Below are 113,461 nucleotides of genomic sequence, written 5' to 3'. Positions count from 1 at the left end.
GCTGCAAAGGAAAATCTTCATTAAAACAGTGAAACTGATTTTATGATCCTCGACGATGAGCTTTGTCGATGTACGGGTTCACTCAAACATGGGAACAAGGCATTGGGCCAATACCGCTTTGAAAGATCAAAAGCACATCCCGTGGAAAATAAACGATTATCGGGTGAAATTCTTTTCAGACTCACGCGCACTCAATTCCATCAAAAATAAGAATTTGGACTGACGGACAGAGCGACGATCATGGATTTTAATAGTTTTTGACCATTAAGAGTCAGTTGTCCATTTGCTTAAAATTTGAAGGGGTCAAATGTAAATTGTAGTCGTAAAATACTGAAGTCACAAAAAACAACAAGTTGTGCAATATAATGTACATTTTTAGTGTAAGTTCATCTGTAACATTTTCAGCTAGGCATATAATATTGGGGAGTAAGAAGTTACAACACTGCAGAATGCTTGCATCAAAAACACGACACTGCTTTAATTGAAATCTATTGCGACTTCTATGCTCTCCTCTTTCGGCGAGTATGAAAACATTACAAAGTCCTTTCTTATGAGGACAAAATATTGACTATACGACGTTGTCATATAAGCGGTATCTACCAATAGAACTTAATGGCTTAAAGAATTAAGAAAACTTAATTCAAAAGTAACACAATAACTAATATATGAAGAATATCAGTTTTATATACCAAACAAATTAAAGTACATATTGTCAAAGTGAAGTCCCGTTCATAAGGGTCTATAGACGAGTTAATTGTTATTGTTTACATTCGGGATTTTCCGCGCATGCGCACTGACTGGTTGGCAAAAACACTGGTTACAGTAACGTAAAACATGTATAAAGGGCTTTTGTTTAGTCAAAAAATTGATAATAAAAACGAAATAAACATTAAAACCCTTTTTTAAAAAGTGCAAGTATAGCATATTTAGTACCAAATAAATGTATATTCACAAATAAAATTTCCTCTTCATAAAAATACGAAGTAGTTATTAGCATATAGTAAACGTGATCGGAAGATTTAATACTGACAATTCCGCAAAACAAAATAATACATTATCCGTATTCTTTCTGATAATAAGACTTGAATAAATTATATTTCAACACTTATAAAACATATATTAATTGTATTATAATTAATAGTGGTGTGGATAGTATTTTATTTCATCAGCGATCGATAGAGTCAGAGGTGCATTTAATCAATTATAAAAACAAAGCCCTAAAAAGCGGCATACAGTACTGTTTTTAAATATTGTGGTAATTTTCTTTTACATTGAATGAATTTACGTTTTGTTTACATTGAATGAATATAAATTCAATTTAGCATGCAAACGGAAAAACCCTGCATATTAATTACGCAAATTGAACTGTTTTTGCATGTCTATTGAAATCTCTATTAGTAATAAGGAGTGATGAAAATATAGCATTTTATGATAAATGCATATATTTAATTTATCTAACGGCCCCTTTTGTGAATGCTTATGTTCATGATCGTGTTACGGAATCTGCAGTAATGTACAATCTTTACACGTAATAGCGGAGTTAACTTTTGCCGGTACCCGTTTAATACCTTAATTGCATAGCAGTAAAATTGCCCAATATTTAAAATGTATAGTTATTAAACAATGTATTATTAAGTTTAACTGGCTAATAAATTTATACACTCGTTCCCGTTAATACATTTCCGACAAATTACTTCATTTTTGTTAAAATTTTAAAATATTTCATTTTAACATTAACTTATCAGTATTTTAAGCTTTAAAATGTGGCTTAAATGATTGCTCAATATGCCAAGAGATGACATTGAGGTATCGTGACTTATGTTTACTGACCAGACACTCGTCTGCAACATGTGGTTTATGCAGGGGCCCAAGTATAGGTCCCTGCGTTTATGACACCATGTTTTCTTTGTAATTGTCTGGACAGTATCCGATCATAACGAGATAATCGGTTAGTGATAACAAAGGTGCAATTAAACACCGGGATATAAATGCTGCTACAAAGAGTGCCTAAATTAGTGTGAACAATTAAATAAAACAATTACATTAAACAATATAATTTATTGAATGTGTAAGAAGGTAAGTTTTTCCAGACATATAAGGTTCAAATCAGTTACCCTATAAGTCGCGTACATACAATTGACCTATTCGTCGTTTGTTTTTATCCTTATTTGTTTTCGTTCATTAAATTTAATTTATTCTGAAAGAATTTCAATTTCTGAGCATTTTTTAACTAAAAATGGTCGCGAGGAAGTGCCAAGAATAGAGAGATTTTTGTTTAACCACATACCGAACTCTTAGATTGTGTTCCACTCCCGAGTTCGTTGTCAGTAAAAACAAATAATAATAACAACAATGTAATCGTTCCAAAGATGCATTTCCTTGCATGCTAATGTTTTATTCAGACATAATTAGTAAAATTATATTTGATATTGTGCATGATTATCATTAAAAACGAAGATTTCGTCAACCTTCTCTATATGCGCTTATATAAATTCCACCTCTTTTGCCAACCAGTGGGCGGAGACTAAACTTTGCAGGTGCGTGTGACGTCACGCGTTAACTCGTCTATACTCAAAACGCTTTGTAAAAAATATCTACTTAATTTATAACAACTATAAACTGAGCCAGAAATATACGACATCCACTGATACCTCTAGAACGCATGGTGGGCACAAGATACCCCCTATGTAGTCTACAGCAGAAGAACAGATCAAGTGCCAAAACCGGTCGTAGGCGAAGTTGTTTCATAAAGATCACATACACATACAGCTGTGATGGAAGATTGAGCAAAACTCGGCAAGCAGGAAGAGGATTTGAACACACATACACACCTAACATACTATATAAACCACAGTTATAGAAAAAAGAATTCTTCCAAAAGCTTGTCGCAGCCATACTTCCATGTTACCATAAGCCACACATTAAGGTCATTTAACTGGGAGAGTTTGAGCGAGATCCAGCCAGAAGTTCAAAGGGAGTTGAAAACACAACACTTTGGGAATAAATCGTCTGTAGTGGAAAAATAGTGAAAATGATATAATTTGCTGCAGCCAAAATTCATTTCTTAACGATCATCAACACACGAAGGTCATTCAACTTTGAAAATTTAAACGAATTTCATCATGTCGTTAATGAAAATTTTAAACATAGAATTTAAAGGAATCGGATTAATTTTGATTTTTTTTTAATCAGAATTTTTTTATAGATAAGCGCTATTAATTAATTGAAAAAAGCAAATTAATTTTTTTTGTATTAAAACTGAGTCAATTCTTTTGTAAAACGAGAGCTCTGTAGAAATGGCTGCTTGCAAATTTTAACTACATTGCTATGGAAATAAGCAGCCAGAGTCATTTGTTGTTCCAAAATCATTTAAAAATGGATATGTTTGGAAATACTGGATACATTGTATTTACATTAACAATAATATTTATTAATATGATTTATTTAAACATGTTTACACACAATACACATTTGAAAAAGCTCCATTTAGTCATCTTTTTTCAGATATAGGAATTTGCTATTCGATTCTTCTGTAGTATTGAGCAGAAAAAATATTTAATGTACACTTGTGCAGGGCGAAATACAAAATGTAAGCAACTGAAAAGACATTACATTTCATGTTTTGTATAATCTTTTATAAATCACCAAAAATGTGTTTGCAAATATCGTTCTTAATTACAAACTTTGAGGATTTATTTAAGTAGACATACTAATTAACGCATAATTTTGCACATAGAAATACTTGCATACTCGTCATTTCAGACAAGAATCGAGAAGAATTGTTTACATAGCAAACTAAACACACTTTCCATATTGTACCATAACTGTCATTCGTGAAACGTTTATGCACAAACGTTTTATGTACATATCGTAGGTCTTACATAGACACATTCATACCACACTGTGAAATCAAAATCTGAACAAAATAATAAAAATTATAAAACATAGTTACATAATCTCCACATATGCATTAAATTTGCTGCATTTATAAACTTGTCGTCAAACCAACTGCAAAGAATGCGATGTTGCTGTATAAAATACGGACACATGAGAGTAAGACGTCTTAAAGCGCTCTGATGTTCAGGTGAGAACGTTTAAAACGCAAACACATACCGTACATGCGTAGATATTTCACAATATTTATTTGATATATTTAAGGCACTTACATGTACTACAAATTAAATCTCAGTGAATTGATGATAATTCAGTGTCATATAGGGTTGTGTTATCTGAAAGAGGTTGTTTTCCTGGAGTTATTAAGCTCCGTGATCAATTGGACTTACCAATAGACACATGATCGATAACACGTGTCGATAGACGCGTAATACTCAACTGTTTACAGTATATATTATTTGTAAGTTATAGATGACCCGCAAAGTCGCAGACTGATCAGGAGCTTCGCTGCCCGCTGTAAATTAATAACCATGGTTTCGTGGTCTCAATAGCGGACAGGGTAGCTCCCGACCAGATGCGCAGGCTCATTTGGAGCTACGCTAACGTCATATGATATTATAACAATTTTCGAATAACGCGAATCAGATAAGCCAAAGCGTGCATGATTTATTTTAAACATCCAACTGACAAACCTCGAACAAACATGTTATACAGTCCACTCTCGTTATCTCGAAGTCGGCGGGAACAAGAAAAAATATCAAGATAACGAGAGTTCGAGATATCCGGTTAGGCGTTTTCAAAGAAAAAATGAGACGAAAATTTACCTTGTTTTTGACATCTTAATACCTGCTAAGTGATCTAAGTAAAGCCGTCACCGTGTGGCATAATACTCTCTTCCTGATATATACGCGTTTTACGAGGCACGATTATTTTTGCTATTTAAATGCTTAAAATGACGTTTTAAGTATTACAGAATTGCATGAACACATGCAGTTATAATTTTTCTAAACTGTCGAGTAAACGACGGTGTATATACGCAAAAATATAACTCAATGCATTTTGGAATGTTGTTTGTAAAAACAATTAGTCTTTCGGCCTTTCGGCAGGCTGTGTATTAATTGCAGTTAATTGATGTTAAAGTGAAACTTAAAGTGACAGGCCTTAATCAAGTGTTAATGGCTAACGACATTACACACGTGTGATCATTGATGCAATTAACGGATCAATTTCCTACCGCACAGTATCGGGAGCAGCCGGGCGAAGCGGGACGGTGAAGTATCAAAGAAAAAGTTCTCCCCTTTGGCCGACACTGGAAAAGTTATTCGCACTTCGAGATAAACCACAGCAAATACATGTTAAATCGGGACTCGGGACAAACTTTTATATCGACATATCGAATTATTAGACATAACGAAAATCGAGATAAGCGATGTTTTTTTATATAGATAAAGAAGGGGAAAAAATGGGGCATTGAGCTTACTTCGACATATCGAGAATATCGAGATATCCGATGTCGAGATAACGAGAGTGGACTGTAAATCGTCATTTTCACGCATTCCAATGACGTATGCATCTCTTTTTTACACTTTTCATGTTGCTATACGGCTTTCGTTAATTATGTTTTAATTGACAGCTTCAATCATTATTTATTAGTACTAAACAATTCTTTTGTTTAAGAGTTTGCAGGTTAATGTGAACATAACTGTTGGTGCAATATGCTCGGTTAGCAAATCTAGTGGGCGTATAATGAGACACGTTGGCTTGGCATTCCCCCAAGGAACAGACGCTAACTAACGCAACGCTGTTACTCGATATATCATTATCGTAAATAAGATAAGCGTAAAGCGTAAGCGTAGCATTTGCCTGACACTGCGAGTTCCAACAACATACTATATCCAAAAAAAATAATTAAATGTGAATAAATAAAAGATGATCGTTTCCAACATTTTCAAAAGAGAATATAAATAAAGACACATACTCAGGAATTGACAATCATACACAAACGATAAAAACTCTCTGCACTAAAATTACAATGGCTTGCACGCAAAGCGTGAGAAGAAACCAATAATTCCTAGGCACGAACTGAGTACGAACATACTGAGCACAGGGCAAGTGACCGACCCTGTGAGGCTGGCATGGGAACTCGTGAGAAACTCCTGTCCGTTAGTGCCGTCTGGGCCAGTTAGTTTCATTCTCAAACTGCACGCGAATTCGGGAAACGTAGCGTTCGGTTTCAACCAGCGTACTTCTTTGCGCTTTTCAAACGAGACGTCTTCGATTTCAAGTATGTGTGACGTCACCGCATTTTTTGCATCACATGACGAAACGCTCATGTTGAAATCGATGACGCGGTCGTCAAGGAGATTTGAGCCAATCACAACGTCGCAGACGGCAGAAACTTGGGTAGCGTTTGTGGAACACGACGTCTTAATCTTCAGACGCTTGTACCAGTAGATCGTCCCAGTACTTTTTATCACAATCCGCGGATCATCGACATGTTTTGGCTCATCTATTCTGTAATTGAGATTTAAGATAAGACGGTTACGTATGACGTCATAAAGTCACGTGATCAGAAGAGATGTGTGATGTCAAGAAGGGCGATGACGACATACATGTATGGTGTCAATAGACATGCAAATTCAAACACGTTTATTGTTAACTGATATCATACATAACTGAATGCGTCAAATAAATATGTGATTCAAATCATATACATAGTCAATTAAAATATGTGAAGTCATGCACACGCGTTTCTATATACATATTGTAGATGAATTAAAGGGGCCTTTTCACAGATTTTTGCATTTTTTAACTTTTTCATTAAATGCTTTATATTGATAAATGTAAACATTGGATCGTAAAAGCTCCAGTAAAAAATCAAGAATAAAATTAAAAAAAGGAAAAGAACATTGCCCGCAGCAGGTTTCGAACCAGTAACCCCTGGAGTCCTGCCAGAGTCCTGAAGTAAAATCGCTTTAGCCTACTGAGCTATTCCGCCGAGTACACATACGCCACGTATTTTATACCTTATATAAGCAATCTTCGTAGTTATACAAAATTTAACGACAAAAACAGAACTCTCCAAATTATTCAATCGTTTCGCGTTGCAACGCTTTATAATTTTTAGGTTTTATAATCGTCAAAAGATGCATATAATGTCTATATTAGACCATGGTAAATGTTCAGTATTACTGTTTCCTCACAAATATCATAACTAACACGAAAATTTGCGAATCTGAAACAACTTTTTTCAATTTTGTCAATTTACCAAAGCGTGAAAAGATCCCTTTAATATGAAGACATTTATGCACGAGTCCTTTCCAATAGTAATATTGTACAATATAAGAGAATAAACAATCTCATGTGACCAGAACGTCGAACGACCAAATGTGTTTTGACAGAAAACCATCGACTCCAGAGGTATTTATGAACGTTTTCCACCTTGAACAGTATGGAATATCTGTCAAAATAACTGTGTTCGTTCGCAGTTGTGGTCGAGTGAGATTTATGATTATCCATCAAAATGAATAGGGCCGTGCTCTGTGAAAAGGGGATTTAATGCATGTGCGTAAAGTGTCGTCTCATATTAACCTGTGCACTCCGCACATGCCAATCAGGGACGTCACTTTCCGCTTTAATGATATTTTTAGTATAAAGAAAGTCGCTTGTTAGCAGAAATTCAGTTTAGACGGAAAGTGTCGTGCCTGATTCGCTTGTGCGGACTTTACAGACTAATCTTGAACGACACTTTACGCATTATATGCATTAAACCGTCGTTTTACACAGCACGGTCCAATTATAAATACGCGTTGTCACATTAGCGGCGTTTGGTAAAACATAACAGATTAAAATGAGATACCTAAAGTATTATAAACACGCTATCAATAGAGTCGTGTTCTGAGAAAACAGGGCAAAATACATGTGCGTAAAGTGTCGTCCTACATTAGCTTGTGCAGTCCGTACAGGCTAATCAGGAACGACACTTTCTGCTGTTATGGTTTTTCTTATTACAAGGAAGTCACTTCTTACCGAAAATCAAGTTTAAGCGAAAAGTGTCGTCCCTGATTTGCCTGTGCGGATTGCACAGGCTAATCTGGGACGACACTTTGCGCACATGCATTAAGCCCAGTTTTCTTATAACACGCTATCAATATCTCAACCTCTGTTGACGACTAATATGAAAATAATTGTCATTCGAGATGTTTTAATACATAGACCACGTTCTGAATGGGGATATGTTACGTCCTATATACACTTTCTTAAGTTTGATCCGTCTTGTCATAAAAGCATGTTCTCGGTGGAGAAACGTGACGTCATACATCATATTTGTTTAGATCTTTCATGTCATACAAACACAATTTGCGCATTGACGTAGTGAATGGGAATAAGTGACGTGATACAAAACGTTGTCACTGGAAGTAGGTGGGGTCGTATAATTCGCTGTGTACGTAAAAACGTAACGTCATGCCTATCCACTAACAATGTGGTGTCATAACCCACGTTGTCATGGCGATACGTGGCGTCATAAATACGCGTTGTTTATGGAAAAACGTGACGTCACCACCACGTTGTAATGGAGATCCGTGGCGTCATAAATACGCTTTTCAATTTACATTCGTAACGTCATTACACACGTTGTAATGGAGATCCGTGGCGTCATCCGTAAGCGTTGTCAATGGAAATCCGTGGCGTCTTTTTACATGTTGTCAATTGAAATACGTGACGTCATACTTACGCGTTGTCAATGGAGATATCCGGGCTCCAGACTTTGCTTCTGTTCGCAGTGATCTCTCGCACGTTCAACGGGAACCATGACAAGCGCATGTCATCCCAGGTCTGTTAAAAGATGCGTCAATAATGAAATCAACAGTCACTTAGTTAAAATATAATCAAAGCGCCGACGGCATTGAAAGTCTATTGGTAAGATACAAAGTTTCTGCTAAAGTAAACTTTAAAGGAACCGTTGACTGAATGAAAATCTAAAATGCTTAAAAAGTTAAAAAAATTGAATAAGAACAAATAAAACAAGAAGCGATACAATATTGCAAAACATTACACAGATCTATATCAATCGAAAAACCAGAAACGCGTATCCAGGGAGCTTGGTATTTTGCGAGCAAGTAAATGCCCGGATGCAAATTTTAATTATGATTGTCTGGAGGTTTATTCTGCTATTGTTTTAATTATGATTAAAATAGATCCATCCAGATCTATCCGGTTTTTGTTGATGAAGTGTTAGTAATTGACTGGAGGAAGTATCAAGTAGAAGTAGAAGTAGAAGAATATTTCTCCTTAATATTACAGGCTCATTGCGATATTGCTTGAGATTTTTTACTTGTTTTTTGCTTTTCTTGTCATGTAAGTTACTTCTCATAATACTGTTACGATCGACTCATTTTGATTTAAAAATAAAGGAACAATACATCGTTGTTGTTGTGTCGTTGTTGTTATATTTACCGACAACGTTACTTACGCAAAATATTACATGCCCGCTGTATTTTGGAGCAAACGTTCTGAAATGTTTTTATCCTTATTCAAATTATTCCAAGAATTTCAAATAATACGCAACACAATTTTCAGATTAATACAAAAAACTTTCATTTGACCCCCTCTCTTGCCGCCCCAAATCCTGAGATACATGTTTGCCGTCAAGAAGTATAACGATATTACAGCCCTAAACGCTCAAGTCTTCTGCAAGAAACAAGACAATTATTTATCCTTTAAACGTATTTAAAGTAAGGTTTCCCATTAATAAATACATGGAAAAAGTATGTTATCACAAGATCGAATACGGTGAGACGCACCTTGTTAAAATGCATTACCAAGTATTCAAAAAATTAGCTAAAAATATAAGGAACGTATCATACGGTAACCTCATATCGAGCATTTCTCGGAATCGATCGTTTTGTTAACATTAAGAACGAGGCTCTCGTGATGACACACGCACACGCACGAGCATCTTGTTTCACTGACATTACTTCGCTTGAAAATAAAATACAAACAGAACCAAATGAGTAAAACAACCATGATGATTGTTTTACCTATTTTGACATGTTTAGACCTACTTGCATTTCACAATTTTACTTCAACTTAAATAAACAAAATTATTAATATTCCATACATTTGATTGAGTCTTCTTCATTAAATTTCCACATAAATTGCAAATTAAAGCTGACGGCTGAGGTAAGTACAACACTGTCATATATTTAATTTATTTAAAAAAAATACTTTCACCTTCTCCCGATTCTCAGAAAATCTTGCAATAATAGTTCTAGCATAAGAACTGTCAGGTCAGGTGATATGCACATATTCGGTAAGAATACACAATCCAAATTGGACGTTTATTTAAGGAAATATTTAAATAGTAACATATATGACGAACATTATTTGAACAAATGTCGATGTTTTTTGTGAATTTCTTTAGCACTTTTATGTGCCCATGTTGCTTCAAAGAAGAATATTGATGGAACATAAACATTTTAACGTTTGGGTAAATTGACAAAATTCAAAAAAGTTGTTTCAGATCGGCAAATTTTTGTTTAAGTTATGATATTTGTGAGGAAACAGTAATACAGAACATTTACCATGCTCTAAAATAGCCATTATATGAAGCTTTTGACTATTTAAAAACCCGAAAATTATAAAGCGTTGCAACGCGAAACGAATAAATAATTTGGAGAGTTCTGTTGTTCTCGTAATATTTTGGGAAACTACGAGGATTGCTTACATAAAGTATAAAATACGTCTGATAATGTAACCGGAAGAATGGTCGAGAGGTCTAAGTCGTAGACTATTTACTCCAGGACTCCAGAGGTCAGTGGTTCGTGTCCTGCTGAGGGTTACCCTTTATTTCTTTTTTTTTTAAATTTTATTCTTGATTTTTTACTGGAGCTTTTTATATCCAATGTTTACATTTATCAATATAAAGCATTTAATGACACACTTCACAATATGCCAAATTCTGTGAAAAGGCCCCTTTAAAATGTACATAAAAGTTATTAAAATGGTTAAATTACTGTTTATGTTGATGTAAAATATGTTAAGTGAATCAAATTTTTAAGTTTAGATTGCCTTATGCCTTGATATCGAGTACTCTCGCTTTCCGGTTTGACGAGGTAACTACGCGCGTAGAGAATGTTATTGCGGGTTTGTATGGAACTATCGGCTTTGCGTGGTTTAACACATTGTAAATAAACACTTTTGAAATGGATTGAACGAGAATTAAGTAAAGTTTTGATGGTAAAAAGTTTATTGTTTGAATTAGTTCAGAAATTTTGTTACTCGTTTCCTTAACCGCTCGATATTTTTCCAAATGCCATTACATAAGATTACTTACAAATCTTTAATGTTTTTAATAGTCTTAACCAATGTTTATAGTAAGAACAATAGTTGAACAAAAAAACGGATGCCGCCGAGATTTGAACCCATGTCCTCTGAGACCGTACGCCAATAATACTCTAACAATGCACCACGCAAACTTTCATAAACAGCCGCGCACTGCCGCGAAACATAAAAGCTATAGTAAACGCTATCTATATCGTCTGCCAACAGCCGGTCATTTTTCCGACCACAAAAACACGCACCTTACTGCGAGATGTGTTTCTACTTTTCAGCTCTACAGTCTATTTGCAAACTGCCAATACACTAAAAAAATGGCTGAAATAAATCTAGTTATAAAATAGCAATTTTATCAATGCATAACAATTCGTTAAAACGGAAAATTTCGTGCCTTGTTTGTCTGTGCGGTCTGCACAGGCTAATCAGGGACGCCACTTTACGCTAATGCATTAAGCCAAGTTTTTCTGCTTGCGCTTCGTAATCTTATTTTATACTATCTCATAATAAAACTAAATTATATTTCAAAGTAGCAATAGTCTCTTTAAAGTATAATTAATTTATTGTTAAAAAGTATTGGGCGTTTGTTTTTTGTTTATTTGGAAAAAAACGAGCGCATAATAAACTGAATCAGACCCAATTGGACCAAATTTCCGTTTAAAAAAAAATTAACAAGTTTAAGTTTACCTCAGTTTTATTCCTATACTTACAAGTTCCAGGTCAATGGTGGTCTCGAGGTATTGCTCCAGGAGGTTCAGGCTGGACACGTGCATCACGTGCATGTTGACGTTGAGCAGCAGTGGCAGGGTGAGGTTACGCCTCGGGGGTACGTTCGCCTCATACTTGTGGAAGATCGTGTTGAAGATCTGTATCGCCTCCTCCATGTAACCTTGGGAGCCTTGAGAAGAGACGCTGAAATAAATAAACGTTCAGCCAATCAAAATAAAATCTACATCCGGGTGTTTATTTGATCGCAAAAAACAAATTTCCTGTCGATATGTGTTTATGATTTTGCACATGCTATTAACTGTTTGTCTACACATAAACATCTAAAACAGGCACCCGTCTTAGTAAGAAAGGTTTAACAAATCTAAGTTACTAAGCAATGTGTCGTTAAGTTTCTATACTCATTTTCGTTCGATCTGCCTTAAAGTCCTCATTTTAACAATATATAGCTATTTAATATCTGTTTGTTGTGAGCTAAACATCCAGTCGTAACGTTAATGTGCCGTACCTTCTTTAATAAGACAGACCAAAAAACAATTGGCATTTGAACCAAAACAGGGGTGCTTTTTATGCATTTGTCCATCATACAATTTTCTTATAATTGCTGATTGCCATACTTGATGACAAAGCATTACACGTGAATCAACTTTAAAGTGTGTTCACACTGTGATGACAGCAAGGTGCCACGATGTACGGGAGTTGAGTGATACCTCAGATTTTGAAGAAGTAAAATAAAGATTACATTTTTCTTTTAGGCTTGTTGACATGAATACAGAGACTGAAAGAAACCAGCGGTACCTATATTTGAGGTCCGCTCGGAGACGCACTGCACACTACTCAGAACACTTGAGATTTAAAACGGAGACAAAACAAGGCACTTTCTACTCTTATAAAAGGTGCGGGTCTTAATTAGCCTTTTACAATATTGCGACGATGACAAATTAAAAAAAAGCTTAAGAAATACGAATTCGTGAGTATTTACGAAAAAAAAAAACATTAACACATAGGACACACCACTATAGAATATTCAAAAATCGAACCTAAATTCTCATTGCAAATTGTTGGTGTCAAAATCTGACAACCATTTCAGACCTATAGATATTCGGAGTCAGTTATTTATTTGCGCGTGTGTATCGAAACACGTGTATAGTAAAAAAAGCAGAAATGAATCACAATGTTTCTTTTATCCGAATAACAATTGCATGAGTATCTGCAGTTGATGGTGTTGAAATGGAAGATTGAAGAGCGTAACGCCCTGTTCAGATTCCCGCCGACAGACACGCTGTGAACATTTCATAAAATAGATACAATCGGTAAAGCACATAAACATACACTCGCAAAACATTAACCAGTACATTAAAAACACTCTTAATAATGCCGACGTCGACAAAGGCATAAATAACTGATCTTACGGCGTATAATTAAATGTTAAGATGTAAAAAATAAATTCTCCCAGTGTGAACTGACACCTATCAATGTACGTTTAATAACGAAGCGACATTGTGTGATTGTATAGTGTATACATACGATGCCTACGTCCATTAGATGGGATATATGCTGCGATATCTAATTGAACTACGTCACGAGCGGGACGTTTATTTATTGTCTCACCGCACGTGAGACGCCCGCAAGTCTACATATGCCGTTTCCCCACAGGGAGGAGACGCTAGATTCATGGGCGTAAGTATGTTTTTAAAAGGTCTGCACATGAATGCAGTTCTTCAGATTAAAATGAATGCATCATCGCAACTCTGCAAATGTTCGTGTTTAAGACAAATAATTTAACAAAGCTCTATAGAGCAGAAATAGAGAGAACGCTTTGATAAAAATACAATCGGAGTGTGTGACTATGTCAAATAGAAAACAATCATGTCCATATATGTAAACTTTTTCCGCATAGTTGTAAAAAATTGTAGCGGCAGCGCAATCCAGTATTTTTGCGGCGCAAATCGATTGCTTAATATTATGAATACTTCCGAATCATTAAAAAAACATTGAAAACAGAGCCTTTTCATAGACAGACATGGACGCGACACAACGCGGAAATATGCTGTGATTAGATAGTGACTATGGGGCACTCTTTGTTTTGAGAACTGCGACAGGATTTTTTTTATTGTTTAGTCAATAAATAGCACCGATTTAAATAATCCGTTAACACAATATTTTGTATATATATGATTTTTTTAAAAAGATTATTACAGATTCAACATAATAACAGATGCATATATCAGTCATTGTTGGTTATATTCAGTCTTTACAAAAATGGTCAACGATTGGGCACCTGTTATTTTTGTGATAATACGTGCTAATGTCCACGTTTAAACTCATGAGATCTATACAACGGGATAGATTAACATGGTGTCCGAGGATACCATCCATACACACGAATGAACGAACGCACGAACAAATAGTTTATGTTTACGTGTGTATTGTATATTGATTACTAGATGCGTGAGTTTTGCATTCAGTAATCGTTGGCGGACATTGAAATGCAATAAATAAACAATGCATTTATATCACCGACGATGCTTTCTAAAAGCATTTAACACTTCTCCCGTTAGAGTGATGCAAGATTTAAAGATCACCGTGACTTTGCACAAGTCTAATCTCATATTGCAAGGCCCGAAAATAGGCGAGCCTATTCGTACCGAGATTCTCTGATAAAGCCTTGCCAATTAATTGTTCGAGCACCGCGGCGTTCATTTTGCAACTGGGTGCTTTATCGTTAGATGTTGATTATAAATATAGCATAAGCCTCGTTAAACGTTGATAGCGATTAAGATAAGTATTCAATTCTCATATGCTTCTCTTATCTGAATGCTGGAGTTTGTACGTTAACGTCGAGTATACTAGTAATAAATTTGTATCACGAGAGAAATAATGATCCAATGATATTGGTGTTTACGTTAGAGGCAATTACCCGTCAGCATATTTGATGTGCGTAAAGTTACGTCCCAGATCACCATGTGAAGTCCACACAGGCTAATCAGGGACGACATTTTCCGATTGCGTTGATTTTTCGTGTAAAGAATGTTTCTTCTAAACGGATATTGCTTGCTTTAATCGAACGCTAGCACATAAAGCAGAAAATAAGTAATTAAACCAAAATTTACTATTATGTAATCATAAAGAAATCGTTGTTTGAAGGAAATATTATTAATTTCAATAAAGCAAATGAACATCAGTGTTATAGGCCTAAGAATGTCGTGACAAAAGTGTGTTCTGGTTCATTTGTTGTATGCAATAGAAGCTGATGCCACTGGAGCAAACCAACATGTTATTGTTATTTATTCTTCTTGCCCGAAGTTTTTTCAATCATCGAAAGTATCAATACCTTTTATAGCTGGATAACCGTTCTAGACGACAATGGCGTACCCAGGTGCACATTTAATAATTGTCAGTTTAGGGCGTCTGAGGACATGAAACAATCCCCACTCTACCTGCGAAATTTTGTTTTGACTAGAAATCTCTGCGTTCTTTACGTGTGTAATCTATGATACAATTAAGATAATTTATAATAAAATCGTGAATAATACTTTACATATAAAATGTTATCTCATTCAATGTAAATAATCTAAATTGAATTCATATTTTTGACGCATGGCTTTAATGACTTCTATTGCTTAGATAAGAATAAATCGTTATTCTTCACAGGCATAAAGCATGAAATACATCTGGCCTCTTGTGTTACCTGATTATCTATAAACGGAATAACAGCATTCATGAAATCCCCGAAAGCAGAATCAAAATCAAAAAATCTGTTATCAACGTTGAGATTGCTGTATAATCAAAGTGATTTACTGGCTTGTTCTTTTACTTCGGTAACGTTATGTATTTATTGGAGCATATTTTTGCAAGTTATTTAATCTGTACCACATCTGTCTCCAAATATGTACATCGTTTTTTTAGATCAGCGTATTGACGATAACGTAAAATGTTCAAAACGCCATCGATTGAAACGATATTTAGCCTAGTATATATCAAACATTAGTAAGGATATATTCTGACCAACACAATTAATTTGAGCTGTTTGGTTAATCTTTGATTTGAACTTGGCCATAATACTCAATTCAGTGTTCATTAAAGTTTTTTTTGTAGTTAGTGTCCGACTCAATACTGAGATTTAGGAGGACTTTGTGCATATTCTTATAGCTGAGATTTGAGATGGTTTGTGAGTTGACCAGCCTTTTTAATACTCAGCTGAAGGGATGCTAAAATTGTATCTTATGAGGTGAGCAACACATGAGAATGTTCTTTATATTAGGCCCATATTGAATTAATATTTAATCATAATGAGTAATCGACACAGAAACTCGTTAAAGAAATCTAACATCTGAGGAATCGATCATCAGGATTCGTGAAGACTCCACCTAGCACATCAGACCTACCGAAACAATCGCACATTGGAGCCGGAATAGCAGCTTGGGCGGTACTGCAAAAACGATTATGCATAAGATCATCTATTTCATCTTATATTTCTAATATAAGTATAAATGTTAGTACATGTATACCATGTTTTGTGCATTCTATCGAGTGGATTGTTTTATCATTTATTGGTATCAACACACGCTTTCTTGTGAAACAAATGCGGCAAACACAGACGCTTTCCATATTGACTGTACATGTATTTTCGTAAAGAGGGGACTTCCTTCATACGAAAATTCCAGAATAGCGGAAATAGTAATGCCTAATAAGCCCGTGCGGACAGCTTGTCTGAGACTTTACTTCACAAAGATGAGTTAAGCCTGGTTTTCCCAGTGCCCGACACAGATGTTTTCTCAGCATATAAATATACAAATATACGAAATTATATTCGCAGACTTACATACACAATTCTCACGTTATCATTTCATGTTGATAAACTTGATTTTAAAGTGCTGTCAATTATATAGTTTTGTGTCAAATAAATTGTTGCATATATGCAAATGCATTCATTAGAGTGATTCCAAAATAAGCTAGCTCGAAATGTAACCTTGCTCAATTTTTAACGATTATTTATGCTAACTCATTATTCATATCACCATGATTTTTGTAAGTTTTATGTAATTTCGTCCGATACAACTTTTATTGCGATTTCTTCCTGAAAATGCACGAAGATGAGCTGAACATTTAACTGTATGATATTATGTCTCAAAAGTGTTTTAATCAAAGAAGACATGCAGCCTGTTTGTTTGCAACTAACCATTCAGTTTAATGATTAAACTGAATAGAGGTCTCTTGTATTGCAATTTAATGTAAATGAAAGGTTTAATTTGTAATTAACATTTTAGGTGTTTCGTGAATAAGTCTCTGCCAAGTGTGAGGTGTATTAAACTGGTAAAGACCCTAAATGCTTTGCATTGACCGTTCCGAGGCGGTGACTCCTGTTTAATTAATGTATGTGTCCTATGTATTATATGTCATGTTTATTAAATGTGTTGCATGTAATACAATTTTACTATTGATTCTTTGTCATATACGACGTGATTTTTTAGATTTCTGCTTGTGATAGCATTTTCATTTCAGAGAAAGATCAATATCCACAGTAACTATATATTTTTGGTCACTTGAAAAAAGCACAGGTGGTTAGCATGTGGCTATGATATTAATTAGTGAAAACATCATTTTGAATGATCAATTATCATATTATAACGAAAATTCAACTTTTCTGAAAAACAATTTCACGATCAAATATATATAACCATATATATATATAAATATATATATATATATAAAACAAGGTATCCAACACGAAATCACCCGAAAACGGGTTGCATCGCTTTGAACCATTGAACCACAGGTGGTTAGCGATAAATAATCATATAATAACGAAACATTTTTTTTCATGAAAATCGCTGCAAAATTGATGAAGTAATGGCTGTTCAAAGCGATGCATCCCGTTTGGTGATTTCGAGTTGGATACCTTGTTATATATATATTTGATAGTGATTTTTTTTCTTTCAGAAAAGTTGATTTTTCGTTATAATATGATTATTTATCATTCAACATGATGTTTTCACTAATTAATTTCATAGCCACACGCTAACTACCTGTGTTCCACATGTTTGTCGATAGAAAGGTAGTCAAACATTTGGTTATTAAATATATTTCATCGTGTCAAAAAAACTTCACCTCAAACAGCATAATACGAATTCCAAGTAAAATATAAACTCAAACATGTAGTTGATGGAATCTGTGTGATTTATTTCCAATGTATACAGACAAATGTCATTTTAATGGCTTGTATTGCTGCTTCTTCCTGTATTTGCGCGATGATTATCTGAGATATTAACTCTATGATTCTATATTCTCAAATCTTTTCTATAAAGAAGGAATGTAGTTGACAATTGTTAATAGTTTTATTTGATCGTTCGTCAAAAAGTTGTAATTCCGTTACTCTTGCATCTTCAATGCAATTGAGTAATTAAATAGTAATTAAATTGAATGCGTTTTAATTCCCTTTTATTATTGTTTAATTTGAGTTACAATGCTATGACGTTAAATTTTATTTACACTTAAATGTATTATGAATATTGCTGGGCCAAGTGTGAGGTTGAGCGCTCTATAACCAGGTTTAAACCCCCAATGCTTTGCATTGACCGTTCCAAGGCGGTGACCCCAGCTTTATTCATATTTTGTGTTTATGTTGGTTTGTATTGTGCTGTATTGTGCTGTTTTGTACTGTTTGGGCAATCGGTCACTTGCCTTAAATAAAGGACCAACTAATTGTTTTTAATGAAAATTCAATACTGCTCCAGCAGCTGGAGTTTCACTTCTTTATATTGTATACTTCTATTGATTTGAATAATGTGTTTACCATGTGTTCTCACTCAAACTTATCGTACGTATCTGTGGATTAACTGCCGGGTCTGATGGGCGGTGCTGATATTTGATAACATCTGTACATTTGATTTTCACAAGAACAATACATTCCTTATGGCTGTTTCTTTTATTGTTCTATATTTCAAATGGTTATTAAGAACAACTTTAACAGACACGTGGAATGGTGTACGAATGCTAAAACGTTGAACGAACCAGTCATTGTTCTAGTTCGTTTCTCAATTATTTCCATACTTATTATTCTATATACCTTATGAATTTTACTAAAATGCATGCTCTTTAACGTTTTTATTCATCAGCCTTGCAATACGGACCCCATACAGCGCTACCCGTTTGTCTGTATTTAACATGCTTACCTGCAACGTTACTCGTCTCTATTAATACGTGCGTATGTTCTCAGATAAAGGAGACGTATACTAATAATTCATGCTGGAAGTCAAACGTAATGCATGTCCACACATATTTACATCATGCATGTAGTTGTTGTGTTTTCGCGCTGCTGTAAGCAGTCTGGGAAAATGAAACCACAAGTCAACTCAGTGACCCAGATTGTACACACAATTATTGTCGTTTAGTGTCAAGAGCATTTATGGAAACTGTTATCGCAGTAAATGCATAAAATGATCATTATTTAAACAGAAAATAAATAAATAATGCGGACTTGGATTATAATGAAATGCATGAAGATATTGAAATGTCAGGCAGTGAACAAGTTTAAATGCCATATTATGATGCACCTTCACGTCTCACGCGTCTAACGTAATAAACTGACATAATTTAGCAAGGAATTTATGTAAATAAAAATTAGCATTGTAAGTAAATATGTATCAAATAATAAAGAACTATAATAAGCAAATGGTGTTATAAAATAAGAAGCCCTTGTACAGAAATGCATTGTTCTTACGACTTTATTGACCGAATTATTCATTCTAATGTGTATTTGTTATCAGATCAAAGCTCCAACCAAAGGAGCATGCAGAACATATATAGTTTTATGCAATACGTTTGATGGAAATGAACATGCGGTAACCCACTTATATCTCATCAAGACGTTACTACTCAATCTACGTGAACAATGTACAATAAATTTCAAACTTAACTTGAGCGTACGCTCATAAAATTGTTTCACGTTGTTGTTTAAAGACAACAGTGTGGACATAATTTTGAGCACATGTATTGTAAAGAGAAGGTAATGGCATATGAAGTGGTGTGCATCAGGTTAAATTAAGTACAGTGTTCATTTTTGTTCGTAATTTTTCCCCATATACATATACTCTAAGAACATAATGTATACCCTGAGATTTTCTTTAAATAAAATACATATATCGAACCATAAACATACACATGATAAATAAATACATGTTATAAACAAATTAAGCAAACAATGTATTTCCTGGTCAGTATTTTATCATGTTTCCCTTGTGCATAAGTAAGACTCGCCCCTCCATTCTTTAATAGTTAAGAGAGAGGAAGATCAGTCATTGCGGAACTCAATGAATGCCAACAGAAGTCTATCACATACATTTGCCCCCCTAAGCGTTGATGCGGGCTATTCTTGTACCTACCAACCAAGTTACCCTGACCTCGAATATTTTAATCTATTTTGATAAGCATTAACTGCTCTGTTATCGGTTAAATCGCGTGGGTATATAATTGGATAATCATACAAGTAAATGTCATTCAATGCAAACTTAAAATGCATGCAGTAACGTCATTAACGATCGTTGTTGCGCTCGTCATTTAGACAATATATACTCATTTAAATGTTTGTAACTTAGCGTGTTTGATTTAAATACGCCAATGCAAATGCAATTTTAGTCTTTCAACTATTAGTTATATAAGCAGTAATGTTAGGATAATATGCGAATAAGTTTCAGAAATGCTTGCCGAATGATGCTTAGAAGGACTTTATTTGAAAGCAAATTAATGATCACTTTTTACAATAAATTATTGTTTGTGTTAGAATTAGAAATACGATAATTTATATTCTGTATATTCTATATTTGATCATATCAACTAAATGTATGCTAAATTATTAAACTGACAACTGTCAGTCATCTTGCATTGCGTTGGTTATATGCTGACCTTTATTAAAGTTACTCTTTGACAAGGCTTTATATGTTATATTTTACTGATACACCCTATTACTTTTTTGGCAACCTTTTTATTGACATTAATTGAACTAATAAACAAATGTATTGGTCGCATTTCAGTCAACATAATTCAACGGTTTCAATATTGTTCACAATTACTACATGCGACAAACTCATTTTCAAACGTGAAACTTGAATTTAACTGACTTCTGCAAAATAAAGTATTATACTTAAGTACAGGCTCACAACGCAACAAAGTTCGTTGTATGAAATATGCAGTAATTAGCCTAAAGGCAACAAAGCTATTTGATATTGTCTTATAAACATTCGTCATAACACTTCCAATTCAGTTGTGACAATACACTATCGATGTCACTCACAATACTATTTGATGACAAAAAATCCTTAAGGATGAAGCTCAATTAAGGGTATTAAATGTGCATTATATATATGTTAAACAATTTATTTCTAGCATATTTCAAATGCTTATTTAGGGTTTCAAACTGTCAATTAAGGCTTTGGTGATACACCAAGAAGGTTAAGTTTAACGTTGAGAATGCACCTATGAAACCTGATTTATGGCCTTTTTAGTTCTAAAAGATGGGCTCAGTATAAAAACATATGCTAGGCAATATTCTTTATATTTTAGAGTTTGATCATCATGCTTTTTGTGATTTTCACAGAAGTGTTTTTTACTTTAGTTTTGAGAGTGATTCCGCCCTGAGCTTTAGAAGGAATATGTGAACATTCTTAAAGCTGAGATTTGGGATTGTTCGCGAGATGACCACGTCTTCGATACACAGCTGAGCGGAAACTCAGATATTATCATCTGGATTTCGCTCAAAGACTATATTGTTTATGAACTGGGCCTATATGTCTATTGGCTTTCTCGCATCCAGAGTAAGTGGTAGTTTATTGCCAGGTTATCGTTCATTCCTGAGGCTTCAAGTTGAGCATCATATCATTGTTTCTGTGGGTTTTAAAGGTTAAACTAATCTCCTACACACGTTGGGTGCGATACAGATAAAGAGATACAGTAGGCGGAGCTTGCTTTGTGCTTGTTGATAAAACATAATTTATGTACGGTTGTAGTGCCTTTAACATCAGCAAAAACATACAGTAGAAAGAAGTCATTGTGTGCGATTGAAGTACGTTTCTATTTAGTATTTCAATTCAGTCAAATAATGATAGCATGCAAGACAGCTGTGCTGTTGGGTTGTGTGGATATAGTTATTGCTGTATGGTGATTGTTTTCTCATGAAGCTTCAACCATGTTTTTATGATAATTCATTTACTTTTTCAATGATGTTCCGTTTGAAAACCGTATTGGCGCAATGTTATCTGAGCGGTTTGAATGGCAACGCTATGAACCGTTTCCGTCACTTACTCCGGTTAAATACAACTGACAATCAGCAGCGCGAAAGCATATATATGCCATAGCAGATGAGCATGCCGCTTGATTCTACATAGTAACATGCCACTTGGCGCCATATTTAACTAATTGATTTAGTGTGCATGTTTCACGCGTTAAAGAAAGGTCTTCAATTGACAGACGCGTAGTTTGCATCATCATGTAGTATAACTATTATCACTAATTATCTAATTGGCGTTTCTGCTATACGTTGTCATTTGCAGGGGAATGTGGTGGGTGTGCGCTAGAAAATACGATAAACATAAAAATAAATATGTCAACAGGAATGTTCATTGAAGCGGCATATCGAAATATATATCTCAGGCGTCTACATATCAACGAGTTATACCTCGTCTTTTATATGCGTGTATTTTACTCTCAGACTTCATGGAATTACACAGGTTGATGTGAATTGTTTATATTTGTACGAGATCACCACTGACAATTGTTTTAGTATAAAAACACTGGTTGGATTCTTTGACTTAGACGAAAACTACGTAATACTAACAACTACATATATTTTAACAATATCATTGTAAGATATACATTCAATTTACGGACGGCGTGTTTGTACACAATGCAAAGGCTTTGAAGGGAAGTATTTGCATAACAAAATGTCCGCACCACTTGCCCTGAATCTATGTGCTAAATACATATTTGCTTTGCTTGATTTGTAGCAAAAATAATCAGTGTAAAAGCGATAATTTTATCAAATATATTATTTACTGCATAGATGTATGATACAGAGCAAACCGGTGACTGCCCTATTGTTCTGTAATATATCAGGATAGGCGGCATGAATTAAAAACTGCAGGACAAGCCTCGCCGTTATTTTATTGTAAACATCCCTTCGTATAGTTAAAAACGACAGGGTGGTGAACTTATTATATATTTATAATAAGTAAGGTGTTATATGAATGTGCGAAATAAGACTAAAATCAATTAGCTATTACAAGTGGTTTAAGTAATAAATGCCGATGGTTCTCGCCACATGTGATTCAGAAGTATTCATTCTGTTTAATTGAAACGAGAGCATCCTGTGAAATTAACATTGTAATAAAACGCATTAACACTATATCGATAGGTCGGATATTGAATCCTGATGGAAGGAAATATGTGAAAGGAGGTGTCATAATAAGTAAAGTGTTTGATGTTCGAGAATTTGCACTACCTTTGGAATGCGAGCTGTTGAAATCCCATGTTGCCTCAACGTGAGCATATTTGTGAAAGAAGAGTTTTCCAAGTATACTTGTGTTGACAGTAACGTTCAAGTGTTATAATTTGTTTTAAAAGAGATACTATTGTTGTCGTTTTTTTAACTGCAGCATTGGTTTAAACGATGTTCCTGTTGAAGAAACATATCGTATGAAAAAGAAATGTCAATCTGATTCTATGTGCATGCATACGCGACTGGTTGTAAATATTATTTTAAAAACAAATACATTCAATTTTAGTGTGTTGTTTTATTAATTGTAAGTCATACATGAACTGTTAATAACGAAACAAATATATTATTGTGAAAATGAATATGTTAAAAAATAAAAATTATACAGAAGTACAGGAAGTGATCCATGAAAGATTAGTTAAGGAACAGGAATATTATATTAAGTAGAAGGTTTACTATTTAGGGATCAAGGCAAAGTTGGTTTACAAAGAGAGGTTAACGTTTCTTATTGATTGATGTTGAATTCCAGAAAACAGAAAAGTAAATGCGATTCAAAGGACGGCAACACACTCTTAGTAAATAGACAGATCATTAGATCTGATATGTGTTCATTAATCCAAACTATCTGGATTAAACACATTTCAGAAGCCAACCAATCGCTCGCCGGAGCAGTTGATCGCTTAAACGATATTCGTGTTAAACTTCAGTTTCTATTCTAAAATGCAGGCACACTGACTCAGCTCATTATGAAAAAAGCATTTCAAAGCCATTTTAGTTTATTAAGTATTTCATTACGTTTCTATAAACTGAAGGCCATGTTTTCTCTGTTGTTTTTTTTTTAAATAATTTTATTTCATTGACAATAATAATTATAAACGACATACAGTTGTTAAATCAATGAATGTATCCAGCGCATACCTCAGTACCTACTCAAGGCAGTTGTTATTTTTGTTGTATTGTATTGGCCAATTTTAAAGCAAATGTGTATGAGCAGTCATGAGTGTCAGTAAACATAAATTAACATGAGTATACGTGTGCGTATATTATTGCATAGATATTTATTTACGTTTTACAAGGCATATGTCACATGTATCGATTACTTGCCTGCCATCAAAGTAAACCAAAGCAAATGTGAGACAATAAGCTCCAAACTTGGTATGAGCTATTGAAGAAACAACAATAGATAGTCTAGAACCTTTTAGATGCAGATCTTTATCAAAAGTGGTAAATAATTTATTTATAACATACAGTATTGAATGTGCACAACATCATCACACTAAATAATCACCACTACTGTAACACAAAGACAATGTACTAAATTAGTATTGTGCATGTATTAAATCAGGAATTATGAAGAAATCTCATAAAGCAAAATACATTACGTAGTGTGTGGTCTAGAATAATAGCCCCCCCCCCCTAAAAAGGATATACATTTGTTTTAATTACGTGCCACATATAATTGAATATCTGATTAATATTAACAGTTGTTTGGTAATATCCAAACTGCTTGATTAGATTCTTAGTAACTAGACGGATAAAATGATTTAACGTATGTTCGAGTACCTGCACAAACTTTGGGGAGCATTCCGTATATACCTGTTTCAAACAGAAAAGATTTAATGATTTTGAATAGTGAATATTTCCTAGTAAATAAAGCAAGCAACTTTAACAGGTATATTAAAAACTCATAACAATGTCTCCAGTGGGACTCGAACTCGAGTAAAAAAAGGCAAGTTTCTGTGAGAAAAAAAAAACGACATGCGGAGTCGAACATACCAAAATGCATTCTTCTGGGAAAATTGCAAAAATCAAATTTCAACTAGAAATAGTACGCATGTGCATACAAGTACTTCGTGCACATTTAATTAATGACACTTTAACTTTTTCGGATTAACTGCGCCTGTGAATATTCTTTGTTTGATAACTATATCGTTTATCAATTTTAAAAAAACTATTTAGCTTTTATGACAACAATAATATATTTATTTAGCAATCATTAAAAGAACACGTGTTTTCGCTTATTTTTTTTTAAAGTGGTAGTCGTCGATATGTACCTTTCATGATAGTTTAGGTAGTTTCTTCTTAAAATGAGTCTCAACTATATTTGTGAGTTTTTCACATCGAATAATTTATCTTATTACTCATTTCAACAAAATAATTGCATTGCTATCTTTTTTCTGAACGACACAGTATATGAGTTTTATTTAACCTGAACCACTGTACCGTATGTGATATTCCTTATGAACTACTAATGTTCAACCTGTGGAATCTATTTGTTACTTGGCTTAAAAAAACATTTATTTCTTTTTCTATAGAAGATGATTGCTATTGTATGCTCGTTTTGACTGTTTGTTGAACCTAATGCGTACATTTAGAGCGTAATAGTCATTTAATACGTTACTATTTCGCTAAACTATCATTATTACCTGACTTGTATATGCTTCTCTCACTTGATACACTTTAGTTTACATCATAACTGCATGAAACATGTGAACATAGAAAAGATGAAGCGGTTATACTCTTAGTCACGGTAGAAAAGTATCATATATTTATTTATAATGGCTCTTAAAACCGATACAAACCCATAAAACTATCGACTAAAAATAAAATAATTATAGGTGGTATAGACAGACGGTTTGAGTTCATTGCCACAGCTACTATTGTAATTCATACGCTTCTCGTCAAGTCATGTTTCGTAACAATACCAATATAGATGTTTTGACATTTAACAGTCTCATTATACTTGACTTGAACGGTTAATATCATTCGGCATTGGTGTATCTGCTCAAACATCGCTCGTACACCACGTGCAAGAATCACTGGCAATATGATTTTCTCATTTATTAATAAATATGCTACTATCATAGCTCATTAAATAAGGGGTATTTACATATATTTAATGATTTAAATATGTGCACAATAGAAACATTGTTATATTAGTAAACGAACGTATGATTACATTTTGGCCACAAGGACTATATAATGAAGAAGCTTACAAACAGATCAACTAATGCACTGATGATGTAAGGTAAGTAGGTCAATCACTTCAAGTGAACTCTTAATTTCTATAAATATTTCCAAATGATACTTGAACAAAGTAGCAGCATGTGTTGCTATCAAATATTTAAGTACTATAAACTGTTTTCTCTTAAAGATCAAACTTTTGTGATTGATTTATATTCGATGATATAAGGATAGACAATTTAATAACTTAATTTTTACTTATCTCCTTGGCCACAAATTACACCAAGTGTTTAATGAACATGTATATTTATGTAAAATCTATATTGGTATAGAGTTTAACATGTAAAACATGCTATCAACTGCAACAAAATATGACAATAACAAAAATAGTCCATCATTTGAAGTGGGAATTGAGTGACTGTTACATTCATACAAAAACAGTAAAAGAATAAAGTACGTCAAATAAGACTCCAGAAGCTACCTCGTCGAGCCTCTATACGACTATCGCGTGAATAAACTAATTTAAATCAATGCAGATCAAAATCAAATACCCGAGCCACATGCTAATATAGATTTTGAATCCTATGTTCATTTAAAATGTTGTAATTTTACATTTAAAATATTTATAAATAACTTTCGACCTATATTGTGTGTGTAGCATTATTAGTGCTAGAAATACTGAGTATGTTTCCGGCAAGTGAAAACATGACTATGCTTTATCCCCACAGCAACATGTATATTTGATGCATTAAGGCGATCGTTCGTAAACCGAGTTGAAACATTGTAACCATTATTATTCATGTCATCTAGAAGACAACGTATAATAATCAGGGCCGGATAAACCTGTTTTGGGGCCCAAGGCTGCACATGATACGGGGGCCCCCTTCCCTCTGGTCCCCTTCTGTATATTAAAAATCATACTTTTGATACTACAACTAGGAAGATGAGAAAAGTTGCATTTGAACACAGTTGACAGTTACATTATATATATATATATATATATATATATATATAGCAATTTGCCAAAACTAGTTACACAATATATTACTGTTGTATTAACTGAATTTAACTTACATGTAACAGTTCCAGCCTATTAGATTTTTCTACGACACTGGCCATAGTCATCGGTCACCTGTTTGACGTCTAGTTCTCGGAGGACTTAACATTCAATAGACAGTAGCCCCAATGCTGTCAACCTTTCCTGACTCATGAAGTTGAGCGACTCAAACTCTGTCATGAAACCAAACAATTTGTGAAGACCAGAATATGCGCTCAATCGATTGCGAAGTTCAACAGTGAGACAATCAACTATGCTGTAGAATGTGTGAATTAGAAAATGGTCGCGTGCACTTAGCTCCGTATTCGCAGATGGTGTCGTACTCTCGTCACGAAATAGTTTCCACCGTTTCTTACGCTTATTCGCAACCTTATATTCGTTGATTGCAACAAACGCTTCGGCCTTCTCTTCAATGTCTTCAAACGTGTCCAGATGGTGGCATGACCATACGGGCAAGTCGTATAATAAACAAAGAAACTAATAGTTCTGAATGAATATACAACACGGAAAGAAAATTGAAAGCATAGTAAATCAAAGCAAACTAAACGGCTACAATTAGATTTTCATCGGGAAACTGTTAAAATCACAAAGATTTGTTTTACTGCAATCCCGATAGAGTGGTTAAATGGCGTAATAAAGAAAGATCATACATTGGGAAACTGGCCTGTAGTTGGGGGCCCCTTAAAATTCGGGGGCCCAAGGCTGCAGCCTTGTTAGCCTAGTTGTTAATCCGGCCCTGATAATAATCGTCTGAGATGAATATTGCATACTACGCTTATATCCAACGATGCGCAAATTGCAAAGTTATCTGTAAATCAATAAGAACAATGTGGTTCCATATGTATATACAACGCTTATTTTGAAATGGTTCCAAGTGCGGAACCTCTTCGATGCGCTTGTGGAGTGCCTCTCTTGGCCACTTGTTTTCATTCAGTGAATCTATTCGTTACGATAGTGAGGCTTCACACCTGAAAAACATCTGTTTGAAAGCTAGCCCTCACCGGATATTCTTTGATTACACCCAAAAAGAAATATTATATCCCTTTATATCCCTTTATCCCGTCTGCAGACAGGTATGGCAAACTGTTGTTGATGAAAAATGTGAGGCATGGAAGGTAAATGATAAGCAAAACTTCCAGGTGCGAAGTTACTGATCTATTATATACCCGAACTACACACAGTTGCGAGGTCAGCGGTCGCAATTATAAATCTGAAATTGATTACTTAAGATAATGAGCGTTCGTTTGAGAAATGACTGCTTTTCGATACAAAGTCGTTATATGAGACGCGTCCTGAGAAAACTTGGCTTAATGGAGACAACAACAAGTGTCGTCCCAGATAAGCCTGTGCAGTCCACACAGGCTAATCAGGATCAACACTTTCCGCTTTTATGGTATTTTTAGTTTCAAGGAAGTCCATCCTTACCGAAAATTAAGTTAAGGCGGAAAATGTCGTCCCTGATTAGCCTGTGCGAACTGCACAGGCTAATCTGGGACGACACTTTACGCACATTCATTATGCCAAGTTTTCTCAATACACGATTCATAAAGAAACTTTGTTTAGCCTGGTTGTTTTAAATTAGAGCTTTCATCTATTGTATTTACTCCATTGGACAATACGTTTTTTTTTATTAAATACGAATTCTGTCAAATAAGCTATGTCTTAAAAAAGTCATGTATATTGCAGTTCATTGATTCAACTCTGCAGAAGGTTCATTTGATTATTACTTCGAGTTCCATTATGTATTAGTTGCATTAGTTTGGAAGAAAATGTATCGGTCTTAACTTATATTTTGTAAGCACACATTTTGTATGTCGAGTAAATTATCACTTGATGACCAGTGAAGGTTAGTCTTTCATGTTGTAATCTAGTCGATAAAACTAGTTTATAAAATTTTAAGACAACGTGTGCCGTTAATACTAAATGCTATAAATCTTTTCTAATACATGCAACTATTTTGTTTTAAGTCAACAAATTTACACACATGTGTGTATTTATTGAACTATACGTACATTTAATATCAGTCAATCCAACTATGTATCAATAAAACTGTTAGTTAAAAAATCTATGTTCTTCATTACACATACATTTTGTATAACGTGACAATATTATAATGAAACATGATAAATATAAAGACAAACATCTTTTTGTTAGAGAAGCATAGCGATTTAAAGGTTCACAAAGTGAATGTTGATCATTTAAGAGTAAATATATTTAAAAGATTCAAATGTTTTGTCGCTAGTTTATTAGAGCTATAAAGAGATGTTTATTCAAGATAACCTTCAACTAATTGATTTGTTAGAATAAGGCAGACCCCTGAATATAATCTGGTGTGAGGCTATATTGAAATTCTTGTCTGAAATTCTGACATTAGCAACTATTATAGATGGAAAGTTTCATAATTGGTTTGCCAGTACTATCGACGGTGGAGCGTTATATATGAAAACTGTTATTAAAATTGAAAAACAAAAGTGTATCTTACAATAAAGCACACCTAAAGTTAAACAAAGAAGCGACATTCGCTCACAGCTGACTGAAACCGGCAAAATTTGATTGTTGTATTGATCTTTAAAACAATAGTTGCTTATTAAGATATTTTCAACGTGATTCCACTTTTATTCATGTTCACAATAAGAATACAAAAAATATAGCATTGTATTTTAATTGTATTGACGTATCAATCTGATCGACAAAAGACACCCGAGATTCAAAAGAATGAATTATGACTTTTTTTATTGTAACATATGCGGGTTATTATAAACTTACTAGAACATAACTATTTATTCAAATACATACAACTTTATGCGAAGCGGCGCAATCAAACAGCGTTAGGTTAATATACTCAGGATTGCAGGGCATGTTTATAAACACAAGGTGCCTGACTGTCATAAACGTTTATTTCGATTGGCGGAGTATTCATTTTTATCCCAATTTCAACGCGACATTGACGGTATAACACCTTATGGAAAATACTAGTCTGTATTTTACACTGTGGGATATACCTGTCACGTGCACGGACTACTTTTTACTTTATCACTGAATGATTTTTCATAATTAATAAAGTCGAGAAAACTTTAGCTTCAAAATTATACGACCTTCAACCTTTAAATCTAGTCATATGACATAATATTTCGCCATCCATATAATGAATCAGCTGATTGATGGCGTCATAAAATGACATTTATTGCGTCATTCCCCCCCCCCAAAAAAAAAATTGACGATTTATTATAAACGCGTTTTATTTCACATGTACATGTACTCTATATCGACATACGGTATTTGAATTTTAAATTTATCACATTTTCCTTATTTCGTGTAATGTGCATTGTTTATAATCCATGCATATACTTCTGAGATTTAAGCATGTACAACAAGCCATACAATTCATAAATAATCTGCAATATTTGCTATCCGATTTAATTCACGTTAAGCATAGAGCTGTGTAAAGTTTTAAATGGTAAAAATAGCACTACACTGGAATTCGGAACGTCCCATTTTGTACACGGGTATTATCCACTGATTTATATGTTGTGTAATGGAATGTTTTCCATACTTTGTGTATTTATATATTAAATTATTTTCTTGTAGAATAAGAGCATTTACCATAGACAAATAACATTGTGCAAGTTTAAACATAATTATGTTTGTATGCAGAAATCTGCAAATGCATTCGAGTTTACCAACGGCTATTATTTGATAAACTGCTCCGGTTCATTTTAACAGCAGTAATGTACATAGAGTACATGACGTAGCGTGTGACGAAGAAGAAAGTTTATCGAGTTCATAAATTCATTTGAATATAGTGATAGGATGGCATAAGGGTCTTTATTTAACTATGCTAAAATAATAAATAAAGACCCTAGATGCAAAATCGCCAATTATTGAGTTAAATGGGTAATTAGATGGATTTTAAAGGATAATTAAATGTAAGACACTAGTTCGAACGTGTTTTGGTTTTTGTTAGTACTTTTGCCGTTCCCTGTTCTCGGGGAAATGATTTGAACATGTCCATGATGGGGGCCATTGATGCATTGGAGCATACACGGCATACCCATAACATTATATAAAAAACACGTTATTCGCGTCCTTAAATTCGTCGTCCGAAGTCGGAAAACGTATTGCCATGCATATTAAGTCTAATAAAGTGTCAGTCGCTGCAATTGTCTGTTTAGTCGTCGATAGTGTACATGTAAAATCTGTGTTGAGATCGACATCATTTTGTCAGGAGCAATCGCCGCCATATTGGATTTTGATCATTTTCTTTCGAAAATAAAATGAATTATAGTAAAGTAAATCTTCTTTTCGCGGTCGTAATGTGTTATAATTCGCATGCTGCGTAAAATTGAATTTAGGCATATGGTGATATTTTTACTAGTTTTACAGTTTGTGTGTGAATTTTTTAAGACTATTGTGGGTACCAGAACAAATACATATTACGCTAGTCAATGTTTCCAAGAGTTTGTATCACTCGACTGGCTTGTGTGATGACGTATCACACGAGAGGCGGAGCGTGTAATGTGACGTCATTAAATGGGTCGAAGTGGTCCGGCTAGTATGGTAATATGGAATTGGAAACAGCGAGTAGCGTAATACGGGATTTTTTATTTCAACGATTGATACAACCTGTATTTTTTTAAAGCATAAAACAGGTATATAATAAATTTATATCACTACGCATGGTTACATTCGTTAGATTTTAAGCGATTTTTAAGAATGAATTAAAATAATTGTTAGGCTAAGGTTATTAGATCTAGTTATGTTAAATGTCACGTTGAAAAAAAATCAAATGGGATAAATAGAATACTAGGATTAGCGTTGAATACAGAGAAGTTTATGTTGCTCGGCTCGAACACCGAAAGCGCATGCCAAGGCTCGCGCTCCCGGCGTTCTAAGCCTCGCAACATAAACTTCTCTGTATTCAACGCTAACCTAGTATTCTCTATATTTTTATGCTTACGGGATTATAATCATCATTAAAACATTTTTTTATAAAAGAAACAATATTATTCACTTCTCAAAATCAGTGGTCGTTTTATTTGTAAATCTTCGTGGTTGTTATTGTAATTGCTTGTAAACAGTTAAACGCTATACACGTTTAAAAAACTTTGACATATTAGTATTTGTTTTATAACGTTTTATTCTCGGTTTAATGTAGTATCATTCGCGAAACATGGTGTGTGGTTGACACTTGCATATTATATTATACTTTAAACAAGTCCATATATACACATACCACTTATCGATAGGATGTCTGCCTGTCTGTCTGCCCCTGCCTGCCTGCCTGCCTGCCTGCCTGTCTGTCTGTCTGTCTGTCTGTCTGTCTGTCTGTCTGTCTATCTGTCTGTCTGCCTGTCTGTCTCTGTTTGTCTGTCTGTCTCTGTCTGTTTGCCTGTCTGTCTGTCTGTTTGTTTGCCTCTTTCTGTATCTGTTTGTCTGCCTGTTTGTCTGCCTGTCTGTCTGTCTGTCTGTCTGTCTGTCTGTCTGTCTGTCTGTCTGTCTGTCTGTCTGTCTCTGTCTCTGTCTGTCTGTATGTCTGTATGTATGTCTGAATGTCTGAATGTCTGTCTGTCTCTGCCTCTGTCTGTCTGTCTGTCCGTCTGTCTGTCTGTCTCTGTCTCTGTTTGTCTGTTTGTCTGTCTGTCTGTCAGTCGGTCTGTATGTTTGTCTGTCTGTCTGTCTGTCTGTATATGTATGTGTGTATATGTCTGTCTGTCTGTATGTCTGTAAGTCTGTCTGTATAATGTCTATGTCTGTCTGTCACTGTCTGTATCTGTTTGTCAGTATGTCTGTCTGTCTGTCTGCCTGTCTGTCTGTCTGTCTGTCTGTCTGTTTGTCAGTCTGACTATCTGTCTGTCTGTCTGTCTGTCTGTCTGTCTGTCTGTCTGTCTGTCTGTCTGTCTGTATGTCTGTCTGTCTGTCTGTCTCTGTCTGTTTGTCTGTCTGTCTGTCTGTCTGTATCTGTATGTCTGTCTGTCTGTATCTGTTTGTCTGTCTGTCTGTCTATGTCTGTCTGTCCGTCTGTCTCTGTCTGTATGTCTGTCTGTTTGTCTGTCTGTCGGTCTGTACTAAATGGTATACATTTTAACTATTACGTTTAATACTGTTGCAACACAACAAAATCTTCGTAAATATAGTTCGGTTTTTGTCTTTACCAAGATAGTTGTTGCTCTCTTACAAGCATTCGAAAGAGACAAACATCAAAAATAAGTTTTATTTAACACCAACAATAAACAAATATATTTTATAGTTTAATTGTGAGTTTGCAAAAGAACATATCAAAAGTGTATTTCTTTTTTGTGACTTTCATCAAACATACCATTGCACCACAACATAAGACCGAATTAAGAATAGCAGTACTTTACAGTATTTAACGATCTATTCGTTCATCTAATAAGCGAGCGCCTTCGTGATGCAATCAAGGAGGTTAATATCTACTTTGAAATTCCTCGGAAAACATCAATGTCTTTTCTTTCAACAAGGCGTCTGTCTGCTTGTGTATCCGCATCAATAACCATAACTAGTTAATTGCTTATTAATTGTTGCACTCCTGAGTTGTTCAGATTTGCTTGCATCTGGGTGTCTTTTCAGTATATATTTGGTGTTAATGATATGCTTATCTTCAACGATTACTGGAAACGATATAACTGACATTCGTAATTCTCGCAACTAGTCTATGGGATACGATACGATTTTTCGCGATGTTAGCACTGTGATACCACAGTTTAAACGAACTCATGTATACACGTATACGCGACTCTCCTTCTGAATAAAACTACCGTTACATGAACATCATGTAGATATTATTGTTGAACGAGCAAGACGATTATGGTAAGCTTAGGTTTCATAATTCCATTACACACTTTTATCATAATGATTTTATTTACCTGCGAATAGCTGTTTTATGTATACTTTATATTGAAAGCAAATAGCGAATTTGTATAGAATATGTGATGGGATTAAATATAAGAAAATGTCAACAAGATGTATATTATAAGAGATAGAATGAAATATTTTCAGAGATCAACAAAATGTATATTATAGGTGATGGGATTAAATATTTGCAGAGATCAACACGAGGTTTATAGTAATCCTGTATTTCTAAGTAATATATTGAACACCATCATTGGGCACTTATTGTCTTGCTCATTTTTGCCAAACTAAATTATAAAGACTTTAAACATTAGGTTAAATACTGTTGTAGCGCAACAATATCTTCGATAATATAATATTCAGTAGTTTTGCGACGGGATGAAATATTTAAACAGGTCAATAAGATGTGTATTTTAATTGATGGGTCAAAATATGTGCAGAGATCAACATGAGGAATATAATATTCATTTTTAAGGAAAATTTGCTGGAATCGACAAGATGTATTTAAGTGATGGTATGGGATGATTGCAGAGATCAACAAAGGGTATATAATAAGTGATGTGATGGACTACTTGCAGAGATCAACACGAGGTTTATAATAAGTGATGAGAAGAAATTGGACGGACCTTATTAAGAGGTATATAATCAGTAACGTGGTAAATTATTTGCGGAGATCAATTATAGGAAACGGAAAAGCAAATCGATGAAATATTGCGGAGAACAAATATAGGCAACTTATAAGCAAATCGATGAAATATTGTGGAGATCAAATATAGGCAACTTATTAGCAAATCGATGAGATATTGTGTAGATCAAATATTGGCAACTTATAGGTGAATCGATGAAATATTGTGGAGATCAAATATTGGCAACTTATAAGCAAATCGATGAAATGCTGCGGCGTTCAAATATAGGCAACGTATTAGTAAATCGATGAAATATTGCGAAGATCAATTAAAGGTATAAAATGACCGATGGAATAAAATAATTGAGGTGATACATGGATATATATAGCATAAGTAATAGGGTGGACTATTTTCAGAAATCAACAAGATATATAATATAATCATTGGTGTTAGCTTTTATTTTTAAACATCTGCACTGCAAAAGGAACAAGCTCCCTCTAAAGCGTCACTGCCCTCACTGTGAGATTGATTTGTAAATGAAGAAATACAACAGCACCGACTTTCCCATAAATACGTGTGGCATAATATATATGTCTTTACATATTCATTAAACTTGACCTTAAATGTGATGTCCGTTTGCACATACATGTATATCTATCATTAAATGATATCCAGATAATCAGCGCATGCAGTAGTTTAACATAAATATCAGTATGAAATGTCAAAACGAACTAAATGTATGCCCACGGCTATCATTAAAGTGTTAAGCTAAAGATGCTATGAGTTTTTATGTTTTATCGCTGATTATCAGTTGCAGACATAAACTGTGGCGATTTAAAGTAGAGAAACATTATCGCTCAGTCAATAGATATATCGTTAGATCTGATATATTTTTAATCACCCTCCTCATGATCTGAATGCCTGGTTTCGTTCAAACGAGGCAAACCCCGGGGTCTATCGGCAAATGCTGCGATTCATATGAGGGATTACACTTTGAATAATTGTCTAATTGACAGACGTGAACAGCTTATTGCTGCTGCTATTACAGGTGTGTATGTGTGTGAGTGGTTCTCCAAAGCAGGCCCAGTCGTTCAGTACGGACATAGAAGTTTGCCTAGAACATTCTGATTTCGATTAACGTTACACACAAAAAAAAATTAATAAAAATATGAAGATGCAGTCATTAATAATTGTTAATATTTGTTTTAGAGCAAACATGGTTTAAAATACTACACAACTTCAATGCTACCTCTCACGAAAAACGCCGCAAACATTCAGTTTAAACCTATTTATATGAGCTTGATTGCATCGAAAGGCTATTGAGACACGATGAGTCTGTTATACCAGGGGTAAAACCAACAATTTGGTTCTTTACAGAAAATCAAGATAACGTTCCCAGACTGTGGATCGAGACCGATTGTTCGGTTGGCGTATTACCATAAGCACTTCATCACAGCAACTTTCAAAGGAACGTTTGAAGTCGATTACGACGTAATGTCAAAGTTAACATAGCATTCACAAACGAAAGACTTTAACATATATCATCGATCGAATAGAATTTGTTTTTTAATTGTATTTTATTAAATGCTCTCCGAGAGTTCACACGCTATTTCATGATAATGTATGTATTATTTGTTGATAAAATCGAAAATTACAAATTGTATTATTGATTCCACAACATAACTGCTTTCCAAACCTTCCCTGTAAAGCGAAGATTACGGAAGAAACTAGATTATATATGTTTTTTTGGGTTGTGCCAGATAATTATCAACTAACGATAGATATACGACTTTATTTATCTTAAAATATGGCATGTTTATAAACAAATCCAAAACTTTAATTTGGCTGGGCGGACATGGGTAAAAAAAGATTCCAAGTACTCGTAGGCTAATATAATAGCATAGGTTAGTTTATTTCGTATGGTCGCAATAATTAAAAGGTCAGTACAGTAAATTACAGCAGGGGTATATTCCTCTCTATACGAAAACAGCAAGAGAACATGAAATAACACACTGATAAGTGGCTATGCGGCCTTAAAACAACGCACATCAAACGTAATGCTTGTTTTTTTGGACATGCTTACTCTTGAAACGGGTGGGCATTAATTGAAATCAGCCAATCGAGTTATAACAATTATCAACATGTTCAACCGATGCGATGTTCGGTTTTAATGAATAGGACGAACTATCATTTCATAACGTTTTGAATTAAGATGTTTATGTTTGGTTCTCCCTATGATTATGTTTAATTTCTTTTAATCTTTGAAAAATATCGTATTTATAATACTAGTATTTGATTTAAAACTTTGAACTAGTTCATATTGGAATATAAGTGTACAACAGAAGGGAGTCGTTGATGAAATAACTTCCGTTAACAAACACGCCTTTTAAAAACAAAACTCCATCATGACTAAAACATATACAAAATAAACTAAACCATTTTGAATAAAATGTTATAATAGTCTCGCGTACGTACTAGTTTGACAGAATACTATTACATAAGTACATGTACTTCATATATTTTAAACGAAAAAAGACAAATGTCATTGGCAGATCATTATTTACCTCAAAGTGGTACATGCACAACTAAAATAATTATCAATAAAACATCTCTTCCGGAGTTGGTTGTTACGATGCTGGCATTTAACAATCACACACCAACAATACACGCTCAAGTGTTTAACAAATTTATATCATTGGCATAGGTTAATTATCCTACATCACTACAATAGCCAAAACAACACATGCAGAAGTTACTGGCACGAGGAGTTTCACTTTGATGAATGAATAGGCTTCTATTATAAGAGATTGATTCGCAGCATCTGTACTAATTGGTATTTACAAATATATCAGTATTCAAATACATTCAAACTTATAAACGCACATAGTTGCGTTTGAAACACGAGTGTATCATAGAAGTAGATTTAATAAAGCCACAAAGGAGCGTAAAAATACCATGATAAGAAAAAGTGAGCCGTAAAATCAAAACAATCAAGCCAAGAAATTCGATTGCTGTTGTAAAATATAACATGTTAAAAATACGTAGCAGACGCTGCAATTAAATATTGTAAATAGCTGTAGTACTTTAACAGTATTAACAATTAAAGATCAAACGGTTGTGATTGATAAGTATCCTGGCAGCTAATAATAGACCCATCCTTGTGTAGGTTATTCAGATGAAAATCCTTTCATGATGCATCGGTATTTGAGTGGTTTTAGTTTTTAGTTTGAATACAATTTCAATTATAAGTATTACTTTTCTCGATATTTTAATGAAGAAATAATCGGTTCAGACAAAGATCTGTATATGGACAGATCTTTGGCTGTTGCAATATGATAACAAGTTGTCCAGCAATGAAACAGGTAATCGAATGTATACTACCGTAAGAGATATATTAGTATAGTTAAGCATAGGAAGCAGTCGAAATGGGTTAATCCAAAGAAAAGAAAGTACAAAGTAAGTGCCGTTTATGCCGGGTTGTTGCTTTTTGGTCATAACTGAATTTAAACGGTTTCCTATGAAATTAAGAGTATGTTTATGTTTGAAACTTAAACAGTTAGGCAACAACATAATTTATTAATTTTTCGACGGAGTTCCGAACCAAAACAAGCGAGTGAGCGATCTAAAATAAAAATATTCCATAATCGATTTAATTAGAGGCAACCGCAAAGCTTAGATCAAACAAGAACATAATGTGTTGAATATTTATGCATTACGAATTTAGCATATAAAATGCTGTATTTATTTTATTTATTTATTTTTTATACGTAAAAGAAAACGTATGTTATTTGTTTCACGCATGCATTTTTATATGGGAACTTTATCACAATAGTTCTTACTTTGTTTAAATTGTTGATTAACACTTATTAGCATTTTTAAAATGTCGAAATCATATCCACATTAAAGTTTTTACATTCAATGAATTTATATAAGAACAATGACATTTTTGGATTTCAGGCTATTAATCAAGTTCAATGCGATTAATAGTTTGCCTTATGCTTTATCAGATTACAAATACAATCATCTAAACTAGAAGTATATTTATATTGACTATTGTAGGCTAGAAGCTTTATTGTAAGCTTAATTGCTTATTACATGTTGTTGTTGTTTTTGTTAACCAAAACAAAAACTCTGCTTTAAACAATCGCTTGCGGCGCGATTAGCCGAAAGAACGTTTATAAATCGCTAAAATTTGTCTCAGAAACATGTGTGAGCAATATTGTGTTAATTTTTTCATTTACAACGTCGATGAATGCCATTATGTAAGTGTGATTTATTACTCGTACCACCATTACACCTAGAAACTTGGGGGATCTCTTTTCTAGCGTGAACATCCGCGACTGGCTTTTTCAATATTCAGCCAGTAACCATAATCACCGCTTTATATATTAAATGAATTTTACATCAATAACTAAACATGTATTTTTGTGTTGCACTTTCTATTATAAAGATTGATAAATTTCGTATACATGTAAAATATGAGTAATATAAACTTTATATGTAATAATATTGGTGGTAACGAAACCCACGTCAGTAAGCGTGTTTAACTTCGCGAAATGCTACTTATAATTTGTTATTATGTGACATATATAGGTGGAAACTATGTTTTATTGATAGTATGCTAAATCACAGCGATACATATACTCGAAGTAAATTTATGTATTTCGGTACCCATGCAAGATTTTAGAACATGTTTTATTTACCGTAATCATCTTATAGAAATTATTCCGCCGCCGGCCACCCCTGCCGTGGTGGTACGGTAACGGGACAAGGTTACAGGCATATGCACGCAGGTCCGTTGTTGCACAACAACGATATTTAATATTTGTATGGAAGGATGACGAAGTCCGAGTTCCGGTTAAGACATTTATTAATTTCTCTATTGGGTTTGCATGATATTCATATAATGTTATTGGTAATTTCGTCATACAAGTACATAGGGTTATACCCATGCAAAATCTGGTGCATTGATGAATTATAATACTGTCATATCTAGGGATAACTGTCTCTGAGCTCCTTACCCATCTAAACAATGGACTAACACGGCCGCTATTTATTATTATTATTGTCAGGAAAGTAACTGGTTATTTATCATTTCATATACGGAGCAGCTCCGGTTGGAACTGTTGTGAAAATACGGGGATGTTGACTTAGTTATATACCTCACTTTCTGCCAACCGGAGTTGTTTATATTTTGAATTACAAAGAAGGTTTGTCGGAAAAGTGTTAGGAACGATTGGCAATTGCTCCGGAAAAAGTCTGGGTTTATATACCCTATGAATCACTCCGGATGACGTCATCAAAATTATGACGTGTACGGAGCTCTGTAGAATATGGTCATAACCGAGCAACATTTCGGCGAGGTTCGTAGCGCACGGAACATGCCGAAGTGTATAGTTTGAAGTTAACATGTATATTTAAAGATAATTTATTCTTAACAATTATTTATATAACAATAATAAACCATCATAAACTCCGACATCTAGCTAGTTAAAGTGAAAACAGTAGAAGATGAATTTTAACATCCATTATAGTCGAAAAGAGTGAGGGAACGCCCATGACGACAAAATTCGATTCGTCTCGGAGTTAGTTTCTATTTTGAGAACGAGGTCTCGCGGACTTGTAGGTTGTTTACCCATTGAAATGACAATTACTTATGCGTAGTAGCATTTCATGACGAAAGCTTTCTAACAATATCTCATTTGAAATTAGAAAAATGAATAAAAACATGCATAATCATGCATTATCCGCGCTGTAAGGGATTACAAACACCAACACGTAACCCAATAATCAGCCGGATTATTGCGAAAACTAACCATACATACGCCAGTTTGGTGTTCGAAGCGATAGGTCACTACACTTAATATACTTGGTCACTAGATCGCCTTAGTGTCGAGTTAAATCATTTCGTTCAAATTAGTATATTGATACACATTATACAATTGTCAATTGTTAAAACATAATAAGTTGTTAGAATTTGTGTTTTGAATGTAATATAATTGAGACATTAATTTAATTTAAAACATTAAAAAGCTATTTAATTTTCATCCTAAAAAAATGAAATGAACAACGGACAGATGACTAAACTGCTATTATGTAACACAATACTTACTTTTTACACATTAAGACGACGATAAGTACACCGAAGAGAAACATTCCATCCATTGTTTAAAAATGTCACTTTAAGTAAATTGTCAACCACTAGCCTATTACTGCTAGTATTGACCTTTGCACGCATACGTTTCAATTGCGATGTTTTGTTGTATTCTCCTATAAGCGCAATTATATTAAATGTGTATACAATTCTTACACAACTTAGTTCGCACAATTTTCAGCTGCGGTATACACCTCGAGCGACAATGCGCTTGTAAACTGCCACACTTAGCCCATGGTAAGCATTTAGTGAAACAATTCAATGAGCAAGCAATCCCTCACACCTCCTAAGCAAATTGTTGAAAAGGTAGTATTAACCGTAGTATCCAATCTCAAATTAGTAAGGACAGCGTAATTCCAAATTTATTCGCACTTTTGTTTTGTATATAATCGAAGACTGAAAAACTCCTCGATGCGGTTGTGAAGTGCCAGTCTTGACCAGTTGTTTTCATTCTGCCGCTCTTGACTTCTTATTTTCATTCATTGAATTGGTTAGACAGAAGAAAAATGCACACCTCTAAAAACATAATCTGTTGGAAACGTAGCGCTCACCAAAGCTTCTTTGATGGGAATAGTAAGAGATATATTACCCCTATTAGCCCGTCCGTAGACAGGTATTGGTGATTGTTGGTGGTGCAAAATGTGAGGTAAGGAAGGCAAAGTGAATATTTGCATATTTTTCAGCTGATATTTATGCTCGCTTTTGAGCGGACACACATTCTAAATAATCAGCTGAGTGGAAACTAGAATTTCATCTTCAGAGTTGACCGAAAGAGAGAATGTTTTTCATACTTGGTCATGGACTCGTCTTCGGAAGCATGGTCCAACAAATTTAAGTTACTAAGCAATGTTTCTAACAGTTTCTGTGTGTTGCTAGATGTAGCTAAAACTCGGTCGTAACGCTAATGTGTCGCAGCTTGATGGATAAGACATGACACAGTACGCAAGTCAAGCAACAAAACATTAAACGTTTAAGAAAAACAGCGCTGCTTTTCATGCATTGGTCCATTATAAATATTTTCTTATCATTATTGATTGCCATTATTGATCTCAGATGACTTCAAAGGGTGTTCACACTGTGATAACAGCAAGGTGCCATGATATACGGGAGCTGAATGATACCTCAGATTTTGAAGAAGTAAATCGAACATTATATTTTTGCTATATTTTTCTTTTGAGATTGTTGAGATTAAAACAGACAATGACGGAAATCAGCGGTACCAACATTTTAGGTACGCTCCGAGGTGCTCTGCGAACTACTATGAACACTTGAAATTTAAAACTGAAACCAAAGCACTTTCTATTCTTATAAACGTTTCGGGTCTCAATTAGCTTTGTACAGTATTGCGACGATGTTATATTTAAAAAACACTATTCGACTTCGGACTTTAGAAAAATGATATCGTGAGTATTTACGAAAAAAAAAAGAACACAAAGGACACATCACTGTAGAATATTCAAACATCGAACCTAAGCTCTCATTGAAAATTGTTGGTGAAAAAATCTGACAACCGTTTAAGACTTACACATATTCTGAGTCAGTTATTGATTTATTTATATAGTAAAAAAAGCAGAAATGAATCACAATGTTTCTTTTATCCAAATAACAATGCATGAGTAACTGCAGTTGATGATGTTGAAATGGAAGATTGAAGAGCGTAACGCCCTGTTCAGATTCCCGCCGACAGACACGCTGTGAACATTTCATGAAATAGATACAATAGGTAAAGCACACAAACATACACTCGCAAAACATTAACCAGTACATTAGAAACACTCTTAATAATGCCGACGTCGATATATTCATAGATAACTGATCTTACGGCGTATATTTAAATGTTAAGATGGAAAATAAATTCTCCCAGTATGAACTGACACCTATCAATGCCTTCCCCACAGGGAAGAGACGCTAGATTCATGGGCGTAAGTATGCATTTAAAAGGTCTGCACATGAATGCAGTTCTTCAGATTAAAATGAAAGAATTATCGTAATTCTGCAAAAACTCGTGTTTAAGACAAATAAATAAACAAAGCTCTATAGAGCAAAATTAGAGAGAACGCTTGATAAAAATACAATCGGAGTGTGTGGCTATGTAAAATAGAAAAAAGCATGTCCAGGTATGTAAACTTTTTCCGAATAGTAGTTAAAAAAATTGGAGCGGCAGCGCAATCCAGTATTTTTTTTCGGCGCAAATGTAATGACATAGACATACATGAACGCGAAACATCACAAACATTTAACTCTGATTCGCTCTATGTCTTGAGATCTGCGAAAGGATTAAAAAAATGTTTAGTCAATGAAATAGCACCGATTTAAATGTATATATAATCTGTTTTTACAGATAACTACAGAGTAAACAGTATGACAGATGGGTTTAGAAGGCATTGTTGGTTATATTCAGTCTTCACAAAAATGGTCAACGATGGGCATCTATTATATGTGTGATAATACGTTCATATGTCCACGTTTAAACTCATGGGATCTATACAACGAGCTACATTAACATGGTGTCCGAGGATGCCATCCGTACACACGAATGAACGAACGCACGAACAACTAGTTTATGTTTACGTGTGTATTGTATATTGATTACTAGATGCGTGAGTTTTGCATTCAGTAATCGTTGGCGGACATTGAAAAGCAATAAATAAACAATGCATTTATATCACCGACGATTCTTTCTAAAAGCATTTAACCCAACTTCCTTTAAACACCTTAGTGATTCAATATGTTAAGATCACCGTGACTGTGCACAAGTCTCGCTCATATTGCAAAGCCCGTAAATAGGCGAGCCTATTCGCACCGAGATCCTTCGACAAAGCCTTGCCAATTAATTGTACGAACACGGCGGCGTTCATTTTGCAACTGGGTGCTGTATCGTATGATCTTGATTATTAATATAGTATAAGCCTCGTTAAACGTTGATAGCGATTAAGATAAGTATACATTTTTCATATGCTTCTCTTCTCTAAATGCTGGAGTTTGTACGTTAACGTCAGGTATACTAGTAATACATTTGTAACACGAGCGAAATAATGATCCAATGATACTTGTGTTTACGTTACAGGCAATCACCCGACATTGTATTTGATAGAGCCTCGCCCTGGAAACACTTGACTTAATGCATGTGTATATAGTGCCGTTCCAGATCAGCATGTGCAGGCCACACAGGCTAATCAGGGACGACATTTTCCGCTAGCGTCGATATTTTCGTGTGAGGGATGTCTGTTCTAAACGGATATTGCTTTCTTTAAACGGTAGCACATAAAGCAGAAAATAGTTAATTAAACCAAAATTTACTTTAATGTAATAATGAAGAAATAGTTATCTGATGGGCATATTATTAATTTCATTAAAACAAATTAACATCAATGTTAAATGCCTAAGAATGTCGTGACAATAGTTTGTCCTGGTCCATTTGTTGTATGCAATAGAAGCTGATGCCGCTGGAGCAAACACAAATGTTATTGTAATTTATTCTTATTGCCCGAAGTTTTTTCATACAGAGAAAGTATCAATACCTTATATAGCTGGGTTTCCGTTCTAATCGACAATGGCGTATTTAGTTGCACATTAAATAATTGACAGTTTGGGGCGTCCGAGGACATGCAGCAATCCCCACTCTACCCGCGAAATTTCGTTTTGCCTAAACATCTCTGTGTTCTTTACGTGTGTACTCTATGATAAAATCAAGATAATTTCTTATAAAAACGTGAATAACACTTTACTTTTCAAATAAAACGGTATCTCATTCAATTTAAATAACCTAAATAGAATTCGTATTTTCCGCACATTACATTTATGACTTCAATTGCTTAGATAAGAATAAATCGTTATTTTTCACAGGCATATAACATTAAGAAACATCTGGTCTCTTGTGTGAACTGATTATGTATAAACGGATTAACAGCATTCACGAAATAGTGCAGACATGAAATCCTCGATAGCAGAATCAAAATCAACAATTCTATTATCAACATCAAGCTTGCTTTATAATCGAAGTTAGTTATTGGCTTCTTCTTTTACTTCGTGAACGTTACATATTTATTGAAGCATAGTTTTACAAGTTATTCTATTTGTTCTACCCACTGTCACTACCCACTGTCTTCAAATATTAGTTTCTTCGAGATCAGCGTATTGACGATAGCGTATTCTGTCCAAAACGCCATCGAGTAAAACGATACTAAGCCTAGAACATCGAACATAAGTAAGCATATATTCTGACTCAACTCAACTTTGATTTTTTTTTAATCAATCTTTGAGATGAGCTTGACCATCATATTTATTATTAATTAAAGTTCTTTTTAGTAGCGTCCGACTCAATCAAGAGTTTCGGACTTTGTGCATATTCTTATAGCTGACTTTTGAAATGGTCCGTTAGCTGATTATCCTTTTCAATACTCAACTGAGGGAATGCTTAAATTGTTTCTTCTGAATTGAGCAACAAATGAGTCGCGTTCTGAGAAAACTGTCTTAATGCATGGACGTAAAGAGTCGTGCCAGATTAGCCTGTGTAGTCCGCAGGCTAATCAGGGACGACCCTTTCCGCTTTTATGGTATTTTTAGTTTCAAGACAGTCCCTCCTCAGCGAAAATCAAGTTTAGGCAGAATGTGTCGTCCCTGCTTAGCCTGTGGGGACTGCACAGGCTAATCTGGGACGACACTTCACGCATATGCATTACGCCCAGTTCTCTCAGAACGCGACGCAAATGAGAATTTTCTTTATATTCGGCCCATAGTGAATTAATAATAATTATCTAATCATTATGAGTAATCAACGTAGAAACTCGTTTAAGAAATCTAACATCTGAGGAATCGATCAACAGGATTCGTGAAGACTCCACCTAGTCTATCAGACCTACCGGAACAATGCACATTGGAGCCGAAATAGCAGCTTGTGCGTTAAGAGGGGACTTCCTTCGTACGAAAATTCCAGGATACCGGAAATAGAAATGCCTGATAAGCCTGCGCGGACAGCACATGCTAGTCTGAGAAGTTACTTTACAAACACGAATTAACCTTGTCGTTTTAGAGACCGACTCAGATGTTTTCTGAGCATATAAATGTACACAATATACTTAATTATATTCGCATACTTACATACACAATTCTCACGTTATCATTTGATGTTGTTACACTAGATTTCAAAATGCTGTCAATAATATAATTTCGTATCAAATAAATTGTTGTATGTTTGTATGTTTGTATGTAAATGCATTCATTATAGTGATTCCAAAACAAGCTAGCTCGAAATGTAACCTTGCTCAGTTTTTAACGATTTTTTTAAAGCTAACTCATTATTCATATCATCATGATTTTTTGTAAGTTTTTTTGTAATTTGGTCCGTTACAACTTTTATTGCGACTTCTTCTTGAAAATGCACGACTATATTATAAACATTTAACTGTAGGATACTATGTCTCAAAAGTGTTTTAATAAAAGAAGACATGTAGTTTATACTGGTTTCAACTAACCATTCAGTTTAATGGTAATTAAACTGAATCGAAGTCTCTTGTATTGAAATTTAATGTAAATGAAAGGTCTAATTTGTATTCACATTTAAATGTTTCTTCAATAAGTCTCAGCCAAGTATGAGGTCTATTAAACTGGTAAAGACCCTAAATGCTTTGCATTGACCGTTCCGAGGCGTTGACTCCTGTTTAAATAATTTATGTGTCCTACGTATTTTGTGTCATGTTTATAACACGTGTTATCTGTAATACTATTTAACTATTCATTCTTTGTCATATACCACGTGATTTTATTAAATTTCTGTTTGTGGTAGCATTTTCATTTCAGAGCTAGATCAATATCCACTGTAACTAGATATTTTCTGATCACTTGAAAAGAGCACATTTCACATGTTTGTCGATAGAAAGGTAGTCAAACATTTGGTTATTAAATATATTTCATCGTCAAAAAACTTCACCTCAAACAACATCAGAAGAATTTCCAAGTAAAACATAAACTCATCTTTGTAGTTGATGGAATCTGTGTGATTTATTTCCAATGTATACAGACATATGTCATTTTAATGGCTTGTATCGTACTATTGATTTGAACAATGTGTTTACCATATGTTTTCCATCAAACTTATCGGACGCATCAGTGGATTCCCCGCCAGTTCTCTTGGGTGGGGCTGAGATTTGATAACATATGTACATTTGAATTTCACAAGAACAATACATTCCTTATGGCTGTTTCTTTTATTGATCTATATTTCAGATGGTTATTTAGAACAAAGTTAACATATATGTGAGATGGTGTACATGTACGTATGCTAAAACGTTGAACAAAACAATCTTTGTTTGATTTCGTTTCACAATTGTTTCCACACTTGTTATCCTATATATCTAATGAATTTTACTAAAATGCAAGCTCTTTAGCACGTTTTTATTCATCAGCCTTGCAATACGGACTCCATACAGCACTACCGTTGTTTGTATTCAACATGCTTACCTGTAACGTTACTCGTCTCTATTAATACGTTGGTATGTTCTCAGATAAAGAAGACTTATACTAATAATTCATGCTGGAAGTCAAACGTAATGCATGTCCACACATATTTACATCATGTGTGTAGTTGTTGTGTTTTTGCGCTGCTGTAAGCAGTCTGGGAAAATGAGTCCACAAGTCAACTCAGATTGTGCACACAATTATTGTCGTCTAGTGTCAAGAGCATTTATGGAAACTGTTATCGCAGTAAATGCATAAAATGATTATTTTTAATACAGAAAATAAATAAATACTTGGATGATAATGAACTGCATGAAGATAGTGAAATGTCAGGCAGTGAAAATATTTAAATGCCATATCATGATGCACTTACACGTCTAACGTAATAAACTGACATAATAGCAAGGAATTTATGTAAATAATATTTAGCCTTATAAGTAAATATATATCAAATAATGAACAACTAGAATGAGTAAATGGTGCTATACAATAAGAAGCACACGTACAGAAATGCATTGTCCTAATGACGTTATTGCCCGCATTATTCATTCCAATGTGCATTTGTTATCAGATCAAAGCTCAAACCAAAGGAGCATGAAATAAATCTATAGTTGTATGCACTACGTTTGTGGAAATGAACATGCGGTATTAAAACCACTGATTTCTCATCAAGACGTTTCTTCTCAATCTACGTGAACAATTTACAATAAATTTCAAACTTAACTTGAACGTCCGTTCATAAAATTGCTTCGCGTTGGTGTATAAAGACAAACGTGTAGACATAATTTTGAGCACATTTATTGTAAAGAGAAAGTAACGACATATTATGAAGTGGTATACATCAGGTTAAATTTAGTATAGTGTTTATTTTTGTTTCAATTTTTCCCCATATACATTCACTCTAAGAACATATTGTATACCCTGAGATTTTCTTTCAATAAAAAACATAATTATATCGAATCTTTTACATACATTTGATTAATTAATACATGTTATAGAGACATTTAAGCAAACCATGTATTTCCTAGTCAGTATTTTATCATGTTTCCCTTGTGCATGAGTTAGACTCGCCACTCCATTCTTTAATAGTTAGGAGTGAGGAAGATCAGTCTTTGCGGAACTCAATGAATGCCAACAGAGGTCTATAACATACAGTGGTCTCCCTAAGCGCTAATGTAGGCTGTTTTTGTACCTACCTACCAAGTTACCCTGACCTCGAATATTGTAGTTTATTTTGATAAGCATTAACTGCTCTGTTATCGGTTAAATCGCGTGGGTATATAATTGGATAATCATACAATGTTGAGACATCATTCAATGCAAACTTAAAATGCATGCAGTAACGCCATTAACAATCGTTGTTGCGCTCTTCATTTAGACAATATATACCCATTTAAATGTTTGTTACTTAGCGTGTTTGATTTAAATACGCCAATGCAAATGAAATTTAAGTCTGTCAACTATCAATAATATAATCAGAAATGTGAGGATAATAGGTGAATTAGTTGCAGAAATGCTGACGGAATGATGCTTAGAAGGCCTATATTTGAAAGCAAATTAATGGTCACCTTTTACAATAAATATTTGTTTGTGTTAGAATTAGAAATACGATAATTTATATTTTGTATATTCTATATTTGATAATATCAACTAAATGTATGCTAAATTATTTAACTGAAAACTGTCATCTTGCATTGCGTTGATTATATGCTGACCTTTATTAAAGTTATTCTTTGACTAGGTTTTTATGTTAAATTTTACTGATACACCTTTTACATTTTGGCAACGTTTTTATTGACCTTTATTGAACTAATAAACAAAATAACTATGGTTTCAAACCGAGTTCAAGCACTACATGTGACAAACCCATTTTGAAACTTGAAACTTGAAATCTAACTGACTTCTGCAAAATAAATTGTTATACTTAAGTTCAGGCTGACTACGAAATAAAGTTTGTTGTATGAAATATTCAGTAATTATGCTAAGGCAACAAAGCTCTTTGAAATTGTCTGGTATACATTCGTCATAACACTCCCAGTTCAGTTTTGATCATACACTATCGATGTCACTCACAATACTATTTGATGACAAGCAAACTCCTTTACTATGGAGTTCAATAAGGTGTATTAAATGTGCATTAAATATATTTTAAACAATTTATTATTAGCATATATCAAATGCTTATCTCTTTGTTTTAATCGTATTTGACTTCTTACACCAAGTGAATAAAAATACAGCAACGACTTAATAGTGGTAACTAGAGTTTCAAGCTGCCAATTGAGGCGTTTGTGATACACCAAGAAGGTTAAGTTTAACATTGAGAATGCACCTATAAAACCTGATTTAAGGCCTTTTTAGTTCTAAAAGATGGGCTCAGTATTAAAACATATGTACGTCAATATTTTAAATGTTTGAGATGCGTTTGATCATCATGCTCCATTTGTTTTGACAGAAGTGTTGATTTTTTGTTTTGAGTGTTACTCAGCCATGATCTTGAGGAGAAATATGTGTACATTCTTAAAGCTTAGATTTAAGATTGTTCGCGAGATGACAACGTCTTCGATACTCAGCTGAATGGAAACTCAAATATTATCATATGGATTTCGCTCAAAAACTATATTATTTATGAAACTGGGCCTATATGTCTATTGGCGTTCTCGCATCAAGAATAACTGGAAGTTTATTGCCAGGTTATTTTTCATTCCTGAGACTTCAAGTTGTGCATCTTATCATTGTTTCTTTGGGTTTTCAATGTTAAAATAATCTCCTTCACACGCTGGGTGCGATAAAGATAAAGATATACTATAAGCGGAGCTTGCTTTGTACTTGTGAATAAAACATAATTTATGTACGGTTTTATTGCTTTTGACATCAGCAAAAACTTACAGGTCATTGTGTGCGACTGAAGTACGTTTCTATTTCAGTATTTCAATTGGCAAATGATAATAACATGCCAGACAGCTGTGCTGTTGGGTTGTGTGGATAAAGTTATTGCTCTATGGTAAAATCCGTTAGGCGATTGTTTTGCTCATGAAGCAGCAACTATGGTATTCATGCTTTTATGATAATTCATTTAATATTTCAAGGGTGTAATGTTTCCTGAGAGGTTTGAATGGCAACGCGATGAACCGTTCCCGTCAAGTACGACGGTTAAATAAAACTGACAATCAGCAGCGCGAAAGCATATATATGCCATAGCAGATGAGCATGCCACTTGATTCTACATAGTAACGTGCCACTTGGCGCCATATTTAACTAATTGATTTCGTTTGCATGTTTCACGCGTTCAAGAAAGGCCTTCAGTCGACAGACGCGTTGTTTGCATCATCTTGTAGTATAATTATTATCACTTCTAATTAGCGTTACTGGTAAATGTTGTCATTTTCAGGGAAATGTGGTGGGTGTGCGCTAGAAAATAAGGTAAAAATCATTCGTATGTCAACGGGAACATTCATTGTAGCGGCATATCGGAATATTTATCTCAGGCGTCTACATCTCAACGATGAATATCTCGTCTTTTATATGCGTGCATTTTACTCACAGACATCATGCAATAACATAGGTTGATGTGAATCGTTCATATTTGTTTGAGATCACAACCATACCATACGGCACACACCATTTTTATTCCGGCAAACATTATCAGTGTAACAACGATAATTTTAACAAATATTTTATTTAATTCATAGATGTATGATACAGAGAAAACCGGTTCCTGCCCTATTGTTCTGTAATAAATATATCAGGGAAGGCGGCATGAATTTAAAACTGCAGGACAAGCCTCGCCATTATTTTATTGTAAACATCACTTCGTATAGTTCAAAACGACAGGATGGTAACCTTTATTATATATTTATAATAAGTAAGGTGTTATATTAATGTGCGAGATAAGACTGAAATCATTAACCTATTGCAAATGGTTTAAGTAATAAATGCCGATGGTTCTCACCACATGTGATTTAGAATAATTTATTCTGTTTTGTTGAAACGAGAACATCAAATGAAATCAACATTGCAATAAAACGCATTAGCACTATATTGATAGGTCGGAAATAGATTCCTGATGGGAGGAAATATGTGAACAGATCTAATAGAAGGTGTCATAGTAAGTGTTTGATGTTCTAGAATTTGCACTACCTATGGAATGCGAGCTTTCGAAATCCCATTTTGCCTTTCTGTGAGCATATTTGTGAAAGTAAAATGCAGCTCAAAATGAAAGTTTCACCGAGTTTTCCAAGTATACTTGTGTTCGCATTAACGTTCAAGTGTTTTCTTAAAAAAAAGAGATATTAATGTTGTCGTTTTTTAATTGCAGCATTGGTATAAACGATGTTCTTGATGAAGAGATATCGTATGGAAAAGAAATGCCATTCGGATTCTAAGTGCATGCGTTAGCGTCTACTTGTAAATCTTATTTTTAAAACAAATACATTTAATTCGAGTGTGCTGTTTTATTAATTGTAATCATTCATGAACTGTTAATAACGAAACAAATATGTAATTGTAAAAATTAATATGTTCAAAAGAAAAATTATACAGAAGTGCAGACTGTGATCCATGAAAGAATAGTTAAGGAACAGGAATAGCTTATTAGTAGAAGGTTTACCATTAAGGGGTCGAGGCAAATTTGTTTTACAAAGAGGGTTTACATTTCTTATTGATTTATGTTGTATTCCGGAAAACAGAAAGGTAAAATTCGATTCAACGGACATAAACACACTCTTAGTAAATAGACATATCATTAGATCTGATATATGTTCATTAATCCAATCTGGATTAAACAAATATCAAAAGCCAAGCAATCGCTTACCGAAGCAGCGGATAGCTTAAAACGATATTCGTGTTAAACTTCAGTTTCTATTATACAATGTAGACAGCTAGATTGACTCAACAGTTCAAAATAAATATAAAGAAGTGAAACTCCAGTTGCTGAAGCAGTATTGAATTCTTATTATAAAAAATTAGTTGGTCCTTTATTTAAGGCAAGTGTCCGATTGCCCAAACTTTACAAATCAGCACAAAATAGCACAATACAAAACAACATAAACACATATAAGAATAAAACTGGGTTCACCGCCTTGGAACGGTCAATGCAAAGCATTGGGGGTTTAAACCGGTTTTAGAGCGCTCAACCTCACACTTTGCCCAGCAATATTCATGATACATTTAAGTGTAAATAAAATTTAATCTCATAGCATTGTAACTCAAATTAAACAACAATAAAAGGGAATTAAAACGCATTCAATTTAAATACCATTAATTACTCAATGGTAGGAAAGATACCAGAGCAACAGAGTTACAACTTTTTGAGAAACGATGAAATGAAACTACGAACAAGTGTCAACTACATTCCTTCTTTATAGAAAAAGATTTAAGAATATAGCGTCATTAAGTTAATATGTCAGATCATCATCGCAAAAATACAGGAAGAAACAGCAATAATGGGCGTCAAAGATCCATATTGCATAGCTTGGTTGTTTATGTGACTACTAAAAAATAAATCAAACACGAAACGCCTGTCAGAGAGAAAATATAATAAAAATTGAACGCTTTAAACACAATGACCTATGCATGTAGATTAAAACAGTTAAAGTATGTGGTATGAAGCAATATAAAAGCGATGACGCCACAAAAATCAATGTAGCCAGGAACAGAGAAGCAGTATCGTATGACGTAATTGATAAGCGAAGACACGATGACGTGAACAAAATCCAGGGGTAGTACTGTAACATAAAAATAAAAATATTAATGGGGTGGTACTGTTAAATTGAATTACCAATAAAACCAGCTTAGGTGATTAAATATTTAAGAATCAAACGTATAAAATGGTAATTCCATTAATTATTATAAATTTTAAGAGAAGAAAGATATAATGAATCGAAAACCAACAAGCACGTGTTTTTAAGTACGTTAACATCATATCCTTTTGATAAAAATGAGTTTATGTAATTGAAAAGTTTAATATAAACATTTTCTTTAAGATACTTTAATTTGCGAACACGCTTCAAAACATCTCCATAAAACGATGGATGGGAAATTCCATTAGTTAAATGCCATTTTAAAGAAACATTATATATAAAAATTAAATCACCATACTTTGAGTGAAATCGAGCAAATTTACTTCTAAGGCTTTGATATAAAAAACCTTGTTTAAGCAATTTCTTTGTTAATATACGATTACGATCATTAAAATCTTTAATACATGAACATGCTCTGGCATATTGTACCAACTGCGAAATGTAAATACCATAGGATGGACCTTTAGGAATATTGACATCTAGGAACGGAAAATTAACAATTTCAAAGCTAAAGTCATCCCGTTTGTCGTAAAAACTAGTGTTAATCATATTATTATAAATAATAAGATGTAAGTCTAAATACGCTGCGTCTGTATTGGATTGTCAAGATTTATTTAAGACTAGTTCGTTCGGGTAGATTTTGTGAATATATTGTTCAAAGAATGTTTATCTAAATTCAGTATGTCATCAATGTACCTACTTGTTAGGTTAAACATTGACTTAAATCTAGTTGTTAAGTTTAAGATAATTCTAACATAAAATGGCTTTCATAAAAGTATAAAAAAAGATCAGCTATAAATGGCGCACAATTAGTACCCATAGGAACGCCGATAATTTGTTTAAATATTTTACCATTAAATTCAACGAACACGTTATCCAGAAGAAAAGTAAGTGCTGCATAAAAGTCAAGACAAGTCCAAATGATGTAATTATCTAATATTTTATAAGTCAAAAAGCTGTTTTAGCTTTTAAAGCTAGATATGAACACTTCTCTCTAGCAAAAGTTTTTTCAATGAAAGAAACAAGTTTGGATTTTATTAAAGCGTGTGGAAGCGTTGTATATAGTGTAGAAAAATCATAAGTGCTTATTTGTTACAACTGATATTTTTTCTTTTCAATTTATCAAAGCAACTTTTGTTCATTAAGTAATGCATTACGTATCTATAAACTCTATAAACTTAAGACCATGTTTTCTCTGTGTTTTTTTTATTTTTTTTATTTCACATCTGTTTTTTTTAATTTTATTTCACAGACAATTATAAATATAAACTTTCAAAAAACATACGGTTGTTAAACCAATGTATATACCCAGCGCATATCTCAGTACATACTCAAGGCAGTTGTTTTTTTATGCCCCCGGTAGGGTGGCATATAGCAGTTGAACTGTCCGTCAGTCAGTATGTCAGTATGTCAGTATGTGTGTATGTCAGTCTCTCCGTCCGTCCGAAAAAAACTTTAACATTGGACATAACGTTTTCACTATTGAAGATAGCAACTTTATATTTGGCATGCATGTGTTTCTCATGAAGTTGAACATTTTGAGTGGTAAAAAGTGAAGGTCAAGGTCATCCTTCAAGGTCAAATGTCAAATATATGGCGTCTGTCCGTCCGAAATCTTTAACATTGACCATAACTTTTTCAATATTAAAGATATCAACTTGATATTTGGCATGCATGTGTATCTAATGAAGCTGCACATTTTGAGTGGTAGAAGTTAAAGGTCAAGTCATCCTTCAATGTCAAAGGTCAAAAAAAAAAAATTCAAAGCGGCGTTGTCATGAAGCTGCACATTTTAAGTGGTGGAAGTTCAAGGTCAAGGTCATCCTTCAAGGTCAAGGTCATCCTTCAAGGTCAAGGTCATCCTTCAAGGTCAAAGGTCAATAAAATAATTAAAATCAAAGCGGCGTCTCATGAAGCTGCACATTTTGAGTGGTGGAAGGTCAAGGTCATCCTTCAAGGTCAAGGTCATCCTTCAAGGTCAAAGGTAATTTTTTGTTCAAAGCGGCGTTATCATGAAGCTGTACATTTTGAGTGGTGGAAGTTCAAGGTCAAGGTCATCCTTCAAGGTCAATGTCATCCTTCAAGGTTAAAGGTAAAAAAAGTTTAAAGCGGCGTTCTCATAAAACTGCACATTTTGAGTGGTGGAAGTTCAAGGTCATCCTTCAAGGTCAAAGGTCAAGAAATAATGTTTTTTTTTTCAAAGCGGCGCAATAGGGGGCATTGTGTTGCTGACGAACACATCTCTTGTTTAATTATATTTTATTGGTCAACTTTAAAGCAAATCTGTATAAACTGTCATGAGTGTAAATAAACCTAAATTAACATAAGTATACGTGTGCGTGTATTACTGCATATATATTTATTGACGTTTTACAAGGCATATGTCACATGTATCAATTACTTGCCTGCCATCAAAGTAAACCAAAGAAAATGTGAGACAATAAGCTCCAAACTTGGTATGAGCTATTGAAGAAACAACAATAGATAGTCTAGAACTTTTTATATGCAGAGCTTTCTGATAAGTGGTAAATAATTTATTAATAACATACAGCATGACTGGGCACCACGTCACGTTAAATTTTCACCACTACTGATACACACAGACAATGTGTTAAATAGCTTTTTTTATCAGAAATAAGGTATAATGAAGAAATCGCATATAGCAATATACATGCTTTTATTATTTACGTAGTGTGTGGTCTAGAATAATAGCCCCCCCCCCCCCTCAAAAAAGGAAATACATTTGTTTTATTGCCTGCCACAGATTATTGAATATCTGATTAATATTAACAATCGTTTGGTAATTTCCAAACTGCTTGATTAGATTCTCAGTTACCTGACGGATACAATGATTTAACTTATGTTCAAACAAACTTTGGGAAGCATTCCGTGTATAACTGTTTCAAACTGAAAAGATTCAATATTGATTTTGAATAATGAATATTTCAAATGAATAATTATAACAAGACACGTATGAAACAATTCATTTTTCCAACTAAAACAGATTTATTAAAAACTCATAGCAATGTCTCCAGTGGAACTTAAACTCGAGTAAAAAATGGCGTTTTCTGTGAGGAAAAGCGACATGCGGAGTCGAACATACCAAAATGCCTTATTCAGGGAAAATTAAAGAAATCACAATGCCACTAGAAATTGTACGCATCTGCATACAAGTACTTCTTGCACATTTTATTAATGACTCTTTTACTTTTCCGGATTTACTGCGCCAGTGAATACTCTCTGTTTGATAACTTTTTCGTATAACAATACAGTCGATCGGATAGTTCAGGATCTCGGGTAATTCCGAATCAACTCTATGATTTAATTAAAATATTAGTCTTAAAGATATTGACATATCAATATAACTGTGATTTTTGGAAAATGTGATCAATTTTAAGCAATATCAAAGTTTTGCTTCTTATTTCAACGGTGTTTTCATTGAAAATAACGCTTTGGTAACTATCACAGACGTGTCATTTTACCGTCTTTGTTTATTTATTATTATTTTTAAATTCCTGTGAGTGATTTTAGTATATGTTAATAATTTATGGAAATAAAAGCATGGAAAATGCACCTCGTGTACAGGTCAGTTGCGGATCAGCTGAATGGGGAAAATCTCAAAACAGTTGTTTAATGTTTAAATACTGTGTTTTGTAATATTTTTAAGCTCTAGCTACCACAAAAGTTTTTGTATATATATGAAATGAAAAGTGCATAGTTTCTCATAAATTTGATATATTGTTAAATTGGAATTATTTAATTATAATACTATTTTGTGACTTCAATGTCGAGAAAAACAGATAATAAGATTGAATTTTGTTTATTCTGTCTGTCTGTCTGTCTGCCCCAAAACTTTAACCTTGCTCATAAAATGAAACTTTATGGACCTGGTTCTCCAAAATTTACATGTTCATGCATCTGATTGAGATCTATTATGCAAACCAGTTATGAGGCATAAGGTTTAAGTCACAAGGTCAAGGCTAACGCATACAGTAAGCATTGGTTGCATGCATCTTGGTTTGTTTTTATGTTTATGTGTGTAGTAAAAAGTTATAATATTTTAAAGGTATAATATCGGAGTAATAAAAAAACAGCTGAGGGCTAAAAACTGTACTATAGAAAAATATATGGATTAATAAATAATGGTAAGATACTGGAAGGAGATTGGTAATATTTTAAATATTTATCATGTTTTTTTATGTGTATTTATGCTGTGATTTTGCATTTCAGATAATTGTCAATTTGGACTGATGGGTCCTTAAAAGCACGGGTGCTCTACACAGTCATTGGCAAAGAGGCTGAAGCGGATACTTTTATATATTTTTACATTATTGGGATCCTTTTATTGATAAATGTTTTCATAATATGTTATTTACCAAAAATTTAACATGATATATAGTATTGTTTTCCATTTCTTTACCATTTTTCTCCCAGAGGTACTGGTTTATGTTGTTTTGTTTCGATACTTTAATTACATTATTTTTACATTATTGTGATCCTATTATTGTTACATGTTATCATACTATGTTATTTACCAAGAAAGTAACTTGATATCTAGTATTGTTTTCCATTTCTTGAGCACATTTATTCCAGAGGTACTGATTTATGTTATAATTTTTATGGATGATTTTATGTATTTTTACATTATTGTGATCCTATTATTAGCAAATGCATTCCAGAGGTACTTGTTTATGTTCAGTTGTCATTTTTATGCCCCCGGATCCAATGATCGGGGCATATTGTTTTTTGCCTGTCTGTCTGTCATTCTGTCCCAAAACTTTAACCTTAGTTAAAGTTTTGTGATAACTTTTGCAATATCTAAGATAGAAACTTGATATTTGGCATGCATGTGTATCTCATGGAGCTGCACATTTTGAGTGGTGAAAGGTCAAGGTCATCGTTTAAGGTTAAAGGTTAAAAAACAAATCCAAGGGAAGTAATTAGCTTTAAAGGGAGATAATTATCTGTACCTGCCAAATGATAAAACAATCAAAGCGGCGCAATAGGGGGCATTGTGTTCCTGACAAACACATCTCTTGTCATAAATACATTTATATAAAGTTCCGTATTTTTCAGGACCTAAGTTATAAAAATATTTTCTAGTCATACATAAAATGCTCTAGTCATAAGCATATATGTCATATTTTCATACATTTTGTACATTATTGTGATTCTATTGTTGTAAAATGTTATCGTACTATGTTATTTCGTAAGAAGGTATCTTGAGTTTATCAATAAATCTCTTGTATTGAATATTTGCGTTTGTTTTATATAACCAATAATATATAGGAAACCATTTCAAATCAAAACATAAATACTTTCCAACAGCTTTATTCGTCTTGTGTACAGACACACACCCAATAATGTTTTTAAATTGTCAGACAGTCATTAAACTGATACAAACGAACCTATCTGATGTTTATTTAATACATGCATCATTTGTTTTGACAGTCAAAATAAGTTTTGAGATGCTCCCTGACCTACATCTTCCAAATAGTCCGAGTGATCCGAAATTACCGCACTCAATTCAGAACTAGCCGACTTTATGCAAGTGAATAAGTTCAAATTGGCATCAGAAATGTATTGGTAAGTATTAATAAATTAATATGGCATGAAAGATGAAATATTTTGCCTCAACAATCCAAGCATTTTGAAAGCAATTGCTTTCTTTTAAAAATATTAACACCATTATTTACGCTAGTGATCCGGAACTGCCCAACCGACTGTATTGAAAAAAGCAACTATCACGCGTTAATGAAAACAATATATATTGATTTAGCAATCATTAAAAGAATACATGTTTTTACTAAATTATTTTTATAAAGTGGTAGTCGTCGATATGTACCTTATATGATAGTTTAGGTAGTTTCTTCTTAAAATGAGTCTCAACTTCATTTGTGAGTTTTTCACATCGAATAATTTATCTTATTACTCATTTCAACAAAATAACTACATTGCTATCTTTTTTCTGAACGACACAGTATATGAGTTTTTCAATCTGAACCAATGTACTGTATGTGATACTCCTTATGAACTACTAATGTTCAACCTGGGGAATCTATTTGTTACTTGGCTTAAAAAACATTTATTTCTTTTTCTATAGAAGATGGTTGCTCTTGCATTCTCGTTTCGACTGTTTGTTGAACCTAATGCGTACATTTAGAGCGTAATATTAATTTAATGCGTTATTATTTCGTTAAACTATCATTAGTACCTGACTTCTATATGCTTCTCTCACTTAAGACACTTTAGTTTACATCATTACTGCATGAATCATGTGAACATAGAAAAGATGAAGCGGTTATACTCTTAGTCACGGTAGAAAGTATCATATATTTATTTATAATGGCTTTTAAAACCGATACAAACCCATAAAACTATCGACTAGGTGTAGGTTCAACTTACTTAGCAAGCGTGCACTCCACAATTTATATATAAAAATATTTTCTGTAATTGTAATGTAATTCTGAGAAAAATGGTTATTACATGTATACGGAGTATAGCAAGTTGAAGATTTAAAATGACACAATATTTTTAATAGTTTAGCGATGTCATAAACTACACCAGACGTATATAACAGCAAAAGACTCAATTAGGTTAAACTAATTATATGCCCCAACGCGCTCGTTTCATACTTAGTTATACGTCCAATGCAAATTTAAATTGTATAACTAAAAATAAAATAGTTAAAGGCGGTATAGACAGACGTTTTGAGTTCATTGCTACAGCTACTGTTGTAATTCATACGCTCCTCGTCAAGTCATGTTTCACAACAATACCAAAATAGAGGTTTTAACATTTAACAGTCTCATTATACTCGACTTGAAGGGTTAATATCATTTGGCATTGGTGTACCTGCTAAAACATCTCTCGTACAAAACGCGCAAGAATCACTGGCAATATGAATTTATCATTTATTAACAAATAGGTTACTATCATAGCTCATTAAATAAGGGGTATTTACATATATTTAATAATTTATTGTGCACAATAGGAGCATTGTTATATCAGTAAAACGAACGTATGATTACAGTTTGGCCACAAGGACTATATACTGAAGAAACTCACAAACAGGTCAACTAATGCACTGATGACGTAAGGTAAGTAGGTCAATCACTTCAAGTGAACTCTAAATTTCTATAAATATTTCGAAATGATACTTGAACAAAGTTAGCAGCAGATGTTGCTATTAAATATTTTAAGTACTATAAACTGTTTAATTTTAAAAGATCAAACTGGTGTGATTGATTTATATTCCATGATATAAGGATAGACAATTTAAGATTTTTTTTACTAATCTCTTGAGCCACAAATTACACCAAGTTTTTAAAGGGATCTTTTCACGCTTTGGTAAATTGACAAAATTGAAAAACGTTGTTTCAGATTCGCAAATTTTCGTTTTAGTTATGATATTTGTGAGGAAACAGTAATACTGAACATTTACCATGGTCTAATATAGCCATTATATGCATCTTTTGACGATTTTAAAACCTAAAAATTATAAAGCGTTGCAACGCGAAACGATTGAATAATTTGGAGAGTTTTGTTTTTGTCGTTAAATTTTGTGAAACTACGAAGATTGCTTATATAAGGTATAAAATACGTCATGCATGTGTACTTGGCGGAATAGCTCAGTAGGCTAAAGCGTTTTTACTTCAGGACTCTGGCAGGACTCTAGGGGTCACTGGTTCGAAACCTGGTCCGGGCAATGTTCTTTTCCTTTTTTTAATTTTATTCTTGATTTTTTACTGGAGCTTTTACGATCCAATGTTTACATTTATCGATATAAAGCATTTAATGAATAAGTTAAAAAATGCCAAAATCTGTGAAAAGGCCCCTTTAATGAACATGTATATTTATGTAAAATCTATATTGGTATAGAGTTAAACATGTAAAACATACTACCAACTGCAACAAATTATGACAATAACAATTTTTTTCCATCTTTTGAAGTGGGGATTGAGTTACTGTTACCTACATACAAAAACAATAAAAGAATAAAGTACGTCGGAAAATTAAGACTCCAGAAGGTACCTCGTCGAGGCTATATACGGCTATCACGTGAATAAACTAATTTAAATCAGTGTAGATCAAAATCAAATACCCGAGAAACATACTTATATATATTTTTTTTAATCCTATGTTTATTAAAAATGTTGCAATTTTACATTTGAAAATGTTTATAAATAACTCTCGACCTGTATTGTGTGTGTAGCATTAGTGGTGCTAGAAAATACTGAGTATGTTTCTGGCTAATCAAATCATGACTTTGCTTTATCCCCACAGCAATACGTACATTTGATGCATTAAGGCGACCGTAAGTAAACCGATGGGAACATTGTACCCATTATTATTCAAATAATCTAAAAGACAACGTAAAATAATCATTGTAGAATAGTCTCGTATACTACGCTTATATTCAACGATGCGCAAATTGCAAAGTCAGCTAGCTGTAAATCAATAAGAAAAGTGTTATTTCATATGTATACACGTATTTTGAAGGGGTTCCAAGTGCGGAACCTCTTCGATGCGCTTGTGGAGTGCCTCTTTGGCCACTTGTTTTCATTCAGTGAATCTATTCGCTACGGGAGTGAGCCTTCACACCTGAAAAACAACTGTTTGAAAGGTAGCCCTCACCGTAGATTCTTTTATGGCAGCCAGTAAGAAATATTATATCCCTTTTATCCCGTCTGCAGACAGGCATGGCAAACTGCTGTTGATGCAAAATGTGAGGTATGGAAAGTAAATGATAAGCAAAACTTCCAGGTGCGATGTTACTGATTTAATATATACCCGAACTACACGCAGTTGCGAGGAATTTAAATCTGAACTTGATTACTATAGATATAAAACTACGTTTAACCGGGTTGTTTTAAATTAGAGCTTTCATCTATTGTATTTACTCCATTGGACAATACATTTCTTTATTTAATACGAATTCTGTAAAATAAGTTATTTCTTACAAACGTCATGTATATTGCAGTTCATTGATTCAACTCTGCAGAAGATGCATTTGATTATTACTTCGAGTTCCTTTATTCATAGCAAGTAACCAAATACCCAAAAGTAGTCACAGGAAAGAAACGCAAACACACATGCACATATCTTTATTATTCATAGCAATTGGAGTTTTTTAATCGACCTTAGGGCGCCACAGTTTCTTATCAAATATATATATTTTTTTATACATAGACCAGTAGACGATTAACTTTGCAAAGTCAATCGTAAGCATATTGAAGGTCGTTTAACTAAATAGCGGCTTACACTTATAACCAAACGTCATGCAGCATAACAAATAATGTATTCGTTTTTCGTTTGAAATGAGAAATTTACATCAACTTAACGAGCAGTTAGCGAAATGCGTGCAAAATGTATGAAAGTCGGAACAACATTGAGATAAAACGATTTGTTCATAGGTTAATACCAATTATCCAGTGTTAAGCACTTCTATTGCTTTCTATTGCTTTCTTACACGTGCAATAAATTGCTTTAAATGCCACCCTGTGATAACAATATGTGAAATATATAAACATAAGTCAGATTCGAAATTGTTAACAGTTTTCCTATATACGTTAGAGAACCGCTGCATTAGTTTGGAAGAAAACGTATCGGTCTTAACTTATATTTTGTAAGTACAAATTTTGTATGGCGAATAAAGTCCCACTTGATAACCAGTGTAAGCAAGTCTTTCATGTTGTAATCTAGTCGATAACACTAGTTTATAGTATTTTAAGACAACGTATACCGTAAATACTTAACGCTATTAATCTTTGCTAATTAATGCAAATAATTTCTTTAAGTAAAACATTTACACAAAAATGTGTATTTATTGAACTATATTTACATATAACATCAGTCAATCCATCTAAGTTTCAATAAAAATGTTAGTTAAAAAAATCTCTGTTCTTCATTACACATACATTTTTTATAAAATGACAATATTTAAATGAAACATGATAAATGTACAGACGAACGTTTTTTTTTGTTAGAAAAGCATACAGATTCAAAGGTTCACAAAGTGAAGGTTTATCATTTACGAGTCAATATATTTAGAAGATTCACATGTTTTATCGCTAGTTGATTAGTGCTATAAAGAGAAGGTGATTCAAAATTCCCTCCAACTAATTGATTTGTTAGCATAAGACAGGTCCCTTTAAAGCATATGATTTTGTATGAGGCTTTATTGGGATTCTTCTCTGAAATTCTGAAAAAAATAAGCAACTATTATAGATGGAAAGTTCAATAATTGGCTTGTCACTTGTCAGTACTAACGGCGATGGAGCGTTAAATATTAAAACTGTTATAAAAATTGAAAAAAATGTGTATCTCACAATAAAGCACACATAATGTTATACAAAAAAGCGACATTCGCTCACAGCTGACTGAAACCGACACAACTTGATTGCTGTATTAATCTTTAAAACAATAGTTTCTTATTAAGATATTGTCAATGTGATCCCACTTGTATTCATGTTTCCAACAATAATTCTAAACATATAGCATTGAAATTTAATGAAAATATTGTATTTACGCATGTATCTGATAGACTAAAGACACCCAAGATTCAACACAATGCATTCTTAGTTTTTTATTGTAACATATGCGGGTTATTATAAACTTACTAGCACATTACTATTGATTCAAATACATACAACTTTATGCGAAGCACGCAATCAAACAGCGTTAGGTTTATATACTCAGGATGGCAGGGCATGGTTATAAACACTAGTTTTCTGACGAACATGAACGTTTATTTGGATTGGTGGAATATTCATTCATTCATTTTGTTTACTGGCTTATAAACAACATTAAAACATTGTTTTATAAAAAAAAAACAACATAAATGTCTTTTCGAGAGCAGTGGTCGTTTTATTTGTAAATCTTCGTGGTTGTGGTAATTATTGATTGTAAACAGTTGACCACTATAAACGCTTAAAATACCTTTGACATATTAGTATTTGTTTTATAAGGTTTTATTGTCGGTTTAATGTACATGTAGTATCATTCGCAAAACATGTTAAGTGGTTGGCACGTGCATTTTATATTATACTTAAAGCAAGTCCATACACATACCACATAGCGATAGGATGAACACCTCCTATAATCAGATTTATGTAGTACACGCTTATTGCGTTTTCCGTGCTGTAAATAATATTACATGTTATCTCTTTCAGTATAATTATTTTAATTCACTTTTCATAATGTATATATCCGTTTTAGAATTTTTAGAACTACCGTCTCTCGTAACTCTTATAGAGTGGTTTGTAAATACATAGAGGATATTTGTTTGATTCGATGAGATATCCATTTAATTTCACGAGTGATCATATAAAATAAAATTTTCACAAGTGGCGCAGCCACGAGTGAAAATATATTTTTTTTATGATCACGAGTGAAATAAAATCGATATTCCATCGAATTTAACAAATTTTCTTTTTATTTTATGATTTTTTTCACCGTTTATTTACATTGTTAAAGAGTTTAACTAGATAATTTCGCTGGATTTATGACGTCATTTCGTCGACAAAATGACGTTTTTTTACAATAAAACAGGAAAAAATATCGATATTTTTCACTGTTTGAAACAGTGAAATATCAGTTTTATTTAACTGATATTTCTCTATAAAGCACCGGAAAGCATAAAATAAATATATATATAGGGATTCTGTACTGCTTTACTTCGTTTAAAGCACACACGTATAAAGTATTCCGTATCTTAGCTCCTGCCTGCCTGATTGCCTGCCTGCCTGCCTGATTGCCTGCCTGATTGTCTGTCTGTCTGTCTGTCTGTCTGTCTGTATGTCTGTATTTGTCTATTTCATGCATTTTTTTTTCAATTAAACTATTTTAAAGAAGTTAGTATTGCTTAAATGCTTTTGTCACAGGAAAAGTGCTCAAAAATATATTTTTTTAATTAAAAAAAGTTCGTCTCGGGCAATCTCCACCAAAACTGCTGGAGGTATTATAACATTGCTAGGAGTTATAGTTTATTTAAAATTAACATGCACACATCGTGCATCGAAACTGGTGAATCTAATATCTAATTGAAAAGATCTATGTAGTTGACAATGGTTTTTGAAATAATATTGCTAACAAGTAGATTGATTTGATCATTGTGATAACCACGTGTTCTTTTCAATAACACTTATCGTAGATCAACATATATGTGGATATATTGCATATTCATTTGGGAGGAGCCGCGATCTGATAACAACTGCACATTGGAATGAAAATTGCAAACAATAACCTAATCAGGACAGACACTTGTGTACCCAAATTAGTTTCTTATATTATTTTACCAGCTACCAATTCGATTTATTAATAAAAAGATACACGTGTATTTATTAACATATAATGAGCTTAAATCATGTATTGTTCAACCTTTAGAGAGAAAATATAACATGTTCATGATAACCGTGCACATACACCTTATACATATTTAAAAACATGTATATTAACACAAATTATAACAACCGTACTTGAAATAAATACTATTTTACATAATATCTAATGACCGTTTGTTATAAAAGGCACAGGTAATGAATGACCAGAGCTTTAATAAGTGGAACTAATGCACGTTCTTTTGGGAGGAGTTATCATCTGATAACAATTGCACATTGAAACAATGTATTTACCACGAATTTATTTAAATCACTCGTTTCATTTTTTTTCATTGAATTCACTGCCTGGTCCTTGGGAGAAGATACAAGCTGATAACACTTGCACATTTGAATGAATAATGCAAACAATAACGTCATCTAAGCAGTTAATTTTTTACATTTCTTAATCAGTTACCATTGCGAATTAGTAATACATGTATGCAGAAATAATATGCGCTTTTGTAAGGCGTTGAACGTTAGGTTAATAATGTGTGGGTTGGTGTATCTAGACGGTTGAATAAGTATTGACTTATTTAAGAAAAGATTGATTGTAACGAGATTTCCACGCGGTGATTTTTGCGTTAAATGGTGTACAAGAGACCAACAATATAAGCATTACAATATATTTGTGAGCAACTGTCATCGACATATTCAATTTAACATATTTAGACTATGTACATATCCATAATGAATATTGAAATACATTTTCATTAACATGGATTATTTCATACAAAGGTTTTACAGTGCAATTGAAACATTATTTCATTTGCTACGAACTAATAGCCCATAAACGATCGTACGAAAATTTTAATCTTAATAAGTAGACGAACTCGCTCGCCATCCTCGTCAAATATATACGACCCTTAAGATGCCAATGTAAGTAATAAAGTACTGAAAATTTATTATCATATTATATGTTTGAGCAATAAGGTATCTTCGAAAAATGTAACGTATCGTAAATGTGTACTATGATGTTTATTGAAACGGTCCCATATAACCCTATTTTGGAACACTAATAGAATCATGTATTGTCCTAGACATTAACGGCTCGTTTTCTGCGGAATTGCGTGGGCAAATGTAACATAATTTGATGAGAATGTATAATGCCATGGTACCATTCAATTACAGCTAGTACGCCAATTGTTACGTCACTAACGAAAATAAATGCTATCGTTTATGAAAATAGTACACTCTTTTCAATTATGTAACCTTTAAATATACGTTTAATTATATGTATATGTAAATTGCAGGCTTAAACACATTTTCTTTCAAATAAACAATGCATATAGGGAATCTTATATTAGAGTCTTTAAGTACTTGACTTTTATCCGAGGAATTGAAGAAAGGTTTGCACGACGAGGTTTGCCGAGGCACGTAAGCTTTTCTGAGACGAGGCGGGCAATGTTATATTAGTACGATTTGTTGATCCTGTATTTCTAAGTAATATATGAAACATCGCCATCGGGTACTTATTGTCCTACTGCCTTTTGACAAACTAAATGGTATACATTTAAACCATTATCTTTAATACTGTTGTAACACAACAAAATCTTTGTAAAAATAGTTCGTTTTTTTTGTCTTTACCAAGATAGTTGTTGCTCTCTTACAAGCATTCGAAAGAGACAAACATCAAAATTAAGTTTTAATTTAACACCAACAAAAAACAAATATATTTAATAGTTTAATTGTGAGTTTGCAAAACAACATATCGAAAGTGTATTTCTTTTTTTTTACTTTCATCAAACATACCATTGCACCACAATATAAGACCGAATTAAGAATAGCAGCACTTTAAATTATTTAACGATCTATTCGTTCATCCAATAAGCGAGCGCCTTGGTGATGCAATCAATGAGGTTAAGATCTACTTTGAAATTCCTCGGAAAAAATCAATGTTTTTATATCAACAAGACGTCTGTCTGCTTGTGTTCGCATCAATAACCATAACTAGTTAATTGCTTATTAATTGTTCCTCTCCTTAGGTGTTCAGATTTGCTTGAATCTGGGTGTCTTGTCATTATTTATTTGGACGTTAATGATATGATTATTTTCAACGATTACTGGAAACGATATAACTGGCATTCGTAATTTTTGCAACTAGTCTGTGGGATACGATACGATTTTTCTCGATGTTAGCACTGTGATAACATAGTTAAAATGAACTCATGTTATGTAAATACGTATACGCGTCCGATTCAGGTAAGCTTTAGTTTTATAATTCCATTACACACTTTTATCATATTCATTTTATTTACCTACGAAGAATTTTCATTGATGTGAATAGCTGTTTTAATGTATAATTTATTTTGAAAGCAAATATCGAATTTGTATAGAATACGTAATGGTATGAAATATAAGAAAATTTCAACAAGAGGGATATAATAAGAGATATAATGTAATTTTTTTCAGAGATCAACAAAATGTATATTATACGTGATGGAATGAACTATTTGCAGAGATGAATACGAGATGTATTTTAATCCTGTATTTCTGGATAATATATTGAACACCGTCATTGGGCACTTATTGTCTTGCTCACAATTGCCAACATAAATGATATAAATTTTAAACATTAGGTTAAATACTGTTGTAACACAACAACATCTTCGTTAAAATATTCAGTAGTTTGGCTATGGGATGAAATATGTAAACAGGTCAATCAGATGTGTATTTTAATTAATGGGTCGAAATATGTGCAGAGATCAACACGAGGAATATAATAATTCATATTTAAGGAAAATTTGCTTAAATCGACAAGATGTATTTAATAAGTGATGGTATGGGATGATTGCAGAGATTAACAAAAGGTATATAATAAGTGATGGTTTGGAATACTTGAAGAGATCAACACGAGGTTTATAATAAGTAATGGTTTGGAATACTTTCAGAAATCAATACGAGGTTTATAAGAAGTGATGAGAAGAAATTTGTGCGGACCTTATTAAGAGGTATATAATCAGTAATGTGGTAAATTATTTGCGGAAATCAATTATATGAAACTTAAAGGAAAACCGATGAAATATTGCGGAGATCAAATATAGGCAACTTATAAGCAAATCGATGAAATGCTGCGGCGATCAAATATAGGCAACTTATAAGCACATCGATGAAATATTGCGAAGATCAATTACAGGTATAAAATGACCGATGGAATAAAATAATTGTGGTGATACATGGATATATATATCATAAGTAATATGGTGAACTATTTTCAGAAATCAACAAGATACATAATATAGGTATTGGTGCTAGTTTTTATGTTTAAACATCTGCACTGCAAAAGGAACACGCTTACTCTAAAGCGTCATTGATCTCACTGTGAGAATGATATGTAAATGAAGAAATGCAACAGCACCGACTCTCCCATCAATATGTGTGGCATAATAAATATGTCTTTACATATTCATTAAACTTGAATGTAATGTCCGTTTGCACATACATGTATATCTATCATTAAATGATGTCCAAAGAATCAGCGCATGCACTTGTTTAACATAAATATCAGAATGAAATGTCAAAACGCACTAAATTTATGCCCGCGGCTATCATTAAAGTGTTAAGCCAAACTTGATTTGATTCTTTATGTTTTATCGCTGATTATAAGACAGAATCAGTGGCGATTTAAAGGAGAGAAACATTATCTCTCAGTCAATAGATATATCGTTAGATCTGATATATTTTCAATCACCCTAACCCGTGAGCTGCATGCCTGGTTTCGTTCAAACGAGGCAAACCCCTAGGTATACTGGCAAATGCTGCGATTCATACGAGGGATTACAATTTGAATAATTGTCTAATTGACAGACGTGAACAACTGATTGCTGCTGCTATTACAGGTGTGTAAGTGTGTGAGTGATTCTCAAAAGCACGCCCGGTCGTTCAGTACGGACAATGAAGTCTACGAAGTTTGCCTAGAACATTCTGATTTCGATTTACATTTGTAACAAACACACAATAAAATAAAAATATGAAGATGCAGTCATTAATAATTGTTAATATTTGTTTAAATGCAAACATGATTAAACTACTACACTACTTCAATACTACCTCTCACGAAAAAAACGCCGCAAAAATTCAGTTTAAACCTATTTATTTGAGCTTGATTGCATCGAAAGGCTATTGAGACACGATGAGTATGTTATACCAGGGGTATAACAAGCACTTTGGTTCTTCACACAAGATCAAGGTAACGTTTCCAGACTGTGGATCAAATCCGAAACTGATTGTTCGCTTGGCGTATTACCATAAGCACTTCATCACAGCAACTTTCAAAGGAACGTTTGAAGTCGATTACGACGTAATGTGAACGTAAACATAGCATTCACAAACGAACGACTATAACACATATCATCGATCGAATAGGAAAGTTTCTATTAAATTATAGTTGGTAAAATTCATTCGGAGAGTTCATACGCTATTTTATGATAATTTATTTATTATTTGTTTATACAAGCGAATATTATAAATTGTAATATTGATTCCACTAAATAACTGTTTACTTAACATTTCCTGTAAAGATAAGATTACCAAAGAAACCCAGATAATATATGTATTTTTGAATTGTGCCAGATACGCAAAATTATCAACTAACGAAAGATATACGATTCTATTTATCTTGGTGTAGTGAACTGAAAATATGGCATGTTTAAGAATTTCGATTGCTATTGAGAAATAAAACCTATTAAAAATACTAAGCAGACGCTGAAAAAGAATAGTGTTAATAGCTGAAGTACTTTAACAGTAAAAACTCTTAAAGATCAAACGGTTTTGATTTATATGTATCCTGGAAACAAATAATAGACCTAACATTGTGTACGTTGTTAAGATAAAATCCTTTCATGATTCATCGGTATTTGAGTTGGTTTTATTTTTAGTTCGAATAAACTTTCATAGTAATGTGTACTTTTATAGAGGATATCTTAATTAGGAAAAGAATCGGTTGAGACAAAGATCTATGAATAGACTGATCGTGGGCTGTTGAAATATGGGAAAAAGTTGTATTATCATCTCGTTTGTTCCAACAGTGAAACAGTTAATCGATTGTGTATAACCGTAAGAGATACATTAGTATAATTAAACATAGAAAGCAGTCGAAATGCTTTAATCCAAAAAAATGAAAGCTCAAAGTAAGTGCCAAACTTGTGCCGCACACAGTGCTTCCGATATTGTGCATAAATACGTAATTTTTCCGTGTAGATTATAACATTTTTATGTATGAATATTGTAAGTATGCCGAGTTGTTGCCTTTTTTGTCAAAACGGAATTTAAATAGTTTCTTTTTAAATAAGGAATTTGTTTATCTTTGAAAATTAAACAATAAGGCCAAGCCATAATTTATTAATTGTTCGACAGAATACGGCGAGAGGCGCGCAAAGCAGAGAGCGAAAAAATGTGTTGAGTATTTCTGCTTTACGCATCCATATTAAATGTTGTCTTTTGTACTAGTATATCTATACCAAAACAACAACTGTGCTTTAAGCAATCGGTTGCGGCGCGATGATAGTGTTTAACGTACCGATATATCATTTATAAATCACTAATTTGCCTCAGAAACATGTGGAAACAATCTTGTGTTAATGTTTTTCATCAACAACGTCGATAAATGCCATTGTGTAAGTGTTATTTATAACTAATACCCCCATTTCACGTGGTAACTTGGGGGCTTTCGGTACTTGATTCAGAGTCTAACTAACAGTTTACAATATGCAGAATTACCGAAATCCTCAATATTAAATGAATTTCAGATGATGACTAAACATAATTTTGTGTGTTTCACTTTTTATTACAAAGATTGATAACTGTCGTGCAAATGTTAAATATGAGTACGACAAACTTTATATGTAATAAATGGTGATTTAGAAACCCGCGTCAGTAAGCGTGTTTAACTTACTAAAATTTCAAATATCATCATTGCATCACAATCGAATTTTATAAATATTCTGGAATGATATTAAAATATATTTAATTAATTCACTTAACTATTCATTTAACAACGAAAACTTAACTACGCTACAAAAACAAGGTATAATATCACTCATTCCAAAACCTGGAAAAAACTTAGAATCCTTATCAAACTGGCGCCCGATTAGTTTACTTAACACTGATTATAAAATTGCAACTAAAAGTATATCAAACAGAATAAAAAAAATATTACCATCAATTATTTCAAGATCTCAATCTGGTATCATTAAAGGACGTTACATTGGTGAAAACGTACGTCTAATACAAGAATGCATAAATTATTTCAACCAACCAAACAAACTGGTCTCATTTTCTTTGCAGACTTCGAAAAGGCTTTCGATTCACTAGACCATTCGTTTATGTTCTCTTGTTTAGAAAATATGAATTTCGGTGAAAGTCTTATTAAATGGGTGAAACTATTTTATACCGAAATTAACAGTATAATAATTAACAATGGCTTTTTTCTCAAACAGTTTTAACATCGAACGAGGAGTAAGACAAGGATGTCCACTTTCATCCTCGCTATTTATTATATGCATCGAATATCTATCACACTATATACAATCAAATGAACATATAAATGGAATATCGCTAGAACCCGACGAGGAAATTAAACAGTCCCTATTTGCTGACGATGCAACTTATTTTTTAAACGACTGTAGTGACTAATTCAATAATCTTATAGAATCGCTAACCCTTTTTGGAATGGCATCGGGTCTTAAATTAAACAAAAGTAAATGTACTGTGCTAAGAGTAGGTAAATTTAAACAAAGTAATATGCATCTTAAAAAAGAAATGAAATTCATCTGGACATCAGATGAAGCAACAACGTTAGGAATAACCTTTACAAACAATAACAAGGGACAAAATTGTCACAAAACCAGGTTTTCATTGTGAAAAAAAATCTGATTAAGGGAGACAACTCAAACTGAACTTTTGAAATGAACAAACAAAATTACCCCCCTTTGTAAGTTTGTTTCAAAATAAATCTATTTTAAGTTGTGGTGACCTTGACATTGGAGATATTGACGTGATTCTTCCGTGCGACACACCGTCCCATGATGGTGAACAAATGTGCCAAATAATTGTAAAATCTCACAATGAATGACATAGTTATGGCCCAGACAAGCTCATTTATTGCCAATTTTGACCTTTGAACTCAAAGTGTGACCTTGACCTTGGAGATATCGACGTAATTATTTCGCGCGACACACCGTCCAATGATGGTGAACAAATGTGCCAAATGATTTTAAAATATGACAATGAACGACATAGTTATGGCCCGGACAAGCTTGTTCCGCCCGCCCGCCAGCCCGCCAGCCAGCCCGCCAGCCAGCCCGCCCGCATTCGCCAATCTAATAACCAGTTTTTTCCTTCGGAAAACCTGGTTGAAAAATAAAACAATTCTTAAAAACATATTGCCTAAACTACAAACATTTAAAAATTGTTTAAAATCATGGCAACACCGTAAACCTACACTTATCGGAAAAAACACCGTGTTAAAATCATGTGCACTCCCTAAATTAATTTATACACTAACAGGTCTCCCAAATCCACCAAATGATATTATTAACGATATAAAATCCGCAATATTTGATTTCATATGGGACGGTAAGCCTGATAAAATAAAACGAGCTCAATTCAATCTGTAGAATATGGAGGTATCCAATTAACAGACATCGACTCATTCTTGAATGCAATCAAATGCAGCTGGGTTAAAAGATACCTAGATAATACCAATACGAGTAAATGGAAATTATTCTACCAGAAAATCCTAAAAAAATATGGTGACTCCTTACTTTTTGAATGTAACATCAACAATACCATTTTGCATGAAATTGCAAACGAAAACATATTTCTATCTAGTGTTTTATCGGCATGGACTAAACGTACTCATAATCTAGAAACCCAAATCACCAGTAAAACTATTTTATGGAACAATAAAGACATAACTTCAAACAATAATACTTTTTTCTATAAACACTGGTTTGAACAACACATTAAATATGTCGACCAATTATACGATTACAGAATAAAGGACTTCTATTCTTTTGAGAATATATGTTATATATACGGAATACCTTCAAGCAATTTCCTAATGTATTACACATTAATTAAAAGCATACCCATACATATTAAATCTACAATTAATACAAATAACACACCATGTACTCAAACATCATTCACGGAAAACATACTTGCAAAACAAAAAAAAAACAAAAAAATATTTTTCAAACTACAAATTAAACACTCAGCAGAAAACTTCAGGATTCAAAATAAATGGCAAAGCCTTCTTCGAGAACAAGAATTTAATTGGAAACAAATATTTATCATGCCATATAAAACAACTATAGATAGCACACTGAGAAATTTTCAATATAAATATGTCCATAGAATCATAGCTACAAATAAATATCTTTTTAAGTGCAACCTATCCAACACAAATTTATGTGATATATGCAGCGAACACATTGAAACAATAGAACATCTTTTCTGGGAGTGCAAACATATTCAAATTCTATGGAACCAGTTAACAACATTACTAGAGAAACAACAATTACAATTAAAACTGTCTTTCTTAAATATCAGTTTCGGTGTAAATACTTTTAAAATACCAGAAATTAATAACACTGTGAACCACATTATCATATTAATGAAATATTTTATATTCAGCATCAAATACAAAAAACAAATACCAACTTTCAACTGTTTTATAAACTATTTAAAACTTAAGATCCAAATTTAAATACAAATTGCTCTTAACAATGATAAAGTTCATATATTTGAACAAAAATGGCAACACATTAAACTTTTATAACAAGTCCAGAATGCTTTCTACCAACTTAATGCAACTCATTCATATTCATAACTATTCTGTAGATTTTTTGGGGGGAAAAAAACATATATATTAGCATATCTTGTATAACATGTTTGAACATTGTTGCTGCTACATGATATAACTTTTTTATGTGATCATATGCATGTATGCAAGGTATGCAATGTATGTCTTATTTTGAATATAAAAAAATCCAAATATAATAAATCATTGCTGTTTGACAATTATAGGTGAAAACAATTTTTATTGATTTTGATTGATATTATAATAAATCACAACGATAAATATAAGTGAAGAAGATTTAAGAGTTTTACTTTCCGTAATCTTCGTTTTAGATGGCTATTTTGATGTAATACCATTTTTAGACTTTGACTACAAAACGCATAATCGATGTATTAACTGTGCTTTAACGGATGGCAAACACCAAGACATTAACCAATTATCATCAGGATTATTGCGTAATCTATGCATATAGAAGCCCGTTTGGTGTTAGCTTGTCAAGGTGTTTGAACCGCTTGGTCACTAGACTAAATATACTTGGTCACTAGTATCTTAAAAGCGGATGTTAATTCTATCATTTAGTTTAAATTATTCTACTACTACACGTTATACAATTATCAATTAATAAAACATAATATGTTTATAAAATTTCTCTCTTTTTTTATATTTGAATTGTGTTTTGAATGTAAGATAATTAAGACATTAATTTGATTTAAAACACAACTAAGCTATTTTATTTTCATCATAAAAGTGAGAGGATATTATACGATTTTTATATGTGTTAAATTGTATATTGATAAAAATATGTTACAATAACACAAAATAGGCAAGAAAAATTATACATTGAAGACGAATTTCATAAAAAGCACCAAAGACAAATAAGCGCCCCAAGCCGATTGTGACGAAGATATTTCTTATATAATGCATTGAACGTTAGGTAAGGTTAGCGTATCAATGCTTACCAATACGTGTAGATATATTTAAAATAATATTGACTGTAACAAGCTTGCAACGGGGTAAACGTTTACGTGAAATGTGTACACGATATTTTACAATTTAAGCATTACAATAAATGTGTTGTTTGTTGTCCTCTACGTATAAGATTTCAACATAGGAAGACCGCTGCACATTCCCATTAATACTAAATTACAATTATAAATGTTATACGGTGCATCAGATTTATAATGGAATTGAAATATTATTTGCTTAGAACGTTTTCTTTTCAGTTATAACCCAGTTACATAAATTTTGGAACACGTATAGTATCATTTATTGTTAAAGACATTTACGGCTAGTTGTTGGCATCATGTGAACGAATATTATTATTGGATGTTTTAATGACATGATGTCATTCAATTCCGTCAAGTACGTCTGCTGTGACGTCATAAACGACAGCGTATACTAACATTAATTAACATAGCACACTTTTAAAAATGATGGAACTTAATAAAAATGTCTATAATTCGCGCAATATAAATTGCGACGCTAAAACAAATTTCCTTTCATATTTAAAAATAGTACGAATATTGAAAATATTAAGTAAGTGTCTTTGTATACTTTGACTTGTTCGACGAGTTTAAGAGCTTCCACAGCGATAGACGACACGTGCAAGCCTTTCTACGACTTGTCGGAAAATATTATTTTAGAACGATTTTGTATCCTCTTTTTCATATGTAAACAACGCAATCGGACACTTGTTGTCTTACTGCCTTTTGCCGTACTTAATGTTATATATTCTAAACAACGCGATTATTGCTGCTGTAAAAAAACTGAATCTTCATAACAACTTATAAGTTATTTATCTATTAGAACCAATGTATTGTTCTTACAAGCGATCGGAAATACTAAAAAAACAAAATCGGTTTTGATCATACAGCAATGACGTCTACTCCAATGCCAACGACACACGAACAATTCATCCGATCCTAATAAAAAGACGAATGCTTCGTTTATTGTAGGAAAATATATGTACGAAATATCTCCGTCAAAATCGGCTCGGGGCGCTAATTTGTCTTTGCTGCATTTTATGAAATACGTATTCAATGTATAATTTTTCTTGCCTATTTCGTGTTATTGTTACATATTTTTATCAATATATTACGATTTAACACATATAAAAATCGTAAAATATCACTTTAAAGGCACAGGTAATGAATGAACAGAGCTTTAATAAGTGAAACTTATGCACGTTCTTTTGGGAGGAGCTACGATCTGATAACAATTGCACATTGAAACAATGTATTTACCACGAATTTATTTCCATCACTCGTTTAATTTTTTCAATGAATTTACTGCGTGGTCATTTGGGAGAAACTGCTATCTGATAACACTGGCACATTTGAATGAATAATGCAAAAAATAACGTCATCTAAACAGTGACTTTTTTAAATTTATAAATCAGTTACCATTGCGAATTAGTTATATGCAGAACTAATATGTGCTTTTGTAAGGCGTTGAACGTAAGGTTAATAATGTGTTGGTTGGTGTATCTAGACGTATCCATTAGTGTAGATATATTTATGAAAATATTGATTGTAACGAGATTTCCACGCGGTGATTTGTGCGTTAAATGATGTACAAGAGATCAAACAATATAAGCATTAGTATATATTTGTGAGCAATTGTCATCGACATTTTCAATTTAACATATTTAAACTCTGTCCATTTCCATAATTAATATTGAAAAACATTTTCATTAACATGGATTATTTCATACACGAGTCTTACAGTGCAATTGAAACATTATTTTATTTGCTACGAACTTATAGCCCAGTAACCCTATTTTGGAACACTGATAGTGTCATTTATTGTCCTAGACATTTACGGCTCGTTTTCGGCGGAATTGCGTGGGCAAATGTAACATACTTTGAATAGAATGTCGTATAATGCCATGGTACCATTCAATTACAGCTAGTAAGCCTATTGTTACGTTACTAACGAAAATAAATGCTATCGTTAATGAACATAATACACTCTTTTCAATTATGTAACCTTTAAATATACGTTTTATTATGTGTATAAATGTATGAAAATTGCAGGCTTAAACACATTTTCTTTCAAATAAAAAATGCATATAGGGAATCTTATATTAGAGTCTTTAAGTACTTGACTTTTATCCGAGGAGTTGAAGAAAGTTTTACACGACAAGGTTTGTCGAGGCACGTAAGCTTTTCTGAGACGAGGCGGGCAATATTATATTAGTGCGATTTGTTGATCCTGTATTTTTAAGTAATATATGGAACACCTGGTACTTATTGTCCATCGGGTACTTATTGTCCTACTGACCTTTGACAACTTAATGGTATACATTTTAGCCATTACTTTTAATACTGTTGTAACACAACAAAATCTTCGTAAAAATATTTCGTTTTTTTGTCTTTACCAAGATAGTTGTTGCTCTCTTACAAGCATTCGAAATAGACAAACATCAAAATTAAGTTTTGATTTAACACCAGCAATAAAGAAATATATTTAATAGTTTAATTGTGAGTTTGCAAAACAACATATCGAAAATGTATTCATTTTTTTGGACTTACATCAAACAAACCATTGCACAACAACATAAGACCCAATTAAGAATAGCAGTACTTTAAATTATTTAGCGACCTATTCGTTCATCCAATAAGCGAGCGCCTTGGTGATGCAATCAAGAAGGTTAAGATCTACTTTGAAATTCCTCGGAAAACAGCAATGTTTTTATTTCAACCAGGCGTCTGTCTGCTTGTGTATTCGCATCAATAACCATAACTAGTTAATTGCTTATTAATTGTTTCACTCCTGAGGTGTTCAGATTTGCATCTGGGTGTCTTTTCATTATTTATTTGGTCGTGAATGATATGATTATCTTCAACGATTACTGGAAACGATAAAACTGGCATTCGTAATTCTCGCAACTAGTCTGTGGGATACGATACGATTTTTCGCGATGTTATCACTGTGATAACAAAGTTAAAATGAACTTATGATATGTAAATACGTATACGCGTCCCTCCTTCTGAAATAAAACTACCGTTACATGCACATCATGTAGATATCATTGTTGAACGACCAAGACGATTCAGGTAAGCTTTAGTTTTTTAATTCCATTACACACTTTTATCATATTCATTTTATTTACATACGAAGAATTTTCATTGATGCGAATAGCTGTTTTATGTATTAATTTGTTTTGAAAGCAAATATCGAATTTGTTAAGAATACGTAATGGTATGAAATATAAGAAAATGTCAAAAAGAGGTATATAATAAGAGATATAATGAAATATTTTCAGAGATCAACAAAATGTAAATTATAAGTGATGGGATGAAATATTTTCAGAGATTAATACGAGGTGTATAGTAATCCTGTATTTCTAAATAATATACTGAACACCGTCATTGAGCACTTATTGTTTTGCTCACTATTGCCAAACTAAATTGTACAAATCTTAAACATAAGGTTAAATACTGTTGTAACACAAAAACATCTTCGTAAAAATATTCAGTAGTTTGGCTATAGAATAAAATATTTAAACAGGTCAATCAGATGTGTATTTTAATTAATGGGTCTAAATATGTGCAGAGATCAACATGAGGAATATAATAATTCATATTTAAGGAAAATTTGCTATAATCGACAAGATGTATTTAATAAGTGATGGTATGTGATGATTGCAGAGATCAACAAAAGGTATATAATAAGTGATGGTTTGGAATACTTGCAGAGATCAACACGAGGTTTATAATAAGTGATGAGAAGAAATGTGTGCGGACCTTATTAAGAGGTATATAATAATTAATGTGGTAAATTATTTGCGAAGATCAATTACAGGCAACTAAAAAGCAAATCGATGAAATATTGCGGAGATCAAATATAGGCAACTTATAGGTAAATCGAAGAAATATTGTGGAGATCAAATATAGGCAACTTATAAGCAAATCGATGAAATATCGCAGAGATCAAATATAGGCAACTTATAAGCAAATCGATGAAATATTGAGGAGATCAAATATAGGCAACTTATAAGCAAATCGATAAAATATTGCGGAGATCAAATATAGGCAACTAATAAGCAAATCGATGAAATATTGCGGAGATCTAATATAGGCAACTTATAAGCAAATCGATGAAATATTGTGGAGATCAAATATAGGCAACTTATAAGCAAATCGATGAAATGCTGTGGAGATCAAATATAGGCAACTTATAAGCAAATCGATGAAATATTGCGAAGATCAATTAAAGGTATAAAATGACCGATTGAATAAAATAATAGTGGTCATACATGGATATATGTCATAAGTAATAGGATGGACTATTTTTAGAAATCAACAAGATATATAATAAAGGTATTGGTGTTGTTATTTTTCAACATCTGCACTGCAAAAGGAACAAGCTCCCTCTAAAGCGTCATTGCCCTCACTGTGAGATTGATTTGTAAATGAAGAAAGGCAACAGCACCGACTTTCCCATAAATACGTGTGGCATAATAAATATGTCATTACATATTCATTAAACTTGGCCTTAAATGTGATGTCCGTTTGCACATACATGTATGTATAGTTTAGTTTATTAGATAATACAGTAGGCAATATGCCCATGAGTATACATGAAATATATAATACAATAAGCAAAAACACAGAGTCACATGTCATTCGAATCATAGACATCAAAAATACATCGGTACAATGTAAAGCAAAGTATTGGATATTTTATAAGACAATATACAGATAGAGGCTGTGCATAAATATATACAAAAGTCCTATCCTAATCATAATACGTATTATAAGTATTTCTTATTTCCCATGCTTTAAAAATAAACATAGCTAAATTTTTAACTATATTGCTATTTTGAGAGGTCAATAAATCTATAAACTTTAACATATTTGGTCTTATGTAATAACATGGTTTTAAATAAGCTTTTCTTACATCAGTATATAATGTACACTCCATAACAAAGTGGTATTCGTCTTCTAAGACATTGCATAAAGTACATTTTCTTTCTTCATAAGGAATAGCTATTGGTTTTTGCCATCTACCCGTTTCAACTTTAAGCTTATGTGCAGAGACTCTTAATCTAGAGAGAGCCATTCTGTACTTTGGGATATTTACATCACTTAAATAGGATTTAAATTTAAAATCGGATATTAATATGTAAGTTTTTGCTCTAGTTGATTCACTCAATTCGGTTGTCCAATTTTGTATAAACATATCTGTAACTCTTACTCTAAAAATTTTCAAAAATATGTCTACATCCCCTACCCCTTGGTTCAGTCACACATCGTTAAAACCACAATTATCTAATAGACTTTTTACCATGTAGGCAATAGATCTGTTATTAGGGTACGTTTCTTATTCTCGGAACATAATATCATAAACAAGTTTTACATATTTAATATCATGTGTGTTTACTATTTTTAACCAATATCTAATTACATTAATGCTATGTCTGACGGATAAAGACGTTCTTCCTAGTTCTCCATATATAAAGTTATTCTGTGTTTGCCTTCGTACTCCTAATAATAATTTGCAATAATTTAAATGTATTCGTTCTATCTTTATATTGCTCTGTAAACCCCATATTTCGGACCCATAACTTAAAACCGGATAAATTAATTTATCAAATATTTCTAATCTGTGTTGTATTGTAATGTTATAAAATTTCGACATATATTGTCTTAATTTAAAAATAGCTTTCAAAGATTGTCCACACAGACTATCAAACGTTTTAGAAAAAGAGCCCCCTGAGGAAAAGACAAAACCCAAGTATGTAAAGTTATCAACAATTTCTAATACATTGTTATTATACAAAAATCTCATATTTTTTCTAAGTCTTCCTCCTTTGAAAAAAAAACCCATGACTTTAGTTTTTTGTGTATTAACCGTTAACTTCCATCGATCACAGTATTGTTTTAACAAATCTAATCCTATCTGTAAGCCAGTTTCACTTTCTGAAAACAAAACAATATCGTCAGCATATAACATTATTAATAATTTTAAGGTGTCTAGATTTATTCCATCATAATTATTTGTCAGCAAATATTCCCCAATGTCATTCAAATACATTGCAAATAAAAATGGAGACAATGATTCACCCTGACGTACCCCTAACAGGCATGTAAAACTATCGCTAACCTCATTGTCATATTTTACCATTGACTCAACAATACTATACATTGAACGAATAATGTTTAATATTTTCCCTCTAATACCAAGCTTCATCAGTTTATACCACAGAATATCTCTTACTACGTAATCAAATGCTTTTGTAAAATCTATAAATGCTACAAATAGTTTCTTTTTCTTACATAATAAATGCTGTATTACGTTATGCAATACAAAAATATTATCTATTGTGCCCATGTTTTGTCTTAATCCTGCCTGAGCCTCAATGTTAACATATCATTAAATGATATCCAGAGAATCAGCGCATGCACTTGTTTAACATAAATATCAGTATGAAATTTCAAAACGCACTAAATTTATGCCCGCGGCTATCATTAAAGTGTTAAGCCAAAGATGCTACGAGTATGTTTTATCGCTGATTATCAGTTGCAGACATAAACTGTGGCGATTTAAAGTAGAGAAACATTATCGCTCAGTCAATAGATATATCGTTAGATCTGATATATTTTCAATCACCCTACCCCGTGCGCTGAATGCCTGGTTTCGTTCAAACGAGGCAAACCCCTTGGTCTACTGGCAAATTCTGCGATTAATACGAGGGATTGATTACAATTTGAATAATTGTCTAATTGACAGACGTGAACAACTGATTGCTGCTGCTATTACAAGTGTGTAATTGTGTGAGTGGATCTTAAAAGCACGCCCCGGTCGTTCGGTACGGACTAAAAAGTCTACGAAGTTTGCCTAGAACATTCTGATTTCGATTAACATTTGTAACAAACACACAATGAAATAAAAATATGAAGATGCAGTCATTAATAAGTATTAATATTTGTTTAATTGCAAACATGATTAAACTACTACACAACCTCAATACTACCTCTCACAAAAAAAACCCGCAAACATTCAGTTTAAACCTATTTATTTGAGCTTGATTGCATCGAAAGGCTATTGAGACACGATGAGTCTGTTATACCAGGGGTATAACCAGCACTTTGGTTCTTCACACAAGATCAAGGTAACGTTTCCAGACTGTAAATCAAATCTGAAACTGATTGTTCGCTTGGCGTATTACCATCAGCACTTCGTCACAGCGACTTTCAAAGGAAAGTTTGGAGTCGATTACGACGTAATGTGAACGTAAACATAGCATTCTCAAACGAACGACAATAACACATATCATCAATCGAATAGGAAAGTGTCTTTTATATTATAGTTGATAAAAAATCATTCAGAGAGTTCTCACGCTATTTCATGATACTTTATTTATTATTTGTTGATAAAAGCGAATATTATAAACTGCTATATTGATTCCACTTAATATTTACTAAACCTTTCCTGTAAAGTGAAGATTACGTAACAAACAGATAATATGTGGGGTTTTGGGTTTTGCCAGATACGTGAAATCATAAACTCACGAAAGATATACGATTCTATTTATCTGGGTGTAGTGAACTGAAAATATGGCATGTTTATAAACAAATTCAAATGTCAATTTGGCTAAGCGAACATGTGTGATCACTGAATTCAAGTAACGGCAGTGTGCTATTCTAGCATACACATGTACTAGATTATTTATTATGATCACATTTATTAAAAGGTTAGTACAGCAAAGTACAGCTTGCGTTTATTCCTCTTGTTACGAAAACAGCAAGAAAACACGATATAGCACACTAATAAGTGGGTAAGCGGCCTTGAAATTACAAACATCAATCGTTTGGCTGTTTTTTGGCATGCTAACTCTCGCTTCTTATGGACATTAATTGAAATCAGCCAATCGATTAAATGCAATAATTTACCTGTTTAACTGACGCGATATTCGGTTTTAAATTTTTAATGGATAGGTTTAACTACCGTCTCAAAATGTTTTGCATTATTTTATATAATCAAAAGTCTTGGTTAATATCTGGAGACGTTTATGCTTGTTTCTCCCTATGATTGTGTGTCATTTTAATCTTTTAAAACGTGAAACTTGTTCATATGACATAACTAATTTAAACAAACACGCCGTTTACAAACAATTCGCTGTCATAACTTAAGCAATGCAAACATATTAAAAATAAACCATTTTAATTACAATGATATACTCGTCTCACGCACGAATTAGTTTCGACAGAATTCTTTTTACTTAATACACGTAAATCATATCTCTAAAACGAAACAAAAAATGCCATGGGCAGATCATTATTTTTTATCAAAATGGTACATGCACAACTAAAAGAGTTATAAATAAAACCTTTCTTCCGGATTTCTTTGTGACGATACTTAATACGATTTCTGGCATTTAACTCTCACAAAAGAACAATACACGATAACATGTTTTACATTTGGCATCGGTAATTCCTGCAAGAGCCACTAAAACAGCCAACACACAAAAATGCAGAAATAGCTGGCATGAGAAGTTTCTCTTTGATGAATGAATATAGTTATATTTTAAGAGCTCGCTCTTTCTAGTTGATATTTACGAATAGTAACGTATTAAAATATATACACACTTATAAACGAAAATGGTTTCGTTTGATGCACGAACGAATCATAAAAATATATTTAATAAAGCAACATAGGGGAGTAAAAGTACCATGATAAAGAAATGTGAGCCGTTAAATCAAAACAATAAAGCCAAGAATTTCAAGTGCTATAAAAAAAACTATTAAATTACTAAGCAGACGCTGAAAAGGAATAGTGTTAATAGCTGAAGTACTTTAACAGCAAAAACTTTTAAAGATCAAACGGTTGTGATTTATATGTATCCTGGAAATTAATAATAGACCTAACATTGTGTACGTTGTTAAGATAAAATCCTTTCATGATTTATCGGTATTTGAGTTGGTTTTATTTTTAGTTTGAATAAACTTTCATATAAATGTGTACTTTTATAGAGGATATCTTAATGAAGAAAAGAATCGGTTGATTTATAAATAGACTGATCTTAGGCTGTTGAAATATGGAAAAAAGTTGTATTATCATCTCGTTTGTTTCCAGCAGTGAAACAGTTAATCGATTGTGTATAACCGTAAGAGATATATAAGTATAATTAAACATAGAAAGCAGTCAAAATGCGTTAATAAAAAAAGAAAGCTCAAAGTAAGTGCCGAACTTGTGCCGCAGAAAGTGCCTCCGATATTGTGCATACATACGTAATTTTTACGTGTAGATTATAACATTTTTATGTATGAATAATGTAAGTATGCCGGGTTGTTGCCTTTTTTGTCAAAACGGAATTTAAATAGTTTTTTTTAAAATGAAGAATTTGTTTATCTTTGAAAATTAAACAATAAGGCCAAGCCATAATTTATTAATTGTTCAACAGAATACGACGAGAGGCGCGCAAAGCTGAGCGCGAAAAAAATGTGTTGAATATTTCTGCTTTACGCATCCATATTAAATGTTGTCTTTTGTACTAGTATATCTATACCAAAACAACAACTATGCTTTAAGCAATCGGTTGCGGCGCGATGAGAGTGTTTAACGTACCGATATACCATTTATAAATCACTAATTTGTCTCAGAAACATGTGGAAACAATCTTGTGTTAATATTTTTATCAACAACGTCGATAAATGCCATTGTGTAAGTGCTATTTATTACTAATACCCCCATTTCACGTGGTAACTTGGGGGCTTTCGGTACTTGATTGAGAGTCTAACTAACAATTACAATATTCAAAATTACCTAAATCCTCAATATTAAATGAATTTCAGATGATAACTAAACATAATTTTGTGTGTTGCACTTTCTATAACAAAGATTGATAAATGTCGTGCACATGTTAAATATGAGTACGGCAAACTTCATTATGTAATAACATTGGTGATTTAGAAACCCGCGTCAGTAACCGTGTTTAACTTACTAAAAATCCAAATATAATAAATCGTTACTGTTTGACAATTAAAGGTGAAAACCATTTTTTATTGATATTATAATAAATCACAACGATAAACATAAGTGAAGAAGATTTAAGAGTTTTACTTTCCGTAATCTTCGATTTGGATGGCTATTTTGATATAAATACCATTTTTAGACTTTAACTACAAAATGCATAATCGATGTATTATTTGTGTTATAACGGATGGCAAACACCAAGACATTAACCAATTATCATCAAGATTATCGAGTAATCTATGCATATAGACGCCCGTTTGGTGTTAGCTCGTCGAGGTGTTTGAACCGCTTGGTCACTAGACTAAATATACTGGCCACTAGTATCTTGGAGGCGGATGTTATCATTTAGTTCAAATTATTCTATTACTACATATTATACAATTATCAATTGTTAAAACAAAATATGTTGATAAATTTTCGCTTCGTAGTTGAATTGTGTTTTGAATGGAAGATAATTAAGACATTAATTTGATTTATAACACAACTAAGCCATTTTTATTTCATCATAAAAGTGAAAATATAACACGGACAGGTGAATGAAAACGCTTTAATGTAACACCAGACTTACCTTTTAGACATTAAGGCGGCGATAAGTACACCGACTCTAAACATTGCATCCATTTTTTAAATGTCACTTTAAGTAAAAAAAGTCAACCACTACCCTACTACTGCTAGGATTGAACGTTGCACGAATACGTTCAGATTGCAATGTAACGTATCGTTGTATCAGCACAACTTTATTCCATGTGTATACAATTCTGACAAAAAGTATTTTGCAAATGTCTCAGCTGTGGTAAACACCTTGGGCAACAATTCGCTTGTAAACTGCAAAACTTAGCCCACGGTGTGCATGAGCAAGCAATCCAACACACCTGAGCAAACTGTTAAAAAAGGTTTATTAACCGTATATGTTTTGATGGCACTCGATACGAACTATAGTATCCTAGCTGAAATGAGTATGGACAGTGTTATTCCATATGTATACACACATAGTTTGTAAATAATGGAAGACTGAAAAACTCCTCGATGCGTTTGTGGAGTTCCAGTCTTGACCACTTGTTTTAATTCAGTGAATTGGTTAAGCAAAAAGCATTCACACCTCCAAAATGATAATCTGTTGGAAATGTAGCGCTCGCCAAGCTTCCTTGATGGTACATAGTAAGATATATAATACCTCTATTAGCCCGTCCGTAGACAGGTATGGCTGATTGTTGTTGATGCAATATGTGAGGATAGTAGGCAAAGTGCTAAGGAAAACTTCCAGATGCGGAATTACTTAATTAATTATGTGCCCACGTTATATTAACTAAAGTCAATATAATTTATGTTCTTAACTTCCATCGCTGTTATGAATAAGCATATCGTCATTATTCTTCACATGCATATAGCATGATAAAAGTATCACATTTTCTGGTTATCTAAAACGACAAAAAAATCATGAACATGTATAGTCACGTATTCACAAAGTTCCAAAAGAAACACTGGAAGGGATTCCGTAAGTTATTTGGGAAAAATAAAGGAATAAATTAATATGATCCCTGACTCTTTGGCTAGTTCATGCACATTCTTTTTAAATTTAAGTGTATAAGACAAGTAAGTCTTGATAAAACGAGTTAGCTGTAAACACTTATTACATCTAGCTTGATATTTGCATTTCATTATCTGAATCGGATTACGAAGCAAGCTCAATACTCGAAGCAGCTCAGTATCAAATGATATAATGATGAGGTGTCGTTTTTTCATTACAAGACAAGCAAAGTCATAGATAATATTTACATAGTATATTTTATTGCCTCGAGCAATCTATTTTCAAACTTCAAAACAATCTCTATACAAATTTCAAAACACAATCTCTTTTCAAACTTCAAAACAATCTCTATTCAAACTTTAAAACAATGTCTATTCAAACTTCAAAACAGTTCTTATTATCTTTCTATGATTTAAAAGTTATTGCAAATTTGGATGTTCATGCTGTTCATTTACACTGATGAATTTTATATCTTTTTTGAAAAGATCTGCGTCGTTGGCTGACGATTGTTTGTAAAAGAATATTGGCCATAAGGAGATTGATTTGAAACATGTTTTTACAACGTGAAGATTTCCATCCAACTAATCGTAGCATTCGTGGTTTTAGGTCATTTTGGAGGAGCAACGATCACATAAAGACTGCAGATCGGAGTGAAAGATGCAAAGAAAAAGTCATTAGGACAGTAACTTTTGTACCAACATCTGTTTCTGATATTATTTCACCAGCTATCAATTCAATTTATAAACAACTTGTTGTCTTAGTGTTTTTTTTGTCGTACTAAAAGTTATATATCATAAACAGCAAGATTTATAATGTTGTAACAAAACAAAATCTTCATGACAACTTTTCACTTATTTTACAATTAGATGCAATGTATGTGTTACTCTTACATGCATTCGAAAAAAAAAATCAGTTTTGATCATACACCAATGACGTCTTACTTAATGCCAACGACAAACAAACACATTTAATAGTTTGATGCTGTGATTATAAATAGCATACTATTTATGATAACAATAAAGTACACATGTAAAAACTGTATTTCTTTTGATTGCACTTTATTTCATCAAACATAACGCGCGTAGCACGATATAAGATCGTGTTAATAATAGCAATTATTTTATTTATTTATTGACATATTCGTTCTTCCCATAAGTGTGCACTTTGGTGCTTTCAGCATGGCGGCTGTCTGCTTATGAAGATATGCAACTGCACTGCTTTTCCATAAAAACTTGTAGCAAGCAATAAAGGGGTTTCGTTACATATGCAATAAACTCGGCCTAAAATGACTGTTTTGCACAGATATCTATCTTGAGAATCAGTGCACGAGTACGTTTAACATTATTATCAATATTATGATGATGATGGTGGGGATGAAGAAAAAGAAGAGATGATGATGATGATGCTTCTGCTGCTAATGGTGCTGCTGCTGATGATGGTGATGATGATGATGATGATGATGATGATGATGATGATGATGATGATGTTGGTGATGATGATGATGATGATGATGATGATGATGATGATTATATATCATACTTATGTAACCAGTATATCATATATAAATATATTGACATTGATTTACCATTAAAAAGTTTAGCAAACGTTGCTTTTTATAATCGTTGATAATCAGTGCCAGACAGGAACTTGGGCGATTTAAAGTAGAGAAACATATTCTCTCAGTCAATAGATAAATCGTTAGATCTGATATATTTTTAATCACCCCGCCCCATGATTTGCACGCCTGATTTCGTTCAAACGAGACCAACCCCGAGGTCTACTGGCAAATGATCCGATTTATGTGAGGGATTACAATTGGAATAATTGTCTAATTGAAAGACGTCAACAACTGATTGCTGCGGCTATTACAGGTGTGTAAGTGTGTGAGTGGTTCTTAAAAGCATGTCAAGTCGTTGAGTACGGACATTGAAGTCTACGAAGTAAGCTCAGAACATTCGCACACTATCCGAATATCTTGTTTTTCTAATTATTAACCTTAAGTGCATTTTTGACAGTCGCATATCTTAGTTTTCTACATAAAACTTAATACATTCAAAACATCACATAAAGATTCATTCATTTATGATTTTAAACTCTTGTTTTCATGTCTGAATTATAAAAATACGATACAACTTTAATAAAAACTCACGCCAATACAGGAACATTCAAGTTTAAACCTATAAATGTTAGTTCGAGTGCATCGAACGCCTTATGCATGTCGAGTTACTCTCAAATACTTGTATAACCAGCGCTTGGTGTTGTACCAGAAGATCACGAGAACGTTCCCAGACTTGACATCGAATCTGGGACCGCCTTTGCTTAAACCACATACACTACGTCACAGCGACTACCAACGAAACGGTTGAAGCTGAATACGACGTAATGTTCAAACAATATAGTTGAATAACAGCAAAGTACCCTCAACACAACATAACTGAAGCAAAGCACAGAAAAACGAACGACTTAAACACAAATCACCAGTCAAATTATTGTATTTTAGGTTTTTCTATTTACGAGTTGTTGATCTATGCTTATAGCATTATCTTTAACCTTGATACTACTTGATAAAAAAGTATTTACTAATCGTGTTTTGTGTACTGTAGATTACCTTATCTCTTTGTACTTTGTTGTGGGGGGGGGGCGTATCGACTAAACTATTTATTAACGATAGAATTACGTTTTTTTTATCTTAATGTTGTTCGGTAAAAATATTTGTTAACAAATCTAAACGTAAAAAGGCTTGTCGGACTAAATGTAAATTTGGCTGAGAAGACTTAATTCAAGTAATCGTAGGCTCATATTTTAGCATATACTAGATAATTGTGTATAATCACAAGTATGAGAGGGTCAACACAGCAAATAAATACAAAGCAGGGGTCAATACGCCATGAATAAACACACAACAAGTAAAACATGACAATAACATAAAGTAAGTATAAGGCAATGAAATGACACTCATCAAACGTTTTGACTGCTTAGAGGCATGGGAATTCTGTTTAATAGATTGGTTGAACTACCGTGTTGTTACGTTCTGCCTCCTTTTACATTGTTGTTAATATAATTTAGTGTCTGAATATGCATATGTTCGGTTCTTCTAAAACAATTTTTGCATCTGTGATTTTAGGTTATATTTGTTATATTTTATTTAAAACATCCGATTTAAAGCAATTTCATTGGGTGAGTATACATGTCGTTGAAGAATAGTAGGGATTTGTTAATGATGTTACTTATGAATTAACATGACTATAGCAAGATTATCTCATTGATAATAGCAGTTTAAGAAATATTGTGTATGATCTACTGGCAACTAGTAAATGCAGTTATGCAAATTTATGTTAACAGCTTATGCGTACTATAATATGTGATTATATTATTGCTTATTTAATATACTGTATTGTCACCGATATGATACTAAATATATGGGACAGGTGGCATACCTGACACGTTTCGCATCATAGTGTAAGGAAATCAAATTCAACTTAAAAATTAATTTTTTTAATGCACATGCATTTTATTGGTCTTAAAAGATAAAATCAACGACTAAAAACACAGAAATTCACAGTCAACGATCTCAATCAATAATCTTCGTCCAACGTTTATTATTTTCCCTCGGTTATATTCCCATCTAAAATGTGTGGTTTATCATAATGTCCATAGCAAATATGGATATAAAATTATTTAATATTCACATTTTCTATGGCTAATATGTTATACCAATGTGGATACTTAATTGTATTATTCGAGTACCACATACAATTTTTTATCTGAGTAATATTAACAATTTGTATAACCGAGCCGCATAGCGCGTTTGTTTCTCAGATACGTTATGAATATCATAGATCATATTGACTTATGTAGAGATTAACAGGTTACTGCCCGATCTTTTTGTAATATATCAGGCAAGGCTTAGAACAATATAACGGCGAGGCTTGCTGAGACGTTATTGTATTCGTGCCGAGCCTGATATTTTACAAAAAGATTAGGCAGTAGCCTGTTTTTATGTTTATCATACCTCTTCGTCCCCGAAGAAATAATGAAAAACATCTCTAAAAAACTGCAGTTTTAGCGGGAAAGAATATGGCTTTTGCCGTTTGACGAGTAAATAATGACGTCATGAGCACGCGCGCTCAATATTTGTAAAAAATGTTTTTTGCTGTTTGTGTTGCATTTTGTGTTTAAAATATATTTCATCTTGGTATCATATTGTTTGTTTAGTTGAATCTGATTCGATTTTACTAAAAATCATTACTTTATAGTTGATTCTTAGTAATATGACCATCCTCCACACATGACTAATATAAGAACTTCCTGTTGACCATGACATAAAAAATATATCAGGCAACGTTATATCAGGCAGATATCAATGCGATGGTATGATAAAATATATTATCAGATGTAAAGCGCAGTGTTTCTATTAAATATGTATTATAAGGAATATGTTCAATAATTGCGCAGCTTTACTTTCACAGAACTTTAATGGCTATACTTATGAAATTTCTCCTCATAAAAGCATGTAATTTAATTAAACATGACACATTGCCGTTTTAACAACAAACATACATGTGTCTAGTTGAAATCTAAATAAAAACATATATACAAGGCAACATTTTTTATGTTTCGTACCATATAAGAACCATTAAACTCCAGAATATGAAATAAATTCGTATTAATATTCGCTATATTTATTACTCAATATGAACAGTTGAGATATGTTTCTCACTAGTAACTTATTCGTACAATAAACAGGTATTACTCTTTTAAAATATTTTGTTAAACGTTATTGCTCAACTTGGTATATTATTATTTCGTTTATGGAATAAATCCTTCTCACAATTAAACTGTTTGAATGTTTATGTATTCAATTAATATAATTATTATCAGTAATATATTATTAATATTATTATTATTATTATTATTATTATTATTATTATTATAGTAGTAGTAGTAGAATAACATACAGAAAGTTATGATGTTTCAATTTACATCAGCACAAACAAAACATAGCAATGGATGTTTAACTATTCTAAGACATCTCTAGCAGTAGCATACACACATTCTTTTGTGTACCCCCTCACCCCCCCACCCCCCCACCCCCCACCCCCCCCCCCCAAAAAAAAAGTCTGTCATAACTCCCGCACTTCAAACATGTAAAAATAAAAGATTTTAGCTAAAATGATATGACCTTCCAGATGTGTTTGTAACACTTCCAAATACGACTTCTGACTTGTAACAATATAAAAACGAATGAGACACGCCAAAGCGTTTTATATCATTTGGCATCGGTTAAGACGGCAGAACCACTACAACCGCCAACACAACACATGCATAAATCGCTGGCACGAGGAATTTCTCTTTGATGAATGTATAGGCTTCTATTAGAAGAGCATGTTCCATAGCCTATGTACTAATTGGATTTAACGAATATATCAGTATTCAAATATAAACACACTTATTTAAACACTTGGTGGTGTTTGATTATAGTCATATAAGTATATATATAATACATCAACGTAGGTGCGTACACAATACCATTACGCGGAAAAGTGAGCCGTAAAAACATAACAATCAAACCAAGAATTTTGATATTAATTGAGAAATAAAACATATGCAATTACATTAGCAGACGCTGCTAAAAGTATCCCAAATAGCTGACGTATTTTAACAGCATTATCTTAAAGCGCAAACGGTTGTGATTGATAAGCATCCTGAAAGTTGTTAATAGACCCATCAATGTGTACGTCGTTGAGATCAAAATTGTTTCATGATTCATCTGTATTTGAGTGGCTTTAGTTTTTAGTTTGAATGAAATTTTGAAGATAAATAATCAGTTGAGACAAAGATCTATAAATAAACAGATCTTTTGCCGAGGCAACATGGAAACAAGTTGTTTTAAGATTACTTTTGTCAAATAGTGAAAAAGGTATATTGTCATAAGATATCTATAAGTAAAATTTAACATAGAATCATAATACAACTATAGCAAATTATGACCATTCCAACAATCTTTCGCAGTCGAAATGGGTTACCGTATACGCCAGTAAAAACATTAAAGCCAAAAGTTAGTCCCAAATCTCTGCCTCATAAACTGTTTTCGATATTGTGTAAACATACATAAATTGTAAGTGTAAACGAAAATATGTTTACAAAGTATGTGAGTTGTCAAAACGGCATTTAAGAATTTTTCTATTTAAATAAGAGTATGTTTATCTTTGAAACTTAACCAATAAGGTAACAACACTATGTATTGATTGTTCGAATTTGGCCTCAAATCAATTAGGAAAGCGATCGACATAAGAATGAAAATATTTTTATTTTATTTTATATTCCATATAATGAAAGGCGAGCGCAAAGCTTAGAATAGAACAAGAGCTCTTACCATAGGATGACGTATGCCCCCTATAAACGCTTGATAGAAGTTATGAGCATTTTTTGAAGCCTAAACGCAAAGTGTGACGGTCAGACGGACAGACGGACGGACGGACGGACAGTCGGATCACTATATGCCCTCCTTCGGGGGCATAAAAAGAGAGAATTTGAACAAAGTGGTTGAATACTTCTCTTACCCGCAATATAAAAAGTAGAATTAACTGTTTTGATGGCACTCGGTAGGAAATATAAATCCTTATTAGCTCGTCCGTAGACAGGTAGGACTAATTGCTTGGTAGGAAATATAAAATCCGTATTAGCTCGTCCGAAGACAGGTAGGACTAATTGCTTGGTAGGAAATATAAAATCCTTATTAGCTTGTCCGTAAACAGGAAGGGCTGTTTACTGTTGATGTGTTTGGAAAGCGCTTCTTGTTTTTTTAGAGAACAAATTCTTTTTTATCAAAATGTAGTTCGCAAATATCTATCTTCAGAATGGCGGTAGACACCTTTTGTCTTGTTGACATGGAAATGAGTTAAACAAATAATTAAAGCTATTTTAAAACACGCAATGTATACAAGAAACACAATCTATTGAAGTATATTTAAACGAACTTTCAAACTCATGTCCGCGTTGCTCATTTGTGACACTTAGCTGACAACATTTGTGTCGTCATCCTGAAAACGAAAGAATAAATCTGTTTTGTGCTGTGCGCTGACGAAACGCATTGTATGAAATCACGAGTTTTATATCATGTGTTTTTCTTTACATTATTAGAACTGTTATATAATTGGGTTTGCGTTTATTGCGTTAAGAAGAACTCGTTTGTTAAGTCGTAACTATGTGCATATATATTTAGTGCCACACGCTAAAATAGCTACGGAGCGCTCGTGCGACGCCATCTTATAACCATGCGCAACGGTGCTAATATTATGAATGCAAAATTTTAGTAAAAAAAGTATGATACATAAGTAGATAAAGTCATTGATATCCCTTACACATGTGGGGAAATATGCTTTAATTATTTATGTCTTACCATTAGGAAGATTTTGATATATGTCTTCATGCATCGGAGAAGAATGAAATATTTTTCATTTTATAATATATTCAATCTATCTTGTGTTTGTTATTAACGTTTACTATAGCTGGGATATTATTAACTAATAAAGACATACGAGGCAAATATTTTGTTACCTTTACAAATATTCAAAAGCGTTATTTGCAAGACGTTCAAAATAAGCTGTTATATTAATGAAAAAGCAAATTCTGAAATTGAAAATCGTTTACTTATGTATGCTTTTAATAAGCAAGTAACCATGGAAATATCTTCAGAGAAAGATTTTATTTGTTCAAAGATTCAAAAGAGTTATTTGCCAGACGTTAAAAATAATCTGTTAAATAAATAAAAAGCAATATATGTAATTGCAAAGCGGTTTCATATGTATGCTTGAGCAAGAAACCACGGACATGTCTTCAGAGAAAGCTTTAAATTGTTCATATGACAAGTCCCTTACTTGTTAAGGAAAATTAAAGCTTCAATATGAATGCGAAATATAATTATTCAATTATGTGAGTTGTATCTCTGTTTTTTTTTAAAAGTGTTTACACGTGTGAATACTCCTGCATGTACATAATATATCAATGCAGTCAAGCGCAGTCCAGAACATGCGTTAACCAATAAGTTACTGGCAAATCTGCATCTCGATATGGAATGGTGTGTTGGGTTGATAGACAAAGAACTAGGAAAACTAATGAGACTTGTTAGCGATATGTATAAAAGCTGTAATTGTGCAACACGAATCTGTATTTTTTTTAATTCTATTAACCTAGCATGAATAGAAAATCCATTGACAAATGAAAACAACTGTAAAGAAAAAAACATGAAAGCATGCATTGTTAAGTGTATACAATTTATATCCGTTTTATCAGGCATCCGACTTGGCATATTTACATTAACATTTAAGCAACCGTTCTCAAATGTCAGTATGAAATGACCAGTGAGAAACAACAACCAACATAGCATTTCTGACAATTAACAAGAGCAAGTGAACGATAAACGTCAAAGAGTTTTATATAATTTCGGGAACAAATACTACCGCTAACACATCACGTGAAGAACATGAATGGCTGGAACCAGAAATGTATATTTAATGAATTCATTGGCTAATATAATACGTGTCGGCTCAAAGCTCTTTTGCCCAAAAGACCTTTACGTATATAACAGTATTAATTAAACATGCACACACACGTTGTTGAACAATTTTTGGTATAAATATTTGTAAAAAAGACTATAGGAAGAAAGTCTATATTTAAGCAAAGAAAAAGAGTTAAAAAAACTGGGAATGTCAATTGTTATTTGGAAAGTATGCGAATACAATAAGAACTAGAAATGGTTCAAAGAGGCTTATGTAATAATTGAAGTACTGTAATCGGTCTTTTAATCACGAAATCAAAAACTTGGTTTTAAGTGATGTGTATTATGAGAGCTTGCAATAGGCGCATTATTATTTCACGTAGATCCGACAAGAAGTTTTGCTGATTCGTCGATATTCGAATTTGCAAGCGATCAATTGAGACAAGAAAAGTATAACGATTAAACTGCAGTATTTCACATATTGTTTAATAACATCCTGGTAATAAAGTTAAAACTGAACAGGCCGTTTGGGATTAGGCATATGAGTTGTTTGTGTGTCTTGGCTGATGTGACGTCCAGCAATAACCAAATGTTTATTATCTATGTACATTTATTTTTCAAAACGATAACTGATCATACATTTAGAGTCAATTATCTCTTGCACTTCAATTTGGATGCAAATTAAGCCTCTAATTTACACAATAAACAGTTGAGATAATTTTATAATAGCATCATTGTAACTGCAGATGCTGTGTGTATTTGTTTTATAAATCAATAAAAATAAAAAATAAAGAAATAGACCTACCTTTCATACATTAAAGCTATTACAAGTAAACTGAAAGGCAGCATCGTATCCATCGTACAAACGTCACTTGAAGAACGATGAAATAAACCACTGTTTGTTTTATCGTCTCTTATACTCCAATCTTATTCAAGGTTGAAAGTTTAGAGAAATCTGTCCCACGATTAGCACAACGTTATCCCATATGTACACACAATTATTTTGAAAACAAAAGTTTCAGCAACGGTAATTAGAACCACGATGCGTTCATAAGTACTTTATCGGTAACTTATCTATTAGTTATTAGTTTGCATTCATTTAAAATATCAAATGTGGAAGCAAGCTCTCACTCTTTCCAAAAGCAACTGTTGGAAATGTAGCGCTCATCGTGAATGCTTTGATGGATATCGAAATATATTATCCCTATAAGCTCGTCCGTAGACAGGTATGGCGGACTGCTTATGATGCAAAATGTGAGGTATGGAAGTTAAAGAAAAAAATCCAGATGCGATGTTATTGAATTAATTACTAACATAAACTTGACACAGGTGCCGGGAGATAGGTCGCAAGGTCAAGTCTGAACATTGTTTTACTAGATGTTGTGGTTCTACTGTACAATTAATATTAACTGTATTAATAAGATTGGGGTAAGTTATGTCATTGCATATTTACTATTAAAATTATCAATATACGTTTTGCATATCAATATATTTAAATCAAATTTGAACTCGTGAACTAGTAGTTGCACCACGATGATATATTTGCAAAACATGTCTAACGTCTTTACTCATGTCGTCATCTTTTAAATACCTCCACAAAGGTCCTTCATATTTAATTGAGTGTGCATGGGTTTTCGAGAAAGGTTTTCCATTACATTAAGTTAGTATTTCTGAACTATTTTGAAATTGAAAATTCATTTGGTGTGGAGTCGACCACTGACTTGTATAACTTGATTAACGTGTGTACTTGGTGGCAAGCAGACGGCATAAATTACCATTTTTCTGTTATCTTACATTATGGCCTTAAACAAGAGCAACGATGCCCAATCGTTTATGATGGTAAACATATATGCTGTCGAATCATCCAGCTTAGAACCTACGTAGATAACGTCAATGACATCGCACATAAATAAGAAATCTGTTTGATTTGTTAAAGCTATTCTTGACAGTATTTCTATGCTATTTATACAAGCCATGGCGATTAAACCATGTTTATTCTTTCATTCTTCAACCTAAAAAGATTTTCTTTTGCCAGATCATTCCGGAACCAGATGTATATAAATTTACGGGTGATTAACAATGCAGTTAGATATATTAATGACTGATATAATCAGTACGATTGGTTTTTGAAACGCATAGCTATTGCCTAGGTATTAACATAGCGAAACGAGAAATCCTATATATGCGATGAGGATTACATACACACTTTAGTTAAAGTCCAAGTCCACACATACTTATTTTTGTACAGAATTCATTTCTAAAATATATTAAACAACAATTACAATCAACCGATTAGGAGTCGTTCCAATGAGAACTATATGAGATAATGTCTCATCGTATAGTTTATATACACGCGATTGCGTGTGATGCATCTCGGCTGATTAGAAATAGTATAATACGCTCGAACAAAGAGTGCATACAAATACATAAACGTTCAAATCAAACCAAATTCTTCTTCCATATTTTTTATTTATTTTATTGTTTTAACATTTGAATCACACTTTGTTTATTGATTGTTATAGATTAAAATGTACATAGTTGTTTAAATGAACATATTAAATAAAATTGATTTATGTTATAACCATATATTCTGATAATGAACATATTAATAAAATGTAAAAAAGCGACACAGTAAACGCATCAACGGTGTCATTAATATTACGAGATTTAGGTTACTACGTAATGGTATGTATGCATATAACTAGTGTTTAGTTTTGTGTGTGTAAAATTGAGATATTCTTAAGGTAGATTTTTTATATCTTTAGATTTTTCAAATAAATATTCATCGAGTTCATAAATATTGTCATCGAGTTTTTATTTACTATCATAATTAAGTACTACATGTTGTTTTTGACCTCCTAATCCATGAATTGTGTTTAGCTTACGATTAAAAACCTCACCGAAAAGAATTTCTTTGTAATGAAAAGCGCGAGACAAACGCATTAAATAAGTACATACTTTATACTTAAATTGCGGTCGCGCTTTCCGACTTAATCAAACTTAATTATAATTACAATTTTGTAATAACGTCTTAAGTTTATGTCATCAATCTTTGATTCAAAACATTTTTTCAATTTAAGTATGGTGCAAGAAGTGCTGTTCATTAATGTTGGCTCGTGTTGCGTATTTGTGTGTTGTGTTCCGAGCTTTTGTGCGGTGTCAATCTGTTTGGCAGTATTTTGTGCTGTGCCACACTGTTTGGCAATATTTTGTGCTGTGCCACATTGTTTGACGCTATTTTGTACTGTGCCACACTGTTTGGAAATATGTTGTGCTGTGCCACATTGTTTGGCAATATTTTCCTTGCCATAAATAAAGTAACACGCGTTATGCGCTGCACCTGAAAGCGTGAAATATGTCGTTAAGCAAGATGTCATTGATTCATAAAATTTAAAATATGAAACACAGTCGGATATGGCACAAAAGACACACCAAAAACATTAACACATTATAATGCAACTGGGGAAAGCGGACTTGGAACAGTCAATTCACATTTGCGGAAACCGATTTTATTTCGCCTAAACCTAACTCTGTGCACAAAAGATGAAGTGGCAATCAGTAACCAATCTCATGTTATCATACTTTATAGCAATACTCAATAAAAGACAACACATTTGAATCTTTATAGTGGCGTTTAACTGCTCAACGGTGAGATGCAACTCATCTGGAGCATCTGAACTTTCTGAAGCAAGACGAAAACAAAATGTCACATAATTAATAACTAATAATTATTATTAAAATATAGTTTTTAACGTGAAACACGAATGCCAGCCTCAATTCTGATAAAATGCAATAATAAAGCTCTTAAAATAATTATTAATGTGGTGAAGACTAGTTTTTAGATAATATGTACGAGTTAATTGAACTTCCGTCAATAAAAGACATACGAGGTTTGAAAATGCCACTGAAAATGAAAATTAAACATGAAAATTTCAGGTCGATTTTTTTTCATCCGGCTTAAAGCAGATGCAAATAAAGATACTAACAAAATGATTGTACCAACCAGCAACTTTCAATCTAGAGCTTTCTTGTCGAAACGTTAGATCTTGTTTATCGAGTAAGTTGTTGCCTTTGATAAAGCCGGGAATAAAATCGATTTTTTCTTTTAGAATCATGTGGCAGCTACACACGTCGAAGATAACAAAAACCGTAAGCTACCTGAACATAGTATGTAAAAAAAGTTTTTAGATCCACAACGCATCAGGAAGCCACTAAATCATTCAGTTTGGCTGAAGAAACGTTTGAATTCTTACGGAAATAAATACCTCGTCATTTACAGTATATTTATTCATGCTAGGTTTATAAAAAGATCATTGAGACCAAGCACTAATAATGTGTATATAATCTACATATTATAAATTGATTGCAAAATTAAGATATTTTAACAATTCCGTGAACATTATGGCATAAAATATGGTATTATTAATATATGTATCGTGTTTTATTTAAAGTAATGAAAACGAGGCTGAATTCACATAAATATTTGATTAGTTATGTCGTTGTTTAATATAAGAACAGGTGACTTCTCAGCCCGTTTTTTATTTAATTTTTATGTTAGTTACAATGTCTGTAATTTGAATCTTTTTAATATTGAATTATTTATTGGACGATTTTATTTTAGTTCTGGGACCGATAATTTGGTATATAGATCATAGCAACTGCGCATCCAATGCGTAATGTTATAACTGTTTCTACACATGTTTACTTCGATTTGCTTCAAAAACGTGTGTTTGTTTGAGGAATCTATCCTAAGGTCTATTGTAAAATTCAATAGTAAAGTGATCAATAAATAACGAGTATTGATAATATTCTTATTGTTTTTCGTTGAATATATTTGAAATTTGTGTTAGTGTGTTCAAGAAACATATCGCATATTCCATATTCACTTTATGTATCTACGATCAAAAATAAAAATAATACACACAATTTGTAGCAATAGTTAAGAAAGTACAATGTTTTTTCAGTATTGAAAGAAACAATTGTTTAAAATGGGTACACCGATGCGTCATAAAACTAGACTTTTTTTATAAAATATTATATTTATACTAAGAACATTTAAAAAAATCGCCAACAAAAATATTAACCAGAAATGTTCACACACAATACGTAATAAGAAGTAAAAATATAAATCCCGATTTAGCACTTAAGGGAGACTAAGCAAACACATAAATGTCAATGTGGACATAAATTGCTTCTTGCACAATCTAAACAACAGCTCGGTAATTTTTCCCATTCGCCCCATTCTGCGCATTGTTGTTTTCCCGAGGTAATGAACACAGGTGATGGGTTAAGCAAATGTTTTGGCAACATCACAGCAGAATTTGCATTGCATGCGTAAGCATCGTCACAGTGTAATACTAATCTAGGAAGTCAACACCAGAAAGAGGCAAATGTTCGTCTTATCTGCTACTTAATATTGGTATTGCTAAACCATACTTGCTAATGCATTTCTCATGCTTAGACATGTTTATTACATTAAAATGAATATCATGCACATATATACGCAAAAAGTATGCTATATGTTGATAAATGCAGGAAAAGTGATATTTTTGTTAAACATTTCACCACTAAGATAGAATGTTTTTTTTCTGATAATCTTCATCTTAAAAGCAGTTTATAAAACACACGATGTTTCCTTAATATATAACATCAATAATAACGCACGAATGTGAGAAATCTGTTTGAAATATTTATGACGCTCGTCAATACATTTTAATTCAAAATATACTATGTGTGCACGCGATATATATTAAGTCGATTTTGTTTTTATTTTTTTCCAATAATGCTTCTGTCTAGTCCAATCAAACAAATACAATTAGATTTAGACTGATAACAGAATTTTATTAACTCGTGACAGATTTACAATACATTCAAATTTATGTGACTTACAGATAACTATCATGCTTGGAATCTGTAAACCGGGAACGCAGTAACACGCCGGCTATATGTTTTTTTAGCGGAAAGCATATGGATGGTGCAGTATTATATTTCATATTGACAAACACCTATCTAATGTTCCAAAGTGACATACATAACACATTATTTATTTATTTTTATAGCAACAAATGTTCATTCAGAAATCTTTTCTCAGAATATATGCCCTCAAATTGTGCAATCATTGATGATTCGAGAGTTAAAAAGAAATGTTTAATGTTTTGAACACGCTGCAACAGAGTCCAAGGCTTCGATAAACCGACACCACAAAATACCTGGCTGAGCTTTAACGCATATCTATGGACGCGTATATGGTACACCCTGAGGCTGTGATGATGTCAACATTCTATGACGGCATGATATGAAAAAGGTGTCATGGCGTAAAAAATAACTCATTGTGTCGACTAAAACTATGATGGCAAGTCATTTTCACAAGAGCATGACGCCAAAAATTATGTTGATTTGTCGACTTTGATCATGTCGACCAAATATTTTTTCGAAAAGCCGGAAACATTCACGTCGAGACTTTTACTTAATTACGTTATGGCGAGGTAAATAAAGAGGGGAAAACCTACACAACTATGACGACATAGCACGTTATTTCACAGTAAGTCGATATAAACTAATCCGGCATGTTCATATTATTCGGGTGTACCATATACGCTTCCGTACATATCACCATTTATCCCATTTTCACCGCGACATTGACGGTATAACAGCTTATGGAATATACTAGCCTGTCTCCAACACTGTGGGATATACCTGTCGCGTGCACGGACTACTTTTTAAATTATTCAACCACTGAATGATTTTTCGAAAAAATCTCTAGAGTCGAGAAAACTTTGGCTTTAAAATTATAAATACAACCTACAACCTTTAGATCTAGTCGCGGGAAATAATTGTTCGCCATCCGTAAAATGAATCAGCTGATTGATTGCGTCATAAAATGACATACTTATTGCGTCATTTGTGTGATGTCGTCTTTAGTAAACTTTAGGTGTACACGAAACAAGTATGCGATGTCTGGGAATAAAACATTGAAGACTCGCATTTTTTCGTGTCTATGTATCGATTCGTGGATGTAATTATGAAAAAGTGCATATTCTATGGACTACTTACCTCGGATGGAACCGGTGAGACGAAGGATTTAGATCTACATGTTGGTCTAGCTAATTCGTGTTATTGATTTTCAGAATAAGCGTGCCTATTTTGATGTGAATTTGTGTGTGTAGAGCATACCGATGGTGTGAATTTTGGTTCAGTAGTCTATTCGTTTTGCTTTTGGAAGTAAGTTAACGTCAAAGGTTTTCTTTGATGAATAAACTTTGTCTTTGTGATTTTATCAAAGAAAGTCTATTCAGTAAGAATAACCCGTTTGCAACAACTTGAACAAGCTTTATATAATTTTTACGGATTATCTTGTGTTTGGATCGCAAACTAAAGGATGTGAAGGCTAGATCAAGACGCCATCAAAATCTGCAGCGTCCATGAACAAATAAGGCGAGTAGTTTTTGGAAAATTTATGTTTAGAACGACTCTGTGTGTAAGTTGGCATCGACATCATTTTGTCAGGAGCAATCGCCGCCATATTTGATTTTGATCATTTTCTTTCGAAAATAAAATTAATAAAATCTTCCTTTCGCGGTCGTAATGTATTAAAATGTACATGCTGCGTAAAATTGAATCGAGGCATATGGTGATGTTTTTTCTCGTTGTACAGTTTTTGTGTGATTTTTTTAAAGACTATTTTGCGTACCAGAACAAATACATTGTATATCACTACGCATGGTTGCATTCGTTAGATTTAAAGCACTTTTAAGAATAAATTAAAATTATTGTTAAGGTTATTAGATCTATTTATTTTAAATGTCACGTTGAAAAAAATGGGATAAATAGAATACTAGGTTAGCGTTGAATACAGAGAAGTTTATGTTGCTCGGCTCGAACACCGAAAGCGCTCGCCAAGGCTCACGCTCCCGGCGTTCTAAGCCTCGCAACATAAACTTCTCTGTATTCAACGCTAACCTAGTATTCTCTATATATTTTACTAGTATTCTTATAATGTTCTACAATGATAATAACCACATTATGATCACATTAAAGTACTGTAATGACTCGTGTACAGGTCTAAGTATTTAACAAGATACCTTTCACACAAAACAGTTTACTTGTTGAGTTCGACCTGAGAATCGAAGTCAATGGGGTGAACTTTTGTACGGAAACGTATACGGCGCACTCCGATAATATGGTAATTATATATAAATAAAGCTGTCATTGTACGGAAGCGTATATGGTACACCCGAATAATATGGTCATTCCGTATTTATTTATATCGACTAACTGTGAAATAACATGGTATGTCGACATAGTTTTGTAGCCTTTTCCCACTTAATTTTACTCGCCATAACGACATTAAGTTTAAGTATCGACGTAATTGTTTCCGTCTTTTCCCCAAACAATATTTGGTCTACATGATCTAAGTCGAAAAATCAATATAATTTTTGGCGTCATGCTCTTCTGAAAATGACTTGCCATAGTTTTAGTCGACACGATGAGTTATTTATTACGCCATGACACATTTTTTTTTATCATGCCGTTATAGAATGTTGACATCATCACAGCATCAGGGTGTACCATATACGCTTCCAAACATATTCGTTTCCATATTAAATAGATGTTTTAACTACATTTTCTAACGCCACCTTTAAAAAAATTATGGAAGCGTATATGGTACACCCTGATGTATATATGGTATATGGATTTTTTTAAAGTGTAAAGTTTATATTGTGGGCAGTTTCAAGGATCATAGATGTTATGAAACAGTTTGTTAAAGTTAATTACAAGTATAGCAGTCTACAGTTTTATTGAATAAATACAAGTGTGCAGCTTCAACAGAAGCAAAGCAGCAATGATTTTACGGTTTGCATTTTTATAACTCATTTCACCCTATTTCAAAAATGAAATCACCCTATTTTTCAAAATCAATGGGTGAAAAAACCCTATTTCCCAAATAATTATCTGGGGCACTGATTCTGAGGGCCGAATATAAATAATCGGCCCTAGGGAATGATTGATCCGCTGTTAAGAAAATTTGTACGTCGAAGTACAAACATGTACGTCGAAGTACAAATTGTACTACGACGTACACATTTATACTTCGAAGTGTATTTTATTTTGTACTTCGACATACATATTGTAGGTCAAAGTACATTTCTCTTGTCACCAAGTAGGTCTTGTTGAATTTCGACCCAAATGGTACGCCATACACATTTCATAAGCGGTAATGCGGCCCTACCTATGCACGCGTCAAAATGTAAGCGAAATATGTAAACAAAGTGGCAGCCTGTCAGGAATGTTTTAATTAATGAAGCAAATATTGTATTGATGTAAGTGTATTGAAGAAATGTACAGAAAATATGTTAAATAAGCAATAGCGATATTTTTCTCAGCCACATAATTGTTCAATCTCCACGCAGAGTTGTCGTTCCTTGCTCTCACATACACCTCTGCGAAAGGCTCAGCATGCCATTTTGCCTAAAATTTGGGTAAAACCGAACAAACGCATTCAATGTATATTTGATTTGATATTTTAGATCGCATGCATGAAATTAAGAAATATGACTTTTAAATTTACGATTCATCGGGCAAACACTTGGTGGTATTAATGCATCTCCTTGGAACTATTTTTTGCCCATTGACGCAGATGGAATCACTCCGCAAACTTCTCAAATGTAAACAAATGAACAAAATTGAGTGACGTTAGGCATTGCTTCGACGGCAAACGTGTATTTACAAAGAGGAGACGGTAATTTCTGTTGTGTTTATCGAACAAATAAGGGGACCTAGTTGTACAGTATACGGGAAATTAATTATATTCAGTATTTACATATCTCAATTGTGGTAGTCAAACAAAATTGACATTATTAAAAAAACAAAAACATGAGAACAAGTCCCTTAAAATGGTGGCATGTTTCTGGGATATTAACAGAAAAAAGCAAAACCATACTATCTTGTTATATTTTAATAACAGTATTTAACACCTGTGTTTAGGAGATACCATTCAATAAGGATAAACACAATACTTGAAAAAACATGAACAATGAAAAAAACTGAAGTTAAGCTGTAATGTATTGCAGATTCACAGATGTGTATTATGTAAGAAAGATCCAGTGAAAAATTATCTTAAGGAAAGTTTTATATTATACCACAGATACAATATTTTTTATGGTTTATAGTCTTAAAAATGCTAATTTTCCTCTAACATGCCCTTGTATTTTAAGATCTTAAGATTTTGAGAATACTTTCCTTACCAGAGGGAAGAAGTCTGGGTTCAAATCCCAGCAGGGCTTCAGAGGAGATGCATTTGGAACAAATGATTGTATTTGCTTTTATTGTTTTTGCTTTACGCTATCCTTAAAATCAACATGCAAATGTATAATGTATTGAAAATAATCTTTGTTTTTACATTATATGAATGGACGTCATTTAAATTTGTTTTAGTCACTTAAACTATCACGAAAAATTAAAATGCAAAAGAATAACATTTATGGTTTCAATTTGCTCAATACAATACAAACACAGCATAATGCAAAAAAAGGTGAAAACAAAATAAACTCAATAATTACATGTATAAAACAATTTCACAATTTATAACAATTTAAATAACTTGATAATAACTGATTATAGTTATGTACAGGTATTTTAATACATCTAAGTAATAAAAACTTGACAAATGTCATACTATGACTGATACAACCATTAAACCATGATGACATTGCTTAAAATTCCTTTTTATCGATTACCACATTTGTGAATTTAAGGTTTGAAATTGTGGGTAAAGAATAAGAATTGTGTATGTGTGCACATGAACCACCTAAAAAGAGGCAATAACAATTATGGGTTTACTACTGACTTATGGATATCTTCTCATTGAACTCATGCAGTATGTGGCTTGGAACTGGATTCCCATGTTGTTGAAAAGTCATTTATATTTTATGTCCTGAGTTTTGGAAAGCAGATCAGTGTAGGAATGCAGCTACTTAACTTTTTCTGTAGAATGTTTCTTCATTATCACCTATGCCCTTTTTAGCTCATCTTAAAAAAAAAATTATGAGCTATTGTCATCACCTGAGCGTCGGCCTCAGGTTAAGTTTTGTGTTTAGGTTAAGTTTTGTGTTTAGGTCCACTTTTCTCATTAAGTATCAAAGCTTTTGCATTCAAACATGGCGCACTTACTTACTATCATGAAGGGACTGGGCATGCAAAGTTAGATAACTCTGGCTGCCATTTTGACAGAATTATGTGCCCTTTTTATACATACATTTGTCAAGTTTTTATTACTTTATATACTAGTATAAAATTTATACTCAATTGTAACAAAATTGAGAATTTGGTAAAGTTTTGTGTTTAGGTCCACTTTATTCCTAAAGTATCAAAGCTATTGCTTTCATACTTGCAACACTTACTAACTGTCATAAGGGGACTGTGCAAGCAAAGTTATGTTACTCTGACTGGCATTTTTACAGAATTATGGCCCCTTTTATATTAAAAAATTTGAACATTTGGTCAAATTTTGCTTTAAGGTCCACTTTATTCCTAAAGTTTCAAAGCTATTGCTTTCATACTTGCAACACTTACTAACTATCATAAGGGGACTGTACAAGACAAGTTGCATAACTCTGGTAGGTATTTTGATGGAATTATGGCCCTTTTTTGACTTAGTAACTTTGAATATTTTGTTAAATTTTGTGTTTGGATCCACTTTATTTCTGAAGTATTAAGGCTATTGCTTTCAAACTTTAAATACTTTCTAACTATCATGAGGGTACTGTACCTGGCAAGTTGAATTTGACCTTGACGTTTGAATGACATTGACTCTCAAGATCAAATTATTATATTTTGCTAAAATTGCCATAACTTCTTTATTTATGATCAGATTTGATTCATACTTTGACAAACAACACTTACCTGACATACCACAATGGACAACACCCAAAGCATCCCCAGGCCCAACCTCAGAACCCCACCCCCCCCAAAAAAAAAATTTTTTTTTTTAAATCATGGTTAAAAAAAAAAACACAAATATTTATTTTTATTATTTTATTTTGAATGAATGTCCAACCATCCCCCCCCCAAAAAAAATATTTTTTTTTCCTTTTTTTTTCTTTTTTGAAAGATAATGTTATAAATGACCATACACCCACACTATACACCCCTCTCCACCCTCACCCCCCCCTAATGATTGAAGTATTGAGATAGGTTCCTTCACGTTTAAAAAGAAAAAAAGATGAGCAGTCTGCACTCGCTAGACGGTGCTCTTGTTCACATTTGAACTCTTCAACATTGTAAAAGGAGGACTGAATTTCTCATATCTGATTTTGACACTTTTCTAATGATTATGTTACTGGTGAACAAATGCCTTTTTATTTATGGGGATTTTTTTCCATAAATATCCACGCAGTGTATTTCCTGATTTTTTTTCATATTTATACAAATTTTAGGCTATACATTAATGATGGTGACATGTGTTTCATTATTGATATATTTTGCAGACAAAAATATAATACCAATCCTTGCCATTGGAGTTGTTTAATGGCTAGTTGACAGTATATCACTTGAATATTGCCTCATTTTGAAACAAGGCCATACAATTTGATTCTATGTTTATCGTCTAAGGTGTGTTCAAACTTTTTTTGATCAAGCAGAAAATTGTGATTTGAAGTGTATGAAAAATATCTACAGTGACCCATATGACGACAATACCTGCGTTATTCCAGAAAAAAACTTGTACCGGTAAACATGTTTGGTAAACAGGTGTTATCCACATAGGCGGCTCCGAGGGGGGGGGGGGGGACGCGGCGTACGCCCCCTCTAAAATCGCCAAAGTAAAGTAAATTTATTTGATGGTTCATACTTAAGTAGATCTAAATGACCTATTCAAACTCATTTTTCTTCTTTTTCGTACACAAAATTTACCACTAATCACAGACAATCACTAAATGTTTTAACTTTAGACTCTCGGTCGCCCGGTTTATCCGTATTACATTTAAACTTTGCACTTTTTTGGCATTATAAGAAGGTTCTTTGATGAGTACATAAGGCATGACATGCTCGAGAAGTGATTGTCAAAGCCTTCAAAATCACTAAAATCATGGAGCTGCCGGGAGGCGAATTCCGGGGGGGGGGGGGCTTCGCCCCCTGGACCCCTTAGCAGGGCTTTGCCCTGAACCCACCAGGGGCCCTAGCGGCACCCTGGACCCCCAGCAATTTTTTTTAAAATATCCCCCCCCCCTAAACAGAAATCCTGGAGCCGTCCCTGATCCAGGTCCCTTCCTTTGGAAAAACTTATTAACACCTTCGGCACAAATAAGGCTGACTGATTGAATCAACCAGTGATAGATTCATTAAAATAATAAGAATTTATATGGTAAGTGATTTTGAAAGCTTTGTACCAACAGATTAGTAGGTTTTGTCTCTTATACTACCTTTTTATATTGTATATATTGCCCTTTTAAGATTTATTTTCAAATATATATAGGTATATAAACAGTAATTGTACATCTTTAATATTCTGTGACACAAAAATGTAATCTGTTAACATCAAACAATCATATCCATATTATCATAATGCATAAAGACTGATAAAAGATATTATGGTATGAGAATCAGATGGTTTTCTTAAAATGTGAATATAATGTAACCGTCGAGCAAAAGATTGTTTAGTATACTGTAACCTTCATGATGAACGCTTGGAATGAGCATCACATGAATTAGACGCTCTCATAAAAATAGTCCGTTCTGAGCCCAACACAGAGGTGAATGTAATGTAACCGTTGTGCAAAAGATTGATAATTGTTTATAGTTTGATATCACAAAATGAAAGTGAAAGTAGAACTGTCATTAATGACAACCTGTCAATGTGTTGTTTTTGCTGGCCCGAGATGGCGATTACACTCAATTTGTTCACATTTTTTACCATAGGCTTCGCCAATGACCTTTATAGTATGGGTGGCTTTGTTATTATTTATTGCTATCATGTAACTGCATGATTGGGTATATGTTTACAATACACAAAGCATAAATAATGATATACATATACTGATTGAGCTTATAATAATCTGATAAATATAGACAGATCAATTAAGTACATAAAATACAATTTTTTGTCCTGATTTCATGAAGTCTTGGGATATTTATGCACATAGATATGGATTGATCCACAAATGAAAAGTATTTTTGATCGGTGTTCGGTGCAGGCTCTTTTTCCATGACTGTGAACGTTAAATTTTCATGTGCAAAGGATGTCTTTTTTTTCTGAAGTATTTCATTCAACCATTGAATAAAATGAACTGTTCTGCATATAATTTGCCATTTTGATAGGTGTTTGTTAGGTGATCAACAGGAGATGACCAGGGTGCCAGAGAAAAGGGATAAACATTTGAGATCTGATCATGCAGGGCTTCATATAAAAGTGGTTAAATGGTATACATTTTATATCTGGCCAGTGCTCAAGAGAAAATGTGTTCATTTCAGAAAATTTTACCATTTAAAAATGTTTTAATACCGCTTGACTAAAGCTCTTAATTCATCTAGCACGAACACTTGTACTATATCTTTTTAACAATAAAAGATAATATTAAATGTACAAATTTAATCAACCAATGTGTGCAGATACTACATAACATATATTTGACTGTATTGAATGTAGGAACTAGCTAATTAAAATATCCATGAGAAAAAAGATCAGGGGGTGAAATATTCATTGCCTGAAGCTCTTGCACTGGAGCTATGTTTATATATCTTTAAACACACTGATTAAAAAAGTAAAACAATTCAATGATACAACAGAGGGAAAATCATCCCCTCTAAACAACATGATACATAAATATATATAATATTTTTGGATCTGGATCTAGATTGGTACACAGCAGGACCTTTAGGTATTCGCGCGGCGGGAGAGAGATGGGAGTGACTTACATTTTGGAATTAATTTAATCACTGAAATTCTTCACTGAAGTTACAGTATGATCTCATTTGATATAGATGTACATGATTGTATCAAGCAATATATAAATGTCTCTTTTACTGTGACACAGTTCATTTGACTTTTAAACGATATCAAATACTAAAATAGAAAGAAGAAATAATACAAACCAGTAATTTGAGTTAAGACTTTGTAATCAATGTTTTCAGGACAGCTTGGTGATCTGCAAATCCCATGTGATATGTTGATAGCGAGTATCATAGTCATTCAATAAGTCGCAAAATGCTCGAATACAATTTACAAAGCAAAATGTGACTTAAATTGAGTACTAAAAATACCAGTTTTGCCGTGTCAAGCTGTCAAAATCAAGAAAGTCCTGCATTCACATCGAATATATCCTTCGAATTCAACCCATTGTTGACATTAGCGGAGATTAAGTTAATGAATAACTCATATATCCTAAATGACAGTTTCTAAATAGCCAAACAAGCCGATGTGTGCTGTAAGCAAGTTTTGACACAAGTGTGAACGTTCTCTCATGGGCGCGGCCATTGTTGTATGTTGAGGCACGAACGACAACTCTGCTGGAGAATGTTATCAATGCTAATCAGCGAGATATGCCGGTTAGAAAAATCGAGTTATCTCAATCGGACTGGCTTGGTCTTTTAAATAGCTCGCCATTGTGAATAATTTTTTCATGGTATGATAACTTAGACGAGCTGCTGAAGCAATATCGTCAAAAATCCAGAAACTCTATAGTTACAGCAATTCGTGGTCTTATCCACTACCTTCATAACGTATCTGCAACTATAAACATACAGTAATCAGAACTGGGATCTACGCCTTGGAACGGTCAATGCAAAGAATTGGGGGTTCGAAACCAAGTATATTAAAATTAGTGAGTTTTATATTTCCATACTAATGTCGACTTGGTAGACATTGAATATGACATAGCTGGTGTGTTAAGAGGAACAAATTCTTTGCAAGATGAAATTTTATATAAGCTACACGCGTTTGTTCTTATTGTAATCACGTGATCACTCTTTCATAAGTTCTGTTTTTAAAAAGCATATTTGCAAAATACATAATGTTAAGTATACATGCTGATTAAAGTAAAAAGATTTTTTTGGCTTGAACATCTTTATATAATAATTGGCCTCCTACCGTTGTGAATAATGAACCGAGTTTGCAATCAACTTGTATGTATTAGTAAAACAACCGATGATTGAATCAAACTTTAGCAATAGTCTATCTTTGATGCAAGTTTAATACACTCTAAGAAAAACTCATATTTTAATTATCATCTCAAAAGACGCAGTCGCTAAAATACTTTTTCACTAAGTTACGAACAACTATTCATCACATTGCATACCCTGTTTCCCATGTAATATAACCATTACGAATATTTTTATCTTACACATGTGTAATATATCTTTTAAGCGTTTTCATTGGCTTAGTTTTCGTTCGATTGACCAATCGCATTTTGTTATTTTGCTGAAATGACGTTGCAACATCAAATGACGTCACGAAATGTAAACAACATTCGGGATTTATCATTATGTTTGCGTAAATATTTATTTAATTTGCTCATTTAAAAGCATGAGATAAAAAAGATCTGACAGTCTTTGTCATTTCATACCATACCTTATTAAACTTGTCTAGGAATTTCGTTAGTAAGCTTAGTTTGTTCTGAACAAAAGGCTCGCTTACTAACAAAACTCCTGAACTCGTTTAATAACATTTGGTATGATATGACAACTCGTGCCAGATCCTATATAATGATCTAGTAAATGTGCGTGTTATGATACTGTAATTTGACAGGTATATATTTCTGAAATAATAAAACGGATGTTGATACAAAGAAAACTAAACAAGACAAGCATAAGTTGATTAACTCGCTTCAGATACGCATTGATTTCATTGAGTTTCGTTTCGTTCTCACAGCTTATAATAATAAATTTTAGCAATCGTACTTAATTGTACAACCAGTAACACTACTATCGAATTTTGAACATATGTTAATATTATTTCAGTGACTGCTTCTTCGTCGGTTACATTTACCAGATAAATGTATTTGAGTATTTGTACAAGATAAGTATTGATGCAAAGCATCAAAGGGCGTCGGGAATTTCAGTGTAAAAGGCACTCAATGAAGTGACATGGAACGATTTTTTTTCTACTGTAAATATTAATATATTGGCCGATTATTTTAAACAAAATAGAAAAAGATACTGGTATAACCATTATCTATGATTGTGTGTTTTAACCCCCAAATAACCATTATTTATAATGTTGTGTTATAACCCCCAAATAACCAGTATTTATGATTTTGTATTGTAACCCCCAAATATTTCATAGTTCATTTTATTTACATTGGTTTCCTTTTCTTTACTGGTATCCGAGTGCAGTTTTAATATAGAACAGAACTGTGTAGGTTTTAAAAAATCTGCTTCATCTTGTAAGCGTAATTTCATATTTTTCTCAACTTCAAGGGGAGATGATTCTGAACTTATTCTTACGTTGCTCATTTACGATAGGGGTTGAGTACTCATTGATATGAAAACACTGTAAAAGTTTGGAAAAAAACATTGAATGAAACTGTAAATTGCATAAAGAAGCTGCATTTCACAATACTTTGAAATTCAGTAAAAGATCATAATAGATTTTTTGCTCCGATATTCATCATTTTCAATAGTGTTCGAGTAATACTGATATAAACACACTTCACCAGTTTGGAAAGATTCAGACGAAAGTTGTGAAATCTTTTAAACAAGTGGAAATTGTTTATTTTGTCAAATTTAATAGAAAAAAATTCTGGACTTATTATTCCGATGTTTCTCATTTTAAATGAGGTAAAAATGCTCATTGATATAAAGACACTGTAAGTTTGGAAAGAATCTGATGAAAAATGTTGACATAATCACCTAACCAAGCAGCTTTTCACTTTTATTTTTAAATTCAAAGAGACATAATTCTTGACTTATG

General features: G+C 33.0%; 1 protein-coding gene and 1 long non-coding RNA gene across 4 annotated transcripts; one reads left to right on the top strand and one right to left on the bottom strand.

Annotated features, from left to right (window-relative positions):
- Window positions 1–1,952: 1,952 nt before the first annotated feature.
- LOC127858458 (neuronal acetylcholine receptor subunit alpha-3-like) lies at window positions 1,953–96,723 on the bottom strand. Of its 3 annotated transcripts, none has more exons than XM_052395640.1 (4): window positions 96,365–96,723; window positions 11,940–12,141; window positions 8,630–8,730; window positions 1,953–6,408 (listed from the first exon to the last, which is right to left on the bottom strand). In XM_052395640.1, exons 1-4 carry the CDS (start codon window positions 96,415–96,417, stop codon window positions 5,922–5,924), a joined length of 843 nt encoding a protein of 280 aa, XP_052251600.1. In that variant the 5' UTR covers window positions 96,418–96,723; the 3' UTR covers window positions 1,953–5,921. The 3 variants fall into 3 exon arrangements, with proteins under 3 accessions (XP_052251600.1, XP_052251602.1, XP_052251599.1); XM_052395642.1 differs by lacking the exon at window positions 96,365–96,723 and adding an exon at window positions 86,100–86,376; XM_052395639.1 differs by lacking the exon at window positions 96,365–96,723 and adding an exon at window positions 41,073–41,560.
- Window positions 8,555–12,414, top strand: LOC127858462 (uncharacterized). Its single transcript, XR_008038943.1, has 2 exons — window positions 8,555–8,814; window positions 11,943–12,414. It is a non-coding gene; the product is annotated as an uncharacterized LOC127858462 (long non-coding RNA).
- Window positions 96,724–113,461: the final 16,738 nt, after the last annotated feature.

This window comes from Dreissena polymorpha, chromosome 14 (genome assembly GCF_020536995.1).
Source record: "Dreissena polymorpha isolate Duluth1 chromosome 14, UMN_Dpol_1.0, whole genome shotgun sequence".
NCBI classification, from domain to species: Eukaryota; Metazoa; Mollusca; class Bivalvia; order Myida; family Dreissenidae; genus Dreissena; species Dreissena polymorpha.
This window is presented reverse-complemented; position numbering and strand designations above follow the sequence as displayed.

What these genes read in the sequence shown, in the direction of transcription:
- LOC127858458 (XM_052395640.1), bottom strand. Translation starts at nt 96,417, where the DNA reads ATGGATACGATGCTGCCTTTCAGTTTACTTGTAATAGCTTTAATGTAT. An exon ending in ATAGCTTTAATGTATGAAAG is followed by an intron (nt 12,142 to 96,364) that starts GTAGGTCTATTT and finishes TATTTATTTCAG; the next exon opens with CGTCTCTTCTCAAGGCTCCC. An exon ending in GATATCTCCATTGACAACGC is followed by an intron (nt 6,409 to 8,629) that starts GTAAGTATGACG and finishes TCTCAATTACAG; the next exon opens with AATAGATGAGCCAAAACATG.